The sequence below is a fragment of the Elgaria multicarinata genome, chromosome 8, assembly GCF_023053635.1.
Source record: "Elgaria multicarinata webbii isolate HBS135686 ecotype San Diego chromosome 8, rElgMul1.1.pri, whole genome shotgun sequence".
Lineage (NCBI taxonomy): Eukaryota > Metazoa > Chordata > Lepidosauria > Squamata > Anguidae > Elgaria > Elgaria multicarinata.
Window position 1 is genome coordinate 84069784 of NC_086178.1, and position 144179 is coordinate 84213962.

Here is a 144179-nt window from a genome sequence, read left to right on the forward strand (position 1 = left end):
ATGTCTGAGTATTCAATAAATATTTGTCTTTAAAAAAATCCCTGGGTGCACACTCTAATGAAATGTGCTGTGGACGCCTATGGTCACTGACATTGTGGTACCACTTGAAAATGCATTTCCTGTTGGCTACTGGGCCTTGTGTTCTAGCACTATTGAGGAGAGGGAGTAGAGTGGCTCTTGTTTCTGTGGCTGTTTGGCACCTCCAGCCACACCAGCCGTGTATGTGGGGTTTGAAGGAAGGAAGTGGAAGCTGAGGGATTGGAGAAGACTTTGAGCTTGTCTATACACGCTAAATCCCCCGTCATGGCTGCACAGTTGCTCCCCGTCTATATGATGCAGCCGCCAACTTGCAGCCACATTGGGCTTTTCTCCGCGAAACTGTGCTTTTTTTAAATAAGTGTTGATTTACTATGATTTTCCCCACTGCTCCGATGTCGACACTGTTGCTTCTTTGTCTGTAGTGGTGGAATCAGTTTGGGTTTAGAAAGTGGGGGTACCAGGGGTGGATTCCTGCACAGGGTCGGCACAGCAATGCAGGGCAGGGGCCGGGCTTGACAAACCTTGTAAATGTTGGGGAATGAAAGTACGGACAATTAAGATAGGTAACACTGCTACAGCTTTCTTAGTTGTGCAGAGCTGCCATAAAACAACAAGATTTTTGTGGTTTCCTTGGTCCTTCAATATTTGCTTCCCATTCCCGCCATCTGACAAAGGCGCTCCGAGTTTTCCCAGGCTGTATAGCCCGCACTCACTCCTGCCGTGTAAGTCTTTCAATTTCGCTTCACATTAACAATGCCACGGGGTTTAGGGGGCATCAGGAGGCAAAGTGGTGACGTATAGACATGGCCTTAGACTGGACAGCCCTTCAAAGAGAGGACGCCTTCAAACAGAGGACAGTCCTCTAGCAGCCCTTCAAATGGAGGTTTGTCCTCTGAAAAAGAGGACAGATGGCCACCGTCAGATGCTCTGGTGTGAGGTGACAGTAGTTGTGTATGATGGCATAGAGGTATTAATAATTAGACACGAAGGCAGTTTTATCTGTCTCTTCTATTTCCATGTCCAAATTGACAAAGTATTTGTGATTCGAAATGAACCATAAACCAAATTCAAACGCCATGGCATCAGAGCAGCTATATAATATGGAAATCCTCCTCTTGCCTCTAAAGCTTAGAGATCTATCTGCTTACAAGTCACCTTACTCAAATTATCCAATCAGTAACATGAAACAAAGTGCTTACAGTAAAGGGAAGGCTCCCATGTGCCCTCCCCCTAGTTCTTATCATATTTGCGATGTTTGCGGGCACAAATACAGATCCAGGATTACTCCACCAATAGCAGCGAGTTGAATCACCCAGTTCAGGCTCCACTGTCTGCATCGTTAGGGTTCCTTACTATGCTGGCAAGATGACTCTCGGTCTCTTTCCAGGAGTCGCCCAAGGAGCAGAATAGCAGAACGCGACAGGCGGAGCTCTGCCAATTTGCGGCAGCTGAGAATCTGGGCCCCGCTCCACCAAGAGGCAATCCATATGTGTTTCTGGTGGGGCTGGCCCTATGCTAGTTTGCTGCTGAAAGGAAAAGTCAAATTGATGCCTTTGTTCTGGCCTGAAGGGCTCCTGTTTTAAAGCAGAGGTGATCAACTTGTGCCTCCCCCCCTCCAGATATTTTGGCCATAGCATCCCTCACTATTGGCTATGCTGAATAGGGCTATGGGACTCCTAAGCCAAAACATCTGGAGACATCAAGGCTTTAAAAGAAAATGACCCCACCTTTTTTGGAATTTGCTGCCTGAAATCTTTGCTTCATATTGTTCATGGTAACCCTAACCCCAATACTGTGACACACACCCTTAGAAGATCACCCCTTCCTGCAGTAAGGCTCCATTGGCACCCATGGAGACATTTTAAAAGTCTAGCTGCCATGGGGTGATGGTGGGGACCTTTTCTCTAGAACTAGACACAACCCTGCCTCCCCCCGCCACATCTGCATTGGGGTGAATTAAAAAATGCGGACCAGCCTGCCAACACAGTTGATGCTGTCGCCACTTGCAGTATTAGCACACATACACAAACCATTATGAAAAAGATGTGTGACAAGCCGTGCCGATGGTGAGCCTTACCTCTGAGAACCTGTTGAGAATTTCTTCTCCCATTAGAGAAATTTGGTGAAATTGACCACTCAGTTTCTCTGCCCACAGATAGGGTGGAGAAAGACAAGAGTCTTTTCTGCACAGCTCTTAAATAATCTATATCTATCTATCTATCTATCTATCTATCTATCTATCTATCTATCTATCTATCTATAATATATATAAGCCTCGTGTGGCGCAGAGCGGTAAAGCAGCAGTTTCTGCAGCTGAAACTCTCCCTATGGCCTGAGTTCGATCCCAGCGGAAGCTGGTTTCAGGCAGCCGGCTTGGGTCGACTCAGCCTTCCGTCTTTCTGAGGTTGGTAAAATGAGTACCCAGTTAGATGGAGGAAAGGTAATCATGGCTGGGGAAGGCAACAGCAAACCACCCCGCTATAAGGCCTGCCAAGAAAACGTCAGCAAAAGCTGGCATCCCTCCAAGAGTCAGTAATGACTCAGTGCTTACACAAGAGGTTCCTTTCCTTTTTTCCTTAAATATATAAAATAAGATTATTAATGGCTACTAGTTGTGTTGGCTATAGATCACTTCCAGGATCACAGGCAGTCGGCCTCTGAATACCATTTGCTGGGAAACACTAGTAGGAGGGTGAGATTACACTCATGTTCTACTGGCGGGCTTCCCATAGGCACTGTGGGAACAGAATGCTGGGCTAAATACGCCTTTGGCCTATCTAAAATCAATGTAGATAGGTGGATGTCCTGCAACAGGTCAATCTGGATTCAGCTTGTACTTGCAGACTCACTTTGGGCAGTCTATCTTTTAGATGAACCTTCCTCACAGGGTTGTTGTGAAGGGAGGAAAAGGAGCATGCACCTCTGTAATCCCTCCTCTTACATATATCTCCCATCACAGTCAATGCAAATAAGTATTACGTGATTCATTGCAATTCATTAGAATTCATTGCTATTGAAATATTGTTGGTAATATGTTTGTGTGAGAAAAAGCTATTGGGCAGGGTCGAGCCAGATGTTCCTCCAGAGCAGAAGCTCAATGTTACCATAAGGCTTTAAATCTTCTTCACAAATGAAAGTTAACAAAAAGGAATGGTGCAGGCATAAGAACTGGGAACTGAGGTGGAGTTAATTTAACCCAGCTTTCCCCCAACTTGATGCTCTCCAGATGTTTTGGACTACAGCTCCCATCAGTCCCAACCAGCATGGTTAATGGTTAGGGATGGTGAGTTTTAATTCAACACCTCCAGAGGGCACCACGTTGGGGAAGGCAGATCTAAGCAATGTATCATTTAAACACTTGTGTCAGGCAGTGGGGTTCGGGGAGCATTTAAATTACTTTAGGGTCTGTGCCATTTTTATAACAGTTCTGAGGGCCACCCATGTTTGCATCCAATGTTGTAAGCATCAGGGGGGAAAGCCACAGTCAAGCTTTGTTTGAGGAGGTTGTATAGATTGAGGAAGGCATTCTTCGAAAAGCTTCAAGTTACAACCCATGAGTTCAGTGGAGGATAAAGACCGTAGAAAGCCACTGTTACATACATAGCATGTCGTTCTATAACTTGTTTTTCCATCACCACGTGAGACCCATTCCATTCCAATGAATTTCACTTATCACCTGGAAGGTCACTCCCACCTTCAACCAGGTGACTTAACAGGCTGAAACTAACAATAGTTGTTGTATCATTTACATTTTTATCCTGACCTCCCAGCAGGGAGTGCAGGGTGGCATATATGGTCTCATTCCACACTTTATCTTTACAACAACCCTGTGAGGTAGGAGAGAGAGGCTGAGGCAGAGAGAGAGAGAGAGAGAGAGAGAGAGAGAGAGAGAGAGAGAGAGAGAGAGAGAGAGAGATCCAGGGCCTTGCTAGACGAGGCCTTAGCGTGCTTTGAGGCCCGGTTTCCCTGCTGTGTGTCCAGATGACGCACAGGGGAATCCGGGACCAGGCCACACCGAAGCCTCCCCTAACACGCCATAAGCGAAGTCGCTTATGGCGCACCTTTTCCGCAGCCCCGGCCTGAGGCCGGGGCTGTGGAATGTCTAGCAAAGGCCGTGGCTTTTTGCTGCTACTCGCTTACTCGCGAGTAGCCAGGAAAAGTCACGGACTGGGCACATCGGGCCGGGGGGGGGATCCCGGGGGGGGGGGGACATGGCAGGGAAGGCCGGACGGCAGGAGAGGGGGATGGCGAAGGCTGGCACGGGAGATGGCGGAGGAGGGCAGAGGGCGACACGGGGTACGGGGACGGGGACGGGGAGGGAGGGAGGGAGGGAGGGGAAAGAGTGGTCAGGAGCCATGGGAAGGGATCAGGAGCGGATGGGGGGGTTTAACTAAAAAAAACCGCTTACCTTCTCCGGAGTCTTCGGGCCACACGTGGCCCCTTTAACAAAACAAAAATAATGGCCGACGCTGCGACACTTCCGTAGTCCCTGTGCGTCGGCCGTCTAGGAGGCGGGGCGGCGCGCGCTAAAGTTAGCGTGCCGTCGCCCCGCCTCCATGCCGGCTTATCCGGCATGGTCTAGCAAGGCCCTCAGTGAGCCCAAAATGACCCAGTAAGCGTCATGGCTGAATGGGGTTTTGAACTCTGCTCGTTCTGGTCCTAGACCAATATTTGAAGCGTTACATCACGCTGACTCTCTAGTGCTTTGTTTGGGGCGAGATTTTAGGAAGTGACATGACACAGATTAACTATATTTTGCACCATAGAGCTACATGGAAACAACAAAAAGAGGCCACCAGCCCCCACATCCATACTGCTGCCCTCCTGTCCGCCTGATCAAGCTTGCTATCAATTCCATTTCTACTTGTTGGAAATAGCTTTTGCCATTGGTTGAAGTAGACTTGCCAGGTGTCCTGCTTTACAGAGGATGGACCTCTATTTTTGGAGAGTTGGCAGAGGACAGCCCTCTATTGGGAGAGGTGTCCAGGCCAAGTCTGATTTAGCCAAAGAACCATCAGGAGGGAGAGCAGGAGGGGCCCTGGTAGCTGCTCATCAACACTCGACAACAGGACAGCAGACTGAGCAGGACACCTAGTCAGTTTCCTCCACAATGGTGAGATGTATTGTATTTGAATTATAGTTATTATTTCCACATTGGCACTTGCATGTGCTATTTGAGTATGCAAATGCTATGCACATTTGAGAGACCTCTTCTGCCATCATCTGTGGTGATGCATCTCCACTTTATGGGCAACACGTAAGTGGCCTCTCTAAGAGCATCTTCAGACGAGCGTTTTATCGCATGCTTGTGACTGGCCGTGGTTTGAAAACTGTCTATGGAGTGCGTCCTTGGCCCCAACAGTTGTCATTACTGTTATAAACCGTTTTAAAGCAGTAGTGTAGATCCTGCCATGGTCTCTGCTCTCTTTCCTCGTGTAATTTCAACTCGTTCTCAACGTGGAAGTAACCAGGAAGCAAGAGCAGCAGTATGTGGCAGCAAAGATATGCAATTTCCCCACCATCTGAAGACACTCTAAGTTGAAGGGCATTTCTCTTAGGCCCCCAAAGAACATGTTGGGCCTAACAGCCTTGTGTAACAGGAGCCGAGTAGCTGCTTCTCTGTAGAAGTGATATAGAATTTGCTCTGAGCCTCCTTTTCTGTCTGCCCATTTTTCCTTCTGCCACTGTTACTCTGACAAATGACAGGGTGCGTCTGTGTGCATGTGGGGTAGGAAAGCCCATGGCGGTTGTGGGGAGGGGACTGCATGGGTGAGAGTGTCAAAGCCAAAACAGTAAGTGGGGAAAATGTTAAACCCATCCTCTTCCCACCATCCCATTGCAAATTGTTCCCTCATGAGGATGCTTTTCAGCAGGGAAATGTTTTATAGGATTGCATTGTAACACACAGTTACAATAGACTGTTATTGAAGTTCCCAACTGAAATTACTCCTGCTATTACTATCGATTTCAGAGGGGAGGAGGTGTTTTTCTACTTTTACTGTAGTTTATTAGATCTGTATTTTATAGTTTGGTTGTTTTGGTGTGTATATTTTGTTTTTAAAGTTTGTACAGTTCTTTGGGCAGAGGGTGATTTATGAATACAATAAATGAACAAGTGAATGCATGAATAAATCTGAGGTGGTACAGACAGACTTACCTAAAAGGAATTTTATCAAGGATTGATTACAATGTTCAGCAGGGTACATGGTACAGTTCAATCAGCTGATTTTCGTACATTTGTACATCTTGTACCTTTTCCCTAGGGCCAAAACCCCAACATAAATTCTACCAGTGGAGAATTTATGTCAGGGGTGTGTGTGAATCTGCTCCAGGTTTAAGTCAGAACCAATCAGAACTCTAAAGGAGCTCTCCAAGGTGAGGACTGAAACCCGGACTGGATTCACCACCTCGCTGCCATCTTCCACTGAATTCTCCATTCCGAAAGCATCACCTAAACTAGAGGCAACTGCGCGAGATTATTGTGACTTCTCCATCCTTTCAGATTTCAATGGCAGTCATCACTGAAGGTTTTTCCTAATTCCCCTCCACCCTTGAAATTACAGGCTATCATCGGTTATTCTGTTTATAAGCACTGACAGATTCCAGGGAAAATGCAAAGCTGGCTGGTTCAGCGTTCTTACCCTGATGGTAACTTAGCGTGTCATTGAGCCTTTTTAGCACTAGAGACATCATTCTGGCTTCATAATCCCTTCAGAGAATTCCTTCCAACAAATATAGAAAAGTGCCATCGCGATGAGTGGAGGGAGGGATGGGGAGGGGGGGGGAATCACTTCCCTCCCGAACTGTTTACAATCCAAGAATAGAATAGAATGAAAAGAATCACTTCCCATAACTAAAAGGCTGGCATGTTCGCTTTTCCGAAAATGATGGTACGAGCCCAGCGTCTGGCTCACTTGTCCTTTTCCCGGTGCCTCTTGTTCAGTTACGATGATACAACGTGGCATCTTTATGGACAGCTGTCCCACTGGGCACTGGACAGACAGAATGGCTAGCATTGCTGAGCTATTTAGTCATTGCGAATGGAATGAAGCTCTTGTATTTCACACCGATTCGCATAGGCAGTGCGGTTACACGGCAAGACTTATCCCTCTTCGCTCCCAAGCCCTCCTCACCCCCACCCCCACCCATTCCTACCCTTGACACTAGATCTGGCTAGTTAACATGTCTGGAATGCAAAAGCACCTATCTCAGAGCTGGCGGGGCTGAGGGCGTGCTTGGATTCCCAGGTTGGAAGATTATCTCACTCAGAAGAAGTTCTTGCAAAGATATATAAGCTAAACTAGATTGGGGTATCTCAGTAAAGCTGCCTTGGGTAGTGGGAGGCATCTTCCCTTAAAGGAGTACCGCACAGTACTAACCATTTTTTCAATAAGCCAACAGCAACTATGATGATGCTAAGAGTAGAAGAGCTGGTATGTATGAATTTTAAATACTAGAAAGCCAACTTTTGTGATTACTGTTATTCTATGGTTTGCATTGTGTCCAGTTCAATAGTGCATGGCGTGGGTGCCACATTCTTTTGTAAATTGTCTCTGTATTCCGTGAATTGCATCACTTAAGGGAAGTTTGGCTGTTTCTTTTGATTGGCGTTTAACCCAGGCTGGAATGCTTGTACTGGTGAGCTTGTGCGGTGTTTAAGAACATGAGCTTAGAGCTGAAAGCCCACAATTCGGTTCTCAACTCAGCTGTGAGCTTGCCTGGTTGCCTTAGGCAAGCTGTTATCTCATAGCCTTGGTGTGCGAGATTATGGTTTACCTTACAAGGTTATTAGTACTGGCCTATCTTACAAAGTTGTTGTAAGGATTCCTGAAATGATGTGTGTTTTAAGCATATAGGACAAATGCAAATACTAAGTATTGTTACTGAAGAAGATAGTCTGACTTTTGGATACTGTAGGTAGGAATGGATGAGTCTGTTTAAATGTGAACACATCAACCTGTAGTTCCCCCTGTAAACTGTTCTGTATGGAGTATAAAAAGGGCAATTCACAACAAAATATTACTGTTAGCTGTGGTGAGAACATGAATGGATTCACAGCTACTAATCTGATATATCACACATGATTCAACTCTGTCAGTTGTATCTGAATTAGCATCTATGCAAAGAAACCCAAGAAAGGTATTTTCAGCTATGCTTACACTTTGTCAGGCATGCAAACTGGACTCAGAAGTAATTGGGAACAATTCCAGACAAGACAATAAAGAATCTGAAAGAGGGGTTGAGCGACCAGACTTAATCCTCTTCTTCTCACCTCTAATGTTTATGAGTGTATTATGAATGACAGGAATTAGCAAAGAAGGAAGGCTGGAAGGATCAAATGAGTGTATTTCCTATCATTACTGTAGCATCATCCAGGAGGTGTCCAGTCTGACAAGAAAAGAGACTTTTACTGATTTCACTAGTTCACTTAGAGCAGGTTAGTTTATGGAAACAATCCTTGGATTATTGATTCTTGGCTGTAGGAATTGGAGTAAATGAAAACTGATTAAGTTACAATCCCATATGCTTACCTGAAAGTAAGGATACTTCCAGATGGAGGGCTCCTAGGGCTACAAATCAAAAGGCATTGTGCAGCTATTTTCCTCCTTAACAGGTTTTTTTGGGGGTGTGGGGTGTGGACAGAAAAAAAGAGAAGTAAATAGGGTGGGAAAACATGAGAAAACATCTGGAATTTACATTCATGTAAATTTACATGAATGAGGCAAACCAATTACATAATAAAGACCTTGTCTGGAAGCATCCTCAAGTCCTGATGACTTACCTCATCAAGAGTTACTTGTGAGTAAACATGCATAGGGTTGGGTGGTAAAACTTTGATCCAAAAATGTTTGGAAATAAATCCTTCATGAAATGTGGAGTTCTACCAAGTAAACACATTGGTGACTTCTGAGCAAGTGGTTTGTGAGCAAGGCAAAAATGTTGTGAACCAATGAGAGATTCTATTATAATCAGTGGTATAGAAATGTTGCAAATGAATGAAAAAACAAAGTTACCCTGGATTCAAAGGACTACTACACAATTCGTGTTATGCATCCCTGGGTCCTTTGGGCTTGTATTTCTCAACAGCAGACTCCCATGCCACTTGGAGCATTCCAAAAGGAGATTGGGGGGGGGGGAACCTACCAGTCAGTCGGGAAGGGGGGGAATTAAAATGCATTTCACTCAGCTAAGCTCTTGGATGCACCCAAAGTAGTTGTTTGAATCCAAATCGCCCCTCCCAATCAGGCAGACCACTGGATGGCCGGATGGCCTACTTTATATAAGATAATCCTCTCCTTTGGAGAGCTGGCAAAGGACAGTTCCCTATTTGAAGAGGTGTCCAGTCCAAGTTTGGCTTTAAGACAAAGGACTATAAGGAGGAAGAGAAGCTGGGGACTTGCAGTTGCCCATTAACAGTTATCACCTCCACAGCAAACTGAGCAGATATACAGATCATCTAGTCAGCGCCTCCATATGTTGTATTTCTTTTTAAATAATAATTATTTCTAACTTTGCACCTGAACATATAAATCTGCATATGCAAATGTTATGAAAATTACTGTGACCTCTTTTTTACTGATGTATTTCCTGGCCACCCTACTGCCTCCACTGTCCCATTGGCTCCAGCCACCCAGTCTTTTGACAGCCTCCCTATTATTCCTGTCTTCTCCCCACCCCAATGATAGCACAGAGTCCATCCTGTCCTTATGTGCTAGTTCTAGCCATCTCTTGCCTCAATTCCTTTATTTCCTTTGGCCCTTTTCTCAAGCGTCAGGCTTCACTTCTCTCTCCTTCTGGTGCCTCTTTTGCAATCCGTTGCCTAATTCTATGCCTCTCTTCAGTCTCCTTGCCTGTGAACTTAGCTCTCGTACCTGAAGACTTCTTCCTAGTCCTCAGCTTACTCCACAAAGCTGTGTCTGGGGCCTATGTGAGGTTTTAAAATGAAACAGAGTTTCCTTCACAGAAGTTGCTCTGTAAACATTCTGACAGTTCCCATGAGCAGCTGGAATCTGGTGAACAATCCTCTCTGGTAAACAATACTCATATCAGCTCATCCATTTTCTCAGGGCCTTTCCCCTCCATGATGACTTTATGCTGGCTATTAATTTCATTGTCCATTTTCTAGGTTCTTAGGGGCTGGCCGTCCTCTCTTCATGTAGAGTGACCATATGAAAAGGAGGATGGGGCTCCTGTATCTTTAACAGTTGTATAGGAAAGGGAATTTCAGCAGGTGTCATTTGTAGGCCTGCAGCACCTGATGAAATACCCTCTTCATCAGTTAAAGCTGCTCTGGTAGCTAGAGTGACCAGATACAAAAGACGGCAGGGCTCCTGTAGCTGTAACAATTGTGATGAAGAAGGAATAACACAAGGTGCTACCTATGTACATACAAATGAACACCTGCTGAAATTCCCTTTTCTATGCAACTGTTAAAGATACAGGAGGCCTGTCCTCCTTTCCATATATGGTCACCCTATCTCATGAGCTTCCTCCCCTTCTATCAGGAAGGAAGGCTTTGGCACTCTCTGATTCTAAGACACTGTGTTTCCTTTGACAGGTGACGGGGAAAAAGGCAGATGGTCGAGAGACAGGCGATTTCCTCCCAGAGGACTTCAAAAATGGAGAGTATGAAGCTGCCGTGAGGTTAGAGAAACAAGAGGATCTGAAGACACTCACAGACCCCTTGCTGAGACGTCGCAATCTGACCTACAAAGAGGAGAAAGAGCTAGAAGCTGAGGTATTTTTTAAAAATTTCTTGTGTATCTTCTTGCATTTCTGTAGCTCTAACATTCTGAATTGGTCCTCTAAGTAACATCAGGAAGAACTTTAGAAACACGCAAAAAATGAGAAGTGATAACTGGGTTCTGATGGGAGTAGTCTGAAAACCATCAAAAAGATTCCCATTTATTTATGGGGTCAGTCATATTACATTGCCAAGCTGCTCCAAAGAGCAGACATGCTCAGTAACATTACAGTGGGTGGCCATGGCCCTTTGAGACCTCTGTGCACGGTTCACACATGCAGTTTTGCACTCTGCTCTTTCTGTGACTGTTTCAAGTTGTGTGGTTTATGCTGAGATAATAAAATGCTAGTAAAAGTTACAGTCCAGCCTAGTGAACATATAAGGCTGCATGACTGGAGGCAAAGATTCTGCCCCAATGAATAGCCGCAACTTGGAGGATACAGCCTTGCTGATCAAACCAAGTTCTATCCAGCGTCTCCCAACCTGGTGCCCTCCAGGTATTTTGGACTACACCTTCCATCATCCCTGACTACTGCCCATTTGGAGTTTCTCTGAGCATACCAGATAACCTCCTTTTTGTTTTTCAGTGGCCCTATTTTGGCTCCAATCCTGTTGGCACTCCCCACCTGAGTTCTCTATTAGAGGGAGTGATGATACTGTAGCTCATAGCCATTGATAGACATATCTGTCATGAAGCTTGTGCTGGCATCAGGGGATAGATGTATGATCTTTTCCCTCTCCTTGAATGCCTCTGTAGTTACATCAGCACAAACCAAACTATCTACCACTCATAGATAATTAGGATCATATGAATGTAACAATCTGCCTCTCTAGACCAGTGGCCAACTGGCACCAGCTGTTCAAAATCTCAGGGTGGATGTATTTTCCTTTAACTGGAGATGTTGGGGATTTAAACTGAGACCTTCTGTATGCAAAGCGTGTCTACTCCTGCTGAGCTAAGGACATAAGAAGAGACGTGCAGGACATGAGAGCCACTGCACCCTCCAGCCCATGTTTCCCAGCAACTGGTGTTCATAGGATTACTGCCTCTGATACTGGAGGTAGCATAGAGCCATCAGGACTAATAGCCATTGTTTCACATGGCTATAAGTTATAACAGTCAAATACCCGTTGTGATACAATTATCCAAGTTTTTCCACCATTCAAATTTTTTTTGGCTTTTAGTCTACAAAATAGTCATTTGTAACACTTCAGTGCAGTGTGCACCGAGAAGTCCATCATTTCAGGCATGGCAACACCTACGATTATCTTGCTCAATGAGAATAAAACCCATGTCTAGGGCAGGAATAGAAGTAAAATTCCACCAGCCTTTCTCCAAAGATACATAAAAATAGGAGACATTAGTAACATTTAAATCCACAGCCTTTGCCTTTGAAGTAACAGATTATCATGAGCTAGCAAATTAGCATTTTGCAGCTATGCTTTTGACAGATTATTCAAATGACGAATTAAAAAACAGTGTTTGAATTTAAGAATGATCCAGATTTAACAGATTTTAAAGGGTTTGGGATCGGACCCTTTCCTCCTCTTCCAATACACTTCCAGTGAAGTTTGTAATAAAAGTTCACCTTAAAGTGATGTCATCAAGAGCAGGGATGCGTGAAACAGCAAAACATGAACTCAGCAAGGTTCTTCAAACCCCACTTCGAAGCTTATCCTGCCTCAATATTTTTTTTTTCCAGATGGCCAGCTTTGTTTTTTGTGCCCAAAAATTCATTAGTGCTGTGCTGAAAATTTCTTCCATGAAAATTTTGACCATTGTCATTCAATTTGTTAGAAAAGCAATTGCTTTCAAAAAGAAATTCAAAGAAGACGTTTTGGAGAAATTCTCATGGGTTTGGTTCAGGCCTCCTGTGCTTACCCTTACTTATGAGATGGCTGAAGTGTCTGTGTGAGCGTCACCTTTCATTGTACGGTCATCTCTCTGACAGCCTGTAGCCTCCTTGGCTTCCCACACTTCCTGCCCAGGGGAAGACATTATTAATTTATTCCTCCCATAGGACCTTGTCAGATCAGGAAGTGCAGACAGCCTGGGAGACTGTAGAGCAGTGGTGAGATGTGTAATAGAAAGAAAAATATAGACAGTACCCTCAGCCACCTCACAGTGATTAGTTAAGGTCAAAAACACTGCCAACACACATTCAAAATAAACTATAAAATGCCCTGTGAATGAGGCAGAAAAATGGAAGCCCCTTTCACGGTGTAAAGAAAACTTACAGGAAATTCCTGAGTTTTTTCTTTTCTGACCCTCTAGAAATAAAAGTTTCAGAATTTTCTCGATATTTTCTTCACCATTAATTTTTTGTGATGGCTGCATTCCGTCCCCTCAATGCTAGGTATATGGAGCATTGTGGAGGGTGCAAAACGGGGGCCAGGCTGCCAACACAGCTGATGATTTTGCCATTTGCAGTTGCAGCGCAAAAACTCCAAAGCCCTATAGGGGAAAAAAAGCTGTTCTACACCCCTTGCCAACCTGTGAAAAATTGTTGGAGAATTTCTCCTCCTCCTCGAGAAATCTGGTGAAACTCCCCCCGCCCCCCATTTCTCTACCTACAAATAAAGTGGAGAATTTTGAGAGGCCACTTGCACACAGCTCTAATTTTCGTGCACATTTCCCTAAATGTATGCATCCACTGTGTGAATTTTTTAAATGTACACATTTTCCTTCCTTTGATTAAACCATGTGTGCATTTTTCAAAATTCGCGCTTCGTATGCACTTTTTAAATATCTGCACTTTAACCATTTTTCTCTCTCCACAAATTGCATCACAAACATGGATATATACAAACCTTGACCACACATTGTGTTCAGGTCAGCATTTGGTTCCTGGAGATACAAACCCAGTAAATTCTGGTCAAAAACAAACTGAAATATATTTCTTGTATATCCCTATCAAGAATCACTTTTAAGAAAGGAAAGATGTGGAGAACCAGGCAATGGAATTATCATTCTACATTTTGGGGGTAGATTCTGTCACTTATAGTCATGCTCATTAGCACCTTGTTTTGTGAAAAGGTTGGGGCTGTGCTTTAAATACAAGCTGACACATATTCCTAAACAGTGCTAACTAGAATTAATCCTAAAGAACAGAACTATTTGCTTTACATGTAGGCTATTACTTAATCACTTATGGACCAGTAGCATATTGCAATGGAATTCCAGGTGGTAGCTTTAACGTTGAATTAGGGTGCATCCACTTTTTATAGGGATCAGGTCCTCTCATTTAGCACCCTAGAGCGCACACTATGGCCCAGTTCAGGTGATCACCTAAAATGTAGGTCCTAAATCATGTTTTAGATGATAGGGAATGTGCTATGGGGAAGGAGACTGAAAGTTTCCATTTCCACTTAGAACAAAACACAGTTTCATGTTATATCCAAACTTGAGGAACTGTGGCTTGTTCTAACTAGAGGTAATTGGCAAACTGGGATCTGAAACCACCGTTTGCTCATGGTTTGATTTATCTAACTTTGGGTAGAGCAAAACACAGTTCAGAGGTCATTTATAACTGTGGTTTGTTCTAAACTGAAAGTGTAGCCTTCTTTCTCTCATATGAAGCAGAATAGGTGAAGGTAAGGATAGGCATTAATTGATCATCTAAACTGGTACATTATGTTGCCCACATGAGCCCAAGTGAAATGATATGGGGCCCTGCCCCCAAATTCCCACCCTCTCCTATGATGTCACCTGCCCCACCCCATAAAAAAAATATCTGTGTGGGCCAGAGATTACCCTACCCTGTTTTAATATCTTGAAATGTGTGGAAAGAAATGCTGTTCCACATGGAAAACTACAGCACACTGACTGTGGACAACGAAACACCACATGAACTCTGCTTATAACAGCAATAGCCATGTGGAGTAACAGTCTATTTATTTTCCGCATCTCTATTTACAAGAGTTTGGTAAATACTAGTTAAAACAACAACAAAAAATTAAAATATCACAACATGAATAATGGAATAACAGGCAGAGGCAGCAATACAAGGCAAAAAAATGGAAGCAACAACATCAGATTTCCCCAAATGCCTGGTGGAATTAAGAACTATATTTAACAGTTTTTGAAAATGCAATATGGAAGGTGTCTGATAACCCTAGGGCTGTCATAACTGTGGCACCACAACTGAGAAGTCCCTGTCACCTGCTTGGGTTGACATAACCTCCCTAAGGGTTAGAACTTGAATCACAGCGCCCCCTCCTCCCCGATGGTTTCAACTGTTCAAGCAGAGGTGTATGGGCATGCAGATGTTGTTGGAATACAACTTCCATTAACCCCTGGTCAGAATAGCAAATAGAGATGGAGGATGGGAGGAGCAGCCCCAAAACATCTGGAGAGTCACATGTTCTCCATCTTTGTGCTAAAGGAAGCCTAAGGGATCCCTGACAACCATATGTTGAAGCTGATGTTCCTAGGCTTCTTATTACACTAATTTCTGGGCAGTGAATCGCCTGGCACTACCCTGTTATTGGCTTCTTTCATCCAGCTCAAGAAAAAGAAACTAGAGGAGAGACCAAAACTTGAAAGCTTGGAAGATCTTGAAAAAATCATTCAGCTGAAGAAAAGGAAAAAAATCAAGAAGGTTAAAGTGCCTGTTGTGAAGGAGCCTGAGCAAGAAGTTACAGTAAGTTCTGTGACAGAATATATTCCTCTCTGCTGTTTGATGGAGTTTGCCCCAAACTGTAGTGATCTAACATGTATTTCTGCTCCCTGACAGACAGGACCTGTGGATGTTCCTACATTTTTAAAGGCTGCCTTGGAAAACAAGATGGTGATAATTGAAAAATATTTAGCAGACAAAGGGGATCCAGATGCTTGTGATGAGGTATAATGTTGATTGATTTCTATCCCAAAGCTACATTAAGGCACATCTACTTATGTTGGCTTGATCCTAGTTTTACAGTCATGGTTTTCCCCACAGGATCATGCCAGGTTTTGGGGGTGGGGTGAGGTGTTGAAGGTTGTCTTTTAAAGATTCTGAACCTCCTGCCCCACTACATTTTCTAGGTTTTCCTAATGACTACCAAATCACCATTCCCAATGACAGATGACTACCATAGTGTCAGTATGCCTTCCACCTAGAAAATTATATACAAAGTTTGCAATTTGCGGGGGGGGGGGGGAGAAACCACTAAGAAAAATTCTGTTACTATTACCTTTTGTAACAGGTTTTACTATTCGTAGCTTTAAAATACCCTGAACTCCAAGAGAGTATAGCATTCATTGCATCTTTAAATGAACCTTCAGCAAAGGTTCATTTAAAGATGAATTAATTAATTAGATGCATATAACCACCCAACTGACAAATGTCAATGGGGTGGCTTTACAGTCATAAAAATCCCAAAACAAGAAAATAATGAAACAATATCATGAACAATATCATGAACAACTAATGAAATATCAAAATATTAAAGAGCCTGCAATAAAGTTAACAATCAGAGCAACGTAGAAAACCAGCATGTGAGAGGGAGAATTCTGACAGGTCAGCTCGAATCCTTCTTCCTGATGTGTGAGTGTTCTGTTTGCATGGAAGGTTCTAACATATGGAGGAGGATTGAGTTAGGATAGTGTGCGTGTCTCCCCCAACCTGAAATGGTTTATAACCTGGACAAGCACACCACCAACCCATCAGCTCAGGCCTATGTTTTAGATCCAACTTGTCAACACAGAAGTGTGGGTTTCCATTAATAAAGTGTCTTTTACAATAAGGACTGGATGACAATGACTGAAATGAAAGAAAGCTTTTAAAGCAGCTGCAGAATCTGGGGCAGTTCTAACTCCTAGTGATTCCAACGAGAGACGTTTACACTAGTCCTTAATTTTCTAATTGAAATCAATGGGGCTTTCAAAACAATGCTTATCTTTGGCTCGGTCGGGCTCTTAGATTATTTTCTTTTTAAAGCCATGCTACTCCCATATAGCATCCTGCATAAAATAGTATTTGTAAGATGCACGATGCATTAAGTTGGTAACACATCCATCTGCAATGCCAACTTGTAGATATGACTCACACTTTTAAGAAAAGAAAGACAGGGAGGCCCCTCATATGTGGCAGGGCAGGACTTTTAAAATGAGATTTTAGGGCTCAAAGCATAAGCATTTCAAAATTGGTAAGCACAAAGGCTCTACAGAGTGGCCACTTGTGCATGGCCAAGTAAGAGGAAATACATCACCTAGAAAGAGGACACACCAATTTGCATAACATTTGCACATTTTCATGTAGATACATACATTTAAAAATAACTATAATTTAAATAGAAATACAATATATCACACCATAAGCGGCCACCCTATAGAGACTTGTTGCATTTGAAATCTCCCCAGAAGCACACTTGGTGTCCACCTGGTACCTTTTTGGTACCAGGCAAAGTTCTTATTTTATTTGCCAGGGCATTCCCGGATGTATCATAATTTTGCTGGTTTTAGTGTTTTTTGCTACGGCGTTTGTGCTTACTATCTCCTTTTGCCTTTGTGAATTTATTGTGTTTAAAATGTACACAGCTCGGAGATTCCTGTTACTGAAGGCTGGCTTATACAATAAATAAGTAAAAGAAATTAAATCAGTGCATCCTTTACCAGGTTGTTGTAAGGATGACTGAAGTTATAACTTATCTAGCACTATGTGTATATAGTACCCCAAACATGGGAATGTAAAAAGAAAGAAGTCCGTGCTGTTGAAGAGTTTAAATTACATTGAGGGGAAGAGGAAAGGGTAAAAAGGATTCAACACATGCAAATGCAACATTTTACACGCACAAGGTTTGTTTGGGTGGTGATGAGGACTAAGAGGCTAATCATATATGATGTGCCGGCCCCACCATTAGGCAGAGGGAGGCAGCTGCCTCAGAGGGTGGAGGCTGGAGAGTGCAGGGCGTTGTGGCCTGCCCTGTACTCCCCAAGCTAGCCTGCTATTCTCAGATGTAGTGGAGGGTGCTGCCCTGTCACCAGCATTGCAGTAAAATTCTACTGCCCATCTCGTCGGCTTATGTACATGGGATTGGGGTTAGGGTGAAGGGCACCATCTTGCCCTTCACCTTAAGCAGCACACGGCCTTGGGCCATCTCTGACTTTGAACATTCAACATGCATTACATAAGTGCGAAGTGCTATTTGGTATCTTATAATGCAGTGAGCATGGAAAAGCATGACACACTTTATATCTGATATATGAAAAATAAGGCAGTTTATGATTGACTACTATATTACTGTTCCAATTTACAGTATAATCGCACGGCCTTGCACAGAGCATGCTCAGAAGGACACCTGACCGTTGTGGAAAAGTTGGTAGAAGCTGGAGCCCAACTTGAATTCCAAGATATGGTAAGCTCACACCAGGGGTCTACATTAAAAAATAATAATACACCCACCCACACAATTTCTGGGCTGGTTCACATACATGTGCTCTTCACTCATTCACTGTAGCAGCAGGTGATACCTTGCCTGTATAAATGGAACTTACATTGTCACCTGACATTTATCCCACATAGAAGGCTTTTCAATTGAAGCCTTTTCAAGTTCAGACATGTCGCTGAGATAATTACGTCTTGAGTAATCAAGTGCAGAGAACTCACAACGATGTACTGTACGCTCACCACCAGTGAGCTGACACACAGGATGCTCGCTGGGTTGTGAATAATGGAAGAGCCATTGTTCCAATGCAGAGCTGAGCAGGCCTTGTACAATTACAAAAAGGGCCCTTGAACGGGGCCTTGATAAACCAAATAAGCAGGCTTTTAAGGGTTTGCTTGTGCTGAGGTGGTACATAGTCCCCCTTTATTTTATTTTTATTGCATTTATATCCCACCTTTTTTCCTCCAAGGAACCCAAGGTGTCATACATAATCCTCCTTCTCCTCCCTGTTTTATCCTCACAACAACAACCCTGTGGGGTAGGTTGGGCTGAATGTCTGTGACTGGCCCAAAGTCACCCAGTGAGCTTCCATGGCCGAGTGGGGACTAGAATCTGAATCTCCCGACTCCCAGTCCAACACTCTAGTCACTATACTACATACACCCATATCTTTCCCGTCATGTTTGCTACCTCCCCAGCAACTCCTGTGCCGGCCTAGTACATGTAGAGACTTCCAGTCACATGTTTTGGCTTTTCTGGTCCTTTGCTTGTGCAGTTAAACACACACATGGAAGCCAAACCAAATGTCCTTAAATATACACAGTCCAGCATGACAGTCACTGCTGAGGCAGGTGAAAGTACACCAGGAGAGATACAAGTTAACAGGTCTGTGGTTGCCACGAGGTGGCTTTTAAGTTGGGCAGGGGCTGTAGCTTAGTGGTAGAGCATGTGCTTTGACTGGAGAAGGTCCCAGGGCCAATCCATGGCATCTCGAGTTGAAAATATCAGGTAGCAGGCGATCAAAAAAAGACACACACACCCTCTCTCTGCCCAAGACCCTGGAGAATTGCTGCGTCAGAGTAGACAATGCAGGGGTAGGTGGGCAATGAGGCTGCTTCCTATGTTCTTAAATAAGCATGATTTAGGCCAGTCTTGGCCACTAGGGACTACTGTTTAAATCCAGCAATTGCCATAGGTGCCATTATTATTTGGTCCATTACTCCGTGCTAGAGACCACGCTTGGCATCTGGAAGATCTTCTAAGGCATCTTCAGTTAAAAGCATCTTGAGTAGCAAGGCCTCTGTCTGTCCAAGACCCTGAAGTGCTGTTTTCAGTCAGAGCAGAGTATTAGGAAAGCTGGACCAATATTCCGACTCAGCGGAAGGCAGATTTGTAGATTCAGCTTCCCAGCAATTACTTTAATCTCAAGTAGTTTGCTCTTTTCCTTCTGGTACAGCTCGAATCAACGGCAATTCATTGGACATGTCGTGGGGGCAACGTGGAAGTCTTGAAGTACCTGCTAAACAAAGGAATAAACAGGAACGCCAGAGACAAGGTATTTTATTATTGTTTGTCGTTATATTTTTTCAGGGGCCCCCTGGGAATTTAAAAAGGGGTTGGATGGAAGCTGTTTGTATGGGATTCTATTTGAGACCAAGTCTGGTTCTCCTACTGGTATGTACAGTTTTGCTTCTCTTATGCTTCTTTCTGTCCTTCTCTTCATATTAGCTTCTCAGCAGTCCTTTGCACGTGGCAGTAAGGACAGGCCAGTATGACTGTGGGGAACATCTCATTGCCTGCGAAGCGGATCTCAATGCCAAAGACAGAGTAAGTGCAGTCCTGATTAATAACCTCACTAGGCAGTTCGCATAGAACAGGTTTAAGGAATCTGTGGCCGTCCACATAAACTGCCCCACCTGGGGGGGTGGAGGTGGTTGTTGTTATTGCATTTATATCCCACCTTTTTTCCTCCAAGGAACCCAAGGCAGCATACACAATCCTCCTCCTCTCCAATTTATCCTCACAACAACAACCCTGTGAGGTAGGTTGGGATGAGAGTCTTGTGACTGGTCCAAAGTCACCTAGTGGCTTTCCATGGCTGAGTGGGGACTAGAACTTGGATCTCCCAACTCCCAGTCCAACACTTTAGCCACTACACCACACTGGCACCACACTTTAGCCACTATACCACACACCAGATGGCTCCACCCCTTCCCCCCCAACCACCAGTTATTTGGTAGTTTCCTTGCTTTTGTGCAATTCCTCCCCCCCTCCCCAGTCTAAAAGGTTGAAATGCCACTCCCAAGGCTTATTTACTAGCAGTAAGAGCTGTAGAAAATACACCATCATTTTCGGCCTTGGCCGTTTTTGCACCACCCAGCAGTGGAATGCAGCCCCTGAGGACTTCTCCAAATTGGAATTTGGCCTCCAGGCTGAGTTTCAACACCCCTGCTGTAGTCCAGCAACATCTGGCAGGAGCACACCTTCCCCACCCGACACAGAGCCTTTGAGTCGAAGGCCCTGTTCCCCTAGAGCCACGTGGCATTCTCTCCAGAGCATTCCACTGCAAAGGTGGGGACGATTATAAGGATGGGGTACTAAAAAAATGGTACAGGCTAAGCCAGGAGAGAGACCTGTGATGCTGCTCAGAGTGATATCATGGGTACTATGAATAGAAGTGGCTAGCACAGTCACTTCCCACACAACATGCTGGGCCAAGGATTACAGTTTTCCAGTAAGATACATTAATGGTTTTCACTGCTGATAAACAGAAATTTCTTTGCAGCTAGAAACAGTGTCTGACATGATATCACCTGGCTAGCTGTGACAGACTTCTTCTCCCGTAATCCACACCACCACCAAAAAAGAAAAAGCCATTAACACATTCTTATAAATTTGTCAAAACTAAACAAAAAATAAAAATGCCACAAATTGTTTCATGAGCACACATTCCCAAGTTGTGTGGCATGCCAAAAATCTAGAAGACTTTCCCCCCCTGGATCATAGCTTTGCATGCTGAAGGTCCCAGATTCAATTCCCAGCATCTCCATGTAGGATTGGAAAAATCCCTGGGGAACCACTGCCAGTCAGTGTCGACAATACTGGGCTAGATGGACCAATCGTCTGACTCAGTATAAGGCAGCTTCCTATATTCCTATGTCCCTGCTTGTTTATATGACTTGCAACAAATGAGTAGCTATTTACTAGCCTGCCATAGATTTCTGCACAGCACCTAGCATACGGGTGGGCCCAGTAAGGACACACCTACACCTCTGTCTTAAACCCACGAAATACTTGTTTCCTCTGCACAGAAATGGTAGCTCTTTAAGGGTGACTGTGATCTCTAAAAGAGACTAGCAAGAGCACTTAACTTTCCTTTTATCCATCCATTCCAACTCAACATCATGACAGCACACATCTTTTCTAACTGCACTTGGTTGTAAGACGTTGGTATAATTTGTTAAGTGCTTTCGCTATTGTGCTGGAAGAGCCCATTATGTTCGTTTCTTCTCCCCTTTCTAGGAGGGTGATACTCCAATGCATGACGCAGTGAGGCTGAATCGCTATAAAATGATTCGACTCTTGATTCTGTATGGTGCCAACCTAAATGTAAAGAATGCTGTAAGTAGTTGGTAACGCTGCTTACCATTTTTCACCAAGAGAATTCCTACCATATTATTAGGGACATATGGATTTTGTTATATCTGTACCGTCTGTGTTTTGAAGATTGTCTGGCATCCTTTTTTCCATCATCCACACATTTACAGAATCGGATTTTTTTTAGACATACGAAAACTTCTTTTCACTTGTGCAAATGTGCACTTGTGCGAATCACCCCCCAAATTAAAAAGCCGCCCCACAAGTCCACAGAATTCATGCAGCTGGGAAAAAGCCATCCCACTGTAGAATCTGCAGCTCAGATTCATAGAAATTCAGACACATTTGAACCCCTTGGGGATTTCTCCAAGTTCCCTACATATTAAACAACTATAGAAAAGCATAGATAGCAGAGCAAATGCCAACATTATACTCACTCATTGCTCTTATTAAAACATTACAAAATAAATGTTGCAATTAAGCATCTGAATGTTTTAAAGGTATTTTCAAATGATCACTCTTCCCCCCACCCACAAATTATTATGTCTCATGCAGAAAAGACAGTGCCAGAGAATACGCTGTTTCAGAGGGATTTTCCCTTAATTTTCTATTTACCTATCTTTCTCTGTGGATGTGGCAGACGCAATTCTGGAACAGCTAGTCACAATTTAGGGAAGAGTTACACAAAGTATGGGGGCACAAGAAAATCACTAGCACTCAAAAGGGATTCTTAATCCATATTCTGGCCTCTTTAGCCTCCTGGCTGTGGATTGGGTATCACATTTACATACTAGCAAAGGAGCCACTGCAGAGTTCAGGATCTCTTTATTTATTTTATTTGTTACATTCATATATCGCCCCATAGCGGAAGCTCTCTGGGCGGTTTACAAGACCGCATAGAATCCTGCATAGACATCTCATAGAAATGGGCCCTAAATATAATTGGAACCACCACAGCTGGTCTAGTTTGTGACAGCTATATTGTTTTATTAGTTTTATGAGCTAAGGAACTTATTAAGATAAGCAGGGTACAAAGTTAATACAATAAAATAAGTTATATTGCATAGTGGACTCTATCCAATATTAGTCTAACTTAAGTCCCATTTGTTTCAATGGGTCTACTCTTAAGTAGGGCTAACATTGGCTAAAATCCAGTAAGCCTCACTGATTGTAGTAAGATTTGGTTGGAATTCACACTTTTGCTGATTTATACATGGGTAAATTTTGCTGCTGCCCTGGCTTCCTTGACCTGAACATTTGTGCTATCAAATCTGACTGGGTGTAATGAATAAGAGCTTTATCACACCAGCGTTATACTGTGCAATCACTGCAAATTGCATGCAAAGGACTCAGAAGTTTTCCACTTTATAATCTGCTTTGATTGTGAAGTACTCCCATGCATCCTGCCTTAATTGTGCTGTAAAGCAAAAAGATTTGCCGTATTTATCCCCTACTTTTTGAGCATATCTTCCGAGCCGCCACTGGGGTGCAGGAGCAGGATTTTAAATAAATGCTTACAACTGCGTAAGCTTTAAAGATAAAGACACCGAAATTGGCACAGTAATAGATATTAGGGAGAGCTTTAAGCATACCAAATTTGAATTGATTTGAGTCATCCGTTGATTTTTTAATGATTTTTTTACATTTCCCCCTTAAACTCACTTCCTGGTATGCAAAGGATCTCTGTTGCCTGGTAGCAAAAACAACAATCACGAAAGCTTAGTGCTACGGGGATAATCCGAGGGAAGCAGGTACTTGGGATGAAGCTTTAAGTGTAATCTGGCAAGACAGGTGTGCTAGATGGATGGGACAAGAATCCACTGTGAGGGTATGTTGGATGTATATTCCGTGCCCACGGTCCACGCTCAAAGCTGCACCCTAAAAGTCAGAAAAATCTGCTAATTGAGTATATTTGTCATTTCAAAGAAGCATGAGGAGGCACTAGGCACATTACTATCAGAGTTTCCTACCACCACCGAAAGATAGCCAAGTCACAGAAATATAGGAGAGCGCAAAGCTGACGTTTCAAGAAATATAATCTAATTTCCTTATCTTTCTACATAGGAAGGGAAAACTCCAATGGATCTTGTGCTGCAGTGGCAAAATGGCACCAAAGAAATATTCAACAGCCTGAAAGAGAACTCTTACAAGAGCACCCCTTTAGACACATTTTGAAAACTAGACTCAAAACCTCAACGGACTGACAGCTACCTGGCAAAAACGGCTTCATTATTAACACAAAGCGCAGTACCATCATCAGTGATGGGCAATCTTTACCGACGCCATCTTCATCGACTGAAGAAAGGGGTTTGTTTCGCTGCCTTTGTTAGTGCCACATGGAACAGGAGTGGGGGCAAAATACTTCAAAGGCATGGTTTGAGTGTTAGGATTCCACTAATTTCAAGTTGCTTTATTTATTCCTATTTATATTTTGCATTCCGTATTTCTCCTTTCCTTGGATAAGTGTTGCTTTGGCTATTTTCCTTTGCTGATCTTTTCGATAAGTCGTGTTGGTACTGCTGTCGTAGAAAGAGCCTGAATTACTGATGTGGTAATCTGAATCAGCCAGGAGCATTAAGCTCCTTTTTTATACAAGACAACAGCGTTTCAGAACATATTAGCAGCTTCCCGTCAAGCCCTCTTCCGACGGGGAGTGATTTGTAACCGTCAGGCAGTTTCTGCTGAATTGCCCTTGTTGGAACAAGCTGTTAAAAGCAAAGAGCAGAGGGTGGAGAACAGAGGTGAGGAAGGGGAAAGTGGAATGAAAAAAGAACGATTCTGCTCTTCTACAAAAATCTACTGGAAGTAGCGGCCGAGTTTTTAATCCGACGTTGCGGAAACTGAACTCCAGGGTTCAAAACAGGAAGTGACGCAGATTAAGAGGAGAGGCGCAAGAGAGGCAGTGTTTTTTTCAAAGCTGGATTATGGAAGAAAGGTGATGTATATTTGTATGGCTTTCTATGTACATTTTTGTATTAAATCCTATTTAAGACGTAAACAACTGTATGGCTCTTTTTAATCAGCATGAATTTGTTATTTTTCTATCTCAGGGGCATGGCCCATGCTGCTCCCCTTGCTCTTCTGTGTAGCCCCCCACTTCTGCTGCTGCTGCCAAATTTGCTGCAGTGGCGGCAGCAAAACAACAACAGCCACCAGAATTCACTGGTACAGACGGCAGCCAAACAGGCCTGTTTAGTGTTAAAAGAAAACTGAATAGGCCCCCTTTTTTTGCTGCCTCTGCTGAATTCCAGCAGCAAACTGCTGATTTTTCCCTGTGACACTGAATTCCGGTGGTGTGACAGTAGGTGGCAGCGGCGCAGCCTCCAGTGGGTTTTGGAGGTCAAAAGTGGCTTCTCAAACATTGCCTGCCCCTGATTTATCTGAATATGCCATGTAGGATGGAAGAAGTGAGATGAAATTTTTAATAAACACAAAGAAAACTGTTTCTGACTTGCTAGCAGGTGCCTTGAAAGTTATGAACTGGGTCACAGAAGCATTGGGTAGGCTGGGAAGAATCTTTAAAGGTCACGTTTTCAACAGTTTGAAGTGAGCGAAGTTGACTACATCCCATCCACCACTGGGTCTGGCTCTGCTCCTGATTCTACGATCCTCTATCGTCTTACAGAGTTTTATAACGGATACGGAACAAGTAATTAAAGAGGGAAAGTTGGTAGAGAGAGAAAGAGAGCGGGAGACATACTGTAAAGTAAACATCTTTTAAAGATGTTTAATTTATTTTTTAAAAAAAAATCAAAGCCAAACCATGCCAGTTCTGAGGAAATGTTTCAGGCTACGTACATCAATTGCAAAATAAATCTGAAATATTTCTGAAGCTGCAACTACAAACCTGGAGCCCCTTCAAGTCGCAAGCAATCCCAATAACGTTAGTTAGCATTCCAAGGGTTCGGTGCTTTCAGGGCTACAGACTACAAACAGCATTGCCTGTCAATGTCCACAAACCAGCAGGCCTTCGGGACACAGCACGACCACCGCGGATGTCCTTCTCAGCAATTTGCTAGTTTGTTATCAGGGTCTAGTTAGCTTTGACAGCGGCGCTACCCACATGCTGGAAAGCGAGGGATGTGCTGGATGGGTATGAAGCAGGAGGTTGTGGGTGCAAGGAGGAGGACGAGGACGACAATTAAAATGGAGAAGCATAAGGAGGGAAGAGGTGCTGAAACCCCCCCCCTTCCCAAAACTGCCTGTACACACTTTCCTCCTTGCATGGTTTGCTTTCTGGGCTTGGAATCCAGACGGAAGAAGAGCAGCGCCTGCCTCCTTTCCACCCCCACCCACTTCTTGGCATGAAATCCTCTCTCCACCCACACATTTTTGTCTGATCAGTTTGCTGGTGGCTTGTGTTCTCAAACACAAGTCTGCCACCCTGGCATCTAGCTAGGACCTCAATTTAACACGCTAAAAAGGTGAGAAAGCCAATTAGAATTGCCCTTAGGAAATAGTGGAAATGAAGGAGGTCACATGGTAGAATAGACATGCTAAGATAATGAGACAGAAAGGGCCTGGGCGAGTCTTCGATCACAGATTCCCGCTGGCTGCTTACGTTTCAGTCCTGCGGCTGAATCCTACAATCTTCTCTCAGGGACAGCTTCTCACTGCCCTGCCCTGGAAACACACAACAGTTGCCCCCACTTTCCTCCCCGTCTCTTCTCATCCTAAAGCTGGTGTGTCAACGCTTTATAAGGCAGTCATAGCTACTGCTACCTACAGTACAGTATTCTTGGGACAAGTGACACAAATGCTCCAGATGATTGATTTGCTCTGTGGTGGGGATGGTAAGAAATTGCCAGCAACTTATAGCGACATGGGCTGTGGGTGCAACTTCCTCACAAGGGCACGAAGAAGACGGAGCACTCACAGCTCCGCAGCCCAGGGCTCACATCTGTAGCCTTCAAATTGTCACCATTTGATCATGCGTACAGAATCTGATGAAAGAGATGTAAGGAAGATTAAGCAGTCTAGCTAGGGAATTTCCATCCCTAGTAACGTTTCGAACATTGGAGACAGCAACAGGACATAAAAGAAGCCTTTGGTAGAATGTCTTCATAATAAAAAGGAGTGCAGGTATACACATGATCCACCATGGATTGAAAACTTTAACTTGCTACCCTCTGCTGGCAGCTGAGAAGCAGTATTTCTGCCCCACCTGCACTCTTATCTTCAATGTCCCCCACCAAGACACTCCATGTAACTCTATTATGGCTTAGCCACCACGAATTTAAACATAATAAGGCAACATCCTCTTCTCATCCAAACATTCAAGGGTGGCAGCATGGAGCTGTGGGTGGGACGCCAGGTGCTCCATAGAAGAACTGGATTGTCACAATGCCGTCTTGGCTTTTTTACTGACTGGAGTAGAGTCGTCATCTTCTGGAGTTCGAGGTTTCTTCTTTGTGTACACCACTCCGAAGGCAGTCTTCCTGGCTTCTGAAATTAAGCAAGGAGAAAATTTAAACATGAGCCAAACTCACAAGCTGATGTGCTTGCAAATGGCACCTGGAACATGGCACGAGATGTGCCGTGCAAGGACTTGCGCCATTGTGCGCAGTCCAGCAAAAGGAAATCACACTTGCATAGTTGTCGGATTTGGGCTACTGCAGCAGCAAGCAGCATTCATCACCAGATGCAGTGTTATGGGGCCAAATAAGGCAATTAGGTGGACAAGAAATGGGCAAAATGTGGAGCATGACAGGATGTGACTCAGCCATGTACCACATATGGGTATGCGAGCCATAACCAAACCCAGCTATGTGACCTTCATATTGGGATGTTGCTTCAACACCACAACTAATAGGTTGAGAAGTAGGACAGATCTGCTCTCACGGGATACCAGAGAAGTTAGGTGAGTGCAAACCATTCTGCACACTTCCCAGCTATGTGCACCTATAGCATCAAAGTGCCTATTTAAAACCATTAAGCAGACCAAAAGCTTACATAGCACAGGCTCATTCATAACAACGGTGCGAGGCAATAGTCAAGTAAAAACATGTCTTTTTAACAAAGCCTTTTGACGGTTAAATTCACTAAGATGTCACATTGTTTTAACTGCTTTTACTGTTTTTAAATTACATATTGTTTTAACTTGGTTCATGGTTTAATTTGTTTTTAACTGTATATTGTTTTATACTGTATGCTTTTATCTGTACGCTGCTCTGAGTTCTTAATGATATAGGGCGGGATATAAATGTTTTAAATAAATGGAAGTTCAAATGACAAGCTATGACAAAGTATTCTTTATATCAAAATACACTGGAAGATGTGCTCTATCACATATGTAAAGGTTTATACTAGTGCAGGAATGATTACCAGAACAAGATGTGTACAGACATAAGACCTCTCTTTGATTCCCCTCACTCCCGAAAAAGTCATATCTAAGATTATGTTTTATACATAATCGTGGGCATCAAAGTGTACTCTGAAAGAGTTTTTTTAGCCCAGCAGCATCTAAAACACTCCATGAAAAAAACATAAGTGCTCAAACATTGATTTAAAAACAGTAACAAATTCTAAACTTATTTTGGCCATGGTACTGCATGTGGATTTGAAGCTTGAGATTTTTTCCAATGCACTCTTCCATCTTAGTTATTTCAAGGGATACTGAATTGTACACAGAATATATAGCAAGAATGGCATCATTAAAAAAAAGGAGGGGGGAGTTTTCCCAGCATGCAGTTTGGGACACTTTTCTTATTTGCGTTCTGAAAATAGCACGTTTTCTTGACCATCTCGGTATATCAGGAACAATTTCCTTCCAATGGCCTGTTTCAGACAACACACTAAACCATGCTGCTTAACCACAAAATGGTTAAGGGAATGTATTGTGCATTCCCGTAACCCTTTTGTGGTTAAGCAGCATGGCTTAGCGTGTTGTCTGAACCAGGCCTTTGTGTTTAAAGTCCAACTATTTTCTGAGCTAGGCTGTCTAATCCAATCGTGGGCAATGTGCTGCCCTCCAGATTTTTTGGAAGTGCAGGCGCTCTTCATAAACAGTCCCCATAACAAGAATCCGAAAAATGCAGGCCATTGCCTTGATCCATACCAACATTTCTAGCAGTTCTCATCTCCACCAGGAGCAGGTCTTCTGTAAAGCTAATGGGCCTTAATTGCCTATTTAAGACCAAGCCCCGAACCATTTGCATTACATCAGGGATAGCTCACATCAATATATTGTGGCTGGGAAAATCCAGCCCACCACAAACTTCTAGGAAGATTGTAACTAAGCCCAGAGAGGACCGGGAAGACTTGGGGTGGGATACGTGACCATGGAAGCCATGGCTCCATTACACCAATGGATCTACAACCACTGGTCCCAATTAATGATTCAAGTAATGCTTGAAATGCCTGCAGCCCAGAAAGTTTCCCCCTAAAATACAGGATCAAGGTGTGTGTGTGTGTGTGTAATGTGCAGGCATAGGCGTGCACAAAGGGTGTGCCAGGTGTGCCCAGGCACACCCTAATGTCTCAAGCAATAATCATCAAATTAAGGGGGGCATTGAGTAGGGATCTAGATGCAGTGAGAATGGTCCTCTGGCTACTCTGCTGCTGCCCCCAACAGCAGCAAAAAGGAATCACTGTGCTAGGAGTCTTTCTGCCGGAAGCCACACTTCAAAGAGGCCAGGAGGAGGGACCCCGAAGGCTAATATCGCTTCATAAGCTCCTCCTTTGGCCAGTGTCACTACAAAGCCCCTTGCATGCTGGGGCTTTAGGAGCAGCTCCTCATTCCCCCACCCCTCACCTCCAACGGCCCTCCCGTGGTCAGGCAAGCCAAACACGGACTAGGACATCAGGGTCTACAATGTTTGAGAAATAAATGAATAAAAATAATGTCCTTTGCGACTGAGTAGTCAATAAATGTTCGCCTTTAAAAAAACAATTAATCCCTGGGTGCACACCCTAATGAAAAGTGCTGCGCATGCCTATGGGTGCAGGGCAACCCTAAATCTTAAAATCAGTGGCAGCGCTAGAAAACATACATGGGGAGGGAGCACATAAGGGACATGAATATTTCTGAATATTTCACATTCATGCTCCTATTTTTTCTGGAAAAAGTCTCATTTTGACAGAGTGAAGTTTCAAAAACTCTAGACCTATTTCAAAATTTCCAGCTTAGGGTGCAATTTCCAGCTTAGGGTGCAATTTCCAGCTTAGGGTGCAATTTTTCTGTCTATGCAAGTTTAGACAGAAAAAGGTCCTACAAGTCCAAGCATTCCCTGGGCCCTGCACCCTTACTTTCCAGTTAGAATTTCCCTTTAGCAAAGGCAGGTGTCCAGCAATTGGATGGCGGCGGGGATGAGCTACTTTTCAAAAACTATGCGTACTGTAATTTCTTATTTGCAAAAAACGACAATAACAAAAAAATAGAATGGGGGGACACAAAAGAGAGGGGAAAACATATAACAAATCATATCTATACACAAAAATCATTTACATCACTCCTAAAAAAAAAAAGCGGAAAAAGGACAATTTAAGGGGACTAGCTACGTACGTGTGTGTGTGTGTGTGTGTGTGTGTGTGTGTGCGTCTTTCCTCCCACCAGGTGATACCTATGCTACAACGTTTATGGTGAACCATATTTAATCTGAAAGGCTGAGACCAGGCATAGCGGAACGGTGTTGGCTCACCTCCATGAAGCAGGGCTGCTCGGGCATTCGTTGAAACAGCTGCCTTCGCATTGCTTTGTGACAGGCCAAAGAGCCACCCTCTGGCACTCCCGTTAAGGATCTCCACACACAAGGAGGGCAAACGGGTTCGAGACATGGCTAAGGTCCGTTCCTTTACCAACTACTAAGAGCATCCGTGGTCACAAGGGGCAGAGAACTGGGCTCGGAAGCCGAGCCAGCTTAAGATGCACGTGACAATTTGAACTTTGTGATGGGTGATCACTTCTCTTTCCGGCCCAGTTCCCCGGGGGAGAATTCAAAAGAACCTGCCTGACCAAGCTGTACATTAGAACAACACTTTTAGGTTTAGGGTGGGCGTGACACTGCATTTTGCACAATGACTTCAGCCAATCAGCTCCTTTACTGGACACGGGTGTCCGATATAAATTCTTTTCTGATGTTTGGTAGGTGGTTAAGATCTTTTTTCTTCAGTTCAGAACTGAATCCGTGTTTAGACCCCTATACTCGAGTCTCTTACTCCTGCACTCGTTTGCAGCTCCTGGGACAGGGCTAGGCAACGTGGTGCCCTCCAGATCTTTTGGGCTACAATTCCCATAATCCAGACATTGGCCCATGCTGGCTGTGGCTAATGGGATGTGTAGTCCCAAACACCTGGCAGGCCCCAGGTTGCCAGCCTCTGCGCAACAACATTACATGCCAAGTACTGGAAGAGCAAAAAATAATCGCTAAATTGAGGGAACTTGACATTTTAGGACTTTGTGGTTTTGAGCAAATCAACCTGGTCTATCTGGGTTTGTAGTATCAATAGGACTGACACAGAGTGGAAAGTTTTTAAACTTAAGTGCCACTCCCAACCCCAAACTACCTGTTTGACCATGCTGTATTCTTGAACTAAATTGGTCCACAGTCCTCCCTCTATGTACTACCCTTCCCCAACATGGCGTTATCCAGATGTCTTGGGCTACAAAGCCCATCATCCACAGCCACCATGGTCAATGGGGATGGTAGGAGCTGCAGTTCAACACATTTGGAGAATACCTGGTTGGGGAAGGCTGCTATATACCAGACTTTCGCTAAATCCTCACTTTTCAGCTCACTGCTTACTCAACTTCCTCCATTTCCTTCAGGCAGCTTTGCCAACCACCTAGCACTATTGCGGCCTAGCCTCCTGTCTCCTGCCATCCACACGTTGCTCCTCCTCCTGTCTGTGCGTGGTTTCCTCACCAAACTGACCTTTCACGTCTCTCACAGAAGCAGTGCCATTTGGCAGCATTCTATAGCTGACAGTTTACTCCTCAGCAGGAGAGGCTAGAATGAAGGGACGTTTTGATTGTCTTAACTCACACGCTTGTAAAGGATACAGGTTAGCCACATCATATGGACCTCGCAGTTGGAGAGGCTATGGCAGAACACAGAACAAAGCCATTATACATACAGATGCTAGGCAATAAATATGTAATTGTATACTCCAGGGTTAGGACGCTGCAAAGTGGCTGCAAAGCTGCCCATTTGAAACATGTGAGACTAGGAGCACAATCCACTTCCCAGCCCAGTCAGTTCAACAACTCACTGATTTTAATGGTGACACGCTGCACTTTACAATGAGTTGTCTCACAAGATGGCCAGGGATTTATATAACTACCTCATTTGGGACATTCTACTATCACCAAATGAGAAACATTTTTCTATTACTAAAGTAGGTGACCCTTTTTCGCCCCGAGGGCTGCATGTAATGAAGGCTCCAGGGCTGCACATGCACAGCCTTCCACCTCCCCTCCCCTCCCCCCCCACACATATATATATTCTCCCCACATCCAAACATAGGAATTCACTCTTCCCTCTCCTCTACCCAATTTGAGCATGTGGGGGGGGGGGGAGGGAGGTTTTTTTAAAAAAACCTCTTTGGACACTGGGATTCCTTTGAAAGCAGGTGTCACCCTGGGGACAGTCAGCACACTCCTGGCGGTCAAAGGCTCTCCCTGCTGGGATAGAGAAAGGCAGGGAGGGATTGTGCCGTTCTTCAGGCTGGCAGAGTGGCGGGGGGAACCACGATCTAGGGTGGGGGCAGGCAGACGTGGATGACTCTCCCTCCCCATTGGTGGCAGTGGTGCAACTTGGGCACCCCTACAGCCAGCATGCAAGAACTGCAAGAGCCACATGCATCCCACGGGCTATCCGTGTGCGCACCATCGGAATGGAGTGTGCAGGGAGATGTATTCGTGCAAATGCTGCTTTGTTAACAAGTGATAAACACAAGGGGGTAGTTTAAAACGAAGCCTGCATTTCAAGCATCTATTAATTCTTACAGAAGTAACTAACCCCACCCCACCCCTCTCTCTCTCACACACACACACACTTACCCTTTCTGCTCCGCTGGATAGAATGATATTCTAGGAAATAAGGCAAGAGTTATTCATCTTAGGCCACCTAAAAATCCAGCCAGTCTGAGTGAAAGCTGCTGAATGCATTCTCTTTCCTCTTCCAACAGCCCAGGCGACATGGCCAATGGACACGGATGCTGGGAGCTGCAGTCTGAAACATCTCGAAGGCACCAGGTGGGGGAAAGCCGCTCAAGATGCTCAGACAGAGGCATGATGAGCCCGGGTGCTGTGCAGCCTCCCTTGGCCTGGTGCGATCCAGATATGGGTTGGACCAATTCCCATCAGCCCCAGCCAGCTTGAGCAATGGTCAGGGATGATGGGAGTTGTATTCAAAAGCACTTGGATGGCACCAAATCAGAATTTAAAAAGTTGGGGTGGGAACTTGGGAGACGGGAGTTCGAATCTCGACTCTGGGAGAAGCTCCCTCGCTGAGCTTGGGCCCGTCACTCTCTCTCTCGGCATAAGAGGGCTGCTGCTGGTGCCAACCCTGTTATCTTTCAGGCGCCAGGTCAAGACTTTTCTCTTCTCCCAGGCATTTAACACCATTTAACAACGCTAAGTTTGTTTTTTAACGGACCCCCCAGAACTATTGTTTTTAAATGGATACTGTTGTTTTTATGTTTTTAAATTTTGTATACTTTTAATGTTTACTGTTTTTAACTTTTGTAAACCACCCAGAGAGCTTCGGCTATGGGGCGGTATATAAATGTAACAAATAAACAAACAAACAAATAAATAAATAAAACGGGAAGCCAGGGTGGGAAGGAGATTCGTGGATGCTGCCTAGAGATTCCTGGAGGAATGGTGGCATGGAAATATGACAAATCAATGAAACACATTCTCAGAGTTCTATGCCAAGAGAAACTGAATTCTGCAATCAAAAATTATGTAAATCAACAGGATTAGCATAGTTCATGTAATTAAACTTTAGTCATATCCTGCCTCATGCTGTGCTGGATCACAATCACAGCATCTGCTATCGATTAAAAACAGAACTTATGAATAAGGCAGACATCCCTTTTGGTTTCGCCGAGTTTTCCCCTACCTGGTGCTCTCCAGCTGTGTTGGACTACAGTTCCCATCATCCCCAGTCAGCACGGCCCGCTTCACTAGAAATCATATTCAGCTCCTGTGCTCAGATCTCAGAGATCTTACATTTGCCTCTAAGAGCTACAGAACAGAAAACTGGACTTTGAGTGGAGCAGGCAGGAAAGGGTTAACTCCCCTTTTCCCTGGAAGGCTGGGAAGTTATTTACATGTTTGGTTCCACCTCCCGGGAAAAGAGGGAATTAACCCTTTTCTGCCCGCTCCACTTGCTCACTGATGGAGAACACCGGGTTTAAAGAAAAGCCGAGATGTTTAGGAAGCTGAATGCTTCCCAAAATACCCTATCCAGCATTACAGTGAAACCCAGACCTACACACAGTTCTGATGATGTTTAAGATGGAAGCCGCTGCTTCAGACTCCATTTGTGTATTGAAACGCAGGCACTGAAGTCTGTTCCCTTGACCAAGTCTAACACCCTTGCTTATTTCTTCATTCTTATAGCAGGAGAGGCCAATATGACGAATGCGAATACATTTCCAGGAATAGCAGTAACATGCCAGGGGAGATGAAGCCATGATATGAAGAGTCCGTGGAGGCTGGTGGCTCTGAGGTTAATGGAACGGTGAATCCGCTCCGGATTTCAGTCAGGACTCTAAAGGAGCTAACCAAGGCTATACCTTAGATAGCCCCTTTAGAGTTCTGGTTGAAACCCGGAGTGGATTCACCATTCCATTAACGTCGGAGCCACCAGCCTCCATGTGAAACGTGTGCCACAACATCCATTTACGGAGGTCTGTTGTTAGGGATGGGTGCTCTATTGGCGCTCAACACAAACAGCGTTGTACGTGTGTGGCCTGAGAGAGCTGGACATAGGCCAAGAGCTGGTGGCATCCCTGACAACGTGGACAAGAGCGGAACAGTTCTTCTGTTATGGATACATTCTGTCTCCTCTGTACCCCGGAGGTTCCACTGCCCTGTGCAACATGGGAGTTATCCGCTCTCATTTGGTTTTGTAGGTTTCGTGGTCCTTCCGTTCCAAGGCTGAATGTGGGTTGGCTGGAACCTCTCAGCGGGGGAGTGAGATTCCCACAGCTGGCAGTGACAGCACAACAAGGACCTGAGCTCAATGGCTTCCACAGACTGTTCAGGGAGTCTGCTGAAGAATACAATAATGTAGAAAGCCCTCTTGGAACCCTTAATGGTTAATAGCATCCTGAAGGTCTGGATTAGGGTTAAAGGGGAGGTACGGAGGTGGGAAGAGAGACATGAACCTACCCATACACTACGCTCAACATCTAAGGTCCTGCTCCGGGTGCCTACTCCGAGGGAAGCTCGGAGGATGGCAACAAGGGAGAGGGCCTTTTCAGTGGTGGCCCCCCAATTATGGAACGATCTCCCCGACAAGGGTCACCTGGTGCCAACATTGTTATCTTTTTGGAGCCAGGTCAAGACTTTTCTCTTCTCCCAGGCATTTAACAGCATAAACTGACCCAGAATAGTTCTTTTAAATGGATATTATCTAATCTGCTTTTATGCTTTCTATGGTTTTAAATTTTGCATATCGGTTTTAATGTTCAGTGTTTTAATCTTTGTAAACCGCCCAGAGGGCTTCGGCTATGGGGCAGTATATAAATCTAAATACTAATACTAATAACATCATGAGGCTTAAAAATACTCCCCCCTCTGAATTGTACGTGGCATTTTCAGAAAAGAAGAGGGGGGGGGAAGACCCCCTTCCCTTTTACCACTTCCTAGAAGCCTTCCCCCACCATATATTTATTTAATTTTCAGAGATTTTCACCCCATCCCTTCACCCGAAAAGGCTCCCAAGAATGGATTACAGATCAATTTAAATGAAACATTCCCTGCCCTAACCCTTATAAACTAAAAGACATGACACAAAAATATGAGATTGGGGAAGGGCCATGGCTCAGTGGCAGAGCCCCTGATTGGCTGGCAGAAGGTCTCAGGTTCGATCCCCAGCATCTCCAGGCAGAGATGGAAAAATTCCCACTTGAAACCCTGGAGAGCCATTGCTGCCAGTCAGTGTTGACAATACTGAACTAGATGGCCCAAGGGTTGACTCAGTGTAAGGCAGCTTCATATGTTCCTATGAGATGAGGAGGGAGGAGAAAAACACATAAACTCAGGCACCAGTTCTTCACGTTATGGTTAGAGCATAACTTTAAGAACTGTTGCTGAAGCTTCATTCTGTCAGTGGGAGAAGGTGGAATTTTTTTGTCTTTCTCTTCCTGAAAACTCCCCCTGTCCAGCACCAAACAGCTCTTCAGGGTGGCTGGAACTCTGCTTAGAGTCACCTTCTCCACCCTCCAGATGAGTTGGACTGAAACTCCCATAATTCCCATGGTCATGCTGGACGGGATTATGGGAACTGCAGTCCAACAGATCTGGAGGGCTCCAGGTTGGGGAAAGTTGGCTTTGGGGGTGGCAGAAGCATGGATCCTTCCTCCCTTCCTCTACTCCCTTCCTCTACTCCAACAGGCAAGCAGTGCTGTCAAAGGTGACGGCATTGGCCATCTGTTCTGCGGCAGAGACAGCTGCGCACAGCCCACCGCCTTTGACCTAAAAGCCTGATCTCCTCCCGGACTGTTACAGCATTCCAGGTACAGGCTGAGAAACTGCGAGGAAAATGTTCCCATCTTCATTAGAAACGGATTAGTCGTATCGAGTGCAAACCGTGTTTGCAGACAAAATCATTTATCATAATCACTCTGGACAAAACAAAACAAGGGTTCATGCTACTTAAGGAAAGAAGTGCGGCCTACGCAGCCGTTCCCAGCCTCACCTTCCCGCGGCAGATCTGCATCAGGCTGAGTGCGTTTGAAACCGTGTATCTTCTCATGGTGGAGTCTTTGATGGCAGGCACATAAAGGAGTTCAAAGTAGATGCCTCGATCTATTGCCTTCACATGAAAGAGAAAGAATCATCCTAAGTTGAAGGGAGTGCCAGAGTCAAGGCACAGCGCTATTGTTTATTATTGATGTGTTTTCCTTTCTTGCTTCCGCCATAAAAGAGAGGCAGCCCACGGGATCACGTCCCTGTTCTAGAAAAACAGGCTGCACCCTCCCCAACACACCTGACATAAAAAGACACGGTATTCCACACTGATGCACTTGGGTTTCTGAGTCCTTAGCAGCAACCCCAAACTCCACAGGTGGGCAAATTGAACTTTTTTTTAAAAAAAGGCAGAACGGAAGCAGGCTTTGGATGCTGGCAAGACATATAGCCTCTGCCTGCCTGCCTTGCTAACATCGATTCAACTGCTTCACACCAAAGCCAAACTACATGTTGCGACAATTGCATAGTGTGTAGCAGAGGGTCTGGTTTTTCTTTATTCTAATGTAAGCAGACATGACCCCGCTTTGGATCCAGACCATCAGGAGGATTAACCCTCCAGTTGTTCCTCAGAAATCCCCATCCACAGGGCGGTTTAACAAAAGAAGGATAAAAAATATACTACATTGATACCAATAGCCTCCCCCTTTTTTTTCTTTTGCCAGCTCCCCCAACCCCTTGCTGGGGGAGGATTTCAGGAAGCAAACTACGGAGGGGAAGGTTCAATCCTCCCCTACCAGGGTGTGGTGGTCCCAATCAGAATCATCCCTCACATCTAGCTTAAAGAAAAAGCAAAGCCTCAGCTACATGCCATGCTGTGTAACTTGGCTCTCAGTGGGGGATGGCTTTGTTGAAAATGTTATAAGATGGCTGCTCTGCTGACATGCTACTGCGTGTATTGGGTGTGGGGAGCATGGACTCCCAAGAAAGCAGGCCGGGCTAGGCCCATGGAATAGGGTCACTGCCACCTGGGTTACAAGTCACCCTGCAGCACAACCAGGGCCAGAGCCAGGCTGCTCCACTTCTTAGCAATTCTTTGTGTGGAGAGGGGAAGGCAGGCTTGAGGCCTAGTTACCTATTCACATCCCTCATCTCTGAGCCAAACTCTGAGGAGAGCAAGGGCCGAGGCTGCTCTTTTCCAGCCTGCCAAACAAGCTCACGCTCTACTGTATCGACCCATAAACAAATCAAGGACGTTGGGAAAGGGCTTGTCACCCTGCTGCCACAATTTCATACCACTGCTGGGAACTTTTCTAGTTGTGCATAACTTGCAATGGCCTTCCACACTCCTCGAGAGAAGCTAAAGCTGATAATGGCCAAGGAGAAAACAGAAGGAGAAAAGCCAAACAAAAAAAAAGAAAAGGCCATCTTACCACATTAACAGACGGTCTCTTGATGTAGAAAGGTAGCTTTTCTGTTACGTTGATGCACACGAGGTCTACATCTAAGGTTGTGCAAGCCGCCTGCATTACAAATTTGAAAGCGGATCATAACATATATTTGTTTTGAAAAATGTGCACCTGCTAGAAGTAAATACATCAAATGAAGTGGAGGCTGGTGGCTCCAATGTCAGTGGGGCGGTGAATCTGCTCCGGGTTTCAGTCAGAACCTGTCAGAACTCTAAAAGTGCTGCTGTCCAAGGTCCAAAGCACCTTGGATAGCTAATTTAGAGTACTGACTGAAACCTGAAGCGGATTCACCACCCCACTGACATTGGAGCCACCAGCCTCCATGGACTTGATGTTCTCCCACAAGTACTAGCACTGGGCCACTGTGCAGCAACACCACTCACAGGAAAGCAGTTATCACTGGTGGGGCTGTTCATGTCTGAGAACCACATTCTACTAGGGGTGTGCATGGACCCCCCGAACCGCCCCGCGGGCCGATCCGAAAATTTCGGATCGGCCCACTCCACTCCGCGCCGCCCATAGTCCGCTCCTCTTCACCGCGGAGCTCTGGCTCCGAATCGGAGCTCCGCAGTGGAGGGGAGTGACGCCAGGTAAGGCCCCCCTCCCTTCTCTCCCTTACCTGCAGAGACCAAGGGAGAGGGGGGGCCTTACCTGCATCCGTCCGCGGTCCCTCGGCTTCTTCAATTGAGCCTGTGGCTCAACCAGGAAGTCTCGGCCACAAGTGCGGCCTAGACTTCCTGGTTGAGCCGCAGGCTCAATTGAAGAAGCCGAGGGACCGCGGACGGACGCAGGTATGGGAAAGGAGGGAGGGGGTGTTTACTGGGCCCTGCCGCTGTCGCCGCATGGGCGACAGCGGCAGGGCCCGGTAAACCCCACTTACCTTTCTGGCGGAGCTCCGGATCGAGGTGAAGGATCCGCCTTCACCTTGATCCTCTTCGCCATGCTCCGCCGGCCCCCCAATCCTCTTCGCCTCCGCCTTAAGGGTAGGCGAAGCCCCCCGCTCCGCTCCTGCTTCTCCGGTTCGAGGAGAAGCTGAACACATCCCTACATTCTACTATAAAGAGTTGGGGGTTTGACTATTGGGCTCTTTCAATCTGAGGTCTAAACACAGATGCAAAAGTGAACAAAGGCAAAGGGCGGAGCCAAAGGCAAAAGGGGTGGAGCCAAACTATCAGCTTAATTCAGCTTAAGGCTTTTGCTGCCAGTAACTAAGCTTTAGGAGAGGCATTTTTAACCTTTTAGTCGGGAAACTACTAAATGATTGGCTATCTGGGAAACCCCAGAGGGCTGGAATGGCCCCTCAGGCCTTAGGTTTAGCACCCCTGCTGTAGAGCTGGAATATTCTTTTGGAACAACACAGTAGCAAGGCTTCCTGTTTGGCTGGATCAAAGCCAAAAGGCGTTAATCAAACAAGCCCCTACTGCACAGCATCTCACAACAACGCACAATAGGAACATAGAATCATAGAATAGCAGAGTTGGAAGGGGCCTACAAGGCCATCGAGTCCAACCCCCTGCTCAATGCAGGAATCCACCCTAAAGCATCCCCGACAGATGCTTGTCCAGCTGCCTCTTGAAGGCCTCTAGTGTGGGAGAGCCCACAACCTCCCCAGGTAACTGATTCCATTGTCGCACTGCTCTAACAGTCAAGAAGTTTTTCCTGATGTCCAGCTGGAATCTGGCTTCTTTTAACTTGAGCCCGTTATTCCGTGTCCTGCACTCTGGGAGGATCGAGAAGAGATCCTGGCCCTCCTCTGTGTGACAACCTTTTAAGTATTTGAAGAGTGCTCTCATGTCTCCCCTCAATCTTCTCTTCTCCAGGCTAAACATGCCCAGTTCTTTCAGTCTCTCTTCATAGGGCTTTGTTTCCAGACCCCTGATCATCCTCGTTGCCCTCCTCTGAACATGCTCCAGCTTGTTCAGCACATGAAATGCCAGAGCCATTTGTCAGTACCTTCAATTACTGGGATATGGAAGGCAATAATTCCAGAGCCAGACAATGGCGGGTGGGTGGGTAGAAGAATCTCTTCAAAACACCTTGGCACAGGGGTGGGAGTGATGCTAGAAATAAACCTCAAACCCTGTGAAGGAGCCCCAGAACCATGAGTGGGAAGTCTTACAGCCAGGGTCAAGGGAAAGCAAGACAGAAATCTAATCGATAAGGATAAGCTGGAGAGAATTTGGAAAGTGCGCAGACTCTTTTTTAACATTAAAAATTAGCACATTTTTTAAAAAAAATGTTTGCCAGGTCAACACCCACAGTGACAACAACCTTGTAAGGTAGGACAGTATTGTCAGCATGCTATAGATAAGAGTGCAGGACACAGAATAACAGACTCAAGTTACAGGAAGTCAGATTCCGGCTGGACATCAGGAAAAACTTCCTGACTGTTAGAGCAGGACGACAATGGAACCAATGACCTAGGGAGGTGGTGGGTTCTACCACACTAGAGGCATTCAAGAGGCAGCTGGACAACCATCTGTCAGGTGTGCTTTAGGGTGGATTCCTGCATTGAGCAGGGGGTTGGACTCCATGGCCTTATAAGCCCCTCCCAACTGTACTATTCTATGATTCTAAGAGGTTGAGATGGAGCACCAGGCTTGATTAAGGCCCCCAGAGACTCAAACTCTGAATTATCTTTACAGCCATGGGAAAAAGCATGACTCATGAATGGTCGTGCTGGCTGGGGATGATGGGGGTTGCAGTCAGCACATCTGGAGACTGCCAGGATGGAGAAGGCCATGCTAGATATTCATAGAGAACAGTGAATCTTTGGAGTGAAGGTGCGCCGAACTGTTGCTTATCCACCTCAGTCATTTCACATCTGCCTTCCTCAGTAGAGGCAACAGCTCCATCTGGTGGATATAGTGTATGTTTGAATCGTTCCTATCCAGTCAATCATTTGGAAGAGTCTCAAGGAAATTTCATTGCATCACTTGAGGCAATATCCTTGGTGTCGATAACTGATTTGCAAAACGACTGATTTATTCCACTGTGGCAGTTACACCGCCAGAGGACAAAAGATGTGGAGGGATATTTGCTATCAGCAATGCCATTTCCTTCCTTGCTGTTGCAATATCATGTTGCATCTAGTACATTCCAATTGACATGCTCTGAAATCTCTCTCTCTCTCTCTCTCTATTCCAACTTACATGAAAGAGTTTCCCATTCTTAGGAAAAACAGCAAAGATGTCGTAAAATTTTATGTTTGTAGATGTTGCTCTCTAGGTACAGGAAGAAACAAAACACATATGAAGCTTTTATCAGACCAAATATATTAAAAGGAAGAAGGCATTTTGTGCTCATGCTGTACACTGTGCCCATCAGTGGTCAAACAACAATTTTACCGACAGTATTTGTCACTTATTCCCTTCACGACCGAAGCTGTGGCGACCGACACGAGATCTTTCAAACAATTCTGAGCGGATCATAGACTCTTAAGATAATTCTTAAGAGGATTTAAATTCTTCAAAATACACCCAGAGCGTATCAGTTTTGAGCCCGTTCAAGAGGCAGTTGAAAATATAATGGTTATGTGCTGATGATTACTCAAGCACCACTAATCAAATGGAAAGTTCCTATATTAGAAACTTTAACATCTTCTGACTGAATGCTCACTTGAGGATTCTGAAAGAAGTTGGTGAATATTTTAGGTTATGCATGAAAAAAGGTCTTGCTCATCTATACTTTGCTCGGAAATTCATCTGGACAAAGGAGACAACAGCTTCATTCAAAACATTGCACAAATGGTGTCATTAGAAAAAGGGAAATAAAGGCACAATCCTATGCATGATTAGATAGAAAAAAAGCCCTACAACTCCCAGCTTTCCCCAGCCAGCGATGCGTCTGAGGAATGCCAAGATGTATAATACTTTTTCGGTCTAAACGTGCATGGGATTGTGACATATGTCTATCAAAAAATGATTTGGCATGACTGATTATATAAGCTCATGCAAAAACACCTTTCCTTATTTTAGGAGTAAGGAAATGAAAGTGTACTTCACATGTGCAGAGTACTTTGTGGGGCAGTAGCTTGTATTCAGATATACCTTCACAGGTCTTGTTGGGCGTGACATCCTTAGAAGACCTGTGGAAATGTAACTGCATACAAGCTACTGCCCACAGATTACAGTGTACTTTAAGCGTGCGTAATAATTGGTTGCTCCTGAAATAAAGGGACGATAACTTTGCAAGAGCTCATGTAATTCATTTTAAAAAATGTTATTAATAGATGGAGGATTTAAAATGGGGAACAGTGTTTCTGTAGAATTCTCTGGTGGGCATCTCCACTCAATGCAATGGCAAAGCTTCAAGATCCAAACTTCTCGAAGTGCTTTCTAATTTATTGCCCAAACAATCCCATTAGCATACCTCCAGTAGCAGCTAGATGCAGTTGCTTTCAGGAATTTAGCACAGCACAAATAAATGCTACCAAGGGCGTCTCTAAATGAGCGAATTCTAGCACACTTGTTTTTGGCCATTCTTATTTCTGGTGGAAAGGAGTTCCACAGATCAGCAATGTGCTCTTGAAAATAGGAAATAACCCCTCAGCTGTCATCTATTACTAGTAAGAACAACAGATTCTATTTATTTTTTTACCATGAAACAAAACTGCTTGCGAAGTGCGCTGTAAACTTACTAGAATGTTGCAATGCGATGGATCAGAAACAACCAGTGTCAGTCGTGATAAAATCCTAATTGGCTTGGATTTGCCCTGTAAAGAAGAGATTGTGGGGAAAGGAGTGAAGCAGAAGCCTAGGCAACGGGCCTCCTACTCGCCAATAACCTACAATTGAAGAGTTGCACGGCATTCAAAATCAGTGCCTACACAAAGCCTCTTGTCGCCACAGAAGCAAACTGTATCTTCGCCCTTCTTCAGTTCATGAGAGGCGTTAGCACTCGAGATCTATTTTCAGTTAGACAAAAGGATCGTAACTGTACTGCTCATATTCACGCAACAGGCCCTTACACAGAGCCTCTAACCATTCAAGGACTTCATCCCTCCTCTAGAAAGGAAATTGATTTCCACGGCTATAAGTTGAGCATGTGTTCGTTTACAAGTAGAGGGCCTACTGTTAAGCCTCCCTCGCCACAGAACTACCTTTATGTTGCAACCAATTGATGGAAAGGGGAGAGCTGCATTGAGAGAGCCAGTGTGGTGTAGTGGTTGGAGTGTTGGACTGGGACTCAGGAGATCTGGGTTCTAGTCCCCACTCGGCCATGAAGCTCACTGGGTGGCTTTGGGCCAGTCACTGACTCTCAGCCTAACCTACCCCACAGGGTTGTTGTTGTGAGGATAAAACGGGGAGGAGGAGGAGGATTATGTATGACACCTTGGGTTCCTTGGAGGAAAAAAGGTGGGATATAAATGCAATAAAAATAAAATAAAGGGGGACTATGTACCACCTCAGCACAAGCAAACCCTTAAAAGCCTGCTTATTTGGTCTATCAAGGTACGCCATCTTGGGCTCCTTGGAGGAAAAGGCAGGATATAAATGCAACAAATAAAAGAAAAAAATTGAGCAATTCTGCCACTTGCTTTGCTTCTTTCTCATTGCTCACAAGTGAAGATCATGCCTTTGAACACGCCTTTCCCTTGTGCTCCCAAATCTGACTCACACATCATGTTTCAGTTTCTCACCTCTCTTGGTGTAACACAGAGGCAGCTCATGGGGATTTGCGAGCAGGCTTAGCTTGTTGGCCACCCTCCAAGGTCCTGGTCGACCATAAATGGTGAACAGGGGCCACATGATGAATAGAGGAAGGAAGCTAAAGTTTCCACAGTGTTAGCTCTGCTCATCAATTCACAGGCACAAGGCTGCTGAACGCCCCTCAATTTAGCAGCAGCAGCTCTAGAACAGTTCTCCTCTTGCACATGGCCGTGGCTCACCCATAGCAGCTTTGGCTTAGGTCTGGATCGCAATTGCCTGTGTAAGCTTTCCACAGATGCCTGGTCCCATTCAATCTATCGTGCAGGAATAGGCTAGCACAGAGGGCAAATGCATTTAAATGTGATCACACCTGGAAAGCTTATGTGGGAAAGCGGCCCTCAACCTGGATAAATCTGGCCTTATTTCAAGGGTGTTGAAAGTCCTGCCCATGCCACGTGGGGTCCCGAAATTTAGGGTGACCATATAGAAAGGAGGACAGGGCTCCTGTATCTTTAAGAGTTGTATAGAAATGGGAATTTCAGCAGGTGTTATTTGTACACATGCAGCACCTGGCAAAATTCCTTGTTCGTCACAACAGTTAAAGCTGCAGCACCTGCCCTCTTTTGTATCTGGTCACTCTATTATAGCTCCTGCAGTTTTAACTGTGGTGATGAAGAGGGAATTTTACCAGGTGCTGCATGGATACAAATGCCACCTGCTGAAATTCCCTTTTCTATACAACTGTTAAATTTTGAACACTATACAACTGTTAAAGATACAGCAAAAAAACCAAAGGAGAGATGGAGTAACCCTCAAGGCTCACGTTAAAGGTTCCCAAGCAGTGGGTAGGGCAGAGCACAAGAAAAAAACTTGCAGTTGGGGGGTACAGCTGTCTCCCCAATGAAGCAGGGCCTCCTAAGCTGCGGTGCCATATACGGTCTCCAGGTGGTGTGTGTGTGCAGAACAGATAGAAGAGCTCTCTCGTGATTGAACAAGAGGTCAAAGTTTGTTGATTCTTGGGATCAAAGTTAGGTATACTGCTATACATACTCACCTGGGAGTAAGTTCCACTGAACTTAATGAGGCTTACTCCTGAGTAAACATGAGTGAAGGAAAAATGTAACCCAGCGCACTCAAAACATCTATTGTAGCCTGGTCCTAAACATAAGCCTGGCCAAAACCCACCACAGAATGAGGGGGTGATGGGGTGACAGAATGGATGTACCTCATCCAACTGGAGGTGAAGAGGGGAGTGTTAAAATGTGGTCGTGTTTACAGAAACAACAACACCTCTCTTAAACAGAAAATTAGCATAACTGATACCAGACTAGCGTGGAACCTTGTTCTCAGATTTTGATCTGCATAGGATTTTTACATAGGGAAGAATTAAAAAAAAAAAGAGGGGGGAGGCATCTCCCAGCTGCAATTCAAAATTGTTCAGTCCACTTTACCAGTTCAGATTTCTTCCACCTCATTTTTGCTCCATGTGACTAGGCCATATTTACTCACTCCATGGAATTTACTTTCAAAGAAATTAACTTAGGAGCATCAGTGAGGTCCCAGAAGGATTTATGCATTTTAGAGCAAGTTAACAAACACATCTGGACATACCTGCACAAGAGGCAAGTCTGGAAACAATTCTGTGGGAGATATTGGTTTGACGATATCCTAGAAAATCACAAACATGTTTAGTAGTTACAAGGAGAATGTAAGCAAACACTAGGCAGCTATATTTAAACTATACAAGTAAACTATAAACTATAAAGTATTTTTTTTACTTTAAACTATAAAGTAAAAACCAAACTAAGCTGAAGAAGTATTTTTATACATTGGGCTGGACAGATGGGAAAAAAGTGAGTTAGGCCTAAATTACATGGCTTCTAATTAAAAGGTTACCTAAGGCTTTGCTGTAATCCTATATCCTAACTCAGAAGTAAGTCTTGCTGAGTTTAATAGGGCTTCCTCCCAGGTAAGTGGGAATACAATGACAGCCTTAATCAGCTTTTTGTTTCTAACACCTTATCTGTGTAAACAAGCAATTAGAGCAACCTTCCCAACTGATGCCCTCCAGATGTTTTGGACTACAACTCCCAGCATTCCTTACCATTGGCCATACTGGGTGAAGCTAATGGGAGTTGAAGTCTGAAACATCTGGGGGAGAACCAGGTTGGGTAAGGCTGGATTACAGTATCCTAAGAAAACCATGGAAAATTAGGGCTTCTACAGACTTTGTAAGTTTTCAGAACCATAGAAGCTCTCATATCTTCTTCTTGCTGTGCATTTATCACACACTGGGGCCTTAGCTAGACCTAAGGTTTATCCTGGGATCGTCCCAGGGTCATCCCTGTTCATATAAATGACACACAGGATATCCCGGGAGCAGGCAGGGACGACCCCGGGATGATCCCGGGATAAACCTTAGGTCTAGCTAAGGCCTGGGTGTAATCCAAGCAAAGGTAACAACCCTGAAATCCAGTCAACCTCAAAGCAAGTTGAGCATAGGCTTAAATTTCAGTCATTAAAAGCAATAGGCCTGAAATGTACTTACGGTGCTTAGCATACACATTCATATATTCTATTGCAGTTACAAAAGTTATGTGATATAAGTGTGTATGTTTGGATGTAATTGCCATTGGCACCTACTGACTAATGGTTGTAACAGCCATTCCCTTGTTCATCCCCCTCATATTCTCCAACCTGGCACCCTGCAGATGTGTTGACCATCACATAAAGCTGTGAAGCGATACACTTACACAGGCTGATGGGCAATGTAGTACCAACACATTTACAGAGCAACAGCTTGGGGAAGGTTGCCCTGCATTAAACACCTTACCTTTTTCTTTTCTTCATAGTCAACGATGTAATTGATTGCTACAGTTGAATAGCCAACTAAAAAACACACACAATAAAATAAATTCCATGGATAATATCATTTAAAAACAACAACACCCAAATCATCAGAGTGTTTGGGGATTGGAGTCTTCATATTTGGGGGAGGGGGGTGCTGTTGCCATCATTCCCTGGCTTTGAACTTCCAAAAGACATCCGGCTAGTGCTCGCAGAAGAAGAATGCTAGACTAGTTGGACCTTTGGCCTTATCCAGCAGTTGTGTCAAGAGTATCTATTTTTATATACACTAGAAAGTTATTTCTCTTCTAGATGTTTTGGACTACAACTCACAGCATTCATAAACATTAGCCCTACTAGCTGGGGCTAATGGGAGTCGAAGTCCAACATATCAGGACACCAGGCTGACATAGAAGGAAAAGCAGCAAACCAGGAGCCATTTAAATTTATTATCAAAACCGAAAAATATTAGAGACCCTGGATCAAAGTACACACCAATTTAATACCAGTTGGTTCCCCTTGGAAACAGAAATCCTGACGTGTTTAAAATAAATGTGTTCATTTCTTGCATATCAGGATTTACCTGTGGCCAAGTAAAAGAAGCCTGGGAAAAAAAACTCTCTTGCATATGCACATAAGAAAATAAACAGTTGCGCCTTAGTGCCTTATTTGTTCTCACTGCAGAAGACAATTTCAGTGAAAGGGGGCTGGGACTGAACTGTTTCATAATATATTCCTAAAAACATTCTGTAGATAAAAAGCTCCAAGACCGCAGTGGTTTCTTTCTGTCCTTCCTATATCGCCTGTCTATGAAGCTTCACTACCACATATTCATTCTTCACTTATATTCAAGTAGACAACATCAGGGCCATCGTAATCTATGTCAGAGATTCACAGATGTCAACACAGTCAACCTTCCTCTGATGGTAATCAGCTTTTTAAACAAGCCAATGAAGAACAAGCCCCTGAGCATGTGCAGAGTAAACCCCCCCCCCAATCATCTTAAGCATGTAGATGGGAATGAAATTCAGACCAAACCAATTCAGTTCTGGCTGCTTGTACACAGCAATAACAACTATCATTTATGCAATTTATGACTGTTCAAAAAGTACACCACAGATATCATTTTGGCAATCCTTACAACAAAACTGACATGCACGGTATGGAGAATGCGGATAGGGAGACATTTTTCTCCCTCTCTCAAAATACTAGAACCCGGGATCATCCCATGAAGCTGATTGGTGGGAGATCCAGGACAAATAAAATGAAGTACTTCTTCATACATCACATAGTTAAATTATGGAACTCACTACCACAGGATGTAGTGATGGCCACCAATTTGGATGGCTTTAAAACGAGTTGGATAAATTCCAGTAGGTAAAGGTTATCAATGGCTACTAGCCCTGATGGTTGTGTGCTATCTCCAGTATTCGAGGCAGTAAGCCCGTGTGCACCAGTTGCTGGGGAACATGGGTGGGAGGGTGCAGTTGCACCATGTCCTGCTTGTTAATCCCTGGCCGATGGATGGTTGGCCACTGTGTGAACAGAGTGCTGGACTAGATGGACCCTTGGTCTGATCCAGCATGGCTCTTATGTTCTTAGGTAGGCCAGTATTACTATCCCCATATTGCAGATGGAAGTAATGCTCCATGCATCTGACGAGGTGCTTATGCCAGAATAAAAGTGTTAGTCTTTAATATGCCACTAGACTCTTTGTTGATTTTAGAAGCCCAAAGGCAACTTGTCCCCCCCCCCCGCAATCTCCCATATCGTGGCTCGTTTTCTTAAAAAAGAAAGAGTGAGGCAGTTTAATTATCAGTAGGGGGTAGGCTAGGGACTTTAGCGTTAGACGGCGACTGGGGACATTCTGCAAAGCAATTGTCAGCTCTCTCTTCTTCTCAGCCCGGCCGTCCAGGCTCGGGACCGATTCAGAGCATTTGCAGCTTTGCACGCTGACCCGGTCGCCGTTTCCGACTCACGGTGCGCGGCAGATTCCACCAACTTCTGCAACGACTCCTTCTCCGGCAAGTAGGGAATGTTCAGGTCCACAAACCCGGCCATGTTGAATCCACGTGGGTGGGTGCGGACCAGAGAGAGGACAGGCTTTTGCGCCCTGGCGTCCCGCGGCATGCTGGGAAGTGTAGTTCTCTCTAGCCAAGACCGCCCTTCTGCTTCGATTCTCAGGAAGCGAGGGATTGCCTGCCAGCCGGCTAGCCTGCCTGCCTAGTTGGGAAAGGCGCGTTAGCGGTGCTTAGATCGACGTGTTTGGATTTCAGCAAATAAGGGCGCGCGATCCTATGCATACATAGACAAGCGGGGTGGGGGGAGCCCTAGGATTCTCCACATTCATTCCCCAAGCAGCATGAAATACAGTGCTGGGGTAGATGGACCAGTAGTCTGGCTCAGTATAAGGCAGCCGTATTTTCTTTCATGCTCTTTCTCGCTCTCTCTCTGGAAAAAAAAAAACAACAACAACAACCCAGAGGGGTGGTCATGGATTGGGGGCTGCACCCGTTACTCATGCACTGGGAAGAAAAGCTTAGAATCCCCCTCTTTTTGTTGTTGTTGTTGCTATAACTGGACTAGATGGACAAATAGACTGACCTCATATTGATAAGATCCCATCATGGGGATGCTATATTCCTCTTGGGCATTTTTACCTCATAGCACACTCAATGATATCTGTTGTATTTCGGATAATCCAGAATAAAATGCAGAAAATGAGCTCCATCGGACAAGTGCTTTATTGCACGCTCTTTACTGGGCTCTCACAGATTTTCGCAGGACCCTCTCACGACGTCGCCTGCCTCCTGCATGCCTCCTGCCCCTTCTAGCCTTCACACCACAAAAACAATCCCAGTAAGACCGACTTATTTTTTAAAGATGGAAGTTGCCGCTATCATCTGCTGTGTGCAGGAGAAGCAGTGCGATCAGAATGGCCCACTGAATGGGCCACATTCAGGTTGTTTACTTCCTCTCTCAAAAGAGGAAGTAATGAGGGACAATTGCGCAGGCGGATAAGCGACGGTAAGCAGGCGCAATTTCCCCCCATGGGATAATGCTCAATAATGCTAGAAAAGCAGTAAACAGAATGCATTGTGTGCCCCCAGGCAGTTACCCATGTACTTCAATACCGATAAAAAGCACTTGTGTAGTTCTAGCCCACATTTAAGGCAGCTTCCTACATTTCTAGCAATCCCTGGAGTCAGTGCTTGAATTATGGGAAGGGAAGGAGAGCTTAATGAAATCTACAGTCTCCACCCCTTGATTTTCCCCAAATATAACCCTATCGCTCTCCCTCTCCCTCTCCTGCTCCTCTAAAAGGTAGCAGAGGCAGCCAGGACGAAAGGGTAGGAATGGGGCTCCCCTATAATTTGAACACTGCCTGGAGTTTCTTTGGAGGCTAGTTAAGGGGTCTGCAATGAGACAATCATCAGAAGTGGGAAGCTTTCCTAAAGGATATGACTGACTTTCCCCTCCAGTTTGGAGACTGTTCTATCTATGGTATGCTCAGTTCATGCATGCATAGGCCTGGCCGGTTCCCTGCATGAACTTAGGCATCCTTGGACATGCCGGAGATCAGCTTCCCCCAGCCTGGGGCCCTCCAGATGCATTGGGCTGCATCTCCCATCGTACCCGTCCAGCATGGCTGGCGAGGGGTAGTTGCAGCCCAACACATCTGGAGGGCCCCAGTTTGAGAAAGACTGCCTCAGATGGTTCCTGCCGTTTGGCTTTTGAATAAAGTCCATTTCCTACCACAGTCACCCACAAACCACTCTAAAAACCACAGGTGTTTCGTAGCCCTACTGCACCAACCCCACAGTAACAGTAAGCATCCAGAGAGCTAGAAAAAAAAACTGATTTTGAAAGAACATCTGTCTGAGCTCATGTATAAAACACAGTGTCATTATTTCTGTGCTCGGTCTTCATTCCATGGTGACTTCCATAAGAGCCCATGGAGATGCCACACTCATTTTGCTGCCTGAGCCAAAGGACAAAATGGCTTCTACATACAAAAGCCAACCAGACTGGTAGTGGACCCTTACTTCAATACTGTCAATGGGACTGCATCCTCCACAACACCTGAAGTGGAACAGGTTAGTTTAGGAGGCAACTCAAGCCATGTGGCACATACAACTCTGTCCTCCAACACCTCGCTGCTGCTCCCTGAGGTGGCTCCTTCATTCTGTCTAACGGCAAACTGGCCCAGCCCTGTGCCATACCTTGCGGGGACATAAAGCAAGTTTCTACTGCTAAATATTTATCTGCTTGTTTTCCTGAGGCAAGTTTTACAGGAACCAACATCTGGCATTAAAGTCCATCCCCAGTTTACTGGCACTGTCCAGCTGCTACAATAAAATGGCAATGGTCCCAGTATTTCAAAATTGGAGCTGTCCTATTTCTGACCTCTTTACTGGAAGTATTTTCCATGAGTCAGTCAGTCTTTCTTTCTTTCTTTCTTTCTTTCTTTCTTTCTTTCTTTCTTCCTTCCTTCCTTCCTTCCTTCCTTCCTTCCTTCCTTCCTTTCCCACATTAGAGGCATTCAAGAGGCAGCTGGACAGCCATCTGTCAGGGATGCTTTAAGGTGGATTCCTGCATTGAGCAGGGGGTTGGACTCGATGGCCTTATAGGCCCCTTCCAACTCTACTATTCTATGATTCTACTAATCGTTTGGGCATCTTACTAATCATTTCTTGTGACCTGGCTACATTTTCTCTATTTCTCTCTCTATCTCAGGGGAAAAGATTTAGTAGCAGCTTTCCTCGTCTGTGTTGCTGCAGCCCATGCAAACAAAACAAAAGCTCAGATGGTGCCTTTGCCTTTGGGAAGAGCAGACAACTTGTTTCCCTGCAACACATTCTTGACCATGATTGAGACTGATTTTCAGAGCAGAAAAGCTCTTCCCCACCCCGCCCACCCCTAAATAAAACCCAGAAATGCAATACAAACTATTATCTCTTCTCCAGCACGACACATTCACTGGTGGCTCACAGAGTTTCTCTCCCCACAGATGATTTCATCTTATGGTTTAAACAGCGTATTTCAGAGCCGGTAAGGTTTCGTGTTGGCTTCGGAGTTCAAACCCTGATCATGGAGTCACTTGCTGAGCAGCCTTGGATATGCTGAATAAATATATTTTGTGGCGAGGGGGCTGCTTTTACTCTGAATCTATAATTTAGAAATTATAACAGCCAAACTCACAAGGCTGTTATAAGGGTTAATAAAATGAAGGGTCGACTTACTCCTGAAACCTACTTCCAGTGACAGGGCTTAGGTATATGTTTAGATGTGTTTTGAGTAATAAAGAGAGCATCTCTCTTAAGGATGTGTAAAGCACCTTCCCATTTCTTCCAAATCTACATGAATCTACCATATTTCTTCGATTGTAAGATGCCATCGATTGTAAGACGCACACTAATTTCAGTACCACCAACAGAAAAAAACACCCTAAGACACACCGACGATTCTAAGACGCAGCCCATTTTTAGAGATGTTTATATGGGAAAAAAGTGTGTCTTAGAATCGAAGAAATAGGGTACTAGTTATAGCCACAAAAGGATTTAGGTTAAATGACACCCAGTTATATCTCCCATTTTCTTCAAACCCTAGTGAGGAAGTAAAATTGCTGAACAGGAACCTGAAAGCAGTGATGGGCTGGATGAGGGCTAAAAGCAGGGATGGGCTGGATGAGGGCCTCTCTATTCGGCCCTGGTTAGGCCTCATCTAGAGTATTGCGTCCAGTTCTGGGCTCCACAATTCAAGAAGGACGCAGACAAGCTGGAGCGTGTTCAGAAGAGGGCAACCAGGATGATCAGAGGTCTAGAAGCAAAGCCCTATGAAGAGAGACTGAAAGAACTGGGCATGTTTAGCCTGGAGAAGAGAAGATTGAGGGGAGACCTGATAGCACTCTTCAAATACTTAAAAGGTTGTCACACAGAGGAGGGCCAGGATCTCTTCTCGATCCTCCCAGAGTGCAGGACACGGAATAACGGGCTCAAGTTAAAGGAAGCCAGATTCCGGCTGGACATCAGGAAAAACTTCCTGACTGTTAGAGCAGTGTGACACTGGAATCAGCTACCTAGGGAGGTTGTGGGCTCTCCCACACTAGAGGCATTCAAGAGGCAGCTGGACAAGCATCTGTCAGGGATGCTTTAGGGTGGATTCCTGCATTGAGCAGGGGGTTGGACTCGATGGCCTTGTAGGCCCCTTCCAACTCTGCTATTCTATGATTCTATGATTCTATGATGATAAAAACTAAACCCAATTCAGGGAAAGACCACGTTGTTTGTGATGAGTAGGCCAGGAGATCAGGGAGTCAGGGCTTGGCCTCTCTTGGAAAGGAGCACACCACCCAACATTGGCTTAAAGTATTAAAAAAAATCTCATGACAATTCAGTATTTTCTACTACTGAGATATTGGCTGGGTTCACACAACATGCTAACCCACACTCAGTGGTTGAGTATGGATTGTTGTTAAACCATGGGTTAGCGTGTTGCGCGAACCCAGGATATTTTCCACAGGGTGGCTTTTTGACCACCCTGAACAATCCAACAATAAACCATGGTTCTCAAGGTGGCTTGTTTGAGAAAAATAAGCCACACTGCATGGTTAAGAAGTCACTGTGGGTAAAATGTCCTGGATTCGGGCAATACGCTAACCCACAGTTCAACAATAACCCACACTCAACCTCTGAGTGAGGGGTTAGTGTGTTGTGTGAACCCAGCCAATGTATGTACATTGCTTTGAACACTCAAAAAGAATTATAAAAATGTTTAGTAGTAGTAGTAGTAGTGGGACCTGAAACAAAATATTGCCATGAGGAGTACTCCTGTTCAGGGTCCTGGCCAGGTAACCAAGCCCCTTTCCAGGATATCCCATTCCTGTCCCCATGCTCCTACGCTCAGATACTCAGCATTTTATAGCTTACTGAGTGTGTTCAATTCCTATAGGGCTGTTTTGGGTCCCATACTTTTCCTAAACCTTTATACTGTTAGTTTTACCCTACCCTGTGCCTGCTTACCCTACCCTGTGCCTGTTGGCATTCTCTTCCCCTCATTGTTTTATTATGATTTTATTAGAATGTAAGCCTATGCGGCAGGGCCTTGCTATTTACTGTTTTACTCTGTACAGCACCATGTACATTGATGGTGCTATATAAATAAATAATAATAATAATAATAATAATAATAATAATAATAATAATAATAATTTCTGTTCAAATCGCCTTCTTGTGCATGGATGGTGATGTTTGGCTAGATAAAGATTGGTACTAGGAAAATGAGTTTGTTATTAACATCTACAATCATCATCATCCTTTCTTTGTATATATTTGTACTAATTCACAGTGCCTCTAAGACTTTTATATCTGGACACCCTGTTCAGATTAAGAGAGCATAAATAAATTCTGGCCAATTTTCCAATTTCAAGGTAGCTGAGCAGCCAGTTTATCATTCTGAACTTGCATAGTCATATAGCTAACACCATGAAATTTGCCAATCGGATGACTGTGTATTAATTGCTTGGTAGAAATACATCTAAAAACACAAGCTGAAAATAGTAAGGACAGAACTCATCTTGATTTTCTTGGGGTCCATATTCTGAATGTTTTCACAATAAGGGCTGCATGGGGTACTGGACAGCAACTCAGGGGCTGTATGTGTCTCTCAGTGCGACAACACCTCCCCCCCCCCACGCTGCGATTCTGCTCAAGACTGTTTGGGAGGGGGAAGGTTAAAGCGTCTGCCCCACCCCCACCCCCACCGTTCCTAATTAGGATCAGTTTTCTGCCACCCAACTTATGGGGAGGCACCCCAGGGATTCTGCAGGTCTCCTAGAGAGGGACAAGGGTTGCATGTGGTCGATGGCTTCTCTACATATATTGTAAAGGTTTATTGATAACTATGGGCAAATAGCTTGTCCTCTTCTTTTTAGCTTATACCTAAGCTTTGGATATGGAAAGGATACCAATTTAGTATTTCTGTGTCATGAATCATCAGTTCAGAATTTATGTATGTATTTATTTAATATCCTGCCTTTTCTCCAAGGATCCAAGAGGTGAACATGACCTGCTCCTCTCTATTTTATCCTCACAAACCAATGAGGTAGGATAGGCTGAGAGTCAGTGACTGGCCCAAAGTCACCTAGTGAGCTTCATGTTCTCCACAATCCTAGTCCAATACTCTAACCACTACACCACACTGGCTTTTTGTGTGGCCCAACAGGACAAACCGTGGGTGGATGACCAAGACTTCATCTTGGCAGCTGCTCAAGTGTCTTGAAACAGAATCTAAGACCACATCTCCATTCTGCAGGTTTTCCCCCTGTTTTCTACTTCCCATACTTGGTAGGCACTCTTCCCTTTTGACTTCTCTCCTCTCCTGCAGAGGTGACCTTACTGCAGGCAGCAGATCTTGTACACCATCCATGGCGGCAGAGTTAGTCTTTAAAGGAAAAAAAAAGGATGATAGGGAACCCAAATTCTAGCAGAGTTTCTTGGAGTAGGGCATGTGGGACAGCACCTCCAAGAAGGCACTGGGTGTATGCTTTGCATGCAGGTATTCTAGAGTGAATATTTCAGGCCATTGCCATGGTGGCCATGATTATCACCATTGCTAGAACCCTCTACTAGATTTATTTACAGCAGTCTTCCCCATCTTGATGCCCTCCAGGTGTGTTGGACTACAATTCCCAGAATGCCCCAGCCAGAGAGCTATAGTTCAACAAATCTGGAGGGCACCAGGTTGGGGGAAGCACCAAATTGGGGAAGGCTGCTTTATATAACAGGTGGGTTCACACGTCACACTAAGCCACCCTAAGAATAAGCCACGGTGGGTTATTTAGTTGCTGAACAACTCAGATGATACACTGTGTGATGGCTTGGTGTGGCTTCTTTCCCCTCAGTCCTTCAGCCCACTGCCTGCACATATACCAGTGTCCTTTGCATGGCAACCCATCTTTTCTTTTCAACCCTGTGGCAGAAAATTTTCCCGTCCTCCTCCCTCTGATTGCTACCCCTTTACTGAGCACTTACTTCATTCACCATTTCCCCCCTTTTTCATTGCCTTGTAAGTGCACAAATGGGGTTGCATCCCTACCTGGTGTTTTGCAAGTGTGCAAGAGCACAGATATAGCTGTCAGCTATGTGTGGTGTTGCAATGTCAATTTCCTTTCACGACAAGCCTCCCTGAGAACAAGCTATCCTCAACAACCCTGCTACAAGCCATGGCTTCTCAAGGTATCTTGTTTGGGAAAATCATCTGTGCTGGGTTCAGACTGAAACCAACTATGGCTTAATGTGATATGTGAACCCTGACCTTCTCTACATGAGTGATGTATTACATGCTTGTGATTGGCCACTCATGGAAATTCGCGGGTCCTTTACATGATGCTGTCAACTTCCGGTACGTCTCCTTAACTTTTCCCTGGTAATCTCAGTTTTTTAAAAAACTGAGATAATGCATTATTTAAAATAAACATCGGATGTCCCCAGTGTGTAAAGCTGGCATAGCACTATAATTCCACTACTAGATACCACTGTTTCATTGAACTTAATAGCATTGCTGAGAAGGGAAATTTTCAGTTCGAAAGCACATGGTCATTGTCTAAAGAGGCCCATAGTAAATGTGGAAAGACTCCAGAAGAAACCCTGGTAAGGTGTCGGTTTCCCCCCTTAAAGTAGAGATCACCCTAGTCAATATTTAGCCAGAAACATTGAAGAAGTTGGTGATACAAGCTGGCATCGACACTGACAAAAGAAGATCCTATTGGGCCAGTTCCTGCTTGTATGAATTCTCAAACCTTTAAGTTACATTTAATTCATCAATTATAGAAAAAAGGAGAGAAAAACAGATAATATCTAGATCAGCCTTATGCCCTCCAGATATTTTGGGGTTCAACTCTCAGAATTCCTGACCATAGACCATGGCTGGCTGGGGCTGATGGGACTTAAAGTCCAAAACATATGGCAGGCACCAGGTTGGGGAAGCCTAGCCTAGATGGAAAGTGCCTGTTCCTTCTTTGTGTTAACCCATATTTTAATTTCATTCCCCTTTCAGTTTCTGGAAGGAAGCATTTTGTGGCTTGGGAACTTTTGGCAATCTAGAGATGGCTAGCCCCCATTTTCACCAGGGCTATTGGAGACTACAGGGAAAAGACAAGTTTAGTTCTGTTTTCAGTTCCCCATCCTTTGTTGGGACATGGGAGGCAGGGCTTTGCTAAGATCCCATGCCAGCAAGGAAGTGAGTGGAATGCTCTCAGGAACCAAGTTTCCCATACATGGTGCTTTGCAAAACTTTACTGGGTTCCTCTGGAATCGACCTTTTGCAGTCAGGAGAAAAAAATAATGGATGCCCCATTATTGATGACATGTGATTTGCTACCCTGTCTTGACATCTGCTCTCTCCCATGCTATTGTTAGCTGAGGGTTTCTGCTCTCCATAACTCAAAAATCACCCTTAATTGGCACTTCATATACAGATGGTGAGTCACTGAAGCTATTACTGCTCTAGGATAGATCATGTATGTCATACACTTAGCAGGACCACTGAGGCCTTTGTCCACAGATGTTTATCACACAGCTCTTGTCTTTTCTTCTGTTGGAGCTAGTTGTACCTAAATCTAGATATTCTAGTTCTGGATCTCAAAGCCAGTGGCTTGAGCTAGAGCCTTTCATGCAGCAGCTCTCTTGGGCCCTGGGTCCCAGTCTGAGGTGAACCAGTTGCCAGGGGATAAAGTCAGCAGTCAGGAGAATCGAAGTAGTCAGAATGAAAGAACAAATCAGGGGCTTGTCTTGACGAAGGGTTTGCCCCAGGGTGGATTCAGAGTGGCAGCAGGTCATCTGCATGGGCGCAGTTGCCATTGTGAAGCCATCCAGGGGGCAACCCCAGAAACTCTGCTTTAAAAAAGTCAGGCACTTACCCCGACTTTTTTTAAGCAGAGGTGTGCCACAGCTGATGATGCCCCGACTGGTCACCGTCAGCTGGGCTGACAGGGAAGGGGGTGGACCGGGAGCTCCAAGTCTGGCAGCACTGTAAATGATAAATAATAAATATTTTTTAAAAAAACAGGGGGTGGGTGGGAGGAGAGGAACACGGCAGCCGGAAGCCACCACAGCTGCCAAACTGAGCACCGGGGGGGTGGGGAACAGGGCAGCTGGCTCTCCTCCCTCTGACCTTGCTCTGCCTGCCCCTTTCTCCCCCCCCCATTTTTTTAAATCTGTAGATGCAAAGGTTTGCATCTACAGATTTAAAAAAATGGGGTGGGGAAAGGAACAGGGCAGTCAGAGGGAGGTGAGCCAGCTGCCCTGTTCCTTCTCCCTCCTCGGTGCAGCGGTGGTAGCAGCAACTCTGCATTGGCACTCCTTCCCATGCAGATGCCAGGAAGGAATGCCAAGTTGGGAGCCCGAGGCCTCATGGCACAGACCTGCCTCCATCAAGACAGGGGCCAGGAGGCAGGATAGAGGAGATAGCCAGAAGATGGGATGACAAAAGAATACCAGAACACAGCAGAGTGTTGTAAGGTCTTGTTGCTCAAGCAAGGCTCAACCAGAGCAGGAAGCCATCTTATAATCCTTCCTGCTCAGGAAGATGCAATGATCAGCCTAGATTGATGAGGCCAATCCAGAGTCTGAGGATAATAAGGTGGCTAAGCAGATGCTGCAATAAGCAGTCCAGTGGCTCTCATGGCCAGGTGTCCTACTTTACAAAGAATAGTCCTTTATTTTAGAAACAATTTCGTGCGCTTAGGCAAGTATTTTTTTTTTAAAAAAATTGTTCTCCCCACTCTCCCTGCCCCTGATCTCCCCCCCCCCAATTTTCCTGGCTCTGATCTCCCCCCACCCGGCTCCAATCTCTCCCCGTGCCCCGTGCACAGCTTCTCCCGACTACGCATGAGTAAGCAGCATAGCCAGGAAAAGCCGCGGAATGGGCTAGACCTTCCGTGGTCCCAGGCTCATCCCAGGACTGTAGAAATACCAGGCCAAAAGTGGTGCCCGTTACCCCGGGGCCAGGCAGGGTTGACCCCTGCCTGAGCCCGGGATCCCCTGTGCATCATTTGGAAGCACAGGGACGAGCCCAGGTGTCAGTCCGGTCTAAACCCTGGTCTAGCAAAGCCCAAAGTCTGATTTACAGTCAAACCTTCAGGAGGGAGAGCAGCAGGGCCCTTGAAGTTGCCATCAACGCTTAACCCATGGGCAGCAGACTAAACAGGCACATGGGTCGCTTCATCAGTGTTCTCCACTATGGTGAGACATAATGCATTTCTATTTAAATTGTAATTGTTATTTCTAAATTAGCACCTATACATATAAATTTGCATATGAAACTGTGGTGTAAATTGCTATGTCCTCTTTTATGGTGATGCGTTTCCTCTTTTTTGGTGAAGCATCACTGGCCACTTTATTTAACACAGGGCAGTTACACACAGACCCAAAGGTTCCCAGTTTGATCCCCAACATCTTTGGACCAGACAAAAGCAGGGCAGCCTCCCAGTATTTATACTAGTTCTTATCAATCTAGAGAGTTCATAACTACCACTAATCACAGGTGTGCTTCAACACCTTGTGGAAGAAATGGCAAGTATCTATCTGACCTTAGAGCTTGAGGGATTCTCTAAACGAGCGATTTATAGCACACTCATGACTGACCACTCACAGAAGTTTGCGGGTCGATTAGATGTCATCAACAGCGGTTTCCCCTGGTAATTCCGTGTTTTAAAAACACAGAGATAATTCAGTATCTAATTTATGACAAATTTATTCCACCATTAGATGGCACTGCTTCATTGAAAAGAATAGACTGCAATTGCATTCCCTTTTCAATTCAAAATCAAGTTGCCGCTGCTGTTGTGAACACGAAAAGATCTGAGACCTGGGCAGGATCTACACTACTGCTTTAAAGCGCTTTAAAGATGCCTTTTTAATAATGTGCTGCTTTTAATAATGTATTAGTTTTAAATGTTTTAATTAGTTATATGTATTTTATGGTGTTTGGATTTGTGTTGTACCCTGCCTCGATCCAGAGGGAGAGGCGGGTAACAAATAAAATTATTATTATTATTATTATTATTATTATTATTATTATTATTATTGTTGTTGTTGTTGTTGTTGTTGCGCTTTATAACAGTTTTGACAACTGTTGGGCCCCAGGACACACTCCATATACAGTTGTCAAAACTGTTATAAAGTGCTTTAAAGTAGTAGTGTAGATCCAGCCCTGGAAAGGATATGGTTTTTTTTCTGAAATGTAGAGATGCCCTTATTTTACGGAACGGTTACATACTAAAAATGCAGGGCCCTGCATTTATTTTTCACCTGTTCCCTGTATGGATTTCATAAAGCACAATAAGTTACAATATTGAAAAGTGTAAAACTATTATCTGGAAGTATTTTGGAAATTATATGTAAATCCCGGGTATTTTAGTCTTTGGACTGAGATTGCTCCAAGTGGTGGCTGCAAGGGACCCTTAGATTATAGCAATGTTTATCCCAGGGACAATAGGATCGTTCTGCCCACTTAAAAAAAACAAATCCTCATGTGTTTTAAGATCCTTACCCTGCTGCTGTCTTTTACTTTCTTTCCCCCCCTCTAGTTTAAGCTGCCTTTTTAATATTTTTATATTACATTTTATTATGCTGTTGTATTTTAAGTTTTGTTTTGTGAACTGGCCAGAGAGCTTAAGCTATCAGGTGGTATAGAAATTTAATAAACAAAAATAAATTGTGTGTATATGTGTGTTTTTAATGTATATAAATATACATTACATATATTTTAATAAATATATTAGAAAGTTAATTCCCCCCACCCTTCGGATTTGTTTTCAAGGCTTGTCCTGCTTTTTTAAATAATAATAATAATAATAATAATAATAATAATAATAATAATCCAGAAAGATATTTTTATTTCACATTCCTACATGTTGAGTCAGAATGTATTTATATCAGTAAAACCTTTATTCCACATTTATTTGTCAGGATGTTAAAATGTATTTTGACAGTACCAAAGAAGTGCATTTCATCACTCCCTTCTACTCCAAAGTGATGAAGATTTATTTGCACAAAACTCAGAGATGGCAGCAAGGAAGACAGCAGCTGCAACAGTTCTACTACAAGTCAAACAAAAATAAACAGTACGTGCTGGGAATCAATATCAAGCTAAAATATGACACAGCTTCAGAATTCACTTACAACTTTCATAAAAACTGCTAAATATTTAGACAATCTATCTCCCACTGACAGCAGAAGCTTGTGGGTTTTCATTGTTTTGAGCACTTTATTGCTCAGGATGGCAAGAATTTACATAACTTTAAAAGGAACGGTATAAACGAATCTGTTTATTGTCAGAAAAGGAGAAAGGAGGAAAGAGTGTAAAAAAACTGAAACAATAATTAAATAGAGGAGGACAGAACGGGTTACACTTACTGAACACATGGGGTGGGGTGTGGAATCCTACAAAATCGTTAAGATTTTCATCTGAGACTAGACAGAATATTGGAAAACTGCAAATAATAATAATAATAATAATAATAATAATAATAATAATAATAATAATATCAAAATGATGGAGAGGACACTGGTCACCTCTCCATTCCTGGCAACTAAGGCCTAATCTACACCTGCCATTTATCCCGGGGTGGCCACGAGGTCATTCCTGCACGTCCAAATGACGCACAGCTGATCCCGGGGTGAACCGGGGATAAGCACTCAGTTCCCCCGGGATAGCTGGGACTGCTTTTTGCCCATTATTTTCTGCCGTCTCGGGACCATCCTGAGCTCCACGGGTGGTGTAGCTCTCCCTCCCAGTGTCTTCCCTCTTCCCCACGAGTAGTGGGGCTCGGGAAATGGGCATGGAGCTCTGCAGGGGGAAGTCTATAGGCATCGGGGGGAAAGGGGAAAGCATTTTTGCCATCTTTGGGATGGTGCTTGGTGTCTTCCAGAGCTAAGTTTGTTGGATTTGTTTTTTAAATTAATAATAATAATAATAATAATAATAATAAATAATAATAATAATAATAATAATAATAATAATAATATGTTGCCCTGGACTACAAAACAACTCGCTGGCATGTGGCCCCTGAGGGATGATCCCGGAAGTGGAAAACTCCCGAGATCATCCCTCCCCACCTGCAAAAGGGCTGCAGGTGTAGATGAGCCCTAAGAAGTCAGTCTCTTATCTCCAGAGAATCTTTTCTACATTGATGTGTCTGCAAAGTGAATTCATTGTGCAATGTGTTTGTAAGTGCAGCCAGCCCCTAGTCTCCTTCCCTTGCCCTCTTTTCTTGGACTAAGGGGGAATCCGCACGTCGTTCTGAGATTGCTTCTAAGCGACCCCAGTGCGGCGTGAAAGCGAGCGTGTAACTTGCCTTTTGAAGAGCCGACAAAGAGACGTCCTTCCCGCCGCCGCCGCCACCCAACTCCCTCCTCGCCGGCTGGGACGGAGAGCTCGGGGGAAGAAGGCGGGGTGGAGAGCTTCTTCCGCTCTCCACCCCGCCTTCTTCAGCCGAGCTCTCCTCGCCGGTCGGCGAGGAGGTCTGCGGGTGGCGGCGGCGGTAAAGACGTCTCTTCGTCGGTTCTTCAAAAGGCAAGTTACACGCTCACTTTCACACCGCACTGGGGTCGCTTAGAAGCGATCTCAGAATGACGTGCGGATTCCCCCTAAGAGAAACCCTGCAGAGACTTGCGTGAGAATCCTTGCCAGAGAGCTGTGTGTATGTGTATATTATATATAAGTTAACTTATCAACATTGATCTATATGGAGCCTAAAATGAATAGTCAAGGCTGAATGAATAGGCCATGTGCCAAAGAAGCTGCGCATGTTTGCTGTGGAACCTCAGTATGCTGCCGTATGTTTCTAGGGTGCACAAAATCAGTTTGCACATGGAATCTTGCCTTGGCTATTTGGTCTCCTTGGCTGCCCTTTATGGGTTGGAGTGCGTTGCAGACTACACCCAACATTCTTCTGCACGTATGCATTGCAAGGGGAGACAGACAGGGGTGAGCAAACCGTCTTTCAGGTAGGCTGGCCTGTCATTCCTGATCATCACATTGAGGAACCCATGAGAAATTTAAAGAGATCCCAGCATTCCACAGAATACTCTTTGCTGGAAGACTGGAAGCTGCTTCATTTTGACTGCTGCTTTAACATGCCCTAGGTGGTAAAATAGAGAATGGGAAAGAGCTGGAAAAGGATAGTAGCAATTACATTAGAATGTATGGGTCACATTTGGGCAGGGGTCTCGAACCTCTTTTAATTCCTGAGGGTGGAATTCCTGTGAGCCTACGGGGGGAGGCGCTTTCCAAGGATGGGTGAAGCGAAAGGAGTGGGACTAAAACACCAAAAAACACCAGCATATTTTAGGTAACCAATAATTGTCAGTAACTGAGAGCTCCATCACATCAGGTTGATAGTGTGCTTTCATGGTGAATTTCATGCAAAAGACTCCCATGATGCTCACTTTTAGTCTGTTATCACGGTGAAGGACTCAGATGACGTTGACTATGTCCTGCTGTAATTGTGGTTCTTCCCCCCCCCTCTTGGCGACGTATTTTGCCCCTCAGACAGTGCGATTCTTCTTGAAATCCGAGCAGCCATTGGGGGCACGGAAGGATGACAAGGAGCAGAGCCACCTCCCTTGGCAGCCCCCAAGTGAGCGCCACAGAGCCCAGAGCAGGCCCAGCCCTCCTGGGCCACACGCCGGAGCAGGAGGGCGAGGAACAGGGCCTCCAGTGGCAGCCCCCAAGTGAGCGCTGTGGAGCCCAGCCCAGTCCTTCTGGGGCGCACGCCAGAGCAGGGCAGAGACGCAGAGGCTGGTGTGATGGAGCTCAACAACAACAACTTTCATACACTATGGGATAATTCGAGGGAAAACCAGGACAAATGGGTAGGTGTGATGGAGCTTTAAAGCTTAAGAAAGGCATTTCAACCTTTTAGAATGGGTGTGTGTGTGTTTGTGTGTTGAAAGTATTGGTGCAACTCATTTATTTATTTATTTATTACATTTTTATACCGCCCAATAGCTGAAGCTCTCTGGGCGGTTCACAAAAGCTCTCTGGGCGGTTCATCTAGCTTTAAAGAGAAAAGGGAAATGCTGATGTTTTCTGCATGGAAAGGGAATGGAGAGCAGACCTCCAAGCCTCCGAGACTGTCCTCTGATCTGTGCTAACCTTCCTTCCCATGGTAGATTTATAATCTTAAGGTTGCTGACCTCACTTCCTCCTTCTTCATGCTCTTGCCTCTCAGAGAGGAGACATGTCTTTGGGTTCAGCCACCCCCAAATCTGTTCTAGAGGGCTGAGGGACCCTCTGGAACAAGGGGGGGGGGTTTCAGTGGGAGGGGGCTGACAAAAATGCCCCCTTCTTCCACCAGTATACTCTGCTGGATCTCGGTCCCATCCCTGAATGGATGGAGTCCTTCTGTTCACAAAAGGCTAGTTAGGATCAGAGCCAGTAAGACTTATTTATTATTATTTATTTTTATTATTATTATTTATTTATACGGCACCATCAATGTACATGGTACTATGCATGTTTGCAACCAAACATGCATAGGATTGCATTGTTGAGAGGCTATTGGACATTATTCTTTCTGCTTTCTTGAGAGGTGCTTCTAGGAAGTTGAAAGAAAGACAACAAAATAACTCTTGTAGCTTCCTGTAGATTTAATTCTTGTTTGTATGCAGTCATTAGAGAAGATTTGATGTTGGAGTTGGTAATGCCCTCTCTTCTGGGAGTTATATTTGGCATAAGAGAGAGAACAGCTTTCTGGGAAAACTGGGCAGTTTTCCATACTATTAAAGAGTCTTCTGTTCCTTTCTCCAGCCTGGTAAAGTGCAGCTGAGTTTATAAACTGTGAGCCAGGAGAAGGATTTCGTCAACTCTCTGGAATATTAACAAATTATTCGGCTTCAAAAGCCTTGTGAAACCTAAGGGTTGCAATGCTGATTATAGTTTTGGAGACAGGGTGGGATCGTGAATTAGGAGCAAAGGGCATTTTTTGTTAATGTAGAATTCAAGACTTTGCTTTGAAACAAAATGTAGCTGTAGAGAAAAGACCACGCAATGCACTGGGCTAGAGATAGGCAAACTTTTTGAACCCTTGAGCACAATAGGCAATTTGACGAACTGTCCAGGGCACAACCACACAAGTTGTTCCACACAACATTGTACAAGGCATTGCACAACACATTATGACTTCTTTAGGTATTGAGTCTGCTTTTTTGTGCTAGTTCTCCTGCTAATGGATGTTCAACTGCTAGCAGAACAGCACCAACACTTGTAATTTTTCCACTAGCATAATGTTGCACATAAGCCCTTCTTGGCTTCCATTTTACAACTTTCTTTGCACAGATTTCTCCCCCTGCATCCTGGGCAGTTTCTCCCTGTTCAAGGCATGTGCAGGGGAAACCGGCATTGGTTGTCCCATCAACTCCAAAACAATGGCAACCTTCAATAAAATCTAGTAGCACAGATAAAAATGTACCTGTTACATGAAATAAAAACGGAAAAAAGTTGGTACCGGAGAAATCAGCCGTTAGATGGTGGACAGATCAATTTAAATGAAATGTTAGAAACATTGCAGAAATACACGATTTTATGCAAATTACCCAATGTAGTGTAGGGCTCCTGGGCCTGTGAAATCCCACACCTCATTCCAATTGAAGTATGCTATCATCTTTAAGATGGCAAATAAATACGTTTCATTGAAGTGTCTTCCTGCTGTGAAACGATGTAGGAGGCACAGTCTGAGTCCCCATATACTCATGTAACGTTCAGCTCTTCATCATTTTAGAGATTCCCTTTCCATTCTCTCCCTCACACAGATTCACACAAACACAGATGCCAAATCAGATTTTCAGAAATACAATGCTTATGAATTGTGCAGTTTCCATGTCCTAAAAGGGAGATATTCAGGTGAAGGTAGATAGAACATTACCCTTTTTAGAGCACTTTGAGACTGATCTGGAAGTTACCCCACTGTTCCTTTATTATTATTATTATTTATTTATATAGCACCATCAATGTACATGGTGCTGTACAGAGTGAAACAGTAAATTGCAAGACCCTGCCGCATAGGCTTACAATCTAATAAATCATAGTAAAGCAATAAGGAGGGGAAGAGAATGTAAACAGGCACAGGGTAGGGTAAACAGGCACAGGGTAGGGTAAAACTAACAGTGTAAAGTCCAAACAACATCAAGTTTTAAAAGCTTTAGGAAAAAGAAAAGTTTTTAGCTGAGCTTTAAAAGCTGCGATTGAACTTGTGGATCTCAGATGTTCTGGAAGAGCGTTCCAGGCGTAAGGGGCAGCAGAGGAAAATGGACGAAGCCGAGCAAGGGAAGTAGAGACCCTTGGGCAGGCGAGAAACATGGCATCAGAGGAGCGAAGAGGACAAGCGGGGCAATAGTGTGAGATGAGAGAGGAGAGATAGGAAGGAGCTAGACTGTGAAAAGCTTTGAAGGTCGACAGGAGATGTTTATATTGGATTCTGAAGTGAATTGGAAGCCAATGAAGAGATTTCAGAAGTGGAGTAACATGGTCAAAGTGGTGAGCCAGGAAGATGATCTTAGCGGCAGAGTGGTGGACAGAAACCAGTGGACTGATGTGAGAAGAAGGAAGGCCAGAGAGAAGAAGGTTGCAGTAGTCCAACCGAGAAATAACCAGTGCATCCTGGTCAGTGCAAGCGTCTTGGCAGAAGAGATAGACAGAAATGATCGAATCCTGGCAATATTATACAGGAAAAAACGACAGGATTTAGCTACTGCCTCAATATGAGGAATAAAGGAGAGCGATGAGTCAAATATGAAGCCAAGACTACGAGCTTCCTTGACCGGAGTAAGCGTAACATCATTGACAGTGAGAGAGAATGAAAGATGAGGAGAAGGTTTAGGCGGATAAGTGGTGCTTCCTAATATAAAAACAACAATACAAAAAGCTTCCCTGCTATGCAGTAGGAAATAGAATCAGATCTAACAGCAACCCCAATGATTTTTTTAAAAAAATTGTGTGCCTTGCGTTGGGCATTTTTATTGGAACATTGGCCTAAAGGTTTGTCATACGCCACCTTGAGGACATGGGTATACGGTAGCATTTAAGCCTTTAAAATAAGTAAATAAATAATGTAAATAAAATATAATTAAATGGTTTTTGAAGTGAAATATGTTTTAGCCTTAATCCAAGGTATATGAGATGGTTGGTTGCAGCTACTACTCAGGGGTGTGAAAAAGGCTTTCTGCATGTTTTCTTCCCCTTCACTCCAGAAGTTCCAGGTCTGAACTTTGGCCCAAGCAGGTCCTCGGAGCAGTTTCACACTTTACACTGATTTGCAATTCAAATGTAAAGCCTACGATGGCTAAAACACACATTTTAATTGCACTCCTTTCCACTTTCTGTTCTGCTTTACCAATGATCACACATTCATATAAATAGGAGGGCTGGGCGTAAAAGCCTGGATGTGGGGTTGGGCGCTTCTTTTTAGCCTGACCTAAAACAATTCCATTTCTTTTCATCGATTCCATTTCTTTTCATCGGATGTCACTGAGCTTGGCCTAATTTGAAATGAAGCCATCCCACTTCCTTTTTTCTCACACTCCTAGCACTGCTCAAAGGAAATGTAAGAAGCTTCGCTTCTGAAAATGCTCTCAGCCCATTGAGCTGGAGGACTCTTTGTTATTTATAGCTTCACCACTTCTCTGTTGTCTCCGTTTCATTATTCCCTTCAATCGTCAGTCTTCGGCCCTTTTTTCCCTTCATCTCCAATTCCCGGTCACATTGATCTTCAGCTAGTGCCTGGGACTCCCAAATGGGTCGCATCCTGACCTTAGAGCAGGGGCCTTTAACTTCTTTCAGTTCAAGGGCTGAATTCCATTTCAGAGATGTTCTCCTGGGTCACATTCCAGTGGTGAGTGGGGCCAAAAATACCAGCATATTTTAGCTTAAATCTCTTACTGCCAGAAACAAAACATTTGCAGAGGCATTTAGACTGGGGGAAAAACAAAGCAAAAGCTGGGAAACCTTGGGGGCACGGCCCTCTGGGAAATCCCAGAGGGCCAGATGGGGACTTCAGGAGGTTCAGATTTGGCTTGTAGGCCTAAGGGTCAACACCTATGCCTCAGAGGGTTCCAACATACCTACAGATGTCGCGAGCATCTAGGTAACAACCACAAGTAGCAATGGTGTTAAAGGTACAATGTTGTTGATAGTGGGTACTTACTAAAAGCCCCCGAGATTACCTGGCACATCTGTTTCCATATCGGATGCCTCATCTTCAGGTTGTGGCAGCTGTTTCCCCTCTGAGACTGGAGGGAAGACATCCCCCAAAGACTCTTCCACCTCTACCTCCTCCACCAGTGTGGCGTAGTGGCTAAAGTGTTGGACTAGGAGTTGGGCCCTCCGGGTTCTAGTCCCCACTTGGCCATGGGAACCCACTGGGTGACTTTGGGCCAGTCACAGACTCTCAGCCCAACCTCCCTCACAGGGTTTTTGTGAGGATAAAATGGAGAGGAGAAGGGTTATGTATGCCGCCTTGGGTTCCTTGGAGGAAAAAAGGCTGGATATAAATGCAATAATAAATAAATAAATCCTCCCTCTCCTCCGAGTGCGCTCTGCTTGTGCTCTCTGAAGGCCTGGGTGGATCAGCAGTAAATGACAAGGGTAATAGTAACCATAGATGTACTATATACATATACTCTTTCTCTGCATCTTATGTCATAATACAACATATTGTCATAGAACACCTTCTCCTGAAGTATCCAATTAGAGCCTACTGTGGAGTGCCCAGTTTTTCTTTTTCTTGGCCCAAACTCAAAAACTGTAGTAGTGTACCTGAAGGGCCTTGTGTGCCTCCAGCGTAAAAGGATTTCATTGCCTTTCTAAAAATGTGTTTGATTTTCATGGCTGGCTGCATTTGTAGCCCACTTTTTTAGCTTCACACAGCTCATCCCCCTCTACAAAGTGATCTACGCCATTTCTTAACTTCAGACTTGCAAGACTGCCCATGTTTTTAATAAAGTGCTCTTGTCAAAAAATATTTTAATATTTGCTACCATGGTTATAATACCAATTCTTAAATTACTTGACATCACTTTGAAAATGTGAAAACACTAACATGTTCCTCTTCTGGAAAGAGGAACACCAGTGTGAAGGTATAAGTCTCATCTCCCTGCATTACAATATAATCACACTGATAACTTCTCTCTAAAGTTTGTGTGATCCTTTGAATATATATATATATATATATATATATAAGTGTTTCTAATTGTAAAAAGGATAGAAACCAAAAGACTCCCCACTCACTTGCTGGGCACTTCTCCAGCCAGCTTTGCTCACCTGTTCTATGTTTCCCTAAGGGCAGGCATGGTTTTCCTATGGGGAGGTATATTTTCCCTATGGGCAAGTACTATCCTATGTTTCCCTATGGGCAATTAATATCCTGTTTCCCTATGAGCAAGTACTGTCATTTGTTTTAGTATGTCCCTCTGCTTCTCAATGTTTGTGTAAATGGATTTGAATCCAGTGATTGGGAAGTACTTTTAAAGCTAAATGGATTTATTTATTTAATATCCCGCCTTTTTTCCTCCAGGGAACCCAAGTCTGAGTACATAATCCCCCTCCTTTCCATTTTATCCTCATAACAACCCTGTGAGGTAGGTTGGGCTGAGAAGTCTGACTGGCCCAAAGTCACCCAGTGGGTTTCCATGGCCCAGAGGGAACTAGAACCGGATCTCCAGTACAACATTCTAACCACTACACCACACAGGCACGGTGGATTGTATCTAATGTTAAGCCCTGCTTAGAGCAGACTCATTGAAATGAATGAGATGTCCGTTCGACGAACATCGGAATCCAGCCTATTCACTCGGAATTGGAGGGAGCAACGGACGAACGGTGGCCATAAATGCCCCTCGCCAGTGGCGAAGGAAAAGCCGTCTTCACCCAGCGCACGTGTTTCGCGGGTGGACCTCCACCCGCCAGATAAAGGCTGAGTTCGGACCACACACTAATCCACGGTTGTTTCCCATTCTGTTCCTATTAGGCCCCCCACCCCCGGTTGATTAGCGTGTCGTTAGAACTCAGCCAGAGTGGGGCGGACGGGCTGGCGGCGGCGACAAGGCCCGGCTTCGCAAGAGCGCCCCACCCCTGGACTAGCGCACCACGCCTCCAATCCTTCCGCCGGTGCTCTCCGTCGAGAACGGCGCGTGAGGGCGGGGGACGAGAGCGGCGCACGCAGCCAGCAGGACGAGGGACGCCGCGCGCTGCTCAACTCAAACTTCGGGAGCCTCCGAGGCGACGCGGGGCTACAGCCGCCGCCGGCCGCGGAGTTCAGCCACGCGCTGGTGGGCTCGCGCCGTGGCAGCCTCTTTGGGCCAGCATGGCCAGTCGGCGGGAGGGCAAATGGGCTGCGCTGCCGCCGGGCTCGCACTGCTCCCTGCAGAGGCGGATCTCCTGCGGTCCCGCGGGCAGTCCGAGGGAGCCGAGCGGGCGATGCTAGAGTCCTGGGCGGCTGGCAAGTGGCGGCACCTGCCCGGGGAGCGCTCGATCCTAAGCCAAGGGGAGCTCGCGGCTCAGGCTACGGAAGGGGCGCCCTGCTGGGGCAGGAGGAGCCCACGGACGCCACCGGAGCGCTGGGAGCCGCGGCCGCTGCCGGGAGAGGCGGGCACGCGGGGGGCTGGCGGCTGGCTGCCTGGGCAGCCCTCCTCAATATGGTCCTCGACTTCTACGGCACCAGCGGCTGCTGCCCCCTGCGCTCCTTCGCGCCGGAGGTTCCCCGGCAGCTGGGCGGTGGCGGCGGCGTGAGGATGATTTCTGGCTCCTTGAATCCGCCCCGCTTAGGGATAGGCGGGAAGCTGTTGCAAGGGGTCACGGCCAGCCCTGGTGGGGGCGGCGGCGGCGACGGGAGCAGCAGCAGCAGCAGCCCCAGCGCGATCAGCCCGGGCTTTGGCGACGCGGGCAACGACACGCAGTGCGGCGAGCAAATCCTGAGCTACGGCAACGTGGAGAAAGTGGTGATCGGGGCCATCCTGTCGCTTATCACCTTGCTCACCATCGCCGGCAACTGCCTGGTGGTGATCTCGGTCTGCTTCGTCAAGAAACTCCGGCAGCCCTCCAACTATCTCATCGTCTCGCTGGCGCTGGCCGACCTGTCGGTGGCCGTGGCCGTCATGCCCTTCGTCAGCGTCACCGACCTCATCGGCGGCGAGTGGATCTTCGGCAGCGTCTTCTGTAATGTCTTCATCGCCATGGACGTGATGTGCTGCACCGCCTCCATCATGACCCTCTGCGTGATCAGCATCGACAGGTAAGGAAACGCCAACACCGAGACCAAACTTACCGTGTGTGTCATGTCAAGTCGGCCTAGGGGCTGCTGGCGGGCTGGGTCTTAATCTCGCCGCCCGGGAGGGAGCTGCAGAGGGTTGCGTTCACACGTGCGGCATTCCTCAGGCGGCGACTACCGTGTCAGTTGTGGCTCTTTGGACGCTGTGCTTTTCAGGGCAGGCAGCTCACACGATCTCTCTCTCTCTCTTTGTGTGTGTGTAAGTGTAAATTTGGCTCTCAAACTTCAATTTTGTGTGGGGAGGGTCATGGAAGTTAGTTTGGCGGAAGCTAAACAGGCCACTTGGGAATATGGGCTAAATTCAAAGAATTGTAAGGTACACATTTAGGATTACTTAAGTGGATTAGTTAGCCTACTCCATGCCCTTCATGAATGAGAATGACAAGAGAGTGGGTGTTTCCCTCTCATGCTCTCAGTAGAGTGGTGATTCTGATTTGTTTTAACAATTGTAAAATTATTTGAATTAACACAAAATCGCATCCTTGAACTCATTGTAACTTGCACAGGAAACCGGCTCGAAAGACACTTTGAAATGGGCTACCTCTCCCTTAACACAGTTAACAGGACGGCTTTTATATCCACTCCTTTTCAGTCTGTGTGGAGAGCTTTGTTATGGGAAAATAGGATAATTATTTGGAATTAATTTATCTATAATAAAAGGATATGGTGCTTATGGACTTGGAACAACACTGCAGAGTTATTTATTTGGTTCCCAGAAATGGGGAGCCTTATATTTATATGTGACCATTATTGTTGGAGATTCCACATGTGAGCAAAATTAAGAAATTAAAACAACTCCCCCCTTCATTTTAGTTGCCTGCAGCGAGTCATGTGCACTAATTATGATATTGAGATGCTAAGAGAAAGTTACGCACATAGAACGAAACCTACACGAAGCATCCTCTGAAGTTTGAATGGAGTAGTAAATTGTTTGACTGACTCTGAGAAGCAAGTTCCATAACAATTCCAGCAGGGGTCTCTTTTGCGTTGCTTATTTTTTGCTTGAGGAGGAAAAAGACTGGGCGCTATGTAAAAGTCAGGCAATGGAAGGATGAATGATATGAAGAAAAGGGCTGGGGGGGGGGGGAACTCTACTGATCTGTAGCTGATGTGTGCAGGAACTCTGTATAATGATATGCTAAACTTCTTCCTGTGTTGGAGGACTGCCAACCATGTTTCTATGCAGAGTTAAACATCTCCGAGTCCATGGAAATCAACAGGTCTAAACACGTCTAATTCTGCACATGGTGCAATTAGACGTTTCATTTATACAGAAGCAAAATATTACACTTGCTGGCAAGATAGTTAAGTATGCTAGTAGATCAGCATTAAAATTCTTTAATGTCATGTTTGCAAATAACTTTTCCTCTGGGGGCACCGATTACTTTTGAGAAGGACACTGCGGTCATGAGAAATATTTGAAAGCCTGTTTTAGCCGTTTACCATCAATTAATTGCAACAGTTCCAGAAAATGCCTCCTTACAATGTAAAAAAAATGATTGTTTTTATTTCCCACCATATATTGGGGGTTTTCTAATGATAAAAATCTTCCAGATTATCCTCTTCCCGTACCTAACACTTTCTATTAGGTCCAATCTAATACCAATAGTGTGAGATCTAGGACATACACATGTGTATAGTTGTTTTTTATTTATAGTATCCAATGTATATGGATTCCTAAGAAAAACAATGGGTCCTTCCTTTCATTCCTAGATACTGCAAACTAAGATTTGACAATGAGGAAGACAGTGGGTGAGGGAAAAGAAGAAATGAAGGTAGCAAAGGGAGGTTTGCTGTTTTTTAAAAATAGGGAAAATGAATGTTTTAGCATTGGAAACTGTCTCTGTGCTCCCATTTTCTAGCGTCAGAGTGTTCATCTGAATGGCATTCTGTTGAATTCACAATACTGTTAGTAAGAGAAGACTTTAAACTCATAGGTTGGCTCGATGCATGCAAGTTTCCTTTATAGTCACTTCCATTCCCACAGAGGTGTTTTACCTGTGTACATCTGTACCTGTTATTTCCCCCCTTTCACACTGAAAGGGACCATACGCTGCAGGGACCTGGTTAGTGGACCCATTGGAAGGAGGCAGCTTATGGAGGCAAGCTTACAGCCCCCGCCAGCACATGATGGTGTTTATCTGAACCATTATTTCTCTAGCAGGAACCATTTTGGCTGTTGGCAGGTCACTTGGATGCCTTTCCCTGGCCAGGGGTGGGGGGCTCTCTTCTCTCCACCCCCGGCCAAGTGCCCATGTTGAGAACCAGACTCAAATTTGGGCCTTCTTCTCCCGGCTATCCAAGCAAGCCTTCATCAGTCATTAATCAAGTCACCACATAGGCAAATTCTAATCAGCTCCTTTGGTCCTTGGGTTGGGAAGAATCTTTTATTCGCTATTGAAAGAGTGATGCTCTCAGTGCTGTCAAATTTCCCAATGGAGGCCCACATTGCTCTCTTGCTCTCTCTCCCCACCTGCACATTTAATTTCTCCTCCAGGGTCTGCACAGTGCAACACTGCATTGCTGTAAGCCATCTTAGGAGGGCTTCTGCTTTGAAAGGTGGCCAAGAAATATTTTAAATAAATAACTAAAAATAAACAGCCAGTCACATTACTCTATTCCTCTTCAGCTGATTGTCCCTGTGGTCTCCTCTTCCTTCCCTATCCCCCCACCCCCGCCTCCAGCCACCTTACAAGTGTCAGGTATCTTGATTCCTCATCCCTGAAGCCTCCTGCGGTAGCCCACATCAATATAGCTAGCCCATTGCTAAAGCAAACTACAAGGCCAGAGCTCCAGTTTGGAGAGAGCATCTACTGCAAAAAGAGCGAGAGAGAGAGAGAGAGACAGAGAGACAGAGATCAATCAGAGAGAGAGAGAGAGAGAGAGAGACGGAGAGCTGCACATGAGGTGATTTGGAGCTGCATGTGGTCCTCTGGCAAAGAACACTTATCTGAATAGTTCGATCGTTGACCTTTTAATCTAGCAAAATTCCTCAGTAATACTGCAGGAAGGGAGAGAGGTAAGAGAACAATGACTTCTGGGATTTATTGTTCTGAAATGGAGCTACAACACCATAACTGGGTCCAAGATAGGTTTCAACAATGACTCTACAGAAAATCTTTTAATTAAGGAGAAAGGAATGAAAACATCACCCAGAGTTGGCACTGACATTAAAAAGTCCACGATTTTCGCTAACAGTGCAGTTCTTTTTTCATTTTGTATATAGAGACTACTTTCTTGGACAAAGAGATATTCTTTTAAAAATGAATCACTTTTTTATTATTATTGATCTGCCTTGGATGAGGAAAAGGAGAGAGAGAGAGAGAGAGAGAGTCTTCCCGTGCAGCGTTTAAGAGTTTGAGAGTCCGTTGATAAAGAGCTTTCTTGAGACACGTTGGGAACCTACTGTCTTTTTTTGATTTGGGTTAAATTTTCCCTCATCTTCGAGTTACAGTCAATGGGCCTTGACCTCAGAGCTCTGGGCCAGAGTCAGTCCTGGGGTACAAAGCTCCACATGTCTTCCAGGTCTCAAATTAAGACTCAAGTCTTGCAAATTGACCTCCAAAGAATTCTAGAATTCTAGGCAGTATTTTGCATACTGTTCTCCAGAATAGGAAAATAAACTAGGAAGCCGGTCAGGCAGAATTTTGGGGCAGGGGGGTGGGGTAGGTAGGTGAGAATGGCACGAGACAAATGAATTTCAGCCTGATGATCAAAACCAACAGTTCTCCGCTGCAGAAGTAGTTTGGCAATAGCAGCCAAACAGGCTTTAGCTAGTTGACCAGGTAGGTTCTAAGGCACTCAAACAGAGCTAGAAAAGTTCAGCCTAGGGGCTTGATCCTGACACGTTCTTGCCACAAATCTTGTCATTTCTCCTTCCACAACAGTCCCTCCCACAATTCCTGCTTTTCTTGTTATTATTATTATTATTATTTATTTATTTATATAGCACCATCAATGTACATGGTGCTGTACAGAGTAAAACAGTAAATAGCAAGACCCTGCCGCATAGGCTTACAATCTAATAAAATCATAGTAAAACAATAAGGAGGGGAAGAGAATGCAAACAGGTACAGGGTAGGGTAAGCAGGCACAGGGTAGGAAAAAACTAACAGTAGAAAGTAACAGTAGAAGTCTGCACAACATCAAGTTTTAAAAGCTTTAGGAAAAAGAAAAGTTTTTAGTTGAGCTTTAAAAGCTGTGGTTGAACTTGTAGTTCTCAAATGTTCTGGAAGAGCGTTCCAGGCGTAAGGGGCAGCAGACGAAAATGGACGAAGCCGAGCAAGGGAAGTAGAGGCCCTTGGGCAGGCGAGAAACATGGCATCAGAGGAGCGAAGAGCACGAGCGGGGCAATAGTGTCAGATGAGAGAGGAGAGATAGGAAGGAGCTAGACCGTGAAAAGCTTTGAAGGTTAACAGGAGAAGTTTATATTGGATTCTGAAGTGAATTGGAAGCCAATGAAGAGATTTCAGAAGCGGAGTAACATGGTCGGAGCGGCGAGCCAAGAAGATGATGTTGATCAGTCATGCTCTTACCACCCCTCCCCCACAGAAATCCTTAATCTTTAGAGAATTCTGTACTTTCAAGAAGGACAGATTACACTACTGCAACACCCTTCAATTCTACTTTGTGGCTTAGACAAGAAAAGGGCAAGCCTTTAGCTATTATATACCTCATAAAATGTATTTTCTCCTGGTGATCTCCAATTTAGAACATAAGAATTCAAATAAAATCAACAACATAATAATAAACATGTCAGCACAGCATGACATACAGCATTAGGTGTAAAGGACTAAAATAACATAAAAATATTAAAATATTACTTTAAAAACCTGGGAGAAGAGGAAAGTCTTAGTTTGGTGCTGAAAAGATAGTGGTGTGGGTGCCAGGTGAGCTTCCCTTGGGAGAGCATTCCAGTGCTGGGGGGGGCACAGAAAATGGCTTGTGTGCTCCCCACCAGTATGCATATAGTTGGCTTTCTTGTTTGTTTAAAATGGCTTCAGTGGCCACATTTCAATTGCCACATTCAGTCCTATGTGACTCATGATGCCCAGATTGGCAGCTCCTTCCCATCTGAGGAAAGCCAGTTGTCATGGTGTTCTTTTAATTTTTACTGTGGCATAGTGGTGTTTTGAGGCATACCCAGTGTGCATCTGCTTTGCATTTTCTGCACTGCAAACCTAGGAAATTTATGTAGTGATGCTGCTGTCATGTTTAAAAATGGAAGGATTTTTGAAGAAGGTCAAACTGCTCCAATTCTGTTATTTACTGTATAATAAAAAGACACACACAATGCCTGCCCTGGACAAAAATCTTGTCAAAACTCAAACATTGCTGCCATCACCTGTGGGTAGCACAGCCTGCTTTGCCACTGTTAGCTCACTTGCCCTTCCTCGTGGCTTCAGAATGTGAGGTGCACACTTAAGCAAGCCTCTCCTTCAGGGATCCACAAATGGAGGCTTTGGTTGCTAGCCAGCAGGGATTTCTCTCATTTCTGCTGGAGTATAGTCATCGTAAGAACTGGTGAAGTCTCCAAATTGCAGTGCAAGTGAGAACTCAGGAGGGAGGGCATGTGTGCCATTGAGGATCCTCCTTGCTGCAGGACAGAGCAGCACGTGTTCTAGGCTGTACTGTCAGTTAACAGAGGTGAGGTACAAGGTGTAGAGTCCTATGTGAGCCAAGTGGGTTCCATACGGCAGGTGGGCAGAATGAAGGTAAGGATCTATTGGTAGATCTCTGGCTGATCAGCAGTAGATGGGTAAGGCGGATTGTGCGATCTACAAACAACCCAGGGATTGAGGAAACAAACCAATCATCTGCCAGACAAACCTTGGGTATCTTAACAAACCATGGGTTAAATAAACTATGGGCTCATCTACACCAAGCAGGATATTCCACTATGAAAGTGGTATATAAAAGGCAGGAGCCACACTACTGCTTTATAGCGATATTGAAGTGCACTGACAACTGTTGGGGCCCATTGACACCTACCATATACCACTTTCATACCACTTTCATAGTGTTATATCTTGCTTGGTGTAGATGTGTCATGGGCCCCAACAGTTGTCAGTGCACTTAAGTCCCACTATAAAGTAGTAGTGTAGATCCTGCAGTGCACTTCAATACCACTATAAAGCAGTCATGTGGCTCCTGCCTTTTATATACTGCTTTCATACCACTTTCATAGTGGAATGTCCTGCTTGGTGTAGATGAGCCCTAGGTGTTAGTGTTATCTACAAACCAAGCCATTGTTCTGAGAACCACAAGTTTGGAGAGTAACACATTTTGGTGAAAAAGATATTCTTTAAAGAATGAGTGTTCTTGTTTTGTACTTCAACTAAGTAAAAGAAATAATAAGATGGGATGGCATCTGCAAGAAGTGGATTCATTTGAGTGAGTAAATGCCAATATATGGCATGTGGGATGAAATCCATAGCAATGCACTGAATTTCTGGGCTACCTGGAAGCCGTTAACTACTAGCATATGGGTACAAGTTTATTAGATTTGGACTCTTCTCCCTCCCTCATCCCCACTCCCTGTTACAGAAATAGGTCTTGCGTTGGCGAGAAAAATATACGGACTTGTTTCTTTGGCTTAATATTAAGTTTTGAAGTTGAAAATGTGAACTAATTTTAAATATAGTTAATTAAAAGCAACCTGAAACTTGTGAAAATCTAAGGCGTTTTTTGACGGATGGAAAAGTGTGGGTGCTCTTCCCTCCTGGAGTTTGGAGGGATAAGGGACTATTGAAAACACTTGATAAAATGTTGCACAACTCCATGAACTCCTTGGGGAACCCCGTCTCCAAAGCTGTCAGAGAAGGCTTTAGAGGCTCTGGCAACCTCAGGTGTTTGTATGTGTACCCTAAATGTATTTATTTATATATTTAAAATATTTCTTGGTTGCCTTTCAGGCCTCCATTGTGCTGTTGGGTATTTTGGACAGTTGTGAGAATTGGTGGGAAATTCCCTTTGGGCACGGGTGCAGAACCCAAATGGGGATGGGTGGATGGTCCCCCACCCAGCCCTCCACAGGCTGTATGACATCAAGGGGTGTGGCCACACCAGTGACATCAGTGGGCATGGCCACATCCACCAGTCATCATTTGCTTCCTTGCCGAAATGTTGCATGGATCTTCCACTTGCTGCTTGGGCCAGGAACCTGGCTTCTTTGTGTGTGGATTTTCCCATTTAGGGAAGTCCTATGCAGAGCTGACCCAGCTGAGTCCTCTTTGCTTCTCCTACAGAGGTGTGAAGGGGACTCAGCTGGCTCTACTTCTCCCATTCCACCTCCTTCCTGCAAGTGGTTATCCAAAGCGGTTTACCTATGTAAACCGCCCAGAAAGCTTCAACTATGAGGTGGTATATAAATGTTAATAATAATTAATAATGATAATGGTTTCTAGAAAGTTTGGGTGGAGGGCAACCTAGAAACTGCTTTGGCTGTCATGTACACCTGTGTGCATTTACTGGGGTGAGGTAGAAGAGAATGGGATCCTCTGGGAACGTTCTAATCTGCAGGCACTTTTCCTCACCTAAAAATGCATTTTTATATTGAACTACAGGCTAACACATCATGACTGGCTTCGGATGACATAATAGTCAACAGTTGATTAAATAGTCCACCGTTGACTATTGTGTCGTCTGTCAAGCATTTTCCACACAACGGTTGATTATTTCCCAGAAAGAACCAATACAAATAATCAACAGTGTGCACAACTGTTGATTATTGTGTCGTATGGCGGGCTCTGTTGACTATTTCATGTGCCTACAGAGTCGCGAGGCAAGAGCAGCAGAAACCCCTGCCTCTTTTGCTCAGTGGGGCTCTGTAGGCATGTGTCATTTGTCCTGGGAAGTACATGGGGAGCCAATGATTGTGCAGCTTTCTACGCGCTTCCCAGGACGTGCAGAAATGGAGAGTGGGGCGGAAGGATGCATGGATCTGTCTTGCCACTGCAGCGTCAAACTACAGGAGAAATCCCTCCCGCCCCGATAGCCATTTGGATATCGGGGTGGATCTGTATGGATCTGTCCTGCGGCTGTAACATCAAACCGCAGGTGGATTTCTCCTGCAGTTTGACATTACAGCTGCAGGACAAATTCATACACCCCTCCACCCCAATATCTCTCCGCAATGTGCTGTCATCCACTAATGGCTCCTTGACAGTGTCACATGAGCATCTCCTTCCACCACGCTATCCATTTGGATATGGGGTCGGGGGGTTCCTGTGCTGATATCTCCCTTCCATCCCCCCAACCCCATATCCAAATGGATAGCATGGTGTGGGGGAGGGAGATGCTTGTGTGACGCTGTCAAGGACAGTGTCAGGCGAGCGTCTCCCTCCACCACACTGTTCATTTGTGGATCTCGGCACGGCGCTCATGGCGCGGGGAACATGGGGGCACCACAATCGTCCCATGCGGTTCCCATGAGAATCCCCCTTCGTGCCGGGTCACCGTCGGAACAGGAGGAGGAGAGTGCAGCGTCAGGTACTGACAGTGGGGGGACCCGGCACGAAGGGCCATTCTCATGGAAACAAGCGCCGCTGTTTGGTGGGGAGAACAGAGAGAGGGCTGGGAGTGGGCAACAGTCAACCCTGTGCTAGCTGTCAACTCTGCGGATGACTATTTAGGGGGGCACCCAAGATGACATAATAATAGTCATCCGTGGAGTTGACTATTATTTATTTATTTATTTATTTATCATACTTATACCCCGCTCCTCAGCCAAAAAAGGCTCTCAGAGCGGCTTACACTTAGGAAAAAAGACTATTACACAGAGTTGTCTATTGTGTTGTCCAAACATGACCCTTGACTACAATCCCATGTGCTCTTATTATTTATTTATTTACAATATTTATATACTGTAAATATATAAATATTGTAAAATATTTTTTTACAGTTTTTTACAAACTGTAAAAAAAATACTGCCAAAGGAAGTGAGGCAGGTGGCTACCAGGAGGAGGGCCTTCTCTGCTGTGGCACCCCGGCTGTGGAATGAGCTCCCTAAGGAGGTTCGCTTGGCACCTACGTTATATGCTTTTAAACGCCAGGTGAAGACCTTTTTATTCTCCCAGCATTTTAACAATCTATAAATACATTTTAACTTGGTGTTTTAAATTTGTAATTTTGCATTGCTGCTGTTTTTATCTGGTTGAGCTTTTATATTGTATTTTATATTATGGTTTTATACTGTTGTTTTATACTTTGAATGGTTTTAATTTTTGTGAACCGCCCAGAGAGCTCCGGCTATTGGGCGGTATAGAAATATAATAAATAAATAAATAAATAAATACTGCTCCCCATTCAAAATTTCAGAGCTGAGTACAGGATAAAAGAAAAGAAAAACAGAATAAAACACTTTAAAATAGATTTTAAAAGATGCAAAATGTACAGTAAATCGTGGCTAGTCATTAAGGAACAATGATGTTTTAGGAGGCGCTGAAAGGAATACAAAGTTGGCGCCTGCCTGACCTCCAGAGGCAGGGAATTCCATAGGAGGGGGGCTTGGGATTACTTGGGATCACGTCCCATTGAACCTCAGCTGGACTTGTTTCCAAGTAAACATGGATGACTGTTTCAATTTATAAAAACAACAACACCAAAATTGACCTGTGATTTCAGTTTTCAAATTTTAGCTCACGGGATCTCAATGATGTACTGATCAAAATAATTTAATGTAAAGCTTCTGTCGTTGTTCACTTCAGATCAAACTGTAGTTCTGAAATGCAGTCTTTCCACTGGGTGTGCAGAATCCAGTTCTGTTTGTTGAACAGCCAGCATATGCTTGAACCACAAAATTCTAGGCCCTCTGGCGGTGTACACATCTGGAGGAGAGCAAGAAGCAGCTGTTGGCAAGCCAGGTGGAGGAAAACAAACACAGATCCCTTTTAATCTAGGGTTGCCCTCTTTCTGCCTGTTGCAACATGTGAATAGCCAGACAAATGCTTTCTATTTGGTAACTTAAGACAAACTTGAGAGGCCCCATCACAACATTACTCCTGAGTGTGTTTCTCCATTAGCTGTAGTCGTTGGCTGGAACCCACTTCTTTGTATTTCTTCCAAGGTAAGGGGGTGTGCACAGCCACTCGAAAGGATTTTACTGCCTAATTAACTGTACGTGAAAGTCATAACAAAAACGCCAACTATGAAATAGGAATTCCCAACCAGAGAGAAGAAACTAAAACTTATTCCCCCTCCCCAAACCTAAAAATTGACTCCCCCTTGCAAAAAAGTAACTGGAGCTTCCTGTCTGTCTGCTGTGAAATTCAGTAATACATACTAATTTATGTGCATAGCACAGTGATGGCATATGTATATGCGTGTGTGTGTGTATCATTTAGCAGCTAGCACAAGGTTTATGTGCCACCTAAAAGAGAATGTTATAAAGTTCTGCATACAGCTGTGATCCTAGGTTTGCTGACCACAGAGTAAGTTCCACTGAACCTGGTGGGGCTTACGTCTGAGTAAACATGTGCAAGATCAGACTGAGAGGGTTTAGATCTAGACTTTGGACCCTGCAGAACTATGAAGTGATCTTTCTTTTTTAAGGACTATAATGCTTTCCAAGTGATAAAATTTGCTGATACAAAAAAAGGGACCATATTTACTAGGGAGAGAAGAATGGCTCGGAATATATTTGCATAATATGTACTTCTAGCTTATTGAAGGAGAGCTTCATTGCATAGCAAGTAAAAGACTTCTGAAAGGGGGGATGAAAGAAATGATGCTAGTCTAATGTGGCTATATATTTTATTAAGCCATGATAGGTAATTTGGCTGTCTTGCAAGACATGGATCAATTGCAAGACAGCCTACAATTTGTCTTTTTCATCCCTGGGGTCCAATTTTCACAAAACAGGTCCCTGAATACACTACTGGCTACTTGGATCTGCGCGTGAGCATTTATGTGCCTGTTTTTTCATTCAGATGTGGGGGTGTACAATCCCTGTATTGGAATTATGTTTCCTGGGGCTGCCAAGTGTCTGAAAGCCCGTACTTTGCATATAGTAGCTCGTTCCAATGTCTAGCAAATGGTTTTAAAAAGGCCCGTTAGAGTTTGCTGTCTAGGTAGCTGGAATGAATGCACTAATCATACCAAGACTGTTCAGACTGCCTGTTTATAGGCTGGCAGGGGTGTTCTTTATGTGGCAGCACCTCCGAGATGCAAATCTAAAAGGCTGATTCACACATGGTCAAACTGTGCATGATGTGGGAAAGAGCCTTGTCCCCTTATGTACAAACATTTGTACACGAGTAGCCCTGCTGAGGTAGGAGGTAGGCAACCTGGTGCCCTCCAGATGTTTTGAATGTATCCCATGAGCCCCAGCCAGCATGACCAATGGTCAGGGACTTTGAGAGTTATAGACCAAAACATCTGGAGGGCACCAGATGTTTTGGCATAACGTGTGAATGGGACCTACTTGTATATAAAGGTATATACTCAGAGTTTAGGATGTCTAATTTTGCAATTAATAAACTCGGGTACCTATGAGGGTTCGGGTTCAGGCAATATAGATTTGCATATAATTCATACCCTAACAAGGGTTAGGAGGATTCATAGAAATGAAAAGGTCTATTCACTTAAGTTGTACAGGGTTGTTTATTTTTTTTTATAAAACACCACTATGGCCTAATCTGGACTATTTTTTTGTTTTGATTGTTTGCAAATGATCAAGAACAAACAAACAAAAAGATGCTCATGCTGTTCTCTCTCTTTTAGTCTTTTAACTTGCTTGGTGAGTTGGATACATCCAACTTAGACAATGTGGCCTAAATTAGATGATGATGATGATGATGATGATGAACATGAACATGAACAATAACAACATCCAGATGCATTCCTCCATGGCAGTGAATGATGTTGTTGTTGTTGTTGTTGTTATTGCTGCTTTTATTACTGCTAATAATAATAGCAACAACAACATTTACTGCCACGGAGGAATGGCACCTGAATTTTATTTTATTTTCATACCTCAGCCAAATAGCATTTGGTATGAGGTGACTAAGAAATGTACCCCCAGTACTGTTACTCCAATGAAGTGTCGACTTTTAAACACAACTAATCTTCCCCACACCCAGTCCAAGGCTGATCTCTTCCGGCAGGCCTATCCAGGGGGATTTTAGGATGTTTTTAGGATGTTTTAACAATGTGTAATATGTTCTTAATTCAGTTTTATGTATTTTATATTTACTGTTGTTCCCTGCCTCGATCAAAATGGAGGGGCGGGTAAGAAATGATGATGATGATGTTCTGTCATCCACCTCCTGACCCTAAAATGTTTGTGGTAACCACGGCAGGTCTGTTTGATGCAGCCCCCATTATCTGCTGATCTCTGAATGGTCATTTTGGGAGCTGGGGTGTAGCTAGTTCCAACACTAGCTACGCCACTGAGAGGGGGATTTAGTAATGCTCAGCACATGTATGGAGCAGCCCTAGAATCATGAAGCCTTGCTTGCTGTAAGGACAGAGCATTTGTCTCTTTCCGTGGCACACCCCTATCCCATTGCAGTCTTGCAGCAATAAGTAAGAAGTGAAAGAATGGCTGGGTATTGTGGGGACCTGAATGTGGCAAATGAGCCCTAAAAATTATGGGGCACTTTGTGGGAACTCTTCAGAATGATGAACAGTACAAAATTTGAAAACAAGAAATTATTTGCAAACCAGCTAAAAGTGGGCTAGATGGAAAAACTATTAGGTGCATCCACAGTTGGCTACAGAATCGGACTCAAAGAGTGCTTATCAACGGTACCTTCTCAAACTGGGGGGAAGTAATGAGTGGGGTACCGCAGGGCTCAGTCCTGGGCCCAGTACTCTTCAACGTTTTTATTAACGAATTGGACAAGGAGGTGTAGGAAATGCTTATCAAATTTGCAGATGATACAAAATTGGGTGGGATAGCTAATACCCTGGAAAACAGAAACAAACTTCAAAGTGATCTTGATAGGCTCGAGCGCTGGGCTGAAAACAACAGAATGAAATTTAATAGGGATAAATGCCAAGTTCTAAATCTAGGAAAAAGAAACCAAAGGCACAATTACAAGATGGGGGATACTTGGCTCAGCAATTCTACAAATGAGAAGGATCTTGGAATTGTTGTAGATTACAAGCTGAATATGAGTCAACAGTGTGGGCCTTGCTAGACGAGGCGTTAACGCGCTTTGAGGCCCAGTTTCCCTGCTGTGCGTCCACATGACGCACAGGGGAATCTGGGCCCAGGCTGCACTAAAGCCTCCCCTAATGCGCCATAAGCGAAGTCGCTTATGGCGCGCCTTTTCCGCAGCCCCGGCCTGAGGCCGGGGCTGCGGAACGTCTAGCAAAGTCCGTGGCTTTTTGCAGCTACTCGCTTACTCGCGAGTAGCCGGGAAAAGCCACGGACTGGGCACAGGGCACAGCGCTCAGCGCTGTGCCCATCGGGCCGGGGGGGGAATCCCGGGGGGGGATATGTGGGGGGAAGGCCAGACCGGCAGGAATGGGGGATGGCGAAGGGCGACACGGGACAGTGAGGGATGGCGAAGAGCGACACGGGACAGTGAGGGATGGCGAAGGGCGACACAGGACAGTGAGGGATGACGAACGGCGACACAGGGGATGGAACGGGGAGGGAGATGGCGAACGGCGACGCAGGGGACGGGACGGGGAGGGAGATGGCGAACGGCGACGCAGGGGACGGGACGGGGAGGGAGATGGCGAACAGCGACGCAGGGGACGGGACGGGGAGGGAGATGGCGAACGGCGACGCAGGGGACGGGACGGGGAGGGAGGGTGGGGAAAGAGTGGGCAGGGGGCTTAATTTAAAAAAAGGGTGGGGGGGCTTAATTTTTTAAAAAAGGCTCCTACCTTGTCCGCAGTCTTTGGGGCGCACGTGGCCCCTTTAACAACAACAACAAAAATATGGCCGACGCTGCAGGGCTTCTGTAGTCCCTGCGCGTCGGCCGTCTAGGAGGTGGGGCGGCGCGTGCTAAAGTTAGCGTGCCGTCGCCCCGCCTCCATGCCGGCTTATCCGGCAGGGTTTAACAAGGCCCTATGATGTGGCTGCAAAAAAAGCAAATGCTATTTTGGGATTCATTAATAGAAGTATAGCTTCCAAATCGTGCGAGGGACTAGTTCCCCTCTGGCACTGGTTAGGCCTCGTCTTGAGTATTGCATCCAGTTCTGGGCACCACACTTCAAGAAGGATGCAGACAAGCTGGAGGGGGTTCAGAGGAGGGCAACGAGGATGATCAGGGGTCTGAAAACAAAGCCCTAGGAGGAGAGACTGAAAGAACTGAGCATGTTTAGCCTGGAGAAGAGAAGATTGAGGGGAGACATGATAGCACTCTTCAAATACTTGAAGGGTTGTCACACAGAGGAAGGCCAGGATCTCTTCTCGATTGTTGAGTGCAGGACACGGGCTAATGGGTTCAAGTTACAGGAAGCCAGATTCCAGCTGGACATCAGGAAAAACTTCCTGACTGTTAGTACAGTACAACAATGGAACCAATTCCGTAGGGAGGTCATGGGCTGTCCCACACTTGAGGCATTCAAGATGCATCTAGATAGCCATCTATCTGTCAGGGATGCTTTAAGATGGATTCCTGCATTGAGCAGGGGGATGGACTCGATGGCCTCATAGGCTCCTTCCAACTCTACTATTCTATGATTCTAGGGTAGCATGGACACTTTGCTATATAATATGCTGCACTTTCACAGGGCAGTAACTTCATTGAAATTAGACCCACCTTGAAATTATTTTTGATATCATATTCCATAAGGTTCTCTGGGCAGGATCTACACGACTGTTTTATAACAGTTTATAATGGTTTTGACGACTGTTTGGACCCAGGACAAATTACATAAACAGTTTTCAAACCGTTTTCAAAGTATCATATCCTGCTTGGTGTAGATCTGACCCCAGTCTTTTCTAAAAACAGCAACGATGGCAGCAGCAGCAACAATGGTAGTCTAAGAACACCTAAAGTTAAGGTTTCAAGATGAGTATAGACAAGGTTAGATGTACACATGGAGGGATTAGATAGAGAGAGAATTTTTGTATAGGGAAGAAATGAGCATTCACTATAAACATTCCCTCCTGAAAGTGATCTGCCAAAATTGGAGATATTCAGGAAGATGGGGAAAAGGTAAGGATTTTGTATTTGGGATAGCTAGATTTTATGAAGTGACCAAATTGTTAATAGGTGCAGTCCTATGTAGGTTTAGGCTGGGGAATGCTGGGAGTTTTAGGACCTTTTCCTGTCTAAACCTGCATAGGATTGTACCCTACATCATTGTTTTGTCGCATTTTGTATAATTGATTTTTTTAATGTTTTGGATTGTTTTATCTATGTCACATTAGTCATGGATGTGTGTATGTGGGGGAGGAGGAGCAGGGTGCAAAGACAATACATAAACAGAAGTAGGGTGACCATGGGTCCTGCTTTACAGAGAACAGTCCTCTATTTGCAGGGCACTTGAAGGCATCCTCTGTTTGAAGGACTGTCTAAACCAGTTCTGGTTTAGGGATGGGCAGATGAGTGATGGTTGAGATTGTTAGGATTCTCAAAACATTGTCCTGTTATTCGTGCCTAATTCCTGTTTGCCTTTGCTGCTTGCTTTGCATGAACAGGAAATTTGGGCAAATCTCCTGAAATTTGTGTGCATTTCCTCCATAGATGAAAGCAGGACTGAGTTCGTCTACTGCGGGAATTTGCACAAATTTGGAAATCTGTGCAAACCGAATTGGGAATGAGATGACTGCAAGGACAAGTTCAACAATTTGCCAAAAAAAAAAAAAAAAAAAATTGGCGGGCACACACTTCTGTTTGCGTTCGGCACTTCAAATGGGGCATGCTTGCATGTTTTGAGAGCAAAACCAAAATTCTCATACAGCCCTAGACTGGTTTAAAGAAAAGAGCCGTATGAGAAGACAGCAGGGCCCATCAACAGTTGGCTCCTGAACACAAGGTACTGTTCACCTCGGCACGATCTTCCTCACTCTGGTGAGAGGCATTTTATTTCAATTTAAGTTGCAATAACTATTTCTAAATTTGCATCTAGACCTATAAAGTAACATATGCATTTTTATGCAAATAGGCATCCTCTTTGGGGTGGGGGAGCGGTGGGAAAGTGGCCACCCTATCCAGAAGGTGGCAAGTTATCTGTTCCTGGCTTAGGCAGGCAGGAAAGGAGGAGGTGGAGGACGATCTCCAGAGATTATATTTCTACTGAAAGACCATCTTCTGGATAATGAAGAAAGGCGGCCAAAGAGCAGAAGCTGACCTGCAGGGAGCTGAGAAGATTTTGAAGTTGTATTCTGGCTGCTTCTTTCTGCTTTGAGGGAAACAGCAGGAGCAAGAATCCTAACTACTATGGGGAATACGCCTGCCAGCATACCTAAATGGCCCAGGAGCAGAAGCTGCTGGCATAGAGGGCTTGGCAATTTGGCTGCTAGATTACTTAATTGGTCACCAGCTATAGTATCCTCTTGAAATCTGGGTTTAAGGAAAATAATCTTTGAGATCTTTTACCTGGTTTAATTGCATATTGGAAATATATCTGATGAGTTTTATGCAGTTTTTCTAATGTTTTTTTTTTTAAAAAATAGTTTTAATTTTTAGATGTTGATGTTTACTGTTGTAATATTCTTAGTTTATAGGGATTTTTGTTTGTTTGTTGCTATGAGCCAACTTGGCAAATGTTTTGTTGTGAGAGGTGGCATTAAAAGTTTCTAAAATAATAAATAATATATTTTGAGGAAATAAAAATGGAAAAGGTAAAATTTATAAAGAATGTTAACAAAATGAAAGAGTATGGCTCAGTTCAGACAACACGTTAGTCAGTGCAGTGTGAAAACTCCACTCAATGGTTAAGTTTTTTAGGAGGTACTCCCCACACATGTTCTAACTCCACCGTTGTGTGACTGTGGGCTACGGTGGAGTTGAGTAAAATCCATCACGGTGTTTGGTTGACAGTTCTTCAGCCCTCTCTCCTCCCCTGGTCGTTGCGATGATATCCCATCAGCCATTGCTGCAAAAAAAAATCAAAAAAAAAAATCCAGCGGCTCTCCTAGAGTGGCACTCGCTCCTTTTGCCGCTCTTGCCAGGGAACTCTGTAGCCAGTGGGAAAAGTCAGCACAACAGAAAACCACAAAGTCCACCACACAACATGCAACAAAACGGTTGTGCAAGAACTCTCCTCTGCACAGCACGGATATTCTGCGTGGAGTGTTTTCCAAAAAAAAACCAAAACCCTCCACCATTGCATGGAGTTTTCTTGCCAGACAACACATTTCTCAATGGTGGTATAAAATCTCCACCGTGGAGTTCTAAAACTACCATTGAGAAATGAGTCATTTGAACTGAGCCTATTTATACAGGGTTAGAGATTTTGAAGTATATGTATGTAGTTACTATATACCTCATTTTGTGCTTATGTTTAGAACATTCGGTGAAGAAATCCAGGAGCTCTATTTATAATGCATTTAGTTTAATACAACATACATTAACTATAATTAATGTTGTGCCAACATTAAAGTCTGCAGCTGAAAAAGGACACATCTGTGCATTTTTATGCACAGAGTTATTTCTCTTTCCTTTTTGTCTTACCTCTTAGCCACTTTTAAAAAGACATTAAGGGCCTTGCTAGACCTGCCGGGATAAGCCGGCAGGGAGGCGGGGCGACGGCGTGCAAACTTTAACGCGCGCCGCCCAGCCTCCTAGACGGCCGACCCGCAGGGACGACGGAAGCCCTGCAGCGTCGGCCATGTTTTTTTTTTTTTAAAGGGGCCATGTGGGGCCCGAAGCCGCCGGAGAAGGTAAGGTTTTTTTTTTAATTTAATCCCCCCCATCCGCCCCCCTCGCCGTCTCCTTCGTCGCCCTCCGCCCCCCCACCATCTCCTTCGTCGCCCTCCGCCCCCCCACCATCTCCTTCGTCGCCCTCCGCCCCCCCACCATCTCCTTCGTCGCCCTCCGCCCCCCCACCATCTCCTTCGTCGCCCTCCGCCCCCCCACCATCTCCTTCGTCGCCCTCCGCCCCCCCACCATCTCCTTCGTCGCCCTCTGCCATCACCTCATCGTCTCCTTCGTCGCCCTCCGCCCCCCCCCCCCAACATCTCCTTCGTCGCCCTCTGCCATCACCTCGCTGTCTCCTTCGTCGCCCTCTGCCATCTTCCCCCCCCCCCCGGATCACCCACCTCCTGGCACGATGGGCACAGCGCATCGTGCCAGGTCCGTGGCTTTTCGCGGCTCCTCGCGAGTAAGCGAGGAGCCGCGAAAAGCCGCGGAACTCTCCACACTTTCCCCAGCTCCGGCCTGAGGCCGGAGCTGGGGAAAAGGCGCGCCATAAGCGACTTCGCTTATGGCGGGTAAGACCAGGCCTCAGCGCGGCCTGTCTGCGGATTCCCCTGTGCGTCATCTGGACGCACAGCAGGGAAGCCGGGACAGAATGCGCGCTAAGGCCTCGTCTAGGAAGGCCCTAAGGGTGCAATCCTATGCATGTTTAGGCAGAATAAAAAGTCCTACAACTCCCAGCTTTCCTAAGGCAGCATGACTGGCTGGGGAATGCTGGGAGTTGTTGGATTTTTAAACATGCATCGGATTGTACTATAAATCATGTATGAGAAATGTCTCCTCCACAGATAAGCCCAAACCTAAACATTCTAGAAGCCAGATTTCTGTCGATGCCTTATATCTCCTCTTATATATTTTATATTTACTGTTGTTCCCCGCCTCGATCAAAATGGAGAGGCAGGTAAGATGATGATGATGATGGGATTATTTAAAAATCAAATTGATGGCAAGTGGAATTGAGATCAGACTTCCAGCTAGCACAGGAGGAAGGTGTAACAGCAAGACCTGGCTGTCATTAGAGCAAATTGTGTGCTTTATCAGGGGTCCGCAGAGTTGAAATCCAGGAAGACCAGAAGAATAGTACCCAGGGTTCAATACACTCAGGTTTCAAGAGATAAGAATATGAGGTTAGGAAGAAAGAATCATAGGACTGAGGCAGGGTGCCAAATGGGAAAAGGTGAAATCAGGAAGGTTATCAGAAAGCTATAACCACAGAATACACCTGTTGATCACAGACAAAGTGTAGAAGCATGGCTTGGACATATTCCTAGACAGCCAAGCATCAGATAGGACAAACAAGTAGTATGAGGGTGAGGGTCTATACACAGTCATCAAGTAAAAATAGAACAGTTTTCCCTAACCTGGGGCCTTGCTAGACAGCCGGCCTGGAGGCGGGGCTATGGCGCGCTAACTTTAACGCACGCCGCCCAGCCTCCTAGACGGCCGACGCGCAGGGACGACGGAAGCCCTGCAGCGTCGGCCATTTTTTTTTAAAGGGGCCACGTGCGGCCTGAAGACTCTGGAGAAGGTAAGTTTTTTTTTACTTAAGCCCCCCCCCATCCGCACTCCCTCGCCGTCCCTGTCGTCACCCTCCGCCATCCCCTCGCCGTCCCCGTCGTCGCCCTCCGCCATCATCTCGCCGTCTCCCATGTGTCACCCTCCGCCCCCCCCTCGCCATCCCCGTTGTTGCCCTCTGCCATCCCCCTCTCCTGCCAGTCCGGCCTTCCCTCCCCCATCTCCCCCCCCGGGATCAACCCCCCCCGGTGCGATGGGCACAGCGCTCGTATGAGCGCTGTGCCAAGTCCGTGGCTTTTTGCGGCTACTCGCGAGTAAGCGAGTAGCCGCAAAAAGCCACGGACCTTCCTAGACGTTCCGCAGCCCCAGCCTCAGGCCGGGGCTGCGAAAAAGGCGCGCCATAAGCGACTTCGCTTATGGCGCATTAGAGGAGGCCTCAGTGCGGCCTGGGCCCGGATTCCCCTGTGCGTCATCTGGACGCACAGCAGGGAAACCTGGTCTCAAAGCGCGCTAAGGCCTCGTCTAGCAACGCCTCTGATGTTCTCCAGATGTTTCCCATCAACCCCAGCCAGCATAGCCAATTGGTCAAGAATGCTGGGAATTATAATCCAAAATATCTGGGGGCACAAGGTTGGAGTTGGCTGGAATTGAGTTTCTTGTAGGTCTACGGATATGGAGATGAGCACTGGTGGCAGGATCGTGAAGATGAAGAAGGTTTTGCTGCTTAGAACAGTTGCTGCAGCTTTGTAACGCACTACTGATGCTTCCTTGTGCATTAGCAGTAGGAATGTATCCAGATCTACACAGGCTGGTGTTGTGGATGCCCTCGTGTGCAGACAGCGCACACATACAGGGCAATATTATTATTATTTAATACATATCTATACCACCTTTCTGCCAAGGAACCCAAGGCAGTTTACAGTTTTGAAGTACTGAAACAAAGATATGCTACCACCTCACTACCAAATAAACACCAGAATATAGTTCTCTCAGGCCAGTTGAAGGTCTCTTCAGGAGCTGATGGCACGAGCTCCCCAACCTGGGCTTCTCCTCTACTCCAATACATGCAATAAGGCTGTTTTCCTCAACCTGCTGCCCTCCAGATGCTTTGGAGTACATCTGCCATCATCCCTGGCCATTGGTCATGCTGGCTGTGGCTGATAGTAGTTGTAATCCTGGGAGGTAGCAGCTTGCACCTGTCATCTGTAGTAAATTGTTCATAGCAAAGGAGGGGAATGATCAAGATGCCATTGGGCTCAGTCGGCAGATGTTGGAATGGTCTTTCAGTCAGGAGCTATTCGACCTCATCGTTGAGGCCTTCAAAAGTCCTGAAAACCATCTCTTTGCCCCCAGACACTCAAGGGCTTGCTAGCCTTTCTGTGAGTGGCCATGGCTTCTGCTTTATCTCTCACACCAAGGCAAGGTGCTTCAAAGGTTGCAGAAGAAAAGGCACAATTAATTGTGGTGGTGCCATGTTGGCCATGCTTCTTCTGCAGGATTCTGGAAATAAAGGTAGGTCATTCGATCTCCTTTTTAGAACATGGGCCAGCTTTTCGTTCAATCCATTCATTTTGAAGCAAATAAGATGGAAACTGAATAGAAGACATATAAGAACTTATATGTGTATTGTGGTTTCTACCCATTCAGCAGTCTGTAAAAAAACCTGCTAACAGGATGTATGTTACTCAGGATACTTTTGTTTGCTCGTCTCCAGACTTTGTGTCTCTTCAGCAAGGACAAAGATTAAAAACATTCTGGAATTTCTACAAGAAGGACTGAGTAAGGACCTTAAGGGTGCCATCCTGTGCATGTTTAGACATGCCCTACAGCAGATGGCGGCCTAAGCCTAATGCACTAACAGGTGGCCGTTCTGGACAGTGTTCTTGCTTGGGACAGGTCAAAACATTTCCACGCATCAGCATGTCTATTGTTTCCTCAGGTCAATTTCCTTTCTGTCACCATAATTCTCATTTGGACCTTGAATTTAGATCTTAACGTCTTAACAAAGCCACTACTTTCAGTATCTTATTTTCTGTCTGCCAACATAACCTTTATGTTGGCCATAGAATCAGCTGGTAGAGAGTCCAAGTTAGGTGCTTCATCTATTCAATCAAATAATATTGGTTTTACAGGGACAAACTCATGCTTGTCCAAATCTGCGGATAAAGCCCCGGGTTAATTTTGTTTTTCATAGGACTCAAAAATCCATCTTACCTTCTTTTAGTCCAAAACTGCCCCGTGCTGAAGTTCTGATCCATAGTAGAACTGCTATTCTGCAGCAAGTGACATGAAGCCCTGGCTACAACTGAGGAAGGGCATGGATAGAACCCACAGCCTGAAATGATAGGGGGGATATACACCATAACATTCCAGTGGGACTTTTTCTGGGTTGAAACCTGGGATGGTGTTTTCGGAGCAGTGGTTGTTTATTATTCCAAATGACCCATATTTGAAGGAGAGAGAGAGGGAGAGGGAGAGGGAGAGAGAGAAGGAATGCTCATTGGAGGTGTTGCCCTCATGACACCTTTCAGCTTAACTGAAAACTCTTTTGTTACAAGGGATGGGAATAAGAGAATACAGACAAAGAGTGAGAGTCACAACAAATATGTCTCTCCCTATATTAGGGTGACCATATGAAAAGGAGGACAGGGCTCCTGTATCTTTAACAGTTACATAGAAAAGGGAATTTCAGCAGGTGTCACTTGGATGCATGCAGCACCTGGTGAAATTCCCTCTTCATCACAACAGTTAAAGCTGCAGGAGCTATACTAGAGTGACCAGATTTAAAAGAGGACAAGGCACCGGAAGCTTTAACTGTTGTGATGAAGAGGAAATTTCACCAGGTTCTCCATATATACAAATGACACCTGCTGAAATTCCCTTTTCAATACAGCTGTTAAAGATACAGGAACCCTGTCCTCCTTTTCATATGGTCACCCTACCTATATTCATATTGTTCCAGACAGGGATCAGCATTACGCAACTGTCTGATGAAGTGTATACAATCCGTTTGTCTTGTTCCCAGTCCAGGCCATGCTGCAGCAACTTTTCACCGTCGGTCTCCTCGGATAGAATTCTAGATAGCTCCTACAGTTTCTGGGTCAAGGTAACCTTGGGAAAATGCTTATGTTACATATTTTGTTGTGAATGGGCGCGCTTTAGAAGGGGGATACAGCACTCCACTAGATTCCTTAGGGACCGAGAACAAGAATCATTTGTCACTATCTGGCTTTAAATAACTTTAGGAGCTACTTCTTTATCCTGGTGTCCTTAGTTGAAGGATGACTGCTTCAGCTTGGGTGAGCAGAATTAGTTCCTTCTGTATGTGCAGTCTGGTATTTCAAAAAAAGTATATATGTACAAATCCGTCTCTTCACCCTCCCTACATCTGTTTATAAATAGGGACAAGAAAGAGCTACTTCTTTGGCTGCAGCCTTGGTCTGAAATACATTTATTTGAAAGCAAGTTCTAGCAAAATTGCTGATATACATGCAAAAATGTTAAGAATTGGGATTTCAAAAACTAATTTCTCCGGAGAGAGCCCAGGAGGGAGGAAGCATGGGAAGTGCAATTAATTCTTCTAAAAATGGCACACACTGCAGTGATCATCTTACATAACGGCATAGATTCTCCATTGTGAAGATCACTGTGAAACTTGAAAGGTTGCAAATTTGGATCCAACAATTGGCCCGTAAGAATATCACCTTGCCTATCCATCAACTAATCACCGTTGCGGCCCACGCAGCAAAAACACACACACGCTATAACAAATTGCTTAGCTTCTGCAGTTCTTACTTCATGCACTGAAGACAAGGCATTTCGCTCAGCTGGAAAGGCTGCAACCTGTGATTTCACTTATCTCTCCAAAAGGTCGTGGTATTTTTCAGTGATGATTGCTTTATAACAAGTCTCTGCCCTTTGTGTATGTATCCATACGATGATGCCCCAACTTGTTTGAAGGTTGCGTGACTGATAGGAAGGGGCTACAAAATTGACACCAGTGAGAACCACCCACCCCGCTCCCCACTGTCCCAAGACTGAGGTTATCTTTTTCCAAGTTTCTCTGAAGAGTGTCAAGCTAAATACATCTCAAGGTTCACAATGCTTAGAGCAGCCTTGGCACGGAAAACTTTACATTTTATTGTTAAGTATCAGTCACACTGGGCCATAGCTAGATGGGGCTTTATCCTGGGGTGATCCCTGGGATCGTCCCTGTGCGTCCACATGATGCACAGGGGATCCCAGGATCAGGGAGGGATGAGAAACCTATGGTCCACCAGATGTTCCCTTAGGATGGGAAACCTATGGTCCACTGGATGTTGGACTCCAATTCCCATCAGCCCCGGCAAGCATGGCCAATGGTCAGGGATGATGGGAACTGTAGTCCAACACTATCTGGAGGGTTACAGATTCTCCATGACTAGTGTAGAGGAAAGTGCCTCAAAAAAAGCCAAGCTGAGGATTCATCTATGTGCAATTTTATTTATTTATTTAGATTACTCAATAACAGAAGTTCTCTGGGCAATTTACAGGTAAATTAAAAACATAAAATATAAAATCATGATGGTAACAACACAGCACAGAATAAAGCAAGCAACAAAGGATAAGCCCTCCCTAGTATATAATGAAACCAAAGTAAAACCAGCAGAAAAAATCAATAAAACCATGCAAAGATCTAAAAGATCTATTGATTTATTTGTTAGATTTGTATACGGGCCAACTGGCAAATGCCCTCGGTTTACAATTATAAAACAGCAACAAAAATACAACAATAAAAGTATTGTAACATAATATTAAAATATTGATGCTTTTACCCTTTTCTAAAGAACTAAATTGAGAACTAAATTGACTAATTTTAGTCCATAACTGTAAAGATGGTTTCTGGTCTAAGTGACATAACATGTAATGATTCTGCCTTTCTTTCAATCTTTTTTTACATTTAGAAAAACAAACAAACAAACAAGGTAACAAACAGCTTAACACTTATGTAAGTGAACAGAGAGCCATGTTATAGTACAAATAATAGACTTTAGTTGTGCCTCTGTTTCCAGTCAGCAATTAAATATTTTTAATAAAACACATCTGTGGGTTGTTTTAAAAGTAATCAATTATTTTCGGGTCACTAGGAGGAAGCTCCCAGTAAGATTATGGAAGACATATATCATTGTGCTCTTCTATGTAAAAGTATTCATCAGGAAACAAATTATTCATTAGAGCTATATATTATTCATTGTGTATTATGTTGAGAGCAAAACACATTAAACATTACCAGAGTGAAGGTTCAACAGATGTGTGGGATTGTTAGTCCCAGTTCACCTTAACAGCTTTGATGTAGTGGCAATGCCTTTTTAGAGGCTGACGTTTGTGCCTGAGGAGCTTCCTTCGTTCATTTTATCGTGGAACGCAGGGCAGTGAACCCATCCAGGCAGTCTCCCGTACAGGCACTGACCAGATCTAGGCCTGCTGAGCTTCAACAAGGCTACTGCATCATTTGTCTTCAGAGCCAGGTAGAGAGTTCAGCTTCCAGGATTTTGGAGCAGTCTTCCCCCAAACTGAAGCTCTCCTGATGTTGTTGGACTTCAACTGCCATCAGCTCTAGCCAGAATGGCCAATGCTCAGGAATGCTGGGAGTTGTAGGCCAAAACATCCTGAGGGCACCAGATCAGAGGTGACTATTTTGGAGGGTCCTCTGGGAAGGCAGCACCAGTTATCGGAAAGGTGTGGGGTATATAAACTGAGAAACCTTTCATGTTGTCTCTTAATATCTTGGGCACACAATGCCAACCACTGGTGGTGCTGCCCACAGTTTTCTCGCACCTGCAGTGAGATACCGGTAGAGTCCCACTTTCCGTAGCAGACTGAAGAAAAGGATGGGTCAGGGGAACCTGGGTGTAGTGGAGAAAGGTTGAGTTTCTGTATGCCCTCTTTCTGCATTCAAGAGCTAGGAATTGACTTTTAGCTGGGAAATTAGCAATCCTGACACTTTAGTGATTTGTTGAAGTTTTATTTGTATTTATTTTTAATACGTGTTTATAAAAATAATTTCTTCACCTATTTTCAGCCCTAAGAAGGACCCCAAAAGTAGGTAACAATAAATTCAGAACAAACATTTTAAACAGAGGCTTACAGATGATACAACTTCGCCTCGATCCGGAGCTCCTCCGGAAAGGTAAGTGGGGTTTACCGGGCCCTGCCGCTGTCGCCGCATGGGCGACAGCGGCAGGGCCCGGTAAACCCCCCCCTCCTCTCCCTTACTTGCCTGGCTGAACCGCGGGCTCAATTGAAGAAGCCGAGGGACCGCGGACGGAGGCAGGTAAGGCCCCCCTACCCCTTGGTCCCTTACCAGGCTCTGCCGCCGTCGCCGCACGGACGGCGACGGCAGCAGGGCCCGGTAACCCCCCCCCTGCCCTCCTCTCCCTTACCTGCCGCGGTCCGCGGTCCGTCGGCTTCTTCAATTGAGCCCGCGGTTCAGCCAGGAAGTCACTTGCGGCCCAGACTTCCTGGTTGAACCGCGGGCTCAATTGAAGAAGCCGAGGGACCGCAGACGGAGGCAGGTAAGGGAGATGAGGGGGGGTGGTTACCGGGCCCTGCTGCTGTCGCCGCATGGGCGACAGCAGCAGGGCCCGGTAAACCCCACTTACCTTTCCGGCGGAGCTCCGGATCGAGGCGAAGGATCCGCCTTCACCTCGATCCTCTTCGCCACGCTCTGCCGCCCCCCCAATCCTCTTCGCCTCTGCCTTAAGGGGAGGCGAAGCACCCCGCTCCGCTTCTAATTCGCTGGTCCAATTAGAAGCGGAGCACATCCCTACTGATAACCCTCAGCTTCATGGACAAAGGCTGGCTGGGATACAAATGTGATCTACAAATCAAACAATGCTTGTCTGTTGAGTTAGCTTATGCATTCAGTTATGGGTAAAGCCCAATGCAGGTCTTTAGAAGTGTGTGTGTGGGCATAAAGCATGAAGCGGGTGGTTGTTTGTGAAATTATGGCCCGTATTAGTGGCTGCTGTTTTTCACAAGAAGCCCCATCAAAGAAACTCTACATCAGGGGTTGGGCCTGTGGGCACGTTTGACATTTAGAAAAGTGTCCCAGTATCACCACAAATTGCCGTGGGGGTAAAATCTTGAGACCACCCTCTTTTTTGCACTCTCTTTTTTGCACTTGCGGCCCAGACTTCCTGGTTGAACCGTAGGCTCAATTGAAGAAGCCGACGGACCGCGGACGGAGGCAGGTAAGGCCCCACTCCCCCTTGGTCCCTTACCGGGCTCTGCCGCCGTCGCCGCACGGGCGGCAACGGCGGCAGGGCCCGGTAACCCCCCCGCCCTCCTCTCCCGGCCTTACCTGGCACCACTCCCCTCCACTGCAGAGCTCCGATTCGGAGCCGGAGCTCTGCGGCGAAGAGGAGCGGAGTATGGGCGGACCGGAGCGGGCTGATCCGAAATTTTCGGATCGGCCCGTGGGGCGGAGCGGGGGGTCCATGCACACCCCTAGTTATCAGCATACATAAGGTTATCTCACTTTATCCTCACAGCTTAGTAGTAGCTCAGGCTAAGAGAACATCACTTCTCCAATAAATTCACTTGGAGAGTTTCACGCAAGCAATTATTGTTATAGATGTCAACTGAGAAACATACAGGTGTGACCCAGAGCTCATCCGTTTATTTAGATTGTCAGTGCAATTGGCTTACCATTCTTCTTCAACCTGATGCCCTTCCAGATGTGTTGGGCTACATAACTCTCATAATTCCATTGGCCATGCTGGCTGGGAATTATGGGAGTTGAAATCCAACATATGTGGAGGGCACCAGGTTGGGGAAAGCTGGCATAGCCCAATTCATTTTGACCTTAAAAGTACAATTATAAGAAATGTAGGTGTATCTTTTTATTAAAATCGTGCTGCACAAGAATAATGTGGGAGGGCATGAATGAGGGAAAGTTGTCGTGCCAACTTGAGGGCCCTTCAAGCAGTCTGAAATGCTCCTTCTGACAATAACGCTTCTCAGCTCCCAGTTTACGGTAGCATCCTTGCATTGAGGACCCTCTGGTGTGGGACTCTAATATGCACATAGGGCTTCTGTAGGAAGGAAAACTTTCAGCTCCCCTGAATGCACATAGAGCCATTTTGTGAATGAACCCAAGCTGCTGTGGCCCTGGTGCTTATCTTCTGTTGCCTCAGCACAGGGGAACTCCCCTAGTTAAGTACATGTAATTCAAATATTTTGAGTTGTATCGGGTTGGCATTGCAGGGTTTCTCCCCCACTCATGGTGAAAGCATCCCAAAAAGAAACGATAGTTGCTCTCCTGTATCATTTACTTCTAGTGTTTCTGGTGTTTTTATTGCCTTTTAATGAGAACATACGGCAATAGCTGGCACTTAGAAAATATTATGCTTTTAAGCCGCATATACAGCAGTGGGAAATCATCCCATTCAAAAATGTCATTCTCTTCTTTCCCTTTTCTTTTTCTACTAATGAATTTAAAAGCTTTCTCCCCCTTCCCCCAGCCCACATTTCAGATGGTAACTCTGGCTGCCTTCTTAATTAGTGCATAATTCATTTTAACTTATCTTTTCTTTCTTTCTTTGGATAATTTTAGGTTTAGAATTGTTTTCGCTTAAAAGAAAAAAATAACATGGAATTCTAGTTTAATGCACATACAAGCCAATGTACCTTATCCAGCTCCTAAGTGTGTCAAGGATTCGGCTCATGCCCAATCTACTCCTGCCTTAATTTCAGGAGAGCTGGCGCAATAATGATCTTCATCCCCCACTCCATGTATGTTCTATAACGGGGTGGGCAAAAAGTAGATCTTCAGATGCTTTGGACTTCAACTCCCAGCATTCCTGACCACAATGGCTTCTGGGAGTTGAAGTCCGAAACATCTCGAGATCTACCTTCGGCCCACCCCTGCTCTAGAACAGGGGAGGAGAGTCAGTGCCCCTCCAGATGTTACTGGATTCCCAACTCCCATCATCCATTGGTCCATTCTGGTTGGGGCTGATGAATGTTTGTAGTTTTAATAGTCTACGGTTGGTTATTTAATCTAGTCCTTAGCATGCACAGTAACTCTCACAGCTTTTATACCAGGTTGCCTCAACCTGGTGTCCTCTGGATGTGTTGGACAATAATGTCCATTGTTCCTGGGTAATGCAACCATGGACTGTGCTGTCTGGAGATAATGGGTGTTGTAGTCCAAAATATCTGGAGGGTACAAGCTTGGGGAAAGTGTTTTTGTACAGTTATTTCATATGGTCTTCCACTGTGTGGATTTTTATGAAGCTGTGGTCCTATGGATAGCTCTCAAAATTACAGGCATAGACCAAGACTTTATATTTAATGTGTTTGCAAAAGAACAAGAACAAAGACAAGTAATGAATAAAACAGCACAGTTAAAGTCACCCCAAAGATAAATATTGTTATAGCTTTATCATCCAATCAATGAAGTAGACTGAGAAGGACTTTGCTGCATTCATCATTCTCATTCTAAGGGATATTCTTTAAAAGGCCTCTTAGCATTACACACATGTGTATCCCCATCACAAAACATTAAATATATTGAAGTAGGAAGGAAGCATGATTGGAAATGACATTGGCCAGTGTTCACTGGACTAAGTGGAGACCTGCCGGAGAGGGTCATTTTGAAATCTTAACTTTTAAACCAGTATAAGATGTTCCTGTTTACCAACATTTTAGAGTTGTGACAGTCCTAATTCAAAGTGTCCTCCCCCCACCGAGCAGATTTACTCATGAGTAAACATGCTGGTCTTTTGATTGGTTGGGAGAAGGAGGTTCCCCACCACCACCATGGAAACTATTTCATAACAGAGAACTGTGTGAGAGTTACTGGGTTTCTCCCTCCCGCATGACGTGCCCCATGAGTGCAAAGGTGAATGGCCTCAGAGAGAGAACGAAGGTCGCTTCACCTTGCTTCCTTCAGAACTATCAGCTGGGGACATTTTGCTGCCTGAGGTGAAAGGCAAGATGGCGCCACCGTCCTACATTCTGCTTATGAATCCCCCAAAAAGAACAAAAGAGTACACAAATTTGATTAAAATGTACATGTGCAAATTTTTACATATAGATGCAAATTTAGAAATAATTATTATAATTTAAATAGAAATACGTAGAGTAAATCTCACCATAGTGCAGAAGAAGACTGTGACCAGGTGTCCTGTGTGTTTGCCTGTTCAATCTGCAGTCTAGGTACTCACTGTGGATGGGCAACAGGTGTTACGGTTCATTATGTTTCAACTGGACAGGCCTTCAAAAAGAGGTTGGGTCCTCTGGCAGCTTTTCAAATAGAGAACTGTCCTCTGTCAAAGAGGACACGTGGCCACCCTACTGCATGCCGACTGGATCAGCAGATGATTTTTACTTCAAGCTGTTGATGTCCAGGACAGCTTGCTCAATTGCACTTGAGGATAGCAGGCTACTTTAGGGTCCACAGTGCAAGTTACGTGGTACACAGTTCTGCCTCACTGCTGCTTCCTCACCATTTCTCCTGGTATCTGCTCATTGCCCACACAAACAAATGCTGCAATGCAGCAGCAGCGCTAGCATGAGTCACGTGAGCAGAGCAATGCTAGCGTATGCTCTTGGTTGCTTGCTGACATGCATGGCCTGGGTTGGCTGCCTCTCTGTCTGCTCACTGTCTGCTCAGGGGCCTTTTTTCGATTGCATTGTCTGTGATGTATTGGGTGAAGGCAACTCGGTGAGACCGTTTCCCAGCCCAGAAACAAACTTACCAACATTGTGTGTGTGTTTGTGCCGCCACTGCTGTTAATCTCCTCAGAAGTCCCCTCAGAAAGAGATCAGGAAATAGCTAGGCCTCACCTAGGTCCTAGTCTGTGTCCCCCCCCCCCAAAAAAAAAAGAAATCTGCTGTACCTGATGGGATGGAACCTTGGTCCTGGCCAGCTAGCCCCACTAGCCACTGTACCAAATGCCATGGAAAATGGAGAAGTAGGTAGAGCAACCCAAATGGTGACATTTCCCAAAGAGGTAACCTTGGCAGATCTCACTGTATACTTATTACTTGTTAAGACCAGGAACGCTCATTGAAGATGAGGCTTTCTAACTGCAGCGGAACGTGGTCCAAGCTGGCCAGTATCCTCTTCATTATTTTTCTGGCAAAATACCTGTTTGTTTTGTTAGCAGCACAGGCATAATCCAGTTTAGTGCAGGGGTGCAGGGGGAAAGTGTGCATATATTTAACAATAAGTCTTACCGCATTGAAACAATCTACTATATAAAGGCAGCTGTTCAAACAGCCCAATACTCCAGGAGTGTGTATTTTGTAATGTCAGATGTTTCTCTTGGCAACGGCATCTTATCTGACATGGGATGCAATCCATCCAGTTCTCCTGCTGAATGTCACAAGGCAAAATCAGTGGTTTTATGTTCTCTCTCTTGTTATACCTATTCTGTATAATCTATTGAGGATGAAAGAAATGTGATGGAAACATGTGTAGAGGTGCACGTGTTTGTGCTGTTAGGAGCGACAGAGAAAGAAGCAGACCAGAGAGACGGAACTTGTGGGCAGAGATGAAGAAGTGTGAGGACAGTACACCTATCTTGGGAGTTAAAATTAAACATAGTTTCAAAACCCCACATGTGAGGAAATAAAGGGCAAAGGGAAGATCTGCCATGACAGCGCTTCCATTGCCAAATGGAGATTATAAATGGCTTTGGAATGAAAGGCAAAATGAAGAAGGTTCACTGATGGAAATTTTAGTTTTGAAAACAGAAATGAAGAAAATGTATAGCAAGATAAAAGGAAGATAAATAGAAATCCATGAGCAATAGGAGAGCAAAATGAAAAGAGTGTGAATGAGAGATAAAGGAATGAAAAATGCATTAATGGAATAAATATATGAATGCACACAAGGCTTTTAAAAACCCATTTACAAGATAGTGGATGCATAAAAAAGAATTCTAGACAATTACAGAGACAATTAAAGAGAAGAATGCAGGAAATACAAAAAAAGGCATACACATGGGTAGTATTAAAATAAGAAAAGAAAAATGATTATTGAGGTGATGCTACAACTGAGATTTTGAGAACAATTGAGTGTGGGTATGTAATTCATGTATGGCTCTGTTGTAGTTCTAATGTGCAAGGGAGACTTTCCAGGTTTTATCAGTTGCTTACAATGCAATCCTATAATGTCTACCCAGAAGTAAGTCTTACTGAGTTCAGTAGGTCTTACTCTTAGATAAATGGGTATAGGGTTATAGCCTTAGGGCATGGCTAGACCTACCGGTGGGGGGAGGTTCTTACGATATGGTGATCACGAGATCCTCACCCCCAGTCCACATGCGGCACATGACATCCCGGGAGGAAGAGGACATTGCGCCTGCCACTTTGGATAATTTTTTTTAATCGAAAATGAGCGCTCGAGCTCCCACCTCGATGGGCACAGAGCTCCTGAGGAGCTCAGTGCCCCATGCCCGGTTCCTGACTTCTTGTGTTTACTCGCGAGGAGCCGGGAAGAAACTGGGACGGTGGCCCACACGTCCTGCGGTCTCGGGACGATCCCGAGACCGCAGGAAAAGTCAGGATTAAAGTCATCCCGCTTATCCCAGGGAAAGGGAGGGATCATGTGGACGCACAGGGATGATCCTGGGGGCATCCCCGGGATAAGCCCTCATCTAGACATGCCCCCTGTCTTTTTCCGCTGGTTGGCCTGGGCTGGCAGCGTGTAAGGAGTCTAGTAAGCGTCACCTCGTGTTTTCAGCTTGTGTGTTCCCAGGTGCACTGTTTACATTGACTAGCTGTCTGCATTTTCCTGGGTCCATGAAGTTTACTTATTCCATAGGAATATGAGATGTTTTAGTTGAGATCAGAAGAGACGAGGACACTGGCCTGGTTTTGGAAAGCAAAACAGATTCCTTTCAAAGCTGTGGTTCATGTGTATACCTTCATCACAAAGAGGTGTGGGGCCATGTCTGTGCTGCATGGAGCCAGTTTTAGGATGCAACAAGCGGATATTCTCATTTGGCATGAATACACAGCTGTGGTTTGGCGCAGCGCCCCTCCACTGACATTCCAAAGGTTTGCAGAGGTGTGTCAAATTGCAGTTTGGGCTTTGACAAATAACCTGCTGCATCATTTCAATGGAGGAATACCATAGTGTTTGATGTAACCCTAATTTTTCTTTGAATAAACCTCAACCAGTTACCGTTCAGTGGAACCTGGATAGGATGACCATATGGAAAGGAGGACAGGACTCCTTCCTCTCCCTCAAATTCCCCCTATTCCTTGTCAGTATCTAAATGTAGACATTACAGGACAGAGGGTGGAACTAATTATTCCTATGCTTCATCAAAACCTTTGAGGAAAATTACTCTTTAGATAATGGATGAAGGAGCCCATTTCCTGCGATACGTGGCACAAGTGGCTGATAAATGTATGCATTTCTGCTCAAGCCATTCCACACGTCTCCTCCAGAGTAGACAACATAGTGATTTACGTTGTGTTAAAGAGGAATCTTAATTTTCAAGGTTAATAAAATGTATATATTGAGGGGAATGATATGAAGGTTACCTGATTGATGTCTGTTTAATTTTTAGAGACCATCAACTGCAACGGAAATAGAAACATTGCAGGGAACAACTTAATGCATTTTATGGAGATTAATGTATTTTAATTCCAAATACCATATTTTGTGTAACTGATATAGTTTTGGCTTGGCATGGGTTTCTCAATCTACTGCATTTTAATTGTGTCAGTATATTGCTTGTGATATGAATACATTAACATGCACTTCTGAGCAATTCAGAAATATGCAATATACAGGATTGACCTTTATTGGGTTTATATTTAACCCTCCAGCACTATATCTTGGCTTATATAAAACTATTTTTAAAGGAAATCTGTGTTAGGAAATGGTTAGACATAATGTTCATTATAATATTACTTAGTTCATTAAATTTTTATTTTGTGGGGGAATGGCGCTTAAAATGTTGAGTCTTAGGGAAGAACTACACATGATACTGAATCAGGGTAAGCAGCATGATGCCATCTATATGTTTTGGACTACATCTCCCATAATTCCTGGCCATTGACCATGCTGGCTGGTGCTGATGGGACTTGTAGTCCAAAACATCTGAAGGCTGATAGGAGTTGTAGTCTGAAATATTGCCTGACCCTGCACTAGACTGTTACCTTCAAGGGTGGGTCATTGTCAAGTGCTTGTAAAGCAGGGGGAGAAGATATTTGTTCCTAAGAACCGACATCCCACTTTGCAAAGAGGAAGAGGATCCCATGATCCAGTTAGTCCAGGAACTCCTGGGTCCTAACTGGAAGAATTATACTGCCATTTTATTTACCCACGCAGATCAGGTTGAAAAGGCAAGGTTCAGCTCAGAACGATATTTGCATACTGCCACAGACACACTACATAAAGTCTTGCAGTCAGTTCAGCAAAAATACATTTTTGTAGACAATCATGCAAGGATGCTAAAACAGGAAAAGCTAAAAGCTTTAAGAAAAATTATGGCATTTGTAAGACAGAACCATTACCAGACCCTTCTATTCAAATAAACAATGGTGTAAATTAAGTTACAGTTTGCTATCAACTTCTTAGATATATGATTTCTACTTTTCCTGTACATTGTTTCCTTTTATGTCTTTGTTTAGATGGTACCGTATTTCTTCGATTCTAAGACACACTTTTTTCCCCATATAAACATCTCTAAAAACGGGGTGCGTCTTAGAATTGCGGGTGCGTTTGTTATTTGTTAGAATTAAAGCTTTTTTTCTGTTGGTGGTAGTGAAATTAGTGTGCGTCTTACAATCGATGGCGTCTTAGAATCGAAGAAATACGGTAAGTTCTTTAGGAAGAGACGCATCTATTAGATGGATATTGTGTGTTGTTTTGTTTTTTGTATTTTATGCTTTTTATGGTTTTAAATTTTGTATATTTGTTTTTAACGTTCATTGTTTTGAACCTTTGTAAATTGCCCAGAGAGCTTCGGCTATGGGCCGGTAGATAAATGTAAATAATAATAATAATAATGATGATGATGATGATGATGATAATAATAATGAATTTCTAGTTTTAGGGCCGAGCTAGGACAAAAATGACTAGGTCGTCATGGGAAATGGTTGTGGAGGAAAAGTAGAACACCCCTCTTTCCCATTGCTTTCCCCCTCTTGAGATTGTGCTTCACAAGTGTTTGGTGATGATGACCCACATTTGAAGACAGGTCTGCCACCAATATGTGTAGTTCCTCCCTTCTGTGTGTTCCTGAAGTTTTCTTTGACAACATATCTGCACTACAAAGGCAAACCAATGTCATACTAGAGTTGTGCAGCAAATTTATCATGTTTGTGTTTAAGGTGCCATAAGACTCACTTAATTATTTTTTGCAGCAATGGACTAACACAATTACCCCTCTGGAAAAAATTTCAACCTGTTTAACTGGCATAGACCTCGGTCAAGAACCCCTCGGAACTGTGGGTCTTTGAAAGACTATATTTATAACGGATACATGGTAGTGTTAATTTTATTCTTACATGGTTGCAAAAGCAACCTATTCCTTAACATCTAGCGTTTAGTAGCAATCGTGTATGGCTGCTTTTTTAGTCTTTGGCGAGGGAATTGAAAAATGTTGCAGGACATTTTGTTTAACTTATAAAAAACATAGAGGTGAGGTTTAGAATGCGCACTATTTTTTACAATAAAATATAGTGATGTCTGTCAAGTTGGTGGTTACAAGTCATGATGGAGATCTATAGCCTCCAGTGTCAGAGGTGGTATACCTCCGTATGCCAATTGCTGAGAAACATGGGCAGGAGGGTGCTGTTGCGCTCATGTTCAGCTTGTGGGCTTCCCATGGGCGTCTGGTTGGCCATGGTGCAAACAGAATGCTGGACTAGACAGACTTTTAGTCTGATCCAGCAAAGCTCTTTTTATGTTCTCTGCATTACAAGCCCTTAAAAAAGTCATGGGGAACTAAAACCATGGGGAGTGGGGGCAGCGGGAATGCAGGTTCCAAATAGCCCCTGTGAGTATTATTATTATTATTATTATTATTATTATTAATTAATTAATTAATTAATTAATTAATTTATATAGCACCAGTAAGACTTTATACGGGTACAGAATATTTTCATCCACTTAAGGAGAGTGAAAACATTTAAGTTCCATTCAAACTGATTTTACCGCATTTAGAACTTTTTTAAAATATCAAATATTACTATTTTCAGTTAAGTTGCATTGCATCTAAGTACTATGCACTGAAGAATTCCTCCTTCCCCACTGAGATTGTAAAGGAATTGTTGTTGTTGAGGAAACCTATAGCCTTCTAGATGTTGAACTACAACTCCCATCATCCCTGATCATTAGCTACACCGGCTGCATCTGACTGGAGCAAATATAAGGAGCTGTTGATTGGTATCTGGGAGACCTTGTCTGGAGAGTTTTGCCTGAGTGAGAGTTGCCAGGAGATGGCTTTGTAAGGGGCCAGGAGCCTGGGGAAGACATCAGCCAAGAAAAAGGGCAGGTGCAACACCAGAAAGCCAGTTTGATTGCTGAGGCCACATGAGGCAGAAGTGAGGCATGTCTGCACGTGAGGAGAGGAAAACACCTTGGCGGAGCATTCGGAGGAAAGAGCTAAAGCCTGAGACTGGATTCACACAACTCGCTAACCCATGATGTTTTATTTTCCAGAACAACCCATGTTGGGTTAGCATGTTATCTGTGGGATGTCCCCCCTCCCCCCCCAAACACAGGGGGTTATTTCTCCCAACTAAGATAACCTGAGAACCCAGGGTCTGCAGTAACAGTTAGTTTGTGTGTTGTCTGTCATGCAACATGGGTTACGGAGATCGCCTGCAGAGCTGCTTATCAAGGAATTCCCCAGTGAATCAGTTTTCACAACAGATATAACTTAGCATTGCCCATGAAGCCTCCCCCTCTTTAAACTTTGTATTTTGGGAATGTTAGGATGAAGGCGAGGATTATTGTAAAACACTCTGAACACACAAAATAGCTATAGAAATGTATGCAAAGCAAGAAGCCAGCATATGCATTTTCTTCTAATCTGTTAATCTGTTCACCTAGAAATGGTATGCTTAAAGAACTACCCAGTCTTCTTTATGTTTTGTTAGCAGATCGGATTGTTATTTGTGGTAGTCTGGTCAGTGGGATCCCCATCGCAACTTAAAACGAACAGAAATCACAAGCACACCTTAACTCTGCTCTCTTTCCTTCTAGGTATCTTGGCATCACTAGGCCTCTCACCTATCCTGTAAGGCAAAATGGGAAGTGTATGGCTAAAATGATCCTTTCTGTGTGGCTGCTGTCTGCTTCAATTACTTTGCCACCACTCTTTGGGTGGGCTCAGAACATTAATGACAACAAAGTTTGCTTAATCAGCCAGGACTTTGGTTACACCATTTATTCCACTGCGGTTGCGTTCTACATCCCTATGTCGGTGATGCTTTTCATGTACTATCAAATCTACAAGGCCGCCAAGAAGAGCGCAGCCAAACACAAATTTGCTGGCTTCCCGCGGCCTGAAGAAAATGAACGCATCATTTCCGCGAACGGCGTTGTGAAACTGCACAAGGAATCAGAAGAGTGCACAAATTTTTCACGGCTGCTGAAGCACGAACGGAAGAACATTTCCATCTTCAAAAGGGAGCAGAAAGCAGCCACCACACTTGGGATTATTGTAGGGGCCTTTACGGTGTGCTGGCTGCCATTTTTCATCCTTTCCACCGCTAGACCCTTTATCTGTGGAACGTCTTGCAGTTGCATCCCTTTGTGGGTTGAGAGGACATTTCTGTGGTTGGGTTATGCAAACTCTCTGATTAACCCATTTATATATGCCTTCTTCAACCGGGACCTGAGGACAACCTATCGCAATCTGCTGCAATGCAGATATAGGAATATCAACCGTAAGCTATCTGCTGCAGGCATGCACGAAGCCCTGAAGCTTGCTGAAAAGCCAGAGTTTGTTCTGTAAGGTCATTTGCCATTTATTACACTTATTTGCTGGTTCATGTGTAAGTGGGGTGGGGGAGGGGGGAGAAGAAGCTGTATCTAAAAGTAGATTTATAGGTAGGGATTTATACCAGTTTGTTGTGGCATCTCCCAAAGAATCCTGATAACAGTATTTTGTAGAAGATGCTGAGAATGCTCTGGTAGAAATTTCTAACTTCAGTCCTAACTACAGTCCCCAGGATATCTTAATGAGAGAGAAAGAAACTAAAAGGTTCCCAAATTGGACTGGTGATATAATGAATCAACACACAGGCCGTAGCTAGACCTAAGGTTTATCCCAGGATCATCCAGGGTTCATCCCTGCCTGAGCGCTGGATGCCCTGTGTGGCACTTAGATGAACAGGTTTGACCCCAGGACAATCCTGGGATAAACCTTAGGTCTAGCTACGGCCTTAGACTCTGTCTTTTGCCAATAGATGGTGGGTGATATGGGTCTGCTTTACTGACTATCAGCAGTGTCTCTTACACTGGCCACTTTTGCACATCACACTAATCCAGGGTGAGCAACGTGGGCCGTATGTGGCCCCTGCTGCCATCCCACAAAAGTTGGGGGGAATTTCCCCCTGAAAAAGAACAGTATCTGTAGTGGTTATGTGGCTTGTTTGCAAACTAAATGTTAACCTTTTAACACCCTGTAGCCAATACGGACATCACTTTTTGTGTGGGTCCATGGGTATGTGTGTGTATGGCCTGCAGGTAGGAGAACATTTTTATGTTCCCCTACTCTTCAACATTTTTATTAATGATTTGGACGAGGAGGTGCAGGGAATGCTTATCAAATTTGCAGATGACACAAAATTGGGTGGGATAGCTAATACCCTGGAAGACAGAAACAAACTTCAAAGTGATCTTGATAGGCTGGAGTGCTGGGCTGAAAATAACAGAATGAAATTCAATAGGGATAAATGCCAAGTTCTACATTTAGGAAATAGAAACCAAATGCACAGTTACAAGATGGGGGAGTACTTGGCTCAGCAATACTACAAACGAGAAGGATCTTGGAATTGTTGTAGATTGCAAGCTGAATATGAGCCAACAGTGCGATATGGCTGTAAGAAAGGCAAATGCTATTTTGGGCTGCATTAATAGTATAGCTTCCAAATCACGTGAGGTACTGGTTCCTCTCTATTCGGCCCTAGTTAGGCCTCATCTAGAGTATTGCGTCCAGTTCTGGGCTCCACAATTCAAGAAGGATGCAGACAAGCTGGAGCATGTTCAGAGGAGGGCAACCAGGATGATCAGGGGTCTGGAAACAAAGCCCTATGAAGAGAGACTGAAAGAACTGGGCATGTTTAGTCTGGAGAAGAGAAGATTGAGGGGAGACATGATAGCACTCTTCAAATACTTAAAAGGTTGTCACACAGAGGAAGGCCAGGATCTCTTCTCGATCCTCCCAGAGTGCAGGACACGGAATAACGGGCTCAAGTTAAAGGAAGCCAGATTCCACCTGGGCATCAGGAAAAAATTCCTGACTGTTAGAGCAGTACGACAATGGAATCAGTTGCCTGGTGAGGTTGTGGCCTCTCCCACACTAGAGGCCTTCAAGAGGCAGCTGGACAACGATCTGCCAGGGATGCTTTAGGGTGGATTCCTGCATTGAGCAGGGGGTTGGACTCGATGGCCTTGTAGGCCCCTTCCAACTCTGCTATTCTATGATTCTATGAATGTCCAGGCAAAAAAAAATGCCCCCCAGACCTCCCATGGTTGCCCTGTGTACTGACTTCCAGATGTTTTGGACTTCAGCTCTCATCACCCTTGCCAGCATGGCAAATTATCAGGAATATAGTCCAAAACATGGAGTTCACAAGGTCGGAGAAGGGTTGTGCAGTGCAGCAAGAATGAGCCCAATTAAACCTTGGCTTCAGGCTCTCCTCCTCCCACATGGCCAGGAGGAGACGCTCAGAAGTTTTTTCTTAAACTTTTGAAGTTTTATCTGAACCAAGAAACTGGTTAGCTTTCACGTTGTTTGTTTAAAATAAGCCAACCATGGTTTAAACCAAGGGTAGGCAACTTGGTGCTTTCCAGATGTTTTGGACTACATCACCTGTGAGCCCCAGACAGGATGGCCAGTGGTCAGGGATTACAGGAGTTATCATCTAAAACAACTGGAGAGCCCCAGGTTGTAGATATCTGGTTAAAACAAACTATAGTGAATATCAATTACAGTTTGTCAGTTCAGACCAAGGATGTGAAATCTTTGAAACTGTGTAGGAGAGGGCAACGGAGGAGCATGTGAGCCCAAGGCTCCTTCAGGTTTTGCTAAACTATGTTCCAACACATCTGAAGGTTGGGAAATACTGATTCTAGTGTTTAGTATTTTGACCTAAGCCTCATTTAGCTGTTTCATTTCATTTATTACATTTCTATACCGCCCAATAGCCAAAGCTTTCCGGGCGGTTTACAAAGATTTCAAACCTTTAAAAATACAGTACTGCATAATATGAAAACAGTTTGGTTACAAACATATAAACAGACAACATATAAACCCACGCAGGTATCCAAACAATATCTTTCTATTCAAAAGCTGTCATATGCTGCCAAATGCCTAGGAGTAGAGGAAAGTGAAACCTGGTTTCCCCCCCCCACACCCCCAAAAATAACAATGTTGGCACCAGGCAGGCCTTGCTGGAGACCTCATTCTATAATGGGGGCCACCATCATGAAGGCCCTCTCCCTTGTTGCCACCCTCCGAGCCACCTTCAGAGAAGGCACATGGAGGGAGAGCCTTAGCCAAGGAGTGTAGTGTGTGGATAGGTTCATGCCAGGAGAGGAGTTGAGGTTTAGGCTTAAAAGCAGATTTGGATGGTCTGCGCTAAGAGGGCTATGAAATTCGCAGGATTCCAGAGACCCCTTGGGGAGTTCCGGGATGGTATGGCTGGCATCCTCTATGAAAAGTGTCCACTGCAGCCTTTTTGTGGCATGCAGGCAATATACTATTAATATTTCACATTGATTTAAAATTGGCTAGAAGAGTGTGCTAAGAATACTACTAGTTCATGTCAACAGGGAGAAAGCTTGCCATGTGAAGGAATCTCCGCTGGGCTGTCATGGAAGGAATTTCCCCTGTGAAGTGTATATATTGAAGTGGGGATGTTGACGACAATTTTCATTTTAATTTTTTATCAGCTTACCGCTAAGTATCAATCCTCCTATTTGTTATGTGGCTGCTTAGACCACATAGCATTTGATTCTCCATTCCACAGATGGTGTTTTACTGTTCCAGATTCTTCAGAGGAAGAGAGCCAAATTTAAAACAAATATACTGCGGTCAATCATTGAGCTGAAGATTTGCTTATTAAATGTATGAGGCAGTTGTTTGTCAGGGGCACTTTTTGGCAGGAAAGGAAGAAGATAGTGTCTAAAAATAATGGAAGCAAGACGATTACTGTTAATGATTCCTGATACCTGGCTAAGGCAGGATTTGGCAGGAACTGATAACTTGTGGAGTCCTCTAGATCTGTGCATGAGCATAAACTATTTTCTTCAAAGACATTTTAGGAAATTATTGTAGCCAAGTACCTTTTAAACCTCAATTGAAGGGACGGGGGGTGGGGGACAGTTTGCAGCCCACAGTCTAATTTCATGTGGGCCTCAACTTAATTTCAAAAGCTCTCTGCATGGGATCATTTCAGACCTCTGACAAGAGTAATCTGACCCTTCCGTGGTAGCCCAATGCATATAGAGATTCCCTCCATCCCTCCCCCAGACTCTCACGTCCCCATACCTCCCCTTCATTACGGGGGTGGCAATCAGGATTTTAAATCCCCCATTCCTTTGACAAGAAAGATTTTTGTCTCCCCTGTAGGAGAGGAGAGGTAGCTGCTCTAGTCCTCCAAATTCTTTGGTTACCGACTCAATAATATTATTCTTCAAAGAGAAACCAAGTTTGGTGGGCTAGAGAAGCTACCTCTGTTATTGAGAAAAACCTTGGAATACAGTAGGCTAGAGGGGCAAAAGACGCTCTAGTCCTCCATACTCTGGTGTCCCTCAATAATGTTATTTTTCAGAAGGAATTTAGGGTGTGGGGTGCCAAGGGCACCTGCAGGCTGCAGGGGAGAACCCTGTTCTATAATGTCCCCTTGGTTAAGGACTTATATTGTGTTCCTGGATTGTCTCTGACCTATATCTGTGTAGGTCGCTGTTCACTGACCAGGATCCTTCAAGTTCCAGGATTTCACACCTAATATCTAATTGTAGTGAAGATTGTGTGTCCTGAAATGAACCAATTTTTGGTTTGGTTTTTCACATGAGCCTTGAATTTCTCTTTGACCTTGGGTTGTTGTTTTTTAAAGGAGAAAAAGTTCTCATGTGGAAAGCACGTATAAATAAACCATGAGATAACTGATCCTTTCTGTAGCCAAGCTTAGATTTGTAGTACTTTATGTTACTTTCAAAATAATACATACTTGTCACTTAAATAATTCGTAAGTCTTGAGAACAGTCTTCTCCCCCTCCCCTTCGCTCCCTAAAATGTTCAGTACTACTATTTAGCCTTGATTATATAGGATTGAAGGAGGGAAGTAAATGGGAATTCTAGGTTTTTATGGTCATAGAAGAAAGGTAATAAAAATGAATTCTGAAAATTGTACATTGAAAACAGATGATCAGCAATCAAGTTATCAAGATGTGTATAAGAATATCTTAACTTCTAACAGGTTTCTACTGATAGTTAATATAAAAGAGCATTTATGTTGTAATATCTACTTCTTTTTGGTACTTTTTTGTTTTTGTTACTGACCTTTATTATTTATTGCTGCTATTCCTTCCCTCTGAACGTAGTTTTGACCTTGGATAAAACTACATGGTTAGTTAATTTAATTTCTAATGCCTTTCTTGTTATATTTACAAAAGGAAGCTTTTCTTTAAAGCAAACAAATCTGTATGCATTATATATCCTGATGTCAATTGTAAATTTTCATCCTTCAGTTTGCTTGGTCAATGGCATATTCCTCCGTGGTTCTGTGTATTACCTTTTTAATACAGTTACCTTTTCATGTACCCCCTCCCCAAAAGTGTGGAGTGGTTAGAATTCATCAAAGAACATACCGCTTGTAATCATTATGCTAATGTGTTTGCTTCTATATGTTCTTTAGGGCAGAACTACACACTGCTAAAAAGGTGGAGCTGCTACTAAAATACCAGCCCCATGTTGACTCTCTCAACATAATTGGCTGGTGTAATTATGAGTTGATACATCATAAACTGAACTAGATGATATGAAGAGAAAGCGAAGGCCCATTTTCTTGGTAGCATGTAGTTCTAGCCTTAGGGCCAAATCCTGGATTGCAGTACTTCCAAGTGGCTGGGAACGGGGTAAAGGAAGACCTGCCGTCTGTCAGACAATAAATTAGGGCGACCATATGGAAAGGAGGACAGGGCTCCAGCATCTTTAACAGTTGAATAGAAAAGGGCATTTCAGCAGGTGTCATTTGAATGCATGCAGCACCTGATGAAATTCCCTCTTCGTCACAACAGTTAAAGCTGCAAGAGCCCTGCACTCTTTTGGTCAAGAGGGCAGGGCTCTTGCAGCTTTAACTGTTGTGATGAAAAGGGAATTTCACCAGGTTCTGCCTGCATACAAATGACACCTGCTGAAATGCCCTTTTCTATTCGACTGTTAAAGATACAGGAGCCCTGTCCTCCTTTTCATATGGTCACCCTAAATAAATGTTTCTTATTTCCTCAACAACAGCGTTGTAGCCTTGAATGGTCTGCTAATTTGATGATAGAAAACTTGGCATCTTTAAAAACGAACCGCATCACTTCCCTGCACGAGAAATAGGACTCTGTGTGATCAAAAATCTTGTTGCACAGGAAATTATAAATGTATCTTGTTTCATCGGTATTGGTTCAATTCTGTCCTGTTTTTCTACCACCATTGGAGGAGGTGGCAGGATTTGGCCTTAATTTTCATTATTGTGACAGTGTGGCAGATGCTGCTTTACTGTTGTCCGCAAGCATAGCTAGAAAAATACTTGGAATTCCTCAGTGTCTGCACCAGATGTTTAGGTGATTTACAATGCAGACCTATTGCATGTTTACTCACTGTGTTCAGTGGGGTTTATTCCCTAATAATTTTGCCACAACCAACCCATGTCTCCAACTTGCGTTTACCAAGGCATTGCAAGGACTGGGTGTTTGCAGGTAGAAATTGGCAGGTGGGATGAACTTGACACTTCCCAGGCCCACTGTTTCTCCCCAGTAAATGCTCCCCACAGACTGTCTGCCACAACCATCCCCCAGTTCTGTTTATTGCTATTCTTAAGTGATGGTGGTGAGGATGTTTGCCATGTGTGAGCCACTTCCGTTTTCTCTAAACAACCTCCAATCAGCCGGATCAGAAGTTGTGAGGGTGACATGTGAACATGAAAAGATGGGTTATTTAGCGGCTAAGTAAACCAGCATGTCCTGCTTGTTCATCCCTGGCCGATGGCTGGTTGGCCACTGTTTGAACAGAGTGCTGGACTAGATGGACCATTGGTCTGATCCAGCATGACACTTCTTATGTTCTTAATCCAACAACAAACTGTCGGTCCAGGTTTGCACATCACATTCATGGCCTTTGATCGGGCCAATCAGAGGTTGTTGGCAGTAATGAAGAGCCTTGCAGGCGATACCTGTCCCTGCCAATTGTGACTTAAATGACCCACAATTTGTCACCATGTGAATCAGGTAAATCTGGAATGGGACATTGGGGGAAGATGGCAGGAGTTCAGGATGAAAATTAACTCAACAGAGGGTGGGAATAACTTGAGCCGTTCCCCCTGCCCTTATACACTCCTCCTATCCTTGCTTTCTTCACTCAGAAAACCCAAATAGACCAATGCTAGCTGAGCATGATGGGAGTTGTAGTCTAGCACATCTGGAGGGCATCAGGTTGGGGAAGGATGGCCTGGACAAATGATCCCCAGTTGTGCTGTGCTTTGACTTCCCTCAGCCTTAGAGAAATCAAGAGACCCATCCATCAAATGGGAACTTCTGGTCATGCCTTGCAGCAATAGTTTTTCCATATAATCTTTAGATTAGTTTGTCCACTGAAACACTCCTGAAAAGTTTTTCTGTTGATCTTCTCCTGTAGCCTTCGGCACGAACCAGATTCCATCTGTATCTTGCTTGAATTCTATCCTGCCCAGGGCTGGTTCCGAAATCTCCCTATAGACCTTGCCCTAACAAGGGTGGGGAAGTCTTCCATCACATGTTGTGCTAGTAAGAATTATAGCATGTTCATACTGAATGTTTGTGCATTTCGCCCCTTTAAACAGGAGGAGCTCTGATTACTCAAGAAAAAAAAGCCACGACTTATGACTGAATGCCGGTGAGACACAGTCATATCTGGGCAAGGCACTGCTAGGTGAGGGACAGTGTTGAAGATCCAATCGGCAAGAAGAAACTGATGAGTTAATGAAATGCACCTGACCACTTCGAAAGGGAATGCTGTAAAGAATGTCATTGAGCTTGGTATATTGTATTAAATGTATTTCTGCTGAATACATTGACATCTCTTTTTCTCTCTCTCCTCCATTTTTTCTTTTCTTTAGCAGAACAAATGCCCATTGTATACACAAATAAACCTTTTTGTCTATGTTTGGAAAAGAAGCAAATTTCATTAGCAATCTGCCATTTGACACATACTAGAAATGGCAGGGTGGGAGGGTGGGAATATTACTTGTGACGTGTCATGAGGAGCACCCTGCATTGATCCTACCAACCCCCTCTGCCTTTGCAAACTGCCCCCCCCCCCACGAATTGTTCTTGACTTTTTAAAACGTTTTCGCCATAGGGCACCATAGGTTTCCCTCTCAAGGAGAAACACGTGAGAAATACACCAGGGCAACATGACCCTCTAAAAATAAACTGGAGAAAAGCGTGAGTGACTGAGCAACATTTTATCCTTATTAATTAATGTAAATTACAGAGATCATTTGGTTACAATGATTTAATAGCTTGACAGGGAAAACAAAGCAGGGTTTGGTAACAGTACAGTGTCAGTTTATTTTCTACACCGTTCTTTCAGTCCCCTATTTTCTTATTTTCTTTCCAACTGGCTCCTCTTCTTTTTGCTGAACATCATGGGAATTGTAGTCACCACCGGGTTTATATTACATAAATATATTACATTATATTACATAAACTTCCAAGCGACAAATTTTCAAACACAGAAAGGAAAGGAAATTTTGGCTATTTTGTTTCTTCAGTTCCCCGAACTATTACTATGACTATTCAAGAAGCAACAAGGATGACAGAATGTATTTTGTTGGGCTGCTAAACAGTGTTTTTCAAGTAAAGGATGGAAGACGCTTTCTGCTACGAGGTGCAAAGCGTTCTGGCTCCAATTCAGAGAAAAGTTAGCTAGCTATGCTCAGGTCACATAAAGAGTGGGAATTAAGATGCAGCACAATCTGAAGCTTGGTTACTCAGGTGTATCCAGTTGGTATGTATGTTTAGGATTGCAGTATTATAACCAAAAGCAGATGTGAGGTTAACTGTGCATGTTTAAACCAATTTAAATAGCTGATGCAAGAAGGAGCAGAATTGGGACCATAGGGATGAGGGTTTTATCCCACAGCCCCAACGAAAGTCTGCCCCCCTCAAACTGGAGCTAATAGCATCTTCTGATGGGGGGGGGGGGAACGACACGTCAGAACCATAGCAGTGCAAGGAAGGGTTAACCCCCTGCTTCCCATGCATTGTGGTCCTGATCCTGCTTAACTCCCCATGTCTGCGTGGTGCCTATGTAAATTGTTTAAGATATGCATGTTAATTGCTGGCATGCAATTAATGGCGCATATAGTTTGACCCTTGGTCATTTACTAACTTGTACTATTGTTTCCAGTGGGGCTTTAGTATAACTATTATTCTCTGCATTGGAGCCAGTGTCTGGAATGAAGTAGAACACACAGGAAGGGCAAAAACTTGAAATGTCAAACATTGGTCAAAAGTGGTCATCCTATGGTCCGAAGTAGTAAAATCTCATCATTTGTCTTTGGCATAGAAGGTGGTTTAAAAGGAGGTGGTGGTGAATCACTGAAGATTTTTTGAAAACTATAGGGCTACAGTTAATTCATTGCTGGTGAAACAATAAGCAAATCAGATATATTCAATACATCCATTAATGTATGTGTCTGCTATTCTATTTTAATGTCATTTTGAGGAATACTAAACTGTTTAATAAATTACATGAACAATGATAGAACTTGAGCAGCTTTTCATGTTATGTGTGTTTCCTGTTCTTATGTGCGACAGCCTTCTTTCAGTTGGAATCATATTGGTTGGTTTGAGCTTCGTGAGTTAGAGGGTCATGTTTATTGTAGCAACGACAATAAATAATATCAAGCAGGCATCCTTCTGTCACTGTTGAAAGTTTACCAGGAACCCATCTATACTTCATTCAGCATGAATTACTATGGTTCCTGCATATTCAAATAAATGTCTTTTGCTAACTCAGATTGATTTCCCAAAGGTATGTGTTAAACAAATGGAACTGCATCATGAAAGAGTGTTAGAATGAGTATCTTTCATCCTTAATATTTTTCTGTAGGAAAGGCAGATTATGCAGTCAGGCAGAGCAGGACTATTCTTGTTTTGGGATCCCATCTACAAGATCCCAATTGTATTATGAAAAAGAGTCCCTGTTGTATTATGAAAAACAGAAAGTTGAAATGTATTTGAGACCCAAATGATGCAAAATGAATGTAATGCAATGTATGTTTTAAGTAGGCTGCAACTTCATCTAAGCATTCATGTGAACAATTGCTCAAGGTTGTTACAAGAGAAAGCTGAAAATGCCTGCAGGTGCCTGTTTAAGATCTTTATACAGTATACAAGATGCTGCTAGTCCTTAATAAAGCTGATAAACAAATCAGTAGCTCTTCCTGTTGGACAGTCCTACACAACATGTGACCCTCTGAACAAAATGAAGACCGTCAGCTACATATTGTGGTTTGGTAGAATAAATGTTCTGTTTAGGCGTGCATGTGTGGAACTGGAATAAAAATGGGAGGGGGAGGGCTGACAAGCACCTGTAGATCAAAATGTATGGGTTGTGCTCAGTTTCTTGGGTCACAAGGTGTACAGACCTAACCTAAATATCTGGAACCTTGAACAGAAGTTCTTTTCCTTAGCCCAGGGCCTAATTAACATCCCTCTGGGAGTATATTTACACTACATATTTCTACTGGTTTTAACAGTCAGTCTTTGTCTCCAGGAAAACATCCTACCATAATGGGAGTTAGGGACCTCTAAATTCTCAGTACCCTCATCAAACTACAACCTCCAGAATTCTTTGCAAGAAGCCACGACAGGCAAACTGGTATAAAACCAATTAAATGTGTAGTGTAGATTTGTCCCAAAGGACAATTTGATATATATTGGCAAAAATATGGTCGTCGTCCCCCCCCGTTTCCTCCTAGATCAATCATGTCTTTTCTGTAACCTGATGTTACAGTATGTGTTGATGTTAACGATTTTAAATAAAGTTCAGTGTTTCAACATTAAGCACTATTCTATTTCTAAATATCCTAAGAAGTAGCATTTCAATATTGTTTAAAGAAGAGGCTTTAACCAGTTTTGCTGAAATAACCACGATCTGTTTGCAAAAGAGTGTGTGTGGGGAAATGCTCAGTCTAAGTAGGTGTAAATATCAGTGACAGCACAGTCCTATACATGTCTACTCAGAAGTAAGCAAATTCAATGGGGCTTACTCCCAGTTAAGAAAGTATAAGATTGCAGCCTTATTTCTAGATGTGATTTCAAATGGTGTATTGTAATGGTATATTGTAATAATTGAATTAAAGTGTTCATTACAACTGTTCATTATAAGTTTAAAGAAGAGATATGTAAAATATATATTATTTAAAGATATTTTGTTTTAATTTTAATGCTTGACTTACTGATGATTTTCAATCCTTTTGTCCATTTTTGGATGAAAGAGACTGTCTGTTGACTCCAAGAAGGCTTTGAAATTTCGTATTTAAATTCCTAATGGCTACTGCTGGTACTGCAGACAATGTAAGGAATTTAAGGGTGCAATCCTATGCATATTTAGATATTTACTTGTAGGACTAAACATTGTGCCCTAAGAACGTTGGGTGATTTTTCAAGCGGTCATCTGTGCCATCCCACATAACTTGGGAGCCCTAGATTCTGAGTGCAGGGAAAAAATATGAGCTCAGTGTCAGTCCTTCCAGATATTGAAAAACCTTTGGAGTTGGTTTCAGCCCTTCATGGCAAGTAGGAGCTTTAATAAAATGTAGTGTGGAAGTTCAGTGTTCCGGCTGGCCCTGCTTTCTTTCAGGCTACTCAGTTCCACCCTGTATTCCTGCTACAGGTAGATTATTTCTTCTGGCATTCACACTTCTTGTCACAATTGTCCCTTGAGATCCCAAGCTGATCCATTCATTTGTAATGGAAATGAAGAAGAAAGCTGCATAAAGTCTTACACCAGTGGTTCCCAAACCCCCTTGGTTCCACAAACTCATGCCCAGTGCCCCCTACCCTACCCTATAAAAATAATTATTCAGAATAGCGGTTTTCAACAACCCACTAAGGAAGATAATAACAATAAAATTCAAAACAGTAACAATCAATTGAATATTTATTCAAAATCCAATTAATTTTTTTTAGTTCAATTAAACATAATTGATGAACTTGATCCAGTGATATCATCTTTTCAAGGTCTGATAGTTATTTAGCAAGTATATTAGATACCACATTTAGTAACTAGGGTAGATTTGATTTGATTTGATTTATTGCATTTATATACCACCCCATAGCCGAAGCTCTTTGGGTGGTAGAGTACCTCACTATTTTGTAAATTCTTAATGTGATGGATGGGCTTGATGAAGTGATACCAGTTTCCCAATGTCTGGTTTAAAGTCACTTAACATGAATCTTAAATCACCACGTTTAGTCATCTATTTTGCAGCCAGCGTGGCAGGGCACACCAAGCTGGGTATGTCTCTTCATTAGTGTTTTGGTGCTTTTGAAACATTTCAATTCATTGTTAAAAGGACTCTTCTTAAACGGTATTAATACATGTGTGGATTCTTTCTCTATATGGCTTGGGACCAAACTACCTTCTCCCATAAAAATGTCCCTAGGTTTTAAGACCTTCTGGAGAGGCGCTTCTCGGAAAAGATCACCTCGAGTGCCCCCCTGCTGCCCCCTTGCCTCTTAATGCCCCCCTATGCAATCCCACTGCCCCCAAGGGGGCGGTACCGCCCACTTTGGGAACCACTGTCTTACACCTACTTGCCATTCAGTTCAATCTCATGGCTAACATTATTGGTATCTAGCTAATGTTTAAGCATAGTTTTTACGAATGAGGGTTTGGGACTTCGTTCTTTATTGCATACTAGCTGATATGCCCGGCGTTGTTAGGGTCCATGAATAATGTTTATAATGTTTGATAAATAATAAATTTCTATGCAACTTATATTCATCTTTAGGTTGGTTGGTTTTTTTTAGTTTGGTTGAGTTAGTAAATTGTTTTGTTAGAATAAATGGGAAATTGTGTAAATAATAACTTTATTTTAAATTAGAGCTTTGTGATAAACCACATTTTTTGTTTTACCTGAAAAGTCTACACTTCCCATCATGCCATGGCCGGAGCAGCCATCTAAACTTCAAAAACAATCAGGACACACAACACCCTTTCTACCAGCTAAAAAAATGCAAACCTAAAAATATGTTTTCAAAATATACCCGGCATTGCCCAGATATCTGAATAACATATAGTAGGGAAGTGGATCTACCATCTTAAAGGAGCAGACTGGTGCTCGGCCTGTGAGTTAACCTCTAAACAAATTAAATTCATTCCTCCCATCTTACCCTCACGACAACCCTGCAAGGTAGGCCTGTCCCTAGGCCTGTGAGGTAACTTTAAAACAAATTAAATTAGTTTTTTTCCCCTCTCTCTCTCCCTCCCCCTCCCTCCCTCAATGCCTGGCCATGATTTTCCTTGTCCCCACAGAGAACAAAAACTACAACTCCCAGCATGCCTTTTGCCCAGAGCTGCAACCTCCTTCCCTTCTGCTCCTGATGGGGCCAAGTAACTGAGGCAGCCAATCCAAGTGCTCTCCCTTCAGGCCTAGGGTGGTGAGCCACTTCCAGATGATGGCTGCCAAACCCTGATAAATCTTCCCACCCAAGGCATGCTAGGAGTTGTAGGCATAAGCCTAAGTCCCTGAATAACATGTTAGTGTTTAAACACTGTCTGAGGTATGGTGGGAAACAACTGGAGAGCAGGCCATCTTGTTACACCCTGCTTATGGATTTCTTTTTCCCAGACAGCCTTGCATTAATGGCTTTTAACTGCCAAGTGATTTTTTTTAAAGTTTATTTCCCAAGGCGTTTTAACTAGGGTGACCATATTTTGGAAATCAAAAAGGAGGACAACAAAGGGGGTCCAGCACCAAGGGGGCGTGTCCAGTACCAAGGGGACGTGTCCAGTACCAAGGGGGTGTGCCCACCCAAACATAGCCTTGGTCACATGTCTGATTTTACAGCACACATTTAAGACAAATCTGTTCTACATAACATCTTAATGTTAAAATCACTGAAATAAAGAACAAGTGAGAGATTCAATGTATCTGAAATCAACTTCACTCACTCCTACTTTTGTAGGTTTTGCTGTACTTTGAAGCTTTTGCTGTACTCTCTGTGTTACATTCTCCCCTTCCCTCAAATATCTTTTCTGACTGTATCTTCACTCATTGCAAGCTGCTGTTGTTGTTAACAGGGTTTGCTACTGGCTGGCCGGATGGCTGGCTTTTTAAAATTCCATTTTTTAAAAAAAGCTTGTGCATAATTGTCACAAGTTTCTTTACTCTAACATTAGGGTGGGTGTTGTAGCAGTGAACACTACTTTGCCCATTCACACTTCTCACTTATATACATTAGCTTCTCAAGGCTCGTGTGTTGGAACCACTTCGCACATCCAGACTTAGAGCTCCTGTCTACTTCCTGCACAAACATGCGACTCTGAGACCCTCTTCCTAATGCCCTGCGTTTCATGCCAGCACCATGGAGCTAAGTTACAATAGATGTCTCTGGGTTGTCTGTGCAGCCTCTGTTGTCTCTCACTCTAAGTCATTGCAGACAAACCAAAGCTTCCAGCCTTAAACAATCTCTCCCCACCCCAAAGTCTCCCAATGGTCCAGCTAGGCTGCACACTTGTGGCTTGGGATATTGCTTATTGCAGGTTATTGCTTGGTCATGTCTGGTGACTCTTACATCATCATCATCATCATCATCATCATCATCATCATCATCATCATCATATCCTGCCTTTTGCCCAATACTTTAAAAACCTCTGCCACCAGCCACCTCCACCTCCTCTCCTCTTGCACAACTTTGATGCACTCTTAAAACACTCTGCGTGGCAAGCCAGCCTCAGGGCCAAGCTACAGGTGAATCTGGGTTGCCTTAAGCCTCTCTCTGCCTTATGCCAGCCTGCCAACATTTCCAGCCTCAAATAATCCCCCACCCCCTCTCTCTCTGCCAAAGTCTCCCAATGGCCCAGCCAGGCTGTGCACTTGGACCCTGTGGCTGGGGGTAGGGCAACAGCTTATGGCTTGGTTGCATCCGGTGACTCTTGTTTTTTAAAAAAACTCCACCACCAGCTGCCTCTGCCTGCACCAAAACTAGGCTCTGAGACACTCTTAAAAAGGCTCTGTGTGGTACAGCAGCCTCTCAGGGCTCAGCTACAGCCATCTCTGAGTTGTGGCTTCAGTCTAACTAATGTTCTGCATTGCATCCCAGCAGTGCAGTCAGAGCCTAGCTCACAAGTGTACAAAGTGAAGTGGAAGGGAAGTGGTAGCGAAGCAAAGCAATGAGATGCCAGGTTCCAACATTTGCAGCAACAGGGCATCTGCAAAGAAGAGAGCCTCTCTCTCAACTGGCACCCTACTGTTGGTTGTGAGAGTTTTTCTCTAAAGATGACCCTTCATCGCCCATGATGTGGAAATTTGAGAAAAAGGCCTCTGGCCCATTCTGTTTTGCCCTGTGGGCAGCTTTGACTGACCTCTCCTTTCCCACATTTTGATTTGTGGATGCTTTGCCTCTGCTGAGCTCCAGGTACCCAACTGCACACCAAATCTGCAACAGGAAAGGTGCCCTGCTTGCCCAGGACTTCTTACCTAAAGACTTTAGACTTATCTAAAGACTAGAGATCCCCTTAATGCCAAGGGCTGAAACTGCTCAGTGTGCAACACCCCAAAGAGGAGGTTTGACAACCTGAGTTTGAAGGATATGGCTCCAGCATTTTTAAAACACAATAATTTTAAAACTTTAAACTTTTTAAAAATTCCTAACAATGGATGAACAGATCTGTTTCAAATTTGGTATGGCTAAAGCTCTACCTAAATACTATCATGGTGTGAAGTTTCATCTCTTTATATTTAAAAATGACGATTTTAAAAATAATTTTAAAACCTCAATTTTTTAAAAAAATTCTTAAAAAATCAGTGAACAGATCTATTTCAAATTTGGCATGACTAAAGCCATTCCTAAGAGCTACTATCATGCCAAGTTTCATGTCTTTATCTTAAAAAATGACGGAGTTATAAGCATTTTTGTTAATTCCCATTAGAGCTGCTCTTTGAAAAAAATCCGGATTTCCACTCCCCCTCCCGGATTTGTCATAAAAAAACTGGGCAAATCCGGGCAAATCTGGTCATATGGTCACCCTACTTTTAACTTGATGAGCTTTTTTTTTTAATGTTGGTTCCCCCACCACCACCCCTTCCACAACATTCCAAGACAGATACAAGAATTACTGAATAAAGTTTATGATAGACTGACAGCTGAGGCTAGAATGGAATGGTGGGCGGAGTTAGTGGCAGTTGGGGAAAGTTAATTAGAAGGAGAACAAAGATGTCAGGGAAGTGGGGGCTAGTGATGCCAGTACTACACCTCCCAGCATGCCTTTGGCGGCCCTCAGGTGACCGTGTCTTCTGAGAGGTGCTTTCCTCCTCTCGTGGCTGATGCTGCTTCTTGACAGAGCATCCAGGAGTAGCATCGCCAAGGAGGGGAGGTAAGCGGCTGTCAGTGGATGCGCACAACTCCAGCCAAGTCCTGCTGGGACTGCCTCAGCCCACACTTGCTCCATCAGGAGCCTGTACTGAAGGGCCGGGCACTTGCCCCCCTTTGTCAAGCCTGTTTCTGGGCATCCACAGAGTGCTTCCCTTTCCTCCCTCCCTCCCTCTTAAGGGTGAAGGCTGCGCATGTGCTTCCCTCAGTTTCTGAGAAAACCGATATCAGGATGGGGTGCCTTTGAGCATGTCCGGAGTTTGGCCTCTCAAAGACATGCTGTTGTTTGTAGTTATGATTTTAAAACCACACATGGCAGGTGGGAGGTGGCACCACAAATGGATGCAGCCCATTTATGTGGGTTGTTTCCTTTTATGTGGAATTGGGTTGACTACTTGAGACTGAGCTTAGTAATCACAATGGCCACCAAAGGCTAGTAAGTCTGGTCTTCCACACAAGGCATGTTGGGAATTCTGCCCAAGGAATGCTGGGAATTGTAGGCGTAAACCTAGGTTTTTTTTTATTAAATTCTTCAAAAATACTTAAAACCACAAAATTCATGTTTTTAGATTTTTTTCTGATCCATGTACATGAAGTCCTGTCTGGGTGAACAGCGTTAAGGCAGCACCATATGTAGAAGTGGATAAATATTTTTGGACATACGTGACACATACTTTCCGCTTTACAGGTAGAGATTGTGCATTTCGTATGACACACACACACACACACACACACACACACACACACACACTTATTTGCAATTTCCCTTGAAGCCAAATTGATTTCCCCCCTCTTATGTTCATAGCTGAAGAAAAACTACAGCTCTACAAAGAGATTATTTCTGCATTACACTTTATGTTCTGCTGCATCAAAGGATAGAGATGCAATTAGATATAATTTGGTGAGAATAGGACTCTGGGCAGTCATCGAAGCAATGGAATTCATGACCCATCATCTTTGGGAGCTAGAGCAGTAGGCAAAGAGCAAAAACATAACTGAACTGGGAATTTGCATATTTTTAAAATTCACATTGCCACGCTGAAATAAAATGAAGCACACTTCCCCCCACTAATTACAGATAAAACTAACCATAATCAGCATGCAACAAAAAGAAATGGTATTAATTCCCAAACCCTTAAGTAATTGTGATGAAAAGTATGAAATGTCCGTAGCTTTACTGTTGGGCTTCTTCATTTGAAGAAGTGTGGAACCATGGCAACACATCACAGACAGGAAACAGGATGGGGTAGGATGACATTTTTTCTTTTGATTTCCACCCATGTTTCCCAGTTTCATGGAGATGGATTAAGGAACAGTCACCACTTCAGCTGCCCCTCTATTTGAGCTGAGAAGCTCCCAGCCCAAGCAGAAAAGATGCAGTGATATGGCTTTGGGGCTGGAGAGGACGTGTGTGGGCTTGTTTGGTCCTTCCCTTTCACCCTGAAGTCTTTGTGAGGGGTGGGGGGATCCCTTGGACTCAGAGGATAAACATGTGAAGAACATGTCCCTTCAGTTTAAGGCACTATAATGTTCCACAATGGCTTCAGGCTCAAGAGCAGGCCTTGAAGTCATCCTGAGGGGAAGGGGGGCTTGGCCTTGGAAAACCTTTGGCTTATGGACCTTAATTACTGCCCTCATGGCACTCCCCATCCAGTTCAGGATGTCCATGTGCTGGGAACCCACTTTACTAATGGAAGAAGGGAGCGATTTAAATGGGGGAAGTGATCCTGTTACAAAGGATGCAACCATGTCTTGTAGAATACATGTTTTGCATGCACAAAAAGCCCAGGCTCAGCTCCTGGCATCTCTAGTTAAAGGGATATCAGGAAGGAGGCTTGGGAAATAGCTCTGCGTGAAACTTTAGAGAACCATTGCCAGTTACAACAGACAGTAGTGGGCCCCGTTTCTATGGGCCCACTGCCGCTAGCTCCTCCTCCTCAGTGTTACCACCTGCTCACTTCCTTGTGAGACAACCAATGAATAAGTAGCCACCATTAGTGGCAATGTGGGTAAGACTAACATTGAGTTGGGTTGTACATTTGCTTACAAGGCCTGAACCCATAGAACGGCCAAAACATTAATTAGAAAAGTGAGCGCATTACAATACAAATCTGTCATTTGATAATTCTCTCCTTTTGGCTGACAGGACTTGGAAATGTGAGGATGTTGGCTTAGGTGATTTTTAATTTAGATGAATGCAAAGACTTCAATCTACAAGTAATTCTGAAATGGTTGAACTTTGCCTATTTGATTAAAGATCCTATTCTGAGATACAGGGAATAATTTTAATTGAGTGGGTATTTTTTATACTGAGAATAGCTCCTTTCACAGCAACTGGTACATTGATACAGATATCCAAGTAGTTCAAAATCCATATTACTGTAATACCTTTATTAGGCCAACTCAAAAGTCACAACAATGTGCAAGCTTTTGAGCTCTCCAGATGTCTTAAGCAGGCAAGATATTATAAAAAGCAGGTAGGGGTGGAGTAGGAAGAAAAACAACAACACTGGGCTGACTGGATGTTGTAGTCAGGATGTCTGCATAGTCAGTCATAAGATGGAGGAGGGTTTGCAGTCATTCAAATTGGGACACTATCCGGTGATGTCACATACAGAGAGCTAAGTTTGTGGATACAAAGATGTCTCACTCTGAATTGAACACCTGATGCTGGAGTGTTTAACCTGTGACCCTACTTATGCTCAGTTGGTATGTTTGTAAATAAATGTTAATATTACAAAATGCCACAAGCCTCCAGTGAACTCTTTCCAAAAAGAAACCAAATCTGGGTAAGCACTGTGTCCCCTTAACACTCAAGGAAGCAGAGGCTGGCACAACAGTGCGGTAGACATCTGATGGCAGGTTGAAACATACAGGGTGTAGAAGGAGGGAGGGGGTAGGATCCCGCGATATGGTGATCGTGAGATCCTCCCCTCTGCCTACACGTGGCGCACAACGACCAGGGAGGAAGAGGACATCACGCATGCTATTTTGGTTTTTGTGTGTGTGTGTGTGTGTGTTATCGGAAAAGAGTACACGAGTGCTCCTGTGCAAGAGTAGGGCTTTTTTTTAATAAAAAAATTCTTCCCATTCCCCCCACCCCACCCCAATGGGCACAGAGCTCCTAAGGAGCCCCATGCCCGGTTCCTGGCTCCTCGCAGTTACTTATGAGGAGCCTGGACAACCCGCAATGGCCAGCCACATGTCCCGCTCCCGAGACCACAGGAAAAAATGTGATTAAAGGGCCTGCCGATATCCTGGGGCAAGGGAGGGATCATCTCTCCCTGCTCCCGGAATCCCCTGTGTGTCATGTGGATGCACAGGGATGATCCCGGGGCAATCCCCAGGCTATCAACAAGTCTAGACATGGCCTGAGTTATCAAGCAACAACAATTGCTTAAGAAAACCATCACAGTCTGTACTTTTTGCATTCAGTTCCCTCTGACAACACAACTTACATCTCCACACATGCACCTATTATGTGTATATAAATCTGCCAGGGCCTTGGAATGAGGTGGCTGAGCAAAGTGGGAGGGCCACAGATTGGAGTAAGGGGAAAGAAAAGCATCTGTTGAAAAAGGGAGGTGGTGAAGAGAAGAGGTGAAGGCAGCAGGAGAGAGGAGGATAGCTGAGAAGGAAACTTGGGGGAATCAGCAGTGTGGTGAACGGATCAAGTAGCCTTCAAGAAGAAGAGTGAACGAATACAATGGGGACTGGCCACAAAAGGCTAAATGAACTGGGACAGTGGACTGTCATTGGCCTGGCAAGAATAGCACATCACATCACAGTGAACTGTGGACTAGAGTTTTGGGTTTAACATTTACTTAATATTGTTATTTACCAAACATTCTGAAATTAAGTAAATTCTGTTAACTATTTTATTTGTCTTTGGCGCGATTGCCATCTGCCCTTCCTCATCCTAGTTAAACATTACATTTAAATCTGCCAATCTGAGTTGGAACACTTCGTGCATCTGATGTCATGAACAGTGTCCACAAAAGCATATGCCAACACCAAATGTTGGCATTTAAGGTGCCACAAGAGTCTTGGTTGTTTTTACTGCAACAGACAAACATGGTACCCCTCTGGGAATTCATACTCTGATATACATTACCCAACTACAAATGAAACTGTGAGAAGCTGCCCTAGGAGGGGAAGAGTATCAGGGATTTGTAACTAATGCTAAAAAAAGATTTGTGACTAATATTTGTATTCCCTCAGCTAATTCATTTGAGAAGGCAAGGATTTTGTACATGGTCCCTGGGGCCCACCTCTATAGTTCTCTGCCTGGAGACCCCCTCTACCTCTCTTGTCAAGTTAACAGAGAACATGAACAGGTACAGCCGGGTATGCAGGACTAGCATTAGGTTTAGTTGTAAGCTTAGATTTCAGGGTTGTTGTTGTTTTTACCCTTACAAGTGAGTATGGGATAATGTGTGTGTTTATGTGATATGATACTGGAGACACTGCAGCAGAAAAATGTTCCCCAGTATTTACCTCCTCCAACTTGCATCCTCCCCAAGATTGCTTTTCCCTAGAAGCCATTGTTGCATTTTCAATAGATGTATTTAATGTAAGGTTTAGTTTGCCTAAATAAAGGATTCTCAAGGTTAAGAGGGAGTGATGACCAAGGGATATGAATTTGTGGTTGAAAATTAGAATACAAAGTAAAAAAATAAATAAAAAAAATTAAACTGTCTTCACTTACAAATAAAAATTAAACTGTCTTCACTATTCAGTGGTGGCCCCCCAATTATGGAATGATCTCCCCAATGAGGCTCGCCTGGTACCAACATTGTTATCTTTTCGGCGCTAGGTCAAGATTTTTCTCTTCTCCAAGGCATTTAACAGCATTTAACAACATATGCTAAGTTTTTTTGTTTTTTAATGGACCCCAGAACTGTTGTGGTTTAAATTGATAGTGTTGTTTTATACTGTTGTTTTTTATATTTTTGATGGTTTAAAATTTTGTATATTTTTTAATGTTCACTGTTTTTAACTTTTGTAAACTGCCCAGAGAGCTTCGGCTATGGGGCGGTATATAAATGTAATAAATAAATAAATAAATAAATAAAATTTACATAGTAAATTTACATAGTAATGACAGGTGGGAATAGCTCTGCAGCAAAGAAATGTCACCTGTTGTAGGTACAAGAAGATCAGGCAATGATTAAGCAAGCCTTTCAAAAACAATGCACTTGTTATGTAACTTGGCTGGAATAAACCTTTATCAGACTGCTGCTGCTGCTTGCAGTAACAATGAGAGGAGCCCAGTCAGCCCAATCACAGGCTCAAACCTCAATCAGAGCATCCCCTGGTATGCATAACACTGCCAAAACAGGGCAGTTTGCCCATTACTGTCAAAATTAAGCTGATATGTGAACCAGACAGGCAAAGCAATGCTTTCTCACATGACTTCAGTCAGGTTTTGAAATTAGATACACTTGCAATTTAAATTTAATATTTATGCTAAAATTAACATTCATTTCTGACAGCTGGTAGTGAGCTCTGTGACATTTTGCTATTTATTACACATACACACACACACACACACACAAACACAAATACGATAGGCAACAAATGTTGCATTGCCTCATCACAACCTTGCAGGAGTGCTCTCGTTCAGGGTTCCTGCCAGCCAGCCATGCCTTATCCCCAGGGTAATACATAAGTCGCCTTTCCCCAATGTGGTGACTTCCAATTGTTTTGAATTATAACTCCCAGCATTCCTGACCATTGGCCATGCTGGTTGGGAGTGATGGGAGTTGCAGTCCAACACAGCTGGAAGACATCAGGTTGAGGAAGGCTGCTATAAGTTGTTAGAAGCATCCCACGCCTTCCTCCTGGTTTTCTTTTCCAACTGATGACAGCATTCTGCGTCCACTGAGAAAACTCAGTCCTCAGTGGGCAACTTTGGAGTAACTTTGCCAAAAATGAAAAGATGCGTCACCAAAAAAGCAGAGCAAAGGTTATACGGATTTGTGTAAAATTTGCATGTGCTAATCTATATGCACACATGCAATCTTAGAAATTACTAAATTTAAATAGAAATACAGGACGTCTCCCCACAGTGTGGAAGACCCTAACCAGGTGACTTGCATGCCTTGCAAGCCATTTCAAAGACCAGCAATTCCTTCTGATGGTTCTTGATGTTTATACCAGACTTGGACTGAACAGCCCTTGAAATATAGAGGACATCTTCAAAACAGAGGTCTGTCTTTAAAAGAGGACATATGTTCACCTTGCTTTCGCGATAAATGGCCAAAAAGAGGAAATGCATCAGTAAAACAGGACAAAAGAGACAAAAATCTGCATAAAATTTGCAGGTGATAATTGATATGTATAGATGCAAATTTAGAAATATTTAGTGTAATTTAAGTGGAAATACAGTAAGCTCTCAACATAGTGCAGAAGAAGACTGTGACCAGGTGATCTGAGTGTTTGCCTGTTCAGTCTGCTGCCCAGCTGCTCACTGTGGATAGTTAACAGTTCTTATGGTTACCTTTAAATTGGAACTGTCAAACAGGATGCCTTTAAATAGAGGACAGTCCTCTGGCAGCCCTTCCAATCAAGGACTGTCCTCTGTGAAAGAGGACATATGGCCACACTCGGACTAGCTATTAAAAGCAGCAGTTAGAACCAGTTCAAACTCAGAACTTAAAACTTAAAAGAAAACCTGGAGGAATAAATAGGTATTTCCCTGTTGCTGAAAAGATGACAAAGCAGGTGATAGGTGAACTTCCCTAGGGTGAGAATTCCAAGGCCATAGCTAGATGGGGCTTTATCCTGGGGTGATTCCCAGGATCATCCCTGTGCGTTCACATGATGCATCGGGATCCCGGGATCAGGGAGGCATGATCCCTTCCTTGCCCTGGGATCTCGCCCTGCCCTTTGAGCCTGCTTTTTACATGGTCCCGGGATGATCTTGAGATTGCAGAACGTGTGGGCGGGCGTCGCCATTTGTCCTGTCTCCTCGCGGTTACTCGTGAAGAGCCAGGACCCGTGCATGGGCCACAGAGCTCCTCAGGAGCTCTGTGGCCATCGGGGACGGGGTGGGGGGAGCTTTTTTTTTTTTAAAAAAAACTACCTTTGAGCGCACGAGGACTCGTGCGCATCTTCTGTGTTCTTTAATTAAAAAAAATGGCGGGCATGACGTCCTCTCCCTTTGAGGTTGTCACGCGCCACGTGTAAACAGAGAAGGAGATCTGGTGATATATCGCGAGATCTTCACCCCTCCATCACGCTAGACCGGTAGGTCTAGCTGAGGCCCAAAAGTGAGGTGCCATCTTAACAATTCCCTCTCCTAGTCACCACCTGCTTCACCTCATCTCACAGCAGAGGAAGGCCTCCTCAAATGACCTCAGCACACAGGCAGGTTGGCATGGAAACAGAACTGCCTTCAGGTCCAAAGACATGGAGGGCTTTTAAAGCAAGCACAAACACTTTGAATTGTGCTCAGATACAAACCAAAAGCAGAATTGTGCTCAGATGCAGATGTGCTCCATTTCTCATGTAGGATTGGGATTTTCTCCCAGCATATTTACATGCTGTACCTTTTTTGTTAATTGCCCCAACGTAGCGAAAATATGAATAAACCCCAATGTTGTATCAGAATATTCGTCCTTCCATAAATGTTCTTTTGTGTCCACTGGATACATTCCTGCAAAGAGTCCGTTCAAATTAAATCACTGAAGCAGGTTTTCCATTTTTCTTCTGAACTATTTTGTCATTGTGAATTAACAGTGTGACCTTTTAAATGGATGAGGCACATCCACAGGTCCCCACTGAAAGCTCTCCACTTTTTGGCAGGACGCAGGCATGCCACTTAGCTTTTTAAATTATTATTGTACAGGGGGCACTAATATAAAAGGACAGAATTGTGCCTTGATTCAATGACTCACCGTAGCTAATCATCCGATTAATATTTACATAGGAATCTGCTGAAAGCCTACCTCAAAAAAACCCTCCTTCCATTATGTAAACACAGGTTTCTTTTGCCTTGCATATAAAAATACATTCATATATTGATGGGAAATTAACACATACTGTGGGTGGGGCCTTTCCCCTGTACCACTTTAGCATCCTTTCACTTCAGGGGTGAAAACCTGTGGCCCTCCATATATGATGTTGGAGTATGACTCCAAACAGCACTAGCCAGCATGATTTATGATCAGGGATTATGGGAATTGTAATCCACCAACATCTGCAGGACCACTGGTTCCCCAGCCTGCGTTAGTTGATGCTGCTGAGGAAATAGTCATGCAATGTCAGTGTCTAGGCTAAAAGCTGGGTAGCCATTAGAGCTACTGTCCAATTCAGCCATGGAGGTCATAGCATTACCTTGGGCCAACCGCAATACGTCAACTTAACCTACTTCACAAGGTTGTTGTGAGCATAAAATGGAGAAAAGATGGGATGAAATGTAATTAAAAATAATTCAATAAATAATTCAGAGGTAATAAGGTGTTACTTTGCTGATGGAAATTTCTCACACACTCACTTTAATGCCTTAAAGCAAAATCATCTATGATGGGTAGTTCCATGATTCTTCCTCCTAATGTTTTATTCTGTTTTTGTTTATAAATGAAAAAGTGGTAGAAGATGCTCCAAAATGACCTACACATTCTGCTTTTCTGGCTCCAAGCTGCTTTCCTCCACAAGAGAAAAGTAGCTCGGGGTAGGGGGGCATTATAAACAACAACAACAACTTTTCTTAACAGTAACATATAGTATTATTGTCACTGTTATGAAAACTTATTTAAAAACTGTGAACGTACCGTGGCCATTTTGAGTGGACAAATGGGAACAATGAATAGGGTTAAGCAGCACATTTCCACCAACCAGTACTCCAGTTTCAGCCCCTTGTGGCTGTTTTTCATTAAAATAATTAAAATACTGAAAGAAAGACTCATAGAATTGCCAATCATTTGGCCCTTCGCTAGAAATGTTTTGTAGTCACTAGATGTAGGTACGTGTCATATAGACTATGAATGGGCAACCTCCTGCTCACAGACTTAATCCAGGGAGATTGCCCACCTGGCCCACGAAGCCTTGGGCTCCCACCCCAAGCCCCACCCTTAAAGAGATGGACCAGTGGATGCTGCTGACTCCAAAGTCAGTGGAGCAGTGAACCCACTCGGGGTTCCAGTCAGATAGCTTACAGCACCTTGGATAGCACCTTTAGAGATCTGACTAATTTAGACTATAGACATGGTGCAGGGTTTGTTTCTTTGTTTTCTTCACTATTGTCGAGCATCTGCATATAGAAGAACCATAATGTATAGGAATGTTTTTCAGTTTTGAGTTGACCAAGGTTTGTACAGATCTGAGAACAATCAATAACAAACAATGCAGTAATATTCTCCACTGTGCTTTTGTTAGATGCAGTTCAAGGTGCTGGTTTTGAGCTATATGAATCCCTAACAGCACAATCCTGTGCATGTCCACTCAGACGTAAGTCCCATTGGGTTCAAGATTGCAGTGTAAATGGGCTGGGACTGCCTTACCCCAAATGAAACTTGCCAGTTCACTGGTGTCATATCCAAGGCCTTGCTGAAGGTGCCCCTGCCTTGGAAGCTAGGTGGGGGTTGCTATCCAGGGGCAGAATCTAATGCTGCCCTTGCGAACGTGGCCAGCCACTACAATTCCAGTCTGCAAGTGGCCCCTATCTCTTGAGGAACAGCAATTTAGTTCTTCAGTAGGACAAGTTGAAATAATCAGGGAGCTTCGCCAACCTACCCCCTTCCAGAAACCAGTCTTTCCACTTGTTTTGTGGCTTGCCTCAGGAAGCACTAAATTGTTGTTCTGCAAGCAGTAGGGGTCACTTGTGGATTAGAATTGGTGGGGCTCTGCTACTGGATGGGCAGCATTGTATTTTGACCAATGCTACGACTAGGGGAATATAACCTCCAGAGACATCGATAGGGTGGCCATGTGCCCTCTTTTACAGAGGATAGTCCAGCTTGAAGATTATGAACCATAAGACCTGTTGGCCATCAACTGTGAGCACCTAGACAGCAGACTGAACAGGTAAGCACCGAGGTCACCTCATCACAGTCTTCCAAAGTATGGTGAAATGTACTGTATTTCCATTTAAATGAAAGGAATTATTTCTAAATTTTCATCTATACTTATAAATGTGTAAATGTCCTCTTTTGTTCTCTTTTTTTTTTTTTTTGGTGATGCATTTGCATTTTTTGGGCGATTCATAAATCCCTGCCTAGTTGCGTGCCTATTTTGCTACTAGTGCTGGTGTGTGTGTGTGTGTGTGTGTGTGTGTTTTAAAAGCTTGCTTTAGATTTTAGTTGACATTGTTTCATTTGGATTGTGAGCTACTTTAAAAACCTTGCAATAGAAAGGCAAGGTATAACTGTGTGAAATTAAATGCATTTTAAAACATCATGTATTACCAATTTTCATGAAGCTGGCATTACAATTTCCTTGGAATGCTGGCTGCTAAAATTAGGATACTGCTTTGGAACAGTTTCCTTTTATCCTTTTAAAAATTCAGCTAAGTGGCCTCGAGTTGTAGATATGTCGCCGGGGAGGGCAGGGGGGGGGGAGCAAAATCAACCTAAAGGCTTTAAAACCCAATAAAAGGATATTAATTTTTAAAATCCTATAATTTTGGAGTGCCTAGCTCAGAAATCTTGAATGCTTGTGGATAGCAGAACAGTTAATCCTCTCTCTTCCTGCTTTTCTGCAAGAAACGCCTAAGAGCTAATGAAGTAGAATCAGTTTAATTCCTCTATATCCTGCTGTAGGAGAGGAAGGGACTTAATGAACTAATGGATCTTTGCAATAATTCGAAAGTACAATTGTGATAGGCTGGCTCACATATTTCATTAGACAGAACTCCCCTGCTCCCCATTTAACATGAAAAACAAGACACTTCACAAACCACTAATACTAGGGAACTTGGATTTAAGTTCTTGGATTCAGGGCTAGTTGATTCCACCTGTAACATTAGGATTCAATTAATATAGGACCTGTTCTGACTCCAGACCAATTTTCCTCATGACTTGCTACAGGAAAATCACATGAGGATGTGGCACAGAGCACATTGCCACTGTGTTTTTGCTTCACTTTTCAGGGACTGTGTATGACTGCATGTGCAGAAGTCCTGTGCCTTATTTTAGAAGTTGCACATTTTTCGATATTTGATCAGAACAGAGGTCTCTTGATTTCCCTCTTGCTGGCCATTGACCCACCTCTCCTCCATTATTGCAATAATGGTTTTCTTTTTCTTTTTACGAGTACATTTGTGCCATTGCATCTGTGAACCTATTCCCCTGGACACTTCACTAATTTTATCGGCTAATCAAATCTGGCTCTTTGTGATTCGGAGACCCAGGTCTATGTAATATTGTCTCACACACCTGCCTGTTACTCCCCCTCCTTTTTGACATACTGCATCAATTTTATTTGGGGGAGGAAGGTTGAATGTGGGTATGGGTATAAGAGAGCCAGTGTGGTGTAGTGGCTAAAGTGTTGGACTGGGAGTCAAGAGATCCAGGTTCTAGTCCCCTCTCGGCCATGGAAACCCACTGGGTGAATTTGGGCCAGTTACAGACTCTCAGCCCATCCTACCTCACAGGGTTGTTGTTGTGAGGATAGAAATGGAGAGAAGGAGGAGGATTATGTACACCACCTTGGGTTCCTTGGAGGAAAATAGGCGAGATATATAAATGCCATAATAAATAAAATAAAATAAAAATGTGAGAATTTAGTAATAATCTAAAAAGAAAACTGAACATGTATTTCCAAGAGAAGGATATACAGGGAATATTTAATTATTAGGACCAGGATGGTAAAGCTGTAAATGAGCTGAAATGTGATCAGTGTCGGTATGCATGTATCTTTAAACACAATTAATCTGGTTTAAATTGTGATGTTTTTCCCCATGTACATAAACATATACTTAAAAAAAACTTAAAAGAAACACAACTCTTTTTTACATGACAGTTTAAAAAAAGAAAAATACAAGATTCTAAATTAAACTAATTAATCAGGTTTTTCTTGTCTCCTAAACATGTCTTTAGAAAATTAACTTAAATGATTGAATAATAATATTGTATCATATTAGTGTTACAAAAATTAATAAAGCATTAATACTTTTCTATAAGTTTGTTCCATCTTTCTCTTTTTTCAGATACTCTATATAATGGTGGCAAACCATGGGTTAATTAATATGTGCCAGGTGTGTCCTGCAGCCATTTTGAATATTCAACCATGGATCAGCCCAATCCGTGGTTGCTACATGACATTTGAACCCAGGCACTATAGGTTAATTGTGGGTTAAACACAAGTAGTAGATTAACTGCGGGCTGGGTTTGGATGTCATATAGCAACCCTCAATCGGCTTCACTGTGAGTGGAATATTAATAAAGAATGTGAAATTCATCCTTCACACACCACAACAAATCATGGTTGAATAAATTGCCACCATTACATGCAAACAGCCCTATTGTGTTAAGTTTGCCATAATGACAAAATACCATGTTTTTGCTAACCACTCATTTATAGAAGGTAATATGGTATTATTTTGATTTCCAGTTCTTTGTAATGAGTAATATGGCTACAGTGGCTGCATAAGATGCTATTTCTTTATGAAATTGGCAAACAGATCCATCCATATGATTTAGGATGTAAAGAAGAGGGTGAAGTAGAATTTCATAAGCTAATATTGTTTTTATTTTCTGATTGATTGATCTTCAGAATTTCTTTGGCACAGAACCTTCTCGCAATTTGTTAAATATTCTGTGTTTGTTTCTGACGTTTCCAGCAGTTGGCTGAATAATTCTTATTTTTCCATTATAACTGGAATCATAACATTGCAACAATCTTCCCTAACTTATTTAAAGAAAATTTGTGATCTTTACTCCAACCTAAATAGGGTTTAGGGATGTTGTGCTTTTCTCCCCTATATCCCAGATTTTCACCAAAGGAATGTAGAAAACATTCACATTTTTAGCAGGAAGAACAGTGCAGACACCAAGAGCCTGCATCAACAGTAACCCCAAGAAATCAATCAGAAGTTTGATTATTCTGCCGCATTGTGACAAAATGATACATTGCATATATCATTCTTCATTGTCTTACTTCAGCTTTTGCTGAATGCAGGCAACCTATTTCTTCACACTGCCGAATGACTGTGTCAATATAAGTCGCCTAAAATCTGTGTATTTTCCCCATTACTGTATCTCCATGCTGGGAAAACATGCAACTGCTATATTTCTGCCTGCCATGCAGCTTTTAAAGGCTGCATGTGCCTCAGTATACAATAGGGTGGCCACTTACATGTCACCAAAAAAGAGGAAAGGCACCACCCAAAAAGGGACAAAGGAGGACCCCAATTTGCATAGCACTTGCATGTGGAAATTTGCATGTATAAACCAGACTTGGACTGGACACCTATTCAAATAGAGGATATCTTCAAATAGAGGACTATCCTTTGCCAGCTCTCCAAAATAGAGGACTGACCTCTGTAAAGTAGGTCACTTGGCTGTCCCATGCCTCAACATGATTTCCCCAGGGGAGTAATGAACAGAACTAAGTACAAGTTGGTTTTTTGTGTGGTTCTTAATCTGTATTATCTGAGATGTATGTATCCCCATTCATTACTCCCCTGGGGTCCTCCTATTTGTTCCCATTTCCACAGTGAGGGTTCCTCCCTTTTGTGTAACACTCAACATGATTTCCAGCATTAACCAAGAGTACCTTATTATTAGGGATGTGCACGGACCCCCTGAACCACTTTGTGGTCTTCAAGCTAGGGCCTCAGTTGAAGCCTGCGACGGACCGCAACGGAGGCAGGTAAGCCTCCCTCCCCCCTTACCTGGCTCCGCCACCATTGCCACATGGACGGCGGCGCTGGTGCCAGGTAAGCCAACTCCCCCGCCCCTTTACCTGTGTCCGTCACGGTCCGGCGCAGGCTGCAATTGAGGCCCCGGTTGAAGCCGGAAGAGAAGGCCGTGGCCTCTTCTGGCTTCAAGCTGGGGCCTCAGTTGAAGCCTGCGACAGACCGCGATGGAGACAGGTAAGCCCCCCTCCTCCCTGCCTAGGGTTGCCATACATCTCAGAAAACCGAGAATGTCCCGATTTCCAGGAGATTCTGAAATGTCCCGACCGGCTGAGCAAGAATCCCAGATTCCTGGTCCAGCTGGCCAGAGAAATTTTGACTTCCAAAATGGTGCCTTGAGCCTGCTCAGTGGAACAGCAGAAGCAGAGAAAAAGACGCATCAATCCGGTGCTTTTTCCAGTGCATCACCACTCCTCCACAGGCTCATCTGAGTCACTCATCGTGACTCACCTTATTGCGCCTGCGGATGTGTAGAAGAGGAACAACAACGAGGAAAGGCGCACATGCTCTCCTGAGTCCCATGCAATGCAAAGGAGTTTGGTGAGCTTGGCTGGTTGTGGTCAGACCTTTAGGGTAAGCGCAGGGCGGAACTGCTGGGTTACTTATGGGGGAAGAAAGAAAGTTTTGTGGGGGACAGGAGGGAGGGAGGGAGTGGGGGATGAGGGGTTGAAGGAGAGGAAAGGAGAAAGGGGAGAAGGGAAAGAAAAGTCACTTCCCCAAAAAATCGCCCTTCAAAAATCCACCTCCTTGGATTTGGGTTGCAAGCCTCAAATTTGTTACTTGGAAGTAAGTTGCAGTGAATTTAAGATGTCTGGTTTTATAGTTGTTGATGTTTTAATTGAAAAATTGGGCTTTGCAAAAAATGGGCTTTTTCTAGACCTTTATATATTGCTCATTTTTTTTAAAAAAAATCCTCCCCTCCGCAAAAAAAATTGTCCCAGTTTTGTGGATGCAGACTATGGCACCCCTACCCCTGCCCCCTTACTTGGCTCCATCGCCGTCGCCACATGGACAGCACTGGAGCCAGGTAAGCCAACCCTCCGCCCCCTTATCTGTGTCTATCATGGTCCGGCACGGGCTTCAATTGAGGCTCCGGTTGAAGCTGGAAGAGGAGGTTGTGGCCTCTTCTGGCTTCAAGCCAGGGCCTCAGTTGAAGCCAGCAATGGACCACGATGTAGATAGGTAAGCCCCCCTGCCCCTTACCTGGCTCTGTCACCGTCGCTGCATGGATAGCATCGCCATCGCCAGGTAAACCAACCCCCGCCCCCTTACCTGTGTCCATTGCGGGCTTCAGTTGAGGCCCTGGTTGAAGCCAGAAGAGAAGGCTGCGGCCTCTTCTGGCTTCCAGCTGGGGCCTCAATTGAAGCCTGTGACACACACAAGTAGGCCACCTCCCCCCACCCCTTACCTGCCTCTGCCGCTGCCGCCGCACGGACTGCGGCAGTGGTGGCAGAGCCAGGTAAGCGAAACTCCCCCAACCCCCTTACCTGCCTCCATCGCGGGCTTCAACTGAGGGCCAGGCTTCAGTTGAAGCTGCTGCTGGACCACGACGGAGGCAGGTAAGCCCCCCTCCCCACTGCCTCCTTACCTGGCTCCATTGCCATCGCTGCACAGACTGTGCCAGCGACACCAGGTGAATCTCTCTCCCCTCCACTTACCTGCGTCTGGAGCTTCGGATTGAGGCAAACCACTTCGCCTCAATCCGCAGCCCCCCCAACCCGATTCGTCTCCGCCTTTGTTGGAGGCGAATAAGGCTGCTCTGCTATCCCTTCTCCGAAGCGAAGCGAAGCAGAGCACAGCCCTACTTATTATCTTGAGTTTACCATGTCATCAGATGCAGACAATAAGAAATTGTTTGGTGGCTGCCTCAGAACTCTTTTTTTCTGGAACCTTGGTATCTACTGGTTTTAATGTTTGAATTAGTTTTATGTATTTTATGTTGTTTTAATTGTGTTGTACCCCAGAGGGAGAGGCAGGTAACAAATAAATATATTATTATTACTACTTCTACTGCAGGAACTTTATGACATTTATATTCATTCTTGTTTTCAGCATTTAGAAATAAAAAAATGTGAGGAACTGGGAGGGGGCGTGTTTCATGGCAAGGAAAGTTCAGACTGTTGGGAAAAAAAACAAAGCAATTACTAAAAGCTGTTCCAATTATTTCTCTCAACACAATAAATGGCCTTCAAAACCACCAATTAATTTCCAACTACATTGTCCTTTTCATAGGTTTATTAAATCCTATGTGTTATGAACTTGTCATTTTTATTATAAAAGTAATTATGTATGATTTACTGGCAAAAGAGGAGCAAAAAAAACATTAGATTGTTCCATCCCTATATATAAAAAATTGAGAACACCTATTATTGGCAGGTTGGGCTCTTTGACTTGCATTTGTGTGCTGAGATGCATGCTTTCCCCTTCATACTGGGAACTTCTGTTCTCCCCCACCCATATGTAACAATTTGTGCAAATTGCAGTTGCAATTTGTATAATTTGTGCAAATTTATGTAAATTTTGGGCATAATTTCCTTAATTGTAGGTACCAGCCATGCTATCTGGGAAATGCTGGGAGTTGTGGGGCTTTTTCTCATTTAAATATCATCATCATCATCATCATCATCATCATCATCATCATCATCATCATATATATCATCCTATAGCCGAAACATGCATAGGATTGTGTCTTAAAGGTGTTACATCTAAAACAGATATAACGCTAAATGCATAATTTGAAAGCACGTTAGATTTTTAAAAAAATTATAGCTGGTGCGATGGCACTGACCTCACTCAGAAGGCCTTGCCTAGCACACCCTTCTCAAGCCAAGCGCCACCTCTTGAAAAGCCTGAGGAAAGGGTAAAAACAACACAACCTCTCCCCTATATGTGAGGGAACCAGGTAAAGGGTTTTGGAAAATAGGTTCTATTACTGAGGTACTGAACTGCAGCTGTATTGTTAGAAGTTTTTACACTGTGTAATATAGCAGGTAATAAATCCGAGCTGACGTATGGTTTGTGGTAACAAAACACAAAGTAAAGTTTATTGAAATTTAACAAATCTTTAGTATTTCAATTTAGATCAAACCTGCATATTTTTATATTTAAAACAGCAATCCCTAGTCCCTTAAAATTTCATCTCTTCTCACTCCTCACACCAAACACTCTCACGAAGCACAAGCCAGACTAAAACTCCCAGACTAAAACCAAACCTCAAAACTAAAACTCACAATCCCCTCGGCCAACCTATTTATACTCCTCCCTCCCCCTCTCTCACCGCATCACTAGCCACACCCACTCAGTCAAACATTCCGCACTCACTAGACATACAAACGCAGACATACCTAAGGGACAGAAAGGTGGGTATTGCCACAGCATTGGTAACACAGCATGTTGGGAGGTGAGATGTACTCCTTTGCTCCCCAGTTATGATCCCAATGAAAGCCCCCCCCCCCATCCCCACATTGCTATTAGTCTTGTGGGGAAACCTCTTATTGGCAAATTGGGAGCTTTGTTTCTAGGGTTATAAGTGTTAGGACAATTTTTTGACAGGTTAATAGCTGGAGAGGGTTAAACCTCCTCCCTCCCCCCCCCCCCATACACATTCATTGCCATCCCAATGCACAACCCCCCTCAGCTACTATTAGGGTTTTTTAAAAAAACTTTTTTAAAGAAACCTGGTATGCTTTCTAATGACACATTTAGCATCATGTTTAGTTTGGACCTAAGTTGCTATTAATAAGATTAATCAGGGCTGCAAAGCAAGGGGATTTCCAGTTTTAACTTTGGAATTGGAGTTTAATTTTAACAAAGTTTACTCAACACTATGTACATTTCTTGCTTGACAAACAAATTGCAAATAAGTCCCAAAACCTCCTGGATTTCCAAATTTTCCATTAACTCAGGGGGAGGGGAAATAAATAGCACAAGAAACCCAGAGGAAAATTGAGCTGACTCAATTGCATCACATCATGGAACCTGTCACTTCATCCGGAGACTCTGACCAGCCATCACAATTCACCTCTGGTCTGAGTTTCCTCAGGTGCCTGCTTAACTGCCTCCATTTCCAGGTCCAACTGAAAGTAATGGCTTGGAAGTAAACTTCCTGGCTTGGGACCAGGTTATCCAAAGGATGGTCTATCTTTTTACCTGGTTCTTAAAATCTTGAGGCCTTCTTTGGTTGCCACCATTGCATGAGGTGCAACAGGTGCCTAATGGGGAAGAGGCCTTCTCAATGGAAGCACCGCAACTAAAGGGTGTTCTCCCCGGAGACGCTTGCCTGGCACCTGCCTTATTTATTTATTTATTTATTTATAATATTTCTATCCTATATCACTAAGATCACAGGGCGGCGTACAGATAAAAACATACAGTATAAAACAATAAATATACACAGTTAAAAACAAATTAAACCATAATCCAAGTGAAAACAATATATAATTTAAAAGCAATAGATGCAGTTAAAACCGTTAAAACAATGTCACTTGGGACCCAGTTGAAGGTGTTTTCATTTTCCAAGGCCTTTAAGGCCTTAGCTAGACCTAAGGCTTATCCCAGGATTGACCCGGGGTCATCCCTGCCTGCTCCCGGGATATCCTGTGTGTCATTTACATGAACAGGGATGACCCCGGGATGATCCTGCGATAAACCTTAGGTCTAGCTAAGGCCTTAGTCTGCTATAGCCTTAATCAGGTTTATTGCTGACCCTTTTTTTTTTCTTTGATGCTACTTTTATATATTGTATTGCTGGCCTGTTTTATTGTTTTAATTTGATTTTCATCTTGTTGGCAGCTGCCCTGAGAACCTGGTGCCACAAATAAATAAATAAATCACTGTTCTTTTCATTTTTTCCATGAAGCGGTATCTGAACACATTAATTTTCCTTCACGAAATATCAGGCTCTGGGCAACAGCGCCCAATGACTAAACATTGTCAACCTAAGAAACCTACCAATAAAACAACAATGCTGATTTTTTTTTTAGAGTATTCTCTCATTCACAAACCAGGTTTGCTGTAGAAAAATGCTTTTGTGAAAAGTTACCATTTTTAGAGGAAGATGTGAATAGGTGAAGGGGGTCCGGAGGGGCTTGAGGTTGACAGCTTTTTATCTGTCTCTCTCTATCTTGATGAAAGATGATTCTTCTGGTGATATGCTTAGTTTGTTTGCAGCTTTTCTCTCTTCTCATTGTCCATTGGATTATACAGCTGGCAGTATAGAAGCATGAAAGCATTCTTAGTCCACAATCTATGACAAGCACTTTTAGGACTCCAGCTCAGTCCCTTGAAAGGGGAGCTTTTAAAAAGCCAGTAAAAATGTGCAGCTGGCTTTTTGATTTCAAGTAGCTTTGGAATGAAAGTAATTTCAGAATTCCAAAATACTCATAATTCTGAAAGTTCCTTGTGTGACCTGTTGTCCTTTTACCTTTCATTGAGGCCGTACCAGAAATGGCCTTCAAAAAACTGTCAGCTTTTTGCAAGAAAGGCATTTGGGGACACAGTCCCATTGCACCAACATTAATCCATGCCCAAACACACTCAGACACACCACTGGGTACCTGCTGATTCACGGGACTTAATGGTGGTCTGCTGATTCCTGGGGCTTCTCACGGTATCCATCACATTTGCCCAAGGAATTCCCTGGGCAGCCATTTAGGGTAGAACTACTTAGAAGGAAGGACAATATCAGGTATTTTTTCTGCCACTCTCAAGCAACCATCTTCTTCACATTTGCTACAATGCCTACACCTATGTTTCCGTAGAAGGAGGAAGCCACCTTGTGAACTCTTCCCTGCTTTTATAAGAATAAACCATTCTGAAACAAGCCACTTTGAGAACCCATTGCTGGATTGTTCCAGGTGTCCCATTGTTCCAGGTGGTTCAGAAGCCACAGTGCATGGTTAACAGGCAACCCTATGGAAAACATGCTGTGTTCAGATGCTGGCCAGATCTACACCAAGAAGGATATAGCACTATGAAAGCGGTATGAAGGCAGTATATAAGTGGCAGGAGCCACACAACTGCTTTATAGTGATA

The 144179-nt window shown here is 44.2% G+C and overlaps 3 protein-coding genes across 3 annotated transcripts; 2 read left to right on the forward strand and 1 right to left on the reverse strand.

Moving 5' to 3' along the window:
- Nucleotides 1-7343: 7343 nt before the first annotated feature.
- Nucleotides 7344-24749, forward strand: ANKRD1 (ankyrin repeat domain 1). The gene is made up of 9 exons (XM_063132900.1): nt 7344-7472; nt 10598-10777; nt 15289-15426; nt 15520-15627; nt 18023-18121; nt 19608-19706; nt 19880-19978; nt 21674-21772; nt 23813-24749. The coding sequence occupies exons 1-9, from the start codon at nt 7446-7448 to the stop codon at nt 23921-23923; spliced, it is 960 nt and encodes a 319-aa protein (XP_062988970.1). The 5' UTR covers nt 7344-7445; the 3' UTR covers nt 23924-24749.
- A 358-nt stretch (nt 24750-25107) lies between these two features.
- On the reverse strand, nt 25108-48653 carry RPP30 (ribonuclease P/MRP subunit p30). Its single transcript, XM_063132907.1, has 11 exons — nt 48558-48653; nt 46565-46620; nt 45343-45399; nt 42720-42794; nt 41233-41304; nt 38045-38134; nt 36622-36738; nt 32748-32777; nt 31749-31786; nt 30388-30467; nt 25108-27193 (listed from the first exon to the last, which is right to left on the reverse strand). The coding sequence occupies exons 1-11, from the start codon at nt 48637-48639 to the stop codon at nt 27087-27089; spliced, it is 804 nt and encodes a 267-aa protein (XP_062988977.1). The 5' UTR covers nt 48640-48653; the 3' UTR covers nt 25108-27086.
- A 21714-nt stretch (nt 48654-70367) lies between these two features.
- HTR7 (5-hydroxytryptamine receptor 7) lies at nt 70368-115795 on the forward strand. Its single transcript, XM_063131620.1, has 3 exons — nt 70368-70867; nt 107465-108214; nt 115519-115795. Exons 1-3 carry the CDS (start codon nt 70368-70370, stop codon nt 115559-115561), a joined length of 1293 nt encoding a protein of 430 aa, XP_062987690.1. The 3' UTR covers nt 115562-115795.
- Nucleotides 115796-144179: the final 28384 nt, after the last annotated feature.

Bases quoted from the DNA above. Each gene is read 5' to 3' on its own strand.
- RPP30 (XM_063132907.1), bottom strand. From the start codon at position 48,639: ATGGCCGGGTTTGTGGACCTGAACATTCCCTACTTGCCGGAGAAGGAG. The intron at 42,795-45,342 runs GTATGTCCAGAT...TCTTCTTTACAG, and splicing joins CAGACTTGCCTCTTGTGCAG to GGCAAATCCAAGCCAATTAG. The intron at 38,135-41,232 runs GTAAGTTGGAAT...TTTGTAATGCAG, and splicing joins AGAATGGGAAACTCTTTCAT to GCGGCTTGCACAACCTTAGA.
- ANKRD1 (XM_063132900.1), top strand. From the start codon at position 7,446: ATGATGATGCTAAGAGTAGAAGAGCTG. The intron at 19,979-21,673 runs GTAAGTGCAGTC...TCCCCTTTCTAG, and splicing joins ATCTCAATGCCAAAGACAGA to GAGGGTGATACTCCAATGCA. The intron at 21,773-23,812 runs GTAAGTAGTTGG...CTTTCTACATAG, and splicing joins ACCTAAATGTAAAGAATGCT to GAAGGGAAAACTCCAATGGA.
- HTR7 (XM_063131620.1), top strand. From the start codon at position 70,368: ATGATTTCTGGCTCCTTGAATCCGCCCCGCTTAGGGATAGGCGGGAAG. The intron at 70,868-107,464 runs GTAAGGAAACGC...CTTTCCTTCTAG, and splicing joins TGCGTGATCAGCATCGACAG to GTATCTTGGCATCACTAGGC. The intron at 108,215-115,518 runs GTAAGGTCATTT...CCCTTTAAACAG, and splicing joins GAAAAGCCAGAGTTTGTTCT to GAGGAGCTCTGATTACTCAA.